We start from the raw sequence: 144,179 nt of genomic DNA on the forward strand, positions 1-144,179 counted from the left end.
TGTAGGCATGTTTTTTTTTTACTGTCACTGTACGTGTAAAAGCATTTTAAGGTCTTTAAACACACTTTTAAAACAAAAGCTGCATTTGAAATAATAAAAAACAATATGATGTTCAAATTTTTAACTTCTTTCTTTAATAACTACATAACACAGTACTTGTACTTTTACTTTCAGTACTTGAGTAGCAATTTTTTTTTCAAAACTACTGGTACTTTTACTTTCAGTACTTGAGTAGCAAAATTTAAAAAAAAACTACTTGCAATACTTAAGTACAAAAAATGTTGAATACTTTACTACTTCTACTCAAGTCACTTTTTGATCGAGCACTTCCACTTCTACTCAAGTCACTTTTTGATCGAGCACTTGTACTTTTACTCAAGTATGGGTTTCGAGTACTTTATACAACTCTGGGCACAATGTGTGACAAGCAAGTCAGAACAGCTGATTCTGGTTTGCAAAAGATCCTGTAACTGATCCAACTGAGAAGTGTCTGTGTTCAGTGTATCAAAGAACTATAGTGACTGGTGTCTGAACTCTGGGCAGGTGCCCTCTCACCAAATCCTGATGTTCAGCAATGAGAGTCCTGAAAGAACAGGTGATGGCAATCCTCCACACTATGTAGCCCCGAGATGGCTGCACTCTGCTGTCTCAGCGAGTCCCGCTGACTCCACCTGATCAGCGATGCTGCAGGGATGTCTGCAATGCAGCGATGAACATCCATCCCGCCAGGGCTGAGTCTGTACGCAGATGGGCATTGTGCAGTAGGCCACAGTCTGCTATCTCTCTCTCTCTCTGTTCAGCAGACTGATGTGCACAAGATGGATCCCGGTAAGCAAGAGAGCGTAGGCCTGTTCAGCAGATCACTTTATAGTCTCTCCCACAATCCTCCTCAGGAGTCCAAGGCTTGCTGGGAAGAACAATTCCTAAACAATTCAGCAGTGCAGTAATATCCTTGTAAGAGACTATGGTTCCCACTATACATTTCTTCCAGTCTCAGGAGTATGATGCATGAAACCTGAGGCCAACACTAGAAGTATACAGAGACAGTCTGAAGAAGCAGAAAGTAAGTCTGCATTATCAAAGAATGGCAGTCCACTACACTTTTTTTGGTTATGTGATGATTTTTAATTATATTAGTCATACAACAAGCTGGAAAAATAATGTTTTTTATTTATTGCAGCTATTTACTGTAGTGCCAATAATTTACGTAGTGTATTACATATACTGTATATTGTACATTCACATCAGTCCCTGCCCTCCAGGAGCTTACAATCAAAGGTCTCTACCTCACATTCATATATATGCACATACTAGGGCCAATTTACAAAGAAGCCAGTTAACCTACCAGCATGTCTTTGGAATGTGGGAAGAAAATAAGTACCCGGAGGAATCCCACACATTCACAGGAAGAGCATGCAATCTCCAGGTAGCTAGTGCCATGGTTGAGATTCAAACCGATGACCTTAGCTCTACCAGGTGGAAGTGCTAACCGATTAGCCACTATACTGCTGTATTAGTCTATAACTCATATTTAAAGCGGAAAAAAGTCTCTTTATAGGAATTAATAGGGTTTTTCAGAGCATGTGCAGAAGTACTGGACCAGCCAAGAGAGTTTAGAGTGGAAGCTTTGTAGGTACTCTGTAGGCCTCACAACATACATCTGACAGGAGTGCAGAGACAGGTGAGTATAAGACTTTGGAAGGGCATTAAGATAAATGATAACCATGCAAAAGATTTTTTTGTTCTGTCGTGTTTTGCTTTGGACAGGATTACAATAGTTGTCATATCTTTTTTGCTGCCTGTACCCCCTTTGTTGAAATTCACCCTCGCTGTTCTACAGACCACTGTCACCAAGACAGGAAGTAATAACAGTTTCAAATTGTTACAGTTGTCATTGGAACATGAGGTGGGTGGAAATCTTCCAACATCTGTTCTGATGACAACTGTCTACAATGGGATTTCCCCTCACATCCAGAGACTTCCATTCACATCCAGTTGTGTCTCTTGGAGTAAACAGAAATCTCTTTATCAGGATACAGATTAGAAAAAAACTGACAGGAGTTTAAATAATTCCATAGAAACATTAAACAAAAAAGGTTTGGCTTTAGATGCACTTTTATTTACATATAGCATTAATCCAGAGTTGCAAGGCAGACTGCATGCTACACAGATTACTCAATCTCTGCAGTTCATGACTTTTTTTTTTATGTTTTCTCTATGACGTTGGTCATTATTAACCCCTTAATGCCTGAAGGTAAAATAAATCTTAAAGATATTGTAAAGGCAGAAGTATTTCTTTTTAATCTTAATGCATTCTATGCATTAAAGTGATTATAAAGTCTCATTTTATTCCTACAAAAATAACAAACGTGTTATATTTACCTGCTCTGTTGTAGTGGATTTGCACAGAGCAGCCCGGATCCTCCTCTCCTCGGGTCCCTTTTCTGTGATCCTGGCCCCTCCCTCCTGTTGAGTGCTCCAATAGCAAGCAACTTGCCCCAGTTTGACCCCGCCCCCTCTCTCTCCTGATTGGCTATCTGACTTTGATTGACAGCAGCGGCAGCCAGTGGTGCACTGCCAGGGCCGCTGATAAGGCAGTACAGCCAGCCCTCCTGTAGGGGGCCCGAGCCTCATCAGTCCAAAATGGGGCCCGGGCACCTGCAGGAGAGGAGAGTCGGCTGTACTGCCTTGTGACTCCTGTGAAACCCCTGGCACTGCTGCTAGATTTCTCCCTCCGTTCTCCAGTCCCCTTATTTAACAAGCTGTCCCATGCTGGCTTTGTTCTCGGGCTACATCCCAATTTTGGAGCAGCAGGGACAGCTGTAGACTGTCTCTCTCTTCTTTTGCCTTCAAATCATTACACTGCTGGGTCCTGAAACTCCCCCTCCCCTCCCCTCGTGATCGTTAGTGTTCTCCTGCAACGAGGAAAGATTGAGTGAGGTAAGATGTTTTTTTGCCTGTTCCTCCTCCTCTCTGAATCCTGAGCTCTGCTCTCCTGACCTCACCATGATCTGTGAGCACTTTAACCTGCAGTGGCTGCAGAGTTTTATTGTTGTAGTGCTTCTGCTGAAACGAGGTGAGAAAGAGGGGGGGGGGGTGAATAAAGTTCAGAATTCCAGCTGATGCACATCTCCACCAAGCCATCTCTATAAGCCACCCTGAGGTCCCATTCACACCATTGCCAGAATGCATGTGCCTGCTCACATTTTTTTTTTAGCTTGTTTTTTTACACATAGGGAAGACCATTCTCTTGAATTGGCTGCCCTACATTTGACAAACACACCATAGAAGGTCTAGAAGATTTTCAGGCATGCAGCTTTGCAAGTTTTCCACATGACAAACCGTGGGTCTGCTAACTTTTTTTTGGAGTGCCATTAACAATTAATGGCACCACAAGCAGTATGTGAGTTTCCCATGCACTTTGTCACATGTTCAGGAAATGCAAAGTGTTAATGCAGCCTAAGGACTCTTTTACATGGGCGGCTGAGCAATGGATTTACTGCCACCCCTTGCTGTGCATCCGAATCCTGACAATGTAGTCAGATAGGGCTGTACACATGCTGTGGATGAAATGTTTTACTACACAGCTGCAGCATTTTTTAGTCCCCATTCACACTACCGCGACTTGTCAGGCGACTGGTCAGCCTGACAAGTCGCGGTCCATGCAGTGCTACGGGAACCGTTCTAATAGGAGCGACTCAAGTCGCTCCGACTTAGAAAAAGGTTCCTGTACTACTTCGGGGCGACATCGAAGCGACTTGCATTGACATTCATTATATGAAGTCCGTGCAAGTCGCGCTGCGGTAGTGTGAACCGGCACTAACGCATGCTGCAGAGTTAGACATGTAGCACCAGCTATCACGCTGGGTTCACACTGTTGTGTGGAGCTGCTCACAATAGGGGATTCAGTGCGTCCCTGTTCTCCATTTCAGGAATGAATCAGGCCCAAATTCTTGGCTCAATTCAGACCTGAAACAGACCAGAAAACGCACAGGACTCTTCTGCAAACCGCTCTGCAGCTGCCTCGGAGCTTTGTGAACTGTTTCCATTAAGAACCAGTCACACTCTCCTGACATACAAATTGGATACAAAAAAACCCACGTCAAATTTGCATCAGTGTGAACCCAGCCTAAAACCCCCCCTTTTCAGTTAAAAGGGGCTGATCTGCAACTGCAAGCCAATCACTTGACTCACAGTTGCAGCATGGTCTCGCAATGTAAAATTACCATTCAGCAATTTTAAAAAGGTATAACATAATACAGGTGTCAGGAAGCAGCGTTAGCAAGGGTATGATTTCTGTAATGGCTGCAAAACCACATTGTGATCATGGCATTTTAGCAGAAATTCAATTTGATATTTTTTTTTTGGGGGGGGGGCCCGGGGGCCCTATCAGGTAGGCTGTAGGGGGCCCCGTAATTTCTAACAGCAGCCCTGTGCACTGCTGTGTCTCAGCTAATCAGAAGGGAGAATCTCAGGTGGCTGAGACACTCGTAGACATCGCTGGACAGAGAGGGACCTCAGCTAAGTGTTAGGGAGGCTGCTGCACACAGAAGGATTTTTATCTTAATTCATAGAATGCATTAAGATAAAAAAAAACTTTTGACTTTACATCTCCTTTAAGATAAAAAAAACCTTCTGTGTGCAGCAGCCTCCCTCAGCCCCCCTAATACATACCTGAGCCTATCTTCATCCAGCTATATTTCAGCTTCCCGGGACTCCCCTTCTCATTGACTTAAACAGCAGTGTGGCACAATTGGCTCCTGTTGCTGTCAATCAAAGTCAGTCAGCCAGTCAGGAAAGAGAGGGGCAGGGCCAGGCTGTGGCTCCAAGTCTAAATGGACACAGGGAGCTGTGACTCGGCTCAGGTGCCCCCAAGGCAAGCTGCTTGCTGTGGGGGAACTCAACAGTAGGGATGATCGAACTTTTGAAAAGTTCGGTTCGGCCAGAACATCCAAACTTCCCGAAAGTTCGGCCCGGATTTCAGAACCCCATTGAAATCAATGGGACCCGAACTTTGGTAATCAAAAAACACCATTTTTAAGCCCTAAAACCCAATAAATACCCCTAAAAAGTCCCTAGGGTTCTGGGTCATGCCCCATTAACTATTAATCACACAAAAAGAAGGATCTGGGAGTATTGGTTGATGATAGATTAGGAAACAGCATGCAATGTCAAGCGGCAGCTTCCAAAGCCAACAGAATATTAGCATGCATAAAGAAAGGGATGCATTCCAGAGATAAGACTATAATCCTTCCACTTTATAAAACTCTGGTCCGACCGCATCTGGAGTATTCCGTCCAGTTCTGGTCGCCAGTCCTCAGGAGGGATGTGTTGGAGCTGGAGAGAGTCCAGAGAAGGGCAACTAAACTAATTAGGGGATTGGAGGACCTTGACTATGAAGAGCGTCTACAATCGCTCGATTTATTCTCCCTGGAGAAGAGACGTCTGAGGGGGGACATGATAGCAATTTATAAATATCTTAATGGGGATCCCAGCTTAGAAAAAAAGCTGTTCATTCGAAGGGATTGCATGAGGACTCGAGGGCATACAATGCGATTAGAGGAGAAGCGTTTTAACCTCAGGCAACGCGGGGGGTTCTTTACTGTTAGGGCAACAAGATTGTGGAATTCTCTACCACAAGAGGTGGTTTCTGCGGGTAGTATGGTGGCTTTCAAAAGACTCTTAGACTTACATCTCAAGGATCAGAACATTCAGGGGTATGGGAGATGATTACAGCCACACATGCCTACACAGGTTGAACTGGATGGACTATTGTCTTTATTCAACCTCACCTACTATGTAACTATATGTAACTATGTAACTATGTAAAAAAAGTTCTTAAAAATTGTCATTTTTGATAAAAAAGCCAATTATTGAAAAAAAAAAAAGAGAGATTTTTTGATTTTGAAGTTTCAGCTCTGTAGCATGTCCAGAACCATGAAAAAAAAAAAAAAAAGATAATTTTTCAGTAGAACAGGGATGTGGGACCCTCCTTTTACACCTATATGATCTTTTTTTCTGGTTCTGGACATGCTACAGAGCTGAAACTTCACAGGTACACCTTTTTGACCCCCCCCCAGACACAAAATCACACAAAAAAAGTTCTTAAAAATTGTCATTTTTGATAAAAAAGCCAATTATTGAAAAATTAAAAAAAAAAAAAAAGAGATTTTTTGATTTTTACTTTGGATTTCGTATCTGGGGGGTCTAAAAAGTGTACATGAGAAGTTTCAGCTCTGTAGCATGTCCAGAACCATAAAAAAAAAGATTGTTTGTATTAGAACACTTTCAGCTCAGGGGGTTGGCTTCTCTTCTCGGTTTTCACACCTTGCCGGTTTAATAGAAGGCATAAAGTCTCTTTATGCCTTCTATTAAAGACTTTATGCCGGTTTCAAAGCAGGCATTTTTTGGGTTCTTTGCAGTCAGGAAAAACATCTGAACTTGATTATAGTGGTACTGTGCACAAGTTCTGATGTTTTGCCTGCCTCCAAAACCCCCCCCCAAAATATGCCAGCAAAAACACACCTGGGCATTTTTTTTTTTTTTTTGATGCTAGCGTTTTTTTTGGCATTTTTTGGGGTTCTTTTGAGGCAGGCAAAACATCTGAACTTGTGTATAGTGGTATATATACACACATAATTATATGTATATAGACACCTAGCCATATATAGGTGTGATAGTAGCAGAAATATATTACTGTAAATGATTTCATTAGCGCAAGCATATATTTCTGCTACTATCACACCTATATATGTCTAGGTGTGTATATAAATATATGTATGTGTGTATATACACCACTATACACAAGTTCAGATGTTTTGCCTGCCTCCAAAACCCCCCAAAAAATGCCAGCAAAAACACACCTGGGCATTTTTTTTTTTTTTTGACGCTAGCGTTTTTTTGGCATTTTTTTGGGTTCTTTTGAGGCAGGCAAAACATCTGAACTTGTGTATAGTGGTATACATATACACACATAATTATATGTATATAGACACCTAGCCATATATAGGTGTGATAGTAGCAGAAATATATTACTGTAAATTATTTCATTAGCTCAAGCATATATTTCTGCTACTATCACACCTATATATGTCTAGGGGTATATATACAGACATATATGTGTATATATACCCCATATACACATGTTCAGATGTCATGTCTGACATCAAACATGTCCTCAAAAAAGCACTGGCAGTGGCAGCCCCTGCAGCATGAAAAATGCTTGGCTGGTGAGAAGCCATATTCCTGTCCCGAAGCAACTCAGAGAAATGATCATTTCTCTATAGCGGTCACCCTGCTATGGAAGGGTTTTGTCACCCTTCCATAGCAGTCACTGTCAGTTAACCCTACACTACACTACGGTCCCTTTACACTTAACACTTTCCCTACAGAAACTAAATTTTTGAAGCTAACTTAAGTGTAAAGGAGCACTCTAACTACACTAGATATCCCTTTCCTCACACTAAAAATAGCTAAATGACACTTTGTAACACATTAGAACAGAACAGCATTCCACTCTCTTCCATGTCCCGTACAAGAATGCTAGGAATTTGGCGGGGGCGATCTTATATACTGGGGGGCGTATTCACTAATGATTGGTCTAGGGACCCCCTAGTCACTCCAATCACATTCCTAGCATTCTCCTGCCCCCTCAATTGGCTTTTGCTAATGGTTCTGGTCCAATCACGGGCTTTTAAAGCCCATTTCCTGAAGCATTGCATTTTGGTCGGTTCTGGTTGCCGAATTCCGAACTTTTTGGGCAAAAAGTTCTAAATTCGGCCGAACCTCGAACACCCAATGTTCGGGCCGAACCGATGGTGGACCCGAACCGTTCGATCATCCCTACTCAACAGGAGGGATGGGCCAGGAGCACAGAAGAGGGACCTGAGAAGAGGAGGATCCAGGCCACTGTGTGCAAAACCAACTGCACAGAGCAAGTAAGTATAATTTTTTTTTTTTTTTAATGAGAACTTACAATCACTTTAATGGCTAAAAGCAGTTTTGCAACCTTGGCATGTGTGAATACAATTGTACGTTGCAGCTACTTAGCTGGAAAATTATCTCTTTTTTACTATTAAAGGAAAACTGGCCCAAAAACATTCACTAGATATTTCTTGCCATTACCATAATCCATCACCAAACAAAAAACAAAATAAATGTCCCTACACCTTTCATTTGTGGCAATACAGTATATATGAATATTATTTGTTATTCGTATCTATAGTAGGGTCAAGAAACAATAGTTCATACTTTGGGCTGATCATTAGCAGGTAATTTCTGCTTAAGTGATTACATATGACTGGCCACAAATAGCTGCCTTCCACTGCTTTCAATAGAGCTCCTATTCGCTGGGAACCCACCGCTGGGTCTCCCACATCTAAATAATATCGGCCCCATTCACAAGTGTGCCAGACACAAAGCCAGTAATTGGTAGCCAATGCAGATTCTGAACAGTCTCAAGGATCAACTTAGGGTCACAAGTTCCTAGGACAGCTGCTGTCTTCCAGCTTCCTCCGGACACAGCCAAATTAGTGAGATGGTGCCTTTTAGGACTGGATCCCTGGCAGTGTGGTTCTGCAGTCAGTTTCTGAGTAAAGTCCATTTACTCCTGAAGCATCTGAGGTCTCACAGAGCAGCTGCACAGTCCATGGGCAACTTGACAGCAGCAGCCCTGCACCTCTGGAACCCTCCTGGGGAGAAGGAACCCTGCTCTTCAGTGTCTCAGACTATTTATCTCCATTCCATTCCCCCATCCCCCCTGGATTCTCCTCTCCAGGGATTTATGTGGAACCTGATAGATATTCAAGCTGTATTACTTGAATCTCCTGCCCTAAGCTTTGAAAACCTCTTCCAGAGGCAAGGGGACGTAATCATACTCCCAGCCTGTGAGACCCTGATCAGATCAGAACACACAATTGCTTCTCCCTTGATTGCAGATGAAGCCAAAAACTAAATTTACCTAGCATCCTATTCTAGGAGGATGCTACACTGGATTATCACATTCTCTCATAAGGTAAAAGGAACAATACAAGGATAATGACTGGTCACGTGTGTTGAAATAAAGATGTAAGAAATTGTATTTTTTGTCAAGCATTGCTGAATGATCTTAAAAAGAAAGCCAGTGACAAAATTAAATTGGCAAGGACAGGGTGGAGGGCCCTGCTATTATGTAGTTGGATAGAAACAAAGAGAAAGATATTGGTGAGAAAGAAAAAGCCAAACCACAGAGAGTAATGCATATAGGAATAGATGGGAAGCCATTCACTAAATTAGTGACAAGGTAATGAAAGAATGTCAAGCTAAGAAGAAAAGATGCTTCAAGTGGGGCCCACAGGAGATATTTACTGCATATGCTGCAGATGACATCATAGGCACATGCGCTCCAAAGGAACAGCCACCCGTGCTGCTTCTTCAGAGCCCCGTGCTGTGACCGGCGGCTCCCACGTACAGTACATGCGAAGAAGTGATGTCTCACAGCTCCAGCCAGTCATACATCTGAAGTCCATGGACCCGGAAGGAAGACAGGCAAAGATGTATGCAGCCTCCAGTGGTAATATTGAGGGCTTTGTTTACAGGTAATGCACAATATGCCTTTACTTTGCAGGTCAGGTTAAATAAGAAAAAAAGAGGTAGTGTTTGCTTCCTTTTTTACTGGGAGGATGTGCCCCTGTGTCCTCCCAGGTTGTCCAGTAAGCCTGCCACCATATACTGCCAGGACTCTCCTCAGCCAAGGTATCTGAGTGGGGGTAAGGTTGGAGTTGATCTAGAAGTCTGAGTTTACCTCCCTGGTGTCAGCTAGCAGGTCTAGAAGTGGATAAGCCTTCTCAGACCTGCTGCAGACCGGCATGACATAAGCTGTGCGCTCATAGTGGGCTTTGAGCATGTTCACATGAAAAGCCTTCTGCTGCCTACTTCCTTCTCCCAATCTAACCAAGTAGGTGACATCATTCAGAAGCTGGGTGATGGTGTACGGGCCTTCGCCTGCTGTTTGAAGCAGAACATACACCTGCTGACCAACATTGTATGTCCGCTCCCAGGCATTACAGTCATACCAACGTTTCTGCCTGGTCTTGGCCTGTGCCATGTTTTCCCATACCATTCCCTCCAGGGTCTCCATTTTGTCTCTCCCAGAGCTCATGTATTAGGTCCAGGGGCACTTTTACCCTCCGTCAAGATTTCAAATGGCAAAAAGCATGTGGACTCCTGTAAGCAAACATCAGATGAGGCAAATATCATTCCCAGTCCTTTCCTTGGGTTTCCACAAAGGTGCGCAACATTTTTTTCAAGGTGCCATTGAAACGCTCACACAAGCCATTTGTTTGGGGATGGTAAGGACTGGCCATTATATGCATCATCTGTATTTTCTGACAGAGAGCTTGCATTAAGTTGGACACAAACTGAGGGCCTTGATCACTCAAAAGCTCAGCTGGAAATCCCACTCTTGTGAAGATTCCCAGCAGAGCATTAGTGACCTTGTCTGCCTGGAGGGAGGATAGAGCCACAGCCTCTGGATAACATGTGGCATAGTCAGTCGCAGGGATTGCATGAGGACTCGGGAGGAATAAAATGCGATTGGAGGAGAAGCGTTTTAACCTCAGGCAACGTGGGGGGTTCTTTACTGTTAGGGCTACAAGATTGTGGAATTCTCTACCACAAGAGGTGGTTTCTGCAGGTAATATGGTGGCTTTCAAAAGACTTCTAGACGTACATCTCAAGGATCAGAACATTCAGGGGTATGCGAGATGATTACAGCCACACACACCTACACAGGTTGAACTGGATGGACTGTTGTCTTTATTCAACCGCACCTACTATGTAACTATGTAACTATGTAAGATAAAGGTGTATGAGGTGTACAAAGATTTTTTCTCATTCGAAGTCTATCCCAAATTGACAATGATAATGAAAGATTATGACATAAGATTGGGGGCTGTAATATACTAGGAATCCACATCAAAACTTCAATCAAACCTTTGGAGCATGCAAGTGCTTCAATGTCAACCCAATGTGGAGTCGGACCAGGAAGTTTAGTGACTGCCATTTGGGCTATCTGAGCTGCTTGATAGTAAGCAACCAAATTTGGGACTCTTAGGCCTCCACATTTTTTAAAGTGTAAACTGTTAGTTTTTTTTAATTCTAGGGTGTTTATGTCCCCAAATAAAATCTAATATATTCCTTTGAAAAATACGGAGGTCTCGTTTAAGAATTATGATAGGGAGATTCCGAAAGAGATATAAAATTCTTGGTAATACATTGATCTTGACTGAAGATATCTTTCCAAACCAAGAAAGATTCGGCCCTGACCAATTATTCATGTCTTCTGAAAGCCTTTCAAACATAGGAGGGTAATTTGCTGAGTAGAAAGTATGTATGGAAGAGGTCAACTGAATTCCTAGATAAGAAAGAGAAGGAGTGGCCCATTGGAGTTCATAATTATGCTTAAGTGATGTAACTGTAGATTCAGAGAGATTGAGGTTTAGGGCAACAGATTTATTTTTATTTACCGTCAGTCCCGATAATCACGAAAAGGAGGTTAAAAGTTTCATTAGATTAGGTAAGGTCCTTTAAAACATCATCTGCAAAAAATGCTAATTTTAAAGGAGAGGAAGCTGGACCTCCTATCAAAGTTAGAAATGGCAGAGAGGCAGGGAAATGTCATCATAATGGGGGACTTTAATTATCCCAATATGGACTGGGCAGGGGGAACAGCTCACTCATTAAAGGCCCATCATTTCATGAACGTCTTGCAGGAGAACTTAATGTCTCAATTGGTGGATTCTCCAACTAGAAAGAAGGCATTGCTAGATTTTTTAATTATGAATGACCCAAGTCTGATCTCAGATGTGACAGCACAGGACAACTTGGGATTTAGCGATCACAGGATGATCATATTTAGTGTAAATCATAGAAAAGGGAGGCATGAGGGTAGCACAAGAACTCTAAATTTCAAAAGAGCCAACTTTTCTGAACTGTTCTCAGTACTACAAGACATCAATAGGGACCTAATCCTATAAATATTGAACACAGAGGAAAAATGGGAGTGTTTTAGGAACATATTAACCACTAGCCGACTGCTCACAGTAATCCTACTGCGGCAGTGCGGCTCTCCTGGGTCCAGCGACATAAAACTACGTCGGGCGCATTCACAGCCCACGATCCTGATCTGATTCGGCTCAGAACCGATCAGTCACCAGATGCAGACCAATGATTTTTGGTCTGGATCTGGTGATCGGTTCTGGCCAATGGCATCATGTCCCCTGCCTGTGTAATGTAAACACAGGCAGGGGAAGTGATGTAATTTTCCCTCCTGGAGCCCTTTTGGTTCCAGGAGAAGAAGAAGAAGCATTTAAAACGTGTGTTCCACAACACTACACTGACACTACCACACATAGGTACACTTTTAACCCCTTGATCACCCCTTATCACCCCCCCCCCCCCCCGAAATCCCTCACAGTGTGCACTATATACAGTGGTATACAGATTTGTAACGCTGAGCGCTCCGGTCCCTGCTTCTGGACCGGAGCGCTCGCGGCGTTCGTTCCAGATCCACTCACCTGTGCCCGCTCCGGCTCCCTCCTCCGCTCCCCGCTCACGTGGTTCCCGGCGCGTGCGCCCCTGCACCATAGGGCGCGCGCGCCGGTTGTTTGAAATTTAAGGGGCCTGGTCCAAACCTCCCTTCCTGTTTTCTGTTTCCTGTGACCTGTTTCCTGTTTCCTGTGACCTGTTTCCTGTTTCCTGTTTCTTATATAAACCCACTCCCCTTCCTGTTCTTGCCGGATCTTGTTGCCTTAGTGCCTTGAGAAAGCGATTTGTGTTTGCCTTGCCTGTGTATCTGACCTTCTGCCGTTGACCTCTGACTTCGAACCTTTGCCACCTGCCCTGACCTTCTGCTACGTCTGACCTTGCCTTTGCCTTGTCCTATTGTACCACGCCTGTATCAGCTGCCAGTGAGGTTGAGCCGTTACCGGGGGACACGACCTGGTTGCTACCGCCGCAGCAAGTCCATCCCGCCGGTAACCGGTAGTAACTTAGAACCGGTCCTCTAGTATGGTCCACGCCAATCCCTCACTGACACAGAGGATCCACCTCTAGTGCAGTCATCTGCCGCCAGTCTGGACCCTGACAGTAGATCCGGCCATGGATCCCGCTGATGTGCCGCTGCCTAGTCTCGCTGACCTCACTACCGTGGTTGCCCAGCAGATTGCCCAACAAGGACAACAACTGACGCAGTTGACCGCCATGATTCGACAGCTTCTGCCGTCACAGCCAGCTTCTGCATCTCCTCCTCCCCGAGCTGCCGCTGCTACCGCTGCTACCGCTAGAGTCCGCTTATCTCTCCCGGACAAGTTTTGCCGGGGATTCTTGTCCCAATGTTCCCTGCACCTAGAGATGTTGTCAGACCAGTTTCCCACAGAATGGTCTAAGGTGGCGTTCATGGTCAGTTTATTATCCGGGAAGGCCATGGCCTGGGCCACACCGCTTTGGGACCGCAACGATCCTGCCACTAACTCTGTCCAGTCCTTTGTTTCCGAAATCAGCAGTGTCTTCGAGGAACCTGCCTGTGCCTCGTCCGCGGAAACAGCCTTGATGAACCTCGTCCAAGGAGACTCTACAGTGGGCGAATATGCTATACAATTTCGCACTCTGGCCTCCGAATTGGCCTGGAACAACGAGGCTCTCTGCGCGATAAAGGGTTTATCCAGCCATATCAAGGATTGTCTGGCCGCACGAGAAATACCTGCCTCCCTGACTGAACTTATCCACTTGGCTACTCGCATAGATATGCGCTACATTGAAAGGCGTCAAGAGCTCCGCCAGGAAAAAGATCTTGGTCGCGTCAGGCGATACCCACGCCTGGCTCCTCTCTTCCAGCACCCTTTGCAGTCTGCTACCGTGCCTTCCACCGAGGAGGCCATGCAAGTGGATCGGTCTCGCCTGACCCAACAAGAGAGGTCTCGCCGGAGGAACGAGAACTTATGTTTATATTGTGCGAGCTCTGAATACTTCTTAAAGGACTGTCCTCTTCGTCCTCAGCGTCCGGGAAACGCTCGCACCTAGTGAACATGGGAGAGGCATCACTGGGTGTAAATTCTTCCTCTCCACGCCTGATCGTTCCAGTACGAATTTCTCCAGCCACTAAAGTCTTCTTCTCTGCGGAGGCCTTCTTGGACTCTGGTTCTGCAGGAAACTTCATTAAAGCCTCTTTCATCAACCGGTTTAACATCCCTGTTATCCGTCTCGTCAAGCCCTTTTTTATTTCCACAGTTAACGGAGAGAATCTGAACTGCACCGTGCGTTACCGCACAGAACCCGTGCTCATGACCATAGGGGTTCTCCACCAAGAGACGATTGAATTTTTTGTTCTGCCTAACTGCACTTCTGACATCCTTCTTGGCTTGCCTTGGCTCCAGCGCCACGCTCCTACCCTCGAATGGACCTCTGGGGACATTAAATCATGGGGCCCCACTTGCCACACTCATTGCCTCAAGTCGGTACCCACCAGACAAATCTCCTCTCCTTTGCTCGGCCTTCCTAAAGCCTATCAAGGCTTTGCTGATGTCTTTTGCAAGAAACAGGCAGAGGTCTTACCACCACATAGACCCTTCGACTGCCCCATTGACTTACTTCCTGGTACCACACCACCTCGTGGCAGGATTTACCCTCTCTCCGCTCCTGAAACCAAGGCCATGTCGGAGTACGTTCAGGAGAATCTCGAGAAAGGTTTCATCAGGAAGTCTTCCTCTCCTGCCGGAGCAGGATTCTTTTTTGTTGCCAAAAAAGATGGGTCACTACGCCCTTGTATTGATTATCGCGGTCTCAACAAAATCACGGTAAAGAATCGCTACCCGCTGCCTCTCATCTCTGAGCTCTTTGAACGTTTGCGCGGAGCAAAGGTCTTCACTAAGCTTGACCTCAGGGGCGCTTACAACCTCATCAGAATCCGTGAAGGAGATGAGTGGAAAACCGCTTTCAATACCAGAGATGGCCACTTCGAGTATTTTGTCATGCCCTTTGGCCTGTGCAATGCTCCTGCAGTCTTCCAAGACTTTGTCAATGAGATCTTCCGGGACTTGTTGTATACCTGCGTAGTGGTCTATCTTGACGACATACTAATCTTCTCCTCCACTCTGGAAGAACACCGTCTCCATGTTTGTCAAGTGCTCCAGCTTCTCCGTGTTAACCATCTTTACGCCAAAATTGAAAAATGCCTCTTTGAACGTAGCTGCCTTCCGTTTCTGGGATACCTAGTTTCTGGACAAGGTCTTCAAATGGACCCCGACAAGCTCTCCGCAGTCTTGAATTGGCCACGCCCCTCGGGACTTCGCTCTATCCAGCGCTTCCTCGGATTCGCCAATTACTACCGCCAGTTCATCCCCCACTTCTCCACTATGGTGGCGCCTATTGTGGCACTAACCAAGAAGGGAGCGAATCCGAGATCCTGGCCTCCCCAAGCGGAAGAAGCCTTTACTTGCCTTAAGACTGCCTTTGCCTCCGCTCCAGTCTTGTCTAGGCCCAATCCGCTGAAACCATTCTTCCTGGAAGTAGATGCCTCCTCTGTGGGAGCCGGAGCGGTTCTTCTTCAAAAGTCCGCTAAAGGAAGAAATGTCACCTGCGGCTTCTTCTCTAAAACTTTTTCCCCTCCAGAAAAGAACTATGCCATTGGGGACCGTGAACTACTAGCCATTAAGTTGGCACTAGAGGAATGGAGACATCTCCTGGAAGGATCCCTTCATCCTATCACCATCTACACTGACCACAAAAATCTCTCGTACCTTCAGTCTGCCCAGCGCCTTAATCCGCGCCAGGCCAGGTGGTCATTGTTCTTTGCTCGATTCACTTTCCAGATCCATTTTCGTCCTGCTGATAAGAACATTAGGGCGGATGCCCTATCACGCTCCAACGATGCCTCCGAAGACGAAACCGTCCCTCAACACATCATTCCTCCTGAGTGTCTGATTTCAACTGCCCCTGCTTCACTGGTACCAGTTCCTCCAGGGAAAACATATGTTCCTCCACGTCTTCGCCTCCGGACTCTCAAATGGGGTCACTCCTCTCACCTGGCGGGTCACGCTGGAATTAAAAAGACGACTCAGCTAATTGCCAGACACTATTGGTGGCCTTCCTTTGAGAAAGACGTAAAGGAGTTCGTTCGGGCCTGTACTGTCTCTGCACGTGACAAAACTCCCCGCCAGAGGCCTGCAGGTCTTCTCCTCCCTCTGCCAGTGCCCGAACAGCCTTGGTCCCACATAGCGATGGACTTCGTCACTGACCTTCCCGTATCCCATGGAAACACAGTCATGGGTGGTTGTTGACAGATTTTCCAAAATGGCACATTTTGTCCCGCTTCCTGGTCTCCCTTCTGCGCCACAGCTGGCGAAGAAATTCTTTTTACACATATTTCGTCTCCATGGTCTCCCAACACATATCGTCTCCGATAGAGGTGTTCAATTTATCTCAAAATTTTGGAGAGCACTCTGCACCCAATTAAAAATCAAATTGAACTTTTCTTCCGCCTACCACCCTCAGTCCAATGGACAAGTGGAGAGGGTTAACCAGATCCTTGGTGACTATCTACGACACTTCGTCTCCTCCCGTCAGGATGATTGGGTCGACCTGTTGCCCTGGGCCGAATTCTCATATAACTTTAGAGACTCTGAGTCATCCACCAAATCTCCTTTTTTGTGGTGTACGGCCGTCACCCGCTGCCCCCCCTCCCCATTCCCACCTCTTCTGGAGTTCCTGCCGTTGATGACTTGACCCTGGACTTCTCCTCCATCTGGAAAGAAACTCAAAAGTCGCTCACCCTGGCCGCTTTTCGTATGAAGAGACATGCAGATAAAAAAAGAAGAACTCCTCCTGTCTTTGCCCCTGGGGACAGAGTGTGGCTGTCTGCCAAATACATCCGGTTTCGGGTCCCCAGCTACAAACTGGGTCCGCGTTATCTCGGGCCTTTTAAAATCAAAAGCCAAATTAATGCTGTCTCTTACAAGCTCCATCTTCCTCCCTCTCTCCGTATTCCTAACTCCTTTCATGTATCCCTTCTCAAACCCCTCATTCTTAACCGATTTTCCCCCAAGGTCACCGTTCCTGCTCCTGTCTCTGGGTCCTCTGATGTCTTCTCAGTGAAAGAGATCCTCGCCTCCAAGGTCGTCAGAGGAAAAAAAATGTTTCTGGTTGACTGGGAGAATTGTGGTCCTGAGGAGAGGTCATGGGAGCCCGAGTCCAATATCCTCGACAAGGAGCTCATCCACAGGTTTCTGGGTACCAAAAAGAGGGGGAGACCAAAGGGGGGGTACTGTAACGCTGAGCGCTCAGGTCCCTGCTTCTGGACCGGAGCGCTCGCGGTGTTCATTCCAGATCCACTAACCTGTGCCCGCTCCGGCTCCCTCCTCCGCTCCCCGCTCACGTGGTTCCCGGCGCGTGCACCCCTGCACCATAGGGCGCGCTCGCCGGTTGTTTGAAATTTAAGGGGCCTGTGCACCAGTAATTGGTGCCTGGTCCAAACCTCCCTTCCTGTTTCCTGTGACCTGTTTCCTGTGACCTGTTTCTTGTTTCTTATATAAACCCACTCCCCCTTCCTGTCCTTGCCGCATCTTGTTGCTTTAGTGCCTTGAGAAAGCGATTTGTGTTTGCCTTGCCTGTGTATCTGACCTTCTGCCGTTGACCTCTGACTTCGAACCTTTGCCACCTGCCCTGACCTTCTGCTACGTCTGACCTTGCCTTTGCCTTGTCCTATTGTACCACGCCTGTATCAGCTGCCAGTGAGGTTGAGCCGTTACCGGGGGACACGACCTGGTTGCTACCGCCGCAGCAAGTCCATCCCGCCTTGCGGCGGGCTCTGGTGAAAACCGATAGTAACTTAGAACCGGTCCTCTAGTACGGTCCACGCCAATCCCTCACTGACTCCGAGGATCCACCTCTAGTGCAGTCATCTGCCGCCAGTCCGGACCCTGACAAGATTGTTACTGATCACTGTATTTAGTGTCACTTGTGACCCTAAATCGCACTTGCGCTAGGCCCAAATAGGTTTAGGGCACCCACCATCTATCCCCTAATAAAGTTTTAACCTCTTGATCACCCCCAGTTAGCCCCTTCACTCCCTATCACACTGTGCACTAAATACAGTATAAGGGGTAACTACTGATCACTCTATTAGTGTCACTTGTGTCCCTAATTTGCGCTTGCACTAGGCCCAAAAGGTTTAAGGCACCACCATCTATCCCCTAATAAAGTTTTAACCCCTTGATCTCCCCCAGTTAACCCCTTCACTCCCTATCACACTGTGCACTAAAATACAGTATAATAGGTAACTACTGATCACTGTATTAGTGCCACTTGTGACCCCAGTTTGCACTTGCGCTAGGTCCAGATAGGTTTAGGCCACCATACATCCCCTATAAAGGTTTAACCCCTTTATCTCCCCCAGTTAAACCCTTCACTGCCCTGTCACAGTGTTCACTATATACAGTGATTACCGATCACTGTATTAGTGTCACGGTGACGCTAGTAAGGTTAGTTAGCGTCAGGGTCCCACCACATTTTTTAACAGTTATTTAGCGTCAGTTAGAGTCAATTACAGATTGCCAGTAACACTAACACACATACACACACACACATACACACACTATACACCTCCATTACTAATATAGTGTTTGAACAGATCAATATCTGATCTGATCAGAACTATAGTAGCATCCCCATAGTTTAGTGTTCCCAAAATGCAGTGTTTGCACGATCAGCACTGATTCCTGCTAGCACCTGCATTTAGCCCCTCCACCCCACCCACCCCACCCCACCCAGGCAAGTGCAGTAATCAATGGATTACTGTCACTTCCAAAAAACACACAAAACCGCAGCGTTAGCAGAGTCAGGCCTGATCTCTGCTAGCACTAGCAGTTTTTTTTGTAGCGACCAAATAGTCCTCGACAACCAGGTGCTTTTTTACCTGAGAGTCACACTAGTGTACCTGTAAATTTTGTGGCTAAAATGTCCAAACATTTCTACACTAGTGAAGAGGCCTACAGTATACTGACCATGTCAGATGAGAGCGATGGGGAAGCCTCACTGGCAGAATCAGGGTCAGTATATGAACCTGTAGAGAGCAGTGGCTCCCTGACAGATAGCTCCAACGATGGAGGGGTCTCTGCTAAGGTCAGGCGTACCCGACCCCATTCTGCAGTTGCTGAGATGCAAGAACCAGATTTTTCTCGTATGCAGCAGAGTGCCAGTACTAGTGCCGCTCAACATTCTGGTGAACTGGCAAGCACCAGTGGCTTAGTACACCCTGGTCTTATTTATACCAGTACTGCAGTATCACTTGGTGACGTGGCGAGTCCCATAAGTGCAGTTGAAGCTGGTGCGGTGGCTAGCAAAAGTAGCAGCCACCGAGAATTCGAAGACAGAGCCCGTAGTGTCCTTCCTGATGCGCTTGCAAATCCCAATTGGCACCCCCCAGATTCTGCAGCGCCCGCACTTTCCCCATTCACTGCCTAACCTGGAATTCAGGTGGAAAGAGCCAATTTTACTCCCCTTAATTTTTTGAGCTGTTATTCAAGGAAGATTTTTACAGATCTATTGTGGATCAAAGTAATTTGTATGCTAACCAATTTATCACCGCCAATCCAAATTCGTCCCTTGCCAGACCATTTGGCTGGAAACCTATAACGGTTTCCGAATTTAAGACCTTTCTGGGCCTATCCTTCAACATGGGCATTACTAAAAAGAGTGAATTGCGGTTATATTGGTCCACTAACCCAATTCACCATATGCCCATGTACTCTGCTGCTATGGCCAGGGCTCGATACGAGCAAATATTTTGGTTCATGCATTTCAATGACAATGAACTCTGTCGTCCTCGGAGAGACGCTGAACATGACCTGCTCCACAAAATTCATCCCCTCGTAAACCACTTCAATCAGTGATTTGCAGCCTTGTTTATCCCCCAACAAGATGTTTGTGTTGATGAGTCCCTGATTAGGTTTACTGGCCGCCTTGCTATCAAGCAGTATCTCCCCAGCAAGCGTGCCAGATACGGGGTCAAGCTGTATAAGCTCTGTGACAGGGCTACAGGCTAAACAGTTAATTTATGGGTTTACGAGGGTAAAGATAGCACTGTGGAGCTCCCCAAGACTACATAGGGAGCAACGGCAAGATAGTTTGGGACTTAGTTTCACCCTTATTTGGACAGGGGTACCACTTGTACATGGACAATTTTTATTCAAGCGTGCCACTTTTAAGACACCTCTTTCAATTTCAAACTGGCACATGTGGCACCGTGCGATCTAATCGCTGAGGCTTCCCCCAAATGCCCCACTTAGTCAGGAGGACAGAGCCTGCTTGAGGTGTGATGAATTGCTCGCAGTGAAGTGGAGGGACAAATGGAACATTTTCGTTCTGTCCTTCATTCACCCAGACACGGCAGTCAAAATGACTATGGCCACTGGTGTTGTTGAGAAGCCCCTCTGTGTCCATGACTACAACTGTAAAATGGGAGGGGTGGACTTCAACGAACAGATGATGGGACCATACTTAATTTCCTGTAAGGCCAGACGCTGGTACAAAAAAGTGTCTGTATACTTATTCTAATTGGCTATTTACAACGCCTATGTGTTATACAAAGCGTCTGTAGGAACATTATCCTAAATTTCCAAGAAGAGAATTTCCAAGAAGAGATAATCAGAGACCTTCTGTATCCAGATGGTTCTCTTGCCCAACTTCCCCAACAAGATGCAGTGAGCCGACTGCATGAGAGGCATTTTCCGGAATTCCTCCCGAGTACCCCTACCCAAAGATACCCCCAAAAAAGATGCTGTGTCTTCAGCAAGCACGGATTTAGGCGTGACACCTGTAATTATTGTCCCGACTGTCCTGACCGACCTGGTCTTTGCCACGGTGACTGTTTCCATCGCTACCACACACTAGTGGATTATTAGTATAGGGTACAGCATGGCACAGTCTAGGGCACACTTACACAGGGTCTCAAAAGATGTTCGATGGCTATCGTCATTTTGATAGACCGTAAGCTGGAATGTTAAAGTTGAAGAAAAAAAACATAAAATAAAAAAGCCAAAACTAGTTGTCCTTTGAGTTATTTTTCTGTTCTTACTCTGCTCTTCTACTTCTACTCTTTCTACTTTTACTGTACTTTGTTACTGTTTATCATTGGTAACTATTTTTTACTTTTCAGGTACCAATGTAATGTTTTATTTCTATTCTATTGTTAACCAGTTTTCCTTGCAGGTACACCCATCAGCTGCCACACTGATTAATATATATATTCTGACACAAACAGCATTTGCGCTCCGCATATATGGAAATCTCTGATGGCAGCGCTGTAGGAGGTGATTTCACCACCCCAGTTAAAAAAAACAATAGGTATACATGGCGTTCGTCATGTATATCCATCATTAGAAAGTGGGTTGGATGTTTTGGGCGGCTAATAATGTGTATACTACGCATTTTCTGGCAGAGGTTTCTTCATCCACATCGATCGATGCACAGGCTGCATGAAAAAAAAAAAAAGCCTACAATATATGCCAAACAAGGACCAACAATGTACTGGTACGTTGCTGGACTTTGAGTGGTTATACCAGGATGATGCCTGCAGATTTTGGCATCATCTTGGTTTTGTTTTTTACAGCCAGCGATCGGCTTACATCTAAAAAAAACCTAGTGAATAATTGGCCTCTAGAATGGTTTTACAAGCAGTGGGGGGGGGACTAACCCCCTCCCACCGCCTTCTGCGTTTTTTCTCGGGCTCTCCTGTCCCAACGGGTAACCAGAGAGTGTAGCCAGTGGTTCAATTATCTAACCATAGAGCTGATTGGAGGCGAGAATGGCTCCAATCATCTCTATGGCCTAAGATACTGGAAGCTACAAGCATTTCATGACTTCTGTTACGCCAGAAATAAACAGCCCCATTGGGAAATTGGGAAAGCATCTTATCACACCAATCTTGGTGTGGTCAGATGCCGTAAGGTCAGAGGAGAGATCTAGAGTCTGAAAGACCCCAATTTTTTTTTTAAAAAAAGAGTACCTGTCACTACAGATTGCTATCATAGGGGATATGTAAATTCACTGTGATAACATTAAAAAATATTTAAAAAAATGAAAGGGAAGGTGTTAAAAACACATAAAAATGTAAAATAAACTAAAAAAGCCCCCCTGTCCCCCCCCCCCGTGCTTGCGCGCAAAGGCGCACGCAAGCCTTGGTCTAGTGCCATATGTAAACCGCAATTGCAGCATGCATGTGAGGTATCGCCGGGAATGCCAGGTCGAGGGCAGTAATTCTTGCAGTAGACCTCCTCTGTAAATCTAAAGTGGTAACCTGTAAAGACGTTTTTAAAAATGTACACAGTTTGTTGCAGCTGCACGGGCGTGTGCAATTTTCAGTTAAAATCATGCATTGCCAAGTTGAAAAAAGTGCTCTGGTCAGGAAGGGGGTAAAACCTTCCGGGGCTGAAGTGGTTAAACAAAGGTATCACACAGTTCATTCCAATTGGAAATAAATATAGAATAGCAAAGGTTAAACCAAAATGGATAAACCGTAGCATAAAAAATTTTATTAGAGAGAAAGAAATGGTCTTTAAAAAAAAATAAACACTACAAGGAATGCAACAAGAAATATAAGAATGAAATCAGGGCGGCTAAAAATGACGAGAGACACATAGCAGAGGAAAGTAAAAAAAATCTCAAGGAATACTTTAGATATATTAAAATGGTTGTTAAGCCACTTATATAAAATTATATAATCCCCTCTGTAATAGAACACTAAGTGCTCCTGTGCCTGTGTTATAGAAAACATATGCAGATTGGTACCTCAGATCTCTCCTCTGCCCGGGGAGGAGGGGAAGAGAGGAGAGAGAGACCCGAGCGGTCATGTGATCGCTGGGAGCCTCTCGGATTTAGGTACAGATGGCATATTTTTTCTATAACACAGGCACAGGGGTAGTAAATGTTATAATACAGAGAGGATTAAATCATTTTAAAATAAATATGAGAGCAGCAGGAGGAGAGGGGGCTGGCCCTGAAACAGCAGACAGGCAGTGAGGGGAGGGGGAGGAGGACACAGGAGACAGAGAGCAGGGCTGCAGATGACGGAGACAGGGAGAAGGGCAGAAACTGGCTGGATCAGACAGGTTTTTTTAAGTGATACAGTGGGCCAAATGACACAGCACAAGCACTGTGCTGTATAACATGATTTAAGGAAATAGGATCCTTTTTCTTTTTTTTTCTTTAGGGTAACAAACGCTTTAACAGTAAAAAAGTGAAATCAGAGCACATTGCCCACTTAGAAGACGTTGAAAGGAGGATGGTTACAGATGACACAGAGAAGGCAATCATACTAAATGCTTTTTTTCTCCTCAGTTTTTACACAGGAAAAGAGGGGTGTATTGACCACGATAGTATTGTTAGTAACACATCACATGATTTACCCTCTTGGCTAACAGAGTCCGGGGTCAAGGAAATAAATCACTAAGACCAGATGGCTTACACCCGAGAGTACTCAAAGAACTCAGTTGGGTTATAGCTAGACCATTGTTCCTAATCTTTGCAGAAAGCATACTGACGGGAATTGTACCAGCTGATTGGAGAAAAGTCAATGTGGTACCAATATACAAAAAAAGGCATAGACATATTCCGGGGAACTATAGGCCAGTTAGTCTAACATCAATAATAGGTAAATTATTGCAGGGGATGATAAGAGACTATATCCAAGAAGAATGTGCTGATGAAAACCGCATTATTAGTAGTAATCACTAATCAGCATGGGTTTACAAAGGGTCATTCTTGCCAGACCAATCTGTTAACATTCTACGAGTAAGTGAGCTGCCATCTAGATAGGGGGAGACCTTTGGATGTGGTGTATCTTGATTTTGAAAAAGCATTCGATACAGGTCCCCATAAATACTTAATCTACAAGCTGAGGTCTGCAGGCATGGGCTATAAGGTTTGTTCTTAAATAGAAAACTGGTTACAGGGGTGCGTCCAAAGGGTAGTGATAAATAACGTGTACTCAGACTGGTCTGGAGTGGTAAGTGGGGGCACCACAAGATTCTGTCTTGGGACCAGTTCTGTTTAATTTGTTCATAAATGACATAGAGGAAAAGATACATAGCTTAATCTCAGTTTTTGCAGATGATACAAAAATAAGCAGGGTAATAACTTCACAGCAGGAAATTTTACAGAAAGACCTGAACAAAATATTGGAGTGGGCAACTACATGGCAAATGAGGTTTATTGCGGCGAAATTTAAAATAATGCACTTGGGGGCTAAGAACATAAATTCAAACTACTCACTAGGGGGGGAACCTCTGGGGGAGTCAAGGATGGAGAAAGATCTGGGGGTCCTAGTGGAAGACAGACATGATAGTAATTTACAAATAACTCAATGGTGATCCCAGCATAGGAAAAAAGTTATTCAATTTCGGGGGGTGTAAGAGAGCACAGGGCCACACAATGGGATTGGGGGAGAAGCAGTTTAACCTTAAGCTGCCCAGGGGGTTTTTCCCTGTCAGGGCAGTAAGAATGTGAAACTTTCTTAAACAAGTGGTGATTTCAGCGGGGAGTATTGATATTTTTCAAAGATTCTTGGACATGTATCTTAAAGAACACAATATACAGGGATATGGGAAATGATTATTGACGCTGACACATGTAAACCTACACAGGTTGAACTGGATGGACTGTTGTCTTTATTTAACCTTAACTACTATATACTACAGTATATATGTTTGTATTGTCCACAATGAATGCCTTTACTATTTGGATGAGCACATATATCTCAAGCAAGTAGTTCTACTGCTATCATAAATAGAAGGGGGGATAGGGGGCAACCTTGTCGTCTACCATGTTATATATATATGGAGTCTGATTTATAATCTTTAAGAAGAATATGTGCAGTGGGGGTGTGGCATAGAGGACATAGAATGCATAAGAAGGAAGGGCCAAATTTCATAATTTTTAACACTGTAAATAAATAATCCCAAGACAAACTACGAAGGCCTTGTGACGGTTTAACAATAGTAACAGTGTGTCGAGAAGATGGGGAGTCCCAATGTGAATGGACAGCTGTGATGAAGTATTCTGGACATTTTATAGATAGGGAACTCCTATCCTCATATTGATTAGTGGCTCCAAATTAATAACTACTGCAGTAGGGAACAGACACAAAAAGATACACTCCGCATTTTTACAAAATAACTTCTGCTTTATTTGACGCAGATGAAGACTTTTAAACACATGATTACGTAGGTATCACATTATTATTACAACTGTACTTTTATGGTAACAAAGGGCGTAACATAGGCAGGCTCATTCTAATCAGGACTCGAAAGAATGCAAACATGTAATGAAAACATTATTAGTGCCGTGTGCACAATGAGTGCAGTGTGCAATAAATACAAAATATAACAGAAAAATATACAGGACGTACAAATTTCCTTTACATGAAGTTTAATGATCGACGGATTTGATCTGAGGTTTGTCAAAATCTGATAAATCCTGATTGGTCTTTATGAAAGTCATGTTCTAAGAAAGAATTAAGTCGTAGCGCTAAAGTTTTTGCAACAATTTTAAGGTCGCAGTTAATTAGGGAGATTGATCTATAGTTTGATATTTCAGCAGGGTCTTTATGTAGTTTGATAATTATGCTAATATATATGCTATGTTTTCATCTTTCAAAACAAAATGCCCTCCTCTTAGATGAATAAAATATAAGACTAAGTGAGGTATTAAACTTTGATATTTTTTTTTAATATCCGTTAATCATCAGGTTCCGGGGATTTTTTTTAATTTTAGAGTCTTAAGAACTTGAGAGATGTTATCATATGAAAAAGGTTTATCCATAATTTTAGCATGTTGCGCAGTAAGTGTAGAAATTTGTGTCTGTTTCAGAAATCATTGGAGTGACCCTGCAAAGTCAACTGGAGATTTTTGATAAAGTTTGTTATAGTATGAATGAAATTCTGTAAGAATGTGATTAGGATTTTAAGAGAGAGTTCCACTGCTAATTTAAATTTTTGGTAAAGCAGAAATTTGAGCTCTAGGATAAGGTTTATTAGCTAGGAGAGAGCCTCGTTTATCTCTCCATGTAAAAAACGTATGTCGTGTCCAATTCAAACATTTTTCAGCTCTAGTGGTAGACACAAGTTCAAATCTGTACGTGCACGTTCTATTTGAGATAAAAGAATGGAAACTTGTGTCTGTTTATGTTGGGCTATTAAGTCATCATATATTTTCGTTTTAGTAGCAATGAGTTCGCTATGGGCTTTTTTCAGTTTTGAAGATAATTGGATAAAGAATCCAAAAAAGAATGTGGGAAATGTGTTTCCTGTAAAGCTATTATGTCAGCTCCCAAGGAACGGTAAAAAGAGAAGGCTTCAATACGTTTTGTTTGTGAATTTAAATCTTGCATGTTGTGGGAAACAAATTTTATATTAGAGGGTAAAACAAACTGCTCACCCAACACCATATTGCTGTTCTTAAGGCCATAATGATACTCACCAACCAAAAAAAGAAAACAGTCAATGGCGGCAATGAGATTAGGAAGAAAGAGAACCAAGTACTGCCCTGGAGAAGGAGGGGAAAAAACAAGCTAGGAGAAGAGAATGGAAAGGAAATAAAAAAAAGAAACAAGTTTTAAATATAACAATAAGGGGAATTTTACACCAAAATTTAAAAAACAAATGGCGTGGGGTCCTCCCCAAAATCCATAACAGACCCTTATCCAAGCATGCAGGAAAGGGGGGTGAACAACCAAAAAAAAAAAAAGAAAACAATCAATGGCGACAATGAGATTAGGAAGAAAGAGAACCAAGTACTGCCCTGGAGAAGGAGGGGAAAAAAACAAGCTAGGAGACCTTTATCCAAGCATGCAGGAAAGGGGGGGTGAGCGAGAGCCCCCCCCCGGGACACCTGAACATGCAATGTTCTGGTTGAACTTATGATCGGTCCAATCTGCTCGCCCAACACTATATTGCTGTTCTGAAGGCAAAAGGGGGTCCAACCCAGTACTAGCAAGGTGTATCTAATGAAGTGGCCAGGGAGTGTACATCAGGCTACCTCCGATCCATCACAGTTAGGTCCAGAAAAGCAGGTAAGAATACAGTGCTTTTCTGTTTTGTTTTTTTTTCTGAACCTGGATGGACTCCAGGTAGGCGGGTGTAAACAAAGACAAAACAAGGGGCGTAACTACAGGGGTTGCAGGGGTTGCGATTGCAACCGGGCCCCATGCTCCAGGGGGCCTGTGTGGCTCCTCTGTACACCTGGATAGGAGGGGCGTCGGGGGCAGCATGTAGAGAAATCACTGTCCTCCTTTTTCCAGGAAGGGGGCCCACTGCAGAACTTGTGAAAGGGTCACGCTGTGGGACCATAATAAAGGGCCCCACAACGAGAGTAAAGGGCCCCAGGATCAGTGGGAAGAGCCCCAGGCTTGAAGGGAAGGGCCCCGGCCAGGGGTCCGGGGGGCCCTTCATGGTTTCTTGCACCAGGGCCCTGAAGGTTCTAGTTACGCCTCTGGACAAAACCGTTTACACTCGCCATCCCATAGGGCTAAAAAACTGACAGGCGGAGCTGATCAGAATGCCCGTGTGAAAAGGCCCTAAGAATATATTGCAATTCAGCAGGCTGCTGTGTTGAAGTTAGGTTTTTAAATTTTGGATTGGAGGTCAACAAAAAGCCGCGTTCTGTTATGTTCATGATTTCAATTTCTATTTATTAAAGTGGATAATTGCAAACATTTAAAATTGTGTCTAGGTAAAATGTTTCCTTATTTTCAACATGTACTAGTATCAACAAAGCTACTAGTTTGCTTTGTTTTAGTAATCTCTGTGCCTGTGTTGGAGCTTTGCCAGACCTCCTCCTTCCCAGAACGCCGCGACACAGTGACCTACTTTCAAGGCAGAGAAACACAAGCAGGCTGGGGTGGGAGGGGGATAGACATAAAAGCTATGCTTATCAAGTCACAAATGCATAGACAGCTTACAGTCTACAGAGATATTAACAGACATTGCGGTATCCTGACCGTTACTGGCTAAGGAAGTTGGAGGTAAAAATTGTTCCTTTATTATTGCCATTATTATTACTATTTTCTGTTTTTCCTGGGTGGAAACGTGCCATGTACAAGGTAGGTTATCTCTGAGTTTGATTACTATTTAACTCAATGGCTCCCAGAGAGCAAGAAAACCTATATTATGGCTTGACTGTTTTGGCCTGGAATTCGGCCATAGACATTAGACAGCAGCATTTACTGTATTTCTAATCAACTATTGCTCAAACCTACACGTTTAAATATAATATGCATGCATGTCCAAGTATTGATTATGTACTCATAGCACCAGCCTTGTATTGGGATAATAGGTACTGAAAAATCCAATCCAAAGGAGTGGAGGTTTGTGCATCTGAATGTTCTTTTACATAGCAATGAGATCTGCTTGAACTTGTAGTGTCATTTGGTGAGGTCTTGGCTTAGTGAAAAGACTGTTTACTAACAGTTTGCAACAGACTAGAAAAGCAATTAGAGATAAGACAGAAATATACCAACACTATTAAAGCTAGGAACCATCACTTGTCCTTCAAATCTCATTACACACCCTTAGAGTCCCTTCACACGGGCTTTCTGCCTGGCGGACTCCCTTTTGCTCAGCAGGGATCGATCCGCCGATCCCCGCTGAGCAGGGGGATGACAGGTCTGTCTCTGCTTATTTTCAATGACGGAGCTGTCAGATCCCGCTCTCCTCTATGGGAAATCGGATGAAAACAGACCGCCTGTCCATTTTCATCTGATCCTATCCGATCCGATCCTCCAGACGGATGGAAAATAGGGTTTCCATCTGTCTTTATTTCACAGACCACATCGGATCGAAGAGCAGCGGGTGTCCGCTGATGTCCGCTGCTCCATAGAGGTGCATGGAGCATCCGATCAGGTCCGCCTGAAAAACTGACAGGTGCACCTGATCGGAAAGCCTGTGTGAAAGAGGCCTTAGAGTTTCCCTAAACAATACTGTTAGGGTTACATTTTTAGATTGTAAGCTCCATGAGCAGGGCCCTCCTATTCTTTCTGTATTGTAATTTTACTGTCCCCCTTTTTATTGTGAAGCACTGCGTAAACTGTTGGTGCTGTATAAATCCTGTCTAATATTAGTAATAATAGTAATAATAATAACTGTCTGTATGTATTATAGTGCAAAAAATAATAATGTGCAGGAACAACAATGCACAGTAAATCAGCTTTAATCAGTACATAGTAAACATACTGTTGTATTCTTGTTTTTGATGGGTCCTTATAGGACGTCATTGCAGTTTGCACTGTTTTCCTAAAGCATAACTCCAAATATAAAAAAAAAAAAGAAAACTTAAATAAATATGTGTATAATATGTGTATTTATTAAAGAATTTCTATAGCCCACGGTTCTTTTTTTTTGTTTAGTTTTGAATTTAATTTTAAAGGGATAAAACCTGTCAGTATATTTTTGTCTGTATCCCTTTGGATCCATCATTTCTGTCCCATATGAGACAGGTTTTATTAACAATGGGATAAATAAAAAGGGTGAATTTCCTCAAGAGAGACACACACAGTATTAAAAGTGTGAGAGGGTTCCACTCCTTCCATGGTCTATCTAAAGTGTACTGTACAATATAACATAAAGCGTGCAAGGGTCAGTAGTATGTAACTTTCAAAGTGCAGAGGTCTGAAGTATGTAATACAGAGTATAAGAGTCAAGAGTATGTAAAATACTTCACACAAAGGTTACACAGCACAAGGGTCAGAAGAACGTAAGGCTCAGGGTTCAGCTGATAGGTGTACGTATAACATAGAGCACAGGGGTGAGTTGTATGTAATGAACAAGTGCAGGGGTAAGATGTACTCAACACACACACACAGCACAGGGGGCATGAGTGCAAGTATCAGAAGTACATAGGGCACACAGCTCAGTACATAATGTAGAGAATGCAGGGGTCAAAAATGTGTAAGGAACAGACAGCAGTGGTTAGGGGTATGCACGCCATAGAGTGCAGAGGTCAAGAGTATATACTGTAAATCAAAGAGCACAGGTGTCAGGAAAGTGTAAGGCACAAAACACAAGAATGAAGAGTATGTAATGCATAAAGCATAGGGGTCAGGAGTTTTAAGGCACTCAATGAAGGTGTCAACAGTATGTACAGCAGAGGTCAAGAATATGTAACTCATAAAGTGAAGGGTCATGAGTACTTAAGGCACAGAGGGTAGGGGTCAGGCACATGGTGCAGGGGTCAGGAGTATTTAAGGCACAGAATTCAGATGTTAAGCATATGTAACATACAAAGTGCAGCTGTGAGGAATAACAGAGATCAAAGATGATAAGCATGCAACACATAGAGCACAGGGGTCAGGAGTGCACAACAGACATATCACAGAGGTCAGGAATGCACAACACACAGAGAACAGGTGTCAGGAGTGCACAACACACAGATCACAGAGGTCAGGAATGCACAACACACAGAGAACAGGTGTCAGGAGTGCACAACACACAGAGCACAGGGGCCAGGAGTGCACAACACACAGAGCACAGTGGTCAGGAGTGCACAACACACAGAGAACAGGTGTCAGGAGTGCACAACACACAGAGCACAGTGGTCAGGAGTGCACAACACAGAGAGCACAGGGACCAGGAGTGCACAACACACAGAGAACAGGTGTCAGGAGTGTACAACACACAGAGCACAGTGGTCAGGAGTGCACAACACAGAGAGCACAGGGACCAGGAGTGCACAACACACAAAGCACAGTGGTCAGGAGTGCACAACACACAGAGCACAAGGGTGAGTAGTATGCAATGCACAGAGTGCAGGCGTCAGGAGTGCATCCCTTCACTATTTGTGGGATGCTATCTAAAGCTTTAACAACCAGATTGCTGTTTACATATATGCTCTTTATATATAATATTTAATTTTTCTGTGATACTTTGTACAAAGCTGAAACAGTTTATGAGATAATCTGAAATCTGGACACTCTGTGATCACACCTCCAGTCCAGTGTAATCTGCTCCCAGGCAGTGTGGCTGTGTTTTTGGCCTGGGTTGTCATAAAAGAAGGGAGGATCAAACTATTAAAGTCTTCTGCAGATCTCATCTACAGTATATAGTGTATAGCTTCTGTTTCTGCTCGCCACCTATCATACCTGTAGCACAGAGCTAAGGGAATCGGTCCAAAAAAACATTGCAGCTCTGTGCATCAGAGGAAGATGGACCAACTGGGGGAGACAGAAGCCAGCAGCTGCTTTAGTACGTATAGTATATTGAAAAAGAAAATGCAGGTGGTCAAGGCGTAGGGACCCATGCCCTTCACTAGTGACACTCACACATATTGCTCCTATTCTACAAGAGGACAAAAAGAAGATCTTATTAGCATGTGCTGTTAGAAAACTGTGGAAGGAGAGGTGACAGATACTAAGCCTCAGCAGCCATTTTTTTCTGTAGTCACACATGAGAAGGACGAGCTCCTATATAAATTTAAAGCCAGGAGTATCTGAAGGATGTTTGCATTCGTCAAAGTAATGGAGAACATATCTTCAAAATATACCAGGCCTTGAGATTATATTTTTGTTTGGATTTTTACTTATAAACATTAATTAAAACACATAATACATCCTTTATTATGTCAAGGCATCCCTATTAAATGTAATTGTATTTTACAAACGAATTGCCATGTAGTATATTTCTACGAATCTTTTCATTTTAATTTTTTTTCCATAATGCAAAGGTTGATGATGTTCAGTATTTGCAGCTAATCAGTATCATTTTTCAGGAGTATGCCCATTTCAGACAAATAAATATTGACAGTGATGGCCTATTTTAGGGGTTAACACAAAAAAGTAATTTTTGTATGATTAAAAATTCTCTTTGCATTTTAATCTGCAGCCAGCTATAATTTTAATTTGTAAAAATGCAAATCATACTTCTTTGCAATATGCCAAATTGTGACATTTTTTGTATATAAATTACCACATTTCTTGCCTATTGAATTTTCAAAAGGGTGAAGTATATTGGAGGTATCCCCATCTATAGGAGTAAAATTTTTGTTAAGATACTGGGGTTTGATTTACGTACTAAAGTGGCTGAGAATCTTCACACAACAGATCGTCTAAATATGTAATTATTCAATTAATTAAATTAAGAAATTGCCATTTGATTTGATAATTGATAACCACAAAGCATTTAATACAAATTTGCATTATATCCTTGGGAGATGTTTTTTGGGTCTAACTTCCTTGGTTGGATCTCTTCCCAATACATGAAGCTTCAGACATACACTATAATACCAAATGTATTGGGACGCTTGCCTTTACAGGTACATTTATTTTTAATGGCATCCCAGTCTTAGTCTGTACGGTTTAGTATTAAGTTAGCCCACCCTTTGCAGCTTTAACAGCTTCAACACTTCACAAATACACTTCCGTAAGAATGGTCAAACATTCCCATAGACACACTCCTAAACCTTGTGGACAGCCTTCCCAGAACAGTTAAAGCTGTTATAGTTGCAAAAGGTGGGCCAAGTCAATATTGAACACTACGGACTAAGACTGGGATGCCATTAAAATTCATGTGCCTGTAAAAGCAGGCCTTCCAATACTTTTGACAATATAGTGTATGTTAAGTACGCAGGGTATAAGTTGGATTGCTTAGCAATTTCTTGAGGTCCTCTTTGCTCTAGCTGTTGAGCCTTTGGCAGCCTCTCTAGCCAGGTTCTACTTCAGTTACAATCCACTCTCCCTTTCAGTTGGGCCACGTATAATCTTACTCACCTGAGTATCAATTGACCTCGTACTCCACCCTCTATCACACAAATTACTTAGCAGTGCTCACTCACTTAACCTCCCATATGTCCTGTTGGTCCCCTTTACATGTTTCTTGGCTCAGTCATATAACAGCAGTTAAAATTACATTGCTACCTAAGACATTATACCTCTTCAAAGTGCTCCCCATAGCAGCCCCCACCCGCTATTTATGTATACTCCAATGTTGGGTGAACTCTTATATATCAAGCTCGGTTAGGCTGCGTCTGTCTAGAACCGTTCACACGCACCTTAAGTTGCATGGAGGACTGGGCCTTCCTAATTTTGCAAAGTATTACGAGGCAGTCCAGTAACTAACCTAGCTCAATACCACATGGCCAAGGAACCCCTTTAGTGGATCGGATTAGAAGCCACATATTGTGACACCTTTGCTATTGACAACCTCATCTGGCTTTACCCTAAAGAACGTAAATTGATTTCAAACACTATCATTCTTCATTATTTAGCCCTTTGGGACAGATTACAAATCCCCTATCAGCTACAGTCTCCACATGTCAACCTTTTGTCTTTCCTGAAACATCCTTCACTCTATACTGCTTGAGCCACCCCAGCATCTTTCCAAATTTAAAAATCTCTTCGAACTCACACTAGTGATAGGCGGATCCCTATGACAAAGTGTTTGAGCATGAAACACATTGGGAAGGGCCTACACGCTGACGTCTGGTGTAGAATAAGGGAGGATCTCACTCATGCTGTTCTTTTTTTTTTTTTTTTATTGCACAGTACTCTTTAAAATTCATATCAAACCTAAAGGACATTTTTTTTGGGGGGTCCCTCATAACATCTATACAAGACCATCATCTAGGCTAGATGAATGGAATCCCTAACCGCTTTCTTTACAAATAGAATCAAGCATCTGGGAGCTGTCGTTTTGACCACCTTTTTCTTTGTAGATGTCAGCGTCGCTGTAGTAGGTTGTGTACATCGCACAAATGTGGTGTTTCACAGGTAGGGTCAGAGCACCACCAAGCATGTTATTTAATGGCATTCAAATGTTTCACTTCACCAGTGGTCTCCAAACGGTGGCCTGAGGGCCAGATGTGGCTCTTTGCTTGCCTTTATCTGGCCCTGAGGGTGCTGTTCCTCCCACTGATACAAGGCACTATTTCTACTACTAACACCAATGTTGGGTTACCATTCCTTCCACTAACACCAAATATGGGACAATTTTCCTCCTTCTGACACCAATGATGGGACACTATTCCTCCCACTGACACCAACGATAGGACACTATTCCTCCCACTGACACAAATGATAGGGCACTATTCTTCCCACTGACACCAACGATGGCACACCATTCCTTCCACTAACACCAACAATGGGACAATATTTCTCCAACTGACAACAATGACGGTGCACTTTTCCTTCCACTAACACCAACCATAGGACACTATTCCTCCCACTGACACAAATGATAGGGCACTATTCTTCCCACTGACACCAACAATGGCACACCATTCCTTCCACTAACACCAACAATGGGACAATATTTCTCCCACTCACACCAATGATGGTGCACTTTTCCTTCCACTAACACCAACGATAGGGCACTATTTCTCCCACTGACACTAACCCAACAATTGTGCGCTAATCTTCATACTAAAACCAACAATGGGACACTATTTCTTCTCCTGGTGACCACAGGTGCTATGTAATTTATTCTCATTGACCACCAAGATTGAAACCTTGTCTACTCCCATGGATGCTGGGGTTTTTACTATTCTCAGCGGTCACATTCTGGCCCACCTAAATTCTGAAGGACAGTAAACTGGCCCTTTGTTTTGAAAGCTTGTGGGTCCCTGCTTTAAAGATTACTAAAACTGCTCCCAACCAAACTAAATTTTTTTACATTTTCTTTTCTTTTGGTACATGTCCCCCAGGGTAGTGCCCAGCCCATGTGCCATTTGCTTGACAATCCCTAGCCTATTAACCAAGAAAATTCCCATTACTGTTTTAAACATTCAGCTCCTACTGATTTTAATAGGGTTCGGATCCGACACCCGCACTTTACACATGTTCGCCCAACCCTGATTCCCACTCATTTCTTGTACAGTCTCACCTTGCCAGCTTATCAGTGCCCAATGTCAGGATGCTGCCTGCGCTGACACAAACAGGCAAGCCCAAGAAGGCAACACATTGAAGACACACCTCTACTTGTCCTCCAGAGGAAGTGATAGGAAGTGCCTTTGTTTTTTGTCCTGGGTTGGGCTGCCTGTGCATGTTAGTACATAGTGCTGTAGTCTTACCATTAGAGCATGCAAAAATGGCTCCATGGGACCCTGCTAAGCAAAGGAGCAACCTTTAACAAGGAAGGTGGAGCAATGATAATGATAATGGGACTGGCCAAATGAGGAAGAAAGGACATTTTTGAAAGGGGGAGAGGCAGAAACTAATGTAAGTGTGCTGAAATTAAAAAAAGAAATGGGATTCAGTATCACTTTTAAAATATTCTCTCTTCTCTCTTTGTTATCCTGTCACTGGCAAGTTATGCCTAGCAACAGGATCACTAGTAAGACATTCTTCTGTGTTTGTTGTTCTGCTGCGTGGAACATCCATGAAAATGACATTATTCTCTATGGCGCCTGTTTACATCAATGCAGCGCAGCACAGCTGAGCATGTTTTTTGAATAGGTGGAGGCACGTCTTTTGGTGCAGTGCAGCATGTTTTTTGTCACACAGACTTCAATGGAAACTTCCCAAAATTACGTAAAATTTATGTACATGCGTTTTTTTAGTGCATTTATGGCATCGTTTTGTGTATAAAATCCCTTTCCTATAAAAAAAAAAACAAATTAAACATGAAAAATGCATCAAAAACACACAGTTGCACTACAAAAGTGCAGTGGAAAATGCCTCATCATAAAGCAGCACTGGTGTGAACCTACGCTAGAGTAAAGAGAATTTGAGTTGCTATTAGCTACTGCACTTAGGAATTACTACTCTCTAGTAAAGAAGGCCTTACTATGCATTACTATGACATCTATTTTACACAAGGATACCATGTTGTGTGTTTTTTTACTGTGTATATGTGTGTTTGTGTATGTATATATGTATGTGTGTGGGTGCGTGTGTCACCCAGCACTTATTGTGATGAGATTGTTTTTTCGGGTCATATATGACGCACATGGGGAAGATACACTGATTGAAAGAACAGAGATCCCTTCTAAGTATCTGGAGCATGGTGACTCCAGGTCATAAGGACAAAGGGGATTTGTAAAGAAGCTGCATGCTTGAAAACGTGGTGCAAAATTACAACTCAGTCAGCAATGACAATGAAAACGGAGTGGCACTTGAGTATGAATTTTAGGTGTAAATACTGCAATATCAGATATCTAAAGCATTTGCGTCATTCTGCCACTAAATTAAGTTCACCTAAATTAATCCTCATTCAATTGATGGATAACACCCTATGTTTATATTGCATTGCTCCTTTGGTTCAGAGAGATCATTTTCTATATATCCCTTAGACAGAGATAGACAGTAATAACATAGACAGTAATGCTCATTATTATTTTTTCATTAACTCAGCAGAGAACAAACTAATAAAGACCTAAACAGACTGTTTTGCAATTTTCAGGCATGCTCATATTGTGGGTCCATCACAACCTGCTCATCAACTGTTTTAAATGCTCTACTTTTTTCCCCAAAACATGAAACCCAAATCAAACAGGACCGGGCTTTAAATGAAAATCTTGACTTGCCAAAAGTCAGTAGTTAAGCCCTTATGTTTATCTATAGCAGTGTTTCTCAACTCCGGTCCTCAGGGCACACTAACAGGCCAGGTTTGCAAGAAAACTGAAATACATCCCAGGTGATACAAGTCGCTGCTCAGTGATTGCAGTATTCTAGTCTGCACCTCCCCAAGGTAATACTTAAAACCTGGCCTGTTAGTGTGCCCTGAGGACCGGAGTTGAGAAACAGTGATCTATAGTATGCTGAACAAGAGGCGAGATGGTGGTGCCCGACAGGGGAGTAACCAGGTGTCTTTGGTCAGATTGGAGCAGAGTTCCTGTTCATTAATTTTGCACCAATGAGTTCATGCTGACTAGATTGTATTTGGCAGCAATTTTTGTGAATAGTGGCAACAACAAGTTTTTCCCTTACCTTGTAAAACAACTAATTTCATTTAAAATAGAAGCAAAATACACTTGACTCATGTATGGCCAGCCACTGTTTCTTTGAAGGCATTTGCTGCTTGACCTCTGGATAATGCCATATTTTATATGCATTAAATGGGCTAATCACGTACAGATCTCCCCCTTTGGAACAATATACTGTATTGAAGTACGGTCTTGAATATTGATCCCAGGGCTGTGATTAGGGTACTGTCTACTTCTCCTTTGCTGTTGGTCATTGGCAGTGCTCTTCACTGATCACCCCATCCACTCCCCTTTCATGCATTGCTGGTCAGTGGCAGTGCTGTTACACTCTCCTTTGATTGGTCAGTGGCGAGGATTTTACCACCCTTCTTCAGGGGGTGGAACACAATTTAGCATCTTTCCCTTGGGCACTTGATGACCTTGTACTAAACCTGGTTAGTCCATCCAAACTGATGTTTCAATATTTGATTGAAACTACTGGACAAAGTATACTGCCAGCTTCTTTTAGCTGTTGAGGATAATCCTAGTGATAAATACCATTTGAAAACTGACTGCAGCCTGCTGCTGAGCTTTTTACAAAGGTGTTACTATTATTTCTGAATTCCATGTTTTTGTTATTTTATATATGATTGGGCAGATCTCGTTATATGTTTGGAAGACTTACCGAAGATTATTTGCATACAAGTCCCCACCAAAAAGTACAGTGTCCAGTGTTTTGCAAAACTTAAATATCTGAATACCTCCAGGGGGATCAAGAAGTAGTTTTTTCCCATGCTGGAGCAAATTGGATCATGCTTTATTTTGTTTTGTCTTCCTCTGGATCAACTGTGGGTATAGGATTATGTATATGGAGGTTTTCCATTTTCTTTTTTTGTTTTCTCTCTATTGATTGAACTATCATGGGTGCTCAGCTCAACCTGTGGCCCTCCAGCTGTTGCAGAACTACAAGTCCCATCATGCCTCTGCCATTGGGAGTCATGCGTTTACCCGTCAGCCTTGAAACTCATTTTAGGGCCATAGGTTGAGCATCCATGAAAGATGGACTTGTGTCTTTTTTTCAAGTTGACTAACTGTGTTACTAAGTAACTATGAAATTTCAGTTTGAGGTGAGCTTGGATTTTAAAGCGGAGCTCCAGGCTCCTTAAATAAAAAAAAATAAATAAAAAAAGTCAGCAGCTACAAATACTGTAGCTGCTGACTTTCAATTTTAGGGCACTTACCTGTCCACGAATCCAGCGGTGTCAATTTTTCAATCGGCTGTCAGGTGCTGCTGCACTTTGTGAATGGCCCGGCGGCGGAGAAGGAGGAGGGGGGCCGAACTTCAGGCTGACTTTTCTGTGGCAAGATCAGCCAGAAGTGAGAGCAGGTACCTGTCAAAACCAGGTACCAGCTCCCCCCAAAGGTGCCAAATGTGGCAGCGGAGGGGCACAGGCAAACAAGTGGAGCTTCCCTTTTGGGTGGAGCTCCTGCAAAAATCTGCTCAATGACATTTGGGGATTTAGTTATAATGACACCCTGTAGTAAATCATCCCCAGTACATTAGAGCAATAGCCCATATGGGCTCCTAGTGGAGCGCAGTTCTGTAGGCTCTTTGTAAATGTATTAATATTTGCTTTCATTGTAGCATAGTATAAGCATGCATTTTTAAAAAGCCACACCAAAGCTTCATACAGTAGGAATATGCTCTATACGTATATTTCTGCCCTGACTCACTCTAAATTGTTCCTTACAGAAACAATTTCGAAAACAGTTGAGATCTTAAATAGAAAGCACATCGGCAGTGCACTCACTGGTAAGCATTTTGTCATAACCTTCTGTCTGTAATATTGTGTTTAAATGTATATAAGCTTTAATGACTAGGATGTGATAGAGCCTTCCTTGAGTTTCCATGTATGTTTTGCATACCATATAAGAGATGAATGCTTCCAAAATAGAAATATCAGTTTTGAGTGGACAACCAGTAGTAAAAAAAAAAAAAATAAGCTGCTTTTTTTTAAATCTCTAATTTACTACAGCTGCAATATTCCTGTTGGATTTCATGACTGACCCCAGTTATTAACATTTTGAAGGATGTTTCTCTATCACAACTGGCTTTTCCAAGCTGTGCAATAAAAGAATTGATGTGTGTAATAGTCATAAAAACTTTAAGTACAGAGACAACGTGGAGATCTTGATAGAAGATTACCGTATGGCTAACAGAAGATAGACTTAGAACTAAACTAGAGAAACTTAACATAAATAAATCACCGGGACCGGATGGCTTGCACCCAAGGGTTCTTAAGGAGCTCAGCCAGGTGATTGCCAGACCATTATTCTTGATCTTTAAGGATAGTTTACAGAGGGGTATGGTGCCAGCTGATTGGAAAAAAGCCAACGTGGTACCAATATTTAAAAAGGGGCCGAGATATATCCCGGGTAACTATAGGCCGGTCAGCCTAACATCAGTAGTCTGCAAGATTTTTGAGGGGATGTTAAGGGATCACATACAAGACTTTAGTAATGAAATTATTATTAGTAGTAATCAGCATGGATTCATGAAAAATCATTCTTGCCAGACCAATCTATTAACCTTCTATGATGAAGTGGGCTGCCACCTAGATAAAGGTAAGCCTGTGGATGTGGTGTATCTGGACTTTGCAAAGGCCTTTGACACCGTTTCCCACAAACGCTTACTGTTCAAACTAAGGAAGGTAGGTATGGACCATAAGGTGAGTACCTGGATAGAGAACTGGCTCCAGGGGAGGTTGCAAAGGGTGGTGATTAATGGGGAGTACTCAGATTGGGCGGGTGTGGAAAGTGGGGTCCCCCAGGGTTCTGTCCTGGGGCCAATCCTGTTTAATTTATTCATAAATGATCTAGAGGAGGGGATATCGAGTAAAATCTCGGTATTTGCAGGTGGTTCTAAACTAAGCATGCCAATATCTTCTGGGCAGGATGTGGAAACCTTACAAGCGGACCTGAACAAAATAGTGGGGTGGGCAACTACATGGCAGATGAGGTTTAATGTTGAAAAATGTAAAGTAATGCACTTGGGTGCCAGAAACCAGAAAGCAAGCTACTCATTAGGGGGGAACCTCTGGGTGAGTCTAGGATGGAAAAGGACCTGGGGGTACTGGTAGACAACAGGCTTGGCAGTGGCATGCAATGCCAAGCTGCTGCAAGCAAAGCCAACATAATACTGGGATGTATAAAAAAGGGGATTCACTCCAGAAATAAAGAGATTATTCTCCCACTCTACAAGACTTTGGTCCGGCCACATCTGGAGTATGCTGTCCAGTTCTGGGCACCGGTCCTCAGGAAGGATGTGCTGGAACTGGAGAAAGTCCAGAGAAGGGCAACAAAAATAATCAGGGGAATGGAGGACATCAGCTATAAGGAAAGACTACAAGCACTACAACTTCTCTCTGGAGAAGAGACGATTGAGGGGGGAAATGATATCAATGTACAAATACTGTACTGGCAACCCTAGCATATGGAAAAACCTATTCAGAGAAAGGGAATACAATAAGACACGTGGCCACTCACTAAAACTAGAGGAAAGGCGGTTTAACCTTAAAATATGCAGGGGGTTCTTCACTGTAAGAGCAGTAAGGATGTGGAATTCTCTTCCACAAGCAGTCGTATCAGCAGGGAGCATTGATAGTTTCTAAAAACTATTAGATGGGCACCTTAAAGACCACAACATACAGGGGTATACAATGTACGGTTAACAGCAAACACACACACACACATCATAGGTTGAACTGGATGGACTGATGTCTTTTTTCAACCTCACTAACTATGTAACTATGTATAAGATTACCCTATATGAACCCTACCCTACCCTACTCACGAGAATAGACACCTCCTAAAAACTGAAATTTCAACTCTTAGGGTCCATGCAGACTGTCCAAAAAATATGCAGTTTTTACAGCAAAACACTACCCACTACTTTTGTTAACTTTCAAATGACCACAATGTACTGCAAAATATATTATCAGGAGCCATTTTGGACAGAGATCAAAGAGGATTGTGAGAGCAGAGCAGAAGCATACTGAGAAATCAGAGAGCCATGCCTTTCTCTTCTAGCCTAAGCTTTTATTTCATAATTGAGGAATTCATCATCCTGATTTTGTTGTGGAGGCAAGTAAGTCAGAGAGAATTTGAAAACAAGAGATCCAGACTTCGATATTGGACGCATCCTTTGATGTCCCAGCAGTTTTCTTCTTGATATTTTTCAACTTTGTATGGAGAGCTGCGACAAAAATCTGATACTTTTTTCATTTCACACGGGTGTCTATTGCCACATTTGAAAACCTTCCACAACACTTAAGACCCAGGCTCACCCACACGGACACAGCTGCAGATTAGAGTGTCACGAGAGAAATGACTCCTTGTCACACTCGGGTAGGTTGCTATGCAAAAAAAAATATTTTCACCAATTTTTTTTATTTATTTATTTTGCTAATTGTAAATCAAGAATTTAAATTTTTTGTTTTATTTATTTTCTGTGATCACTTTATTTTATAATCAAAACAATTTGTTAAATAATTTTTTTTTATTAATATTATTATATTTATTATTTCTTTTTTATTATTCTTTTTTCTTGGTTAACAAGCTAACAATATTTCTATTCTAGGTTTTTGGCAACAGGACAGAGTTTTGTGTCTCTCTGCCATTACTTTATACTTGGGGTGAGCATAGTGGCAAAGATTACCAGGGAGTGGGACACACATGCCTAGCTCTGTGGGAGAAATTATGCCATGTTGTGATGCCTGAGCCAACAAAAAACATGTGGGAACAGGTGGCTTCTAAATTCTGGGAGAAGATGCCATTTCCCAAATGTATAAGAGCCCTTGATGGCAAATACGTAGGGGTGAAAATGCCTCCCAATTCCAGGAACCTTATATTAAAACTACAAGAAACATTTTTCAATAGTGCTCTTTGGATTGGTGGATGCACACCTCAGATTCATAGCGGTTAATGTTGGAGCCTATGGCAGCTATGGTGATGCTAGATTCTTCTTATCTGGTTTTGGCCATCGGCTATATCAGGGATGTCTCCGTATTTCCTCAAGAAGGCCTCTCCCAGGGACAACAGAGCCTAGTCTGCCCCTAGCAATCATGGCGGATGAGGCTTTTGGACTGTCTGAGAACATAATGAAACCATACAGTGGCCATGGACTTAGCCACAAATAAACATATTTTTTTAATAGATAGGGAGAGAGCCTACTGTAATCCTGTGTCAAGAAACCTAGGTCAGAGTGTCCAGTTTATGGACTTATATAGCACTGCAGAGGTCATAACCAATAAAAACCAGTTTGCTGACTACTTTGTTTCCCCAGAAGGTCAAGTGACTTGGCAGGACGCACATGTTTAGTTTAGTTTGTATTTATCACTTCAATTCAATTTTTTTCACTTTTTTCTGTAAAAGAAAATGAATAAAGGTTTTCTAATTAATGTCTGTGTGTTTATCTCCTTTGTTATTTTAGCATTTGCATTTCAGTACTTTGCTAGGCACAATTCAGTTCTTGTAATGCACAAAAAGTGTGTTACATAGAACTGAGCTGTGCCTAACAAAGTACTGAGCCATGCATTCCCAGTTCAGTAGTTTGTAAGGCACAGTTCAGTACTTTCTAACGCACAAAAGAGTTAGGGCTCTTTCACACGGTCCGCCTCCGCAGGCGGATCCGTGTTGCTCAGCGGGGATCGATCCGCGATCCCCGCTGAGCCGGGCGGACGACAGCTCCGTCTCCGCTTGCAGAGCGGAAAGGGAGGTGTCTCAGCACCCGCTGCCCTCTATGGGGGATTGGAGGAGAGCGGACCGCTCTCATCAGATCCGATCCGATTACTGAACGGATGGAAAAATAGGGTATCCATCCGTCCAGATTTCAGCACAGAATCGGATGCGGATGGCAGTGGGTGTCAGCGGAGGTGTCTCCGCTGACACCCGCTGCCCCATAGAGCTGCATGGAGGATCCGATCAGATCCGCCTAAAAAACTGACAGGCGGATGTGATCGGACCGCCCGTGTGAAAGAGCCCTTAAAAGAGATAAACATGTAAAAAAGTGTGTTCACAGTTCAGTTGTTTGTAAGCCAGAGTTTTGTTTTTGTAATGCACAAAACTGTGCGTTACAGTGAACAGAACTCTGCCTTACAAACTACTGAACTGTGTATTCACATTTCACTACTTTGTTATGCACAGTCCAGTACTTTCTAATGCACAAAAGAGTGCATTACAAATAACTGAACTGTGCCTAACAAACTAAGAGGAATGTGCGTTCACAGTTCAGTGGTTTGTAAGCCGGAGTCCTGTTCCTTGTAATGCACAAAACTGTGTGTTGCAAAGAACAGAACTCTGCCTTAAAAACCTTTTGAACTGTGTGTTCACAAATCACTGCTTTGTCAGGCACAGTTAAGTCCTTTGTAAAGCCCTGTTTTGTGCATTAGAAAGGACTGTACTGTGCCTATCAAAGTACTGAACTGTGAACACACAGCTCAGTCGTTTATTGAGCACAGTTCAGTTCTTTGTAATGCACTCTTCTGTGTTACAAAGGACTGAACTGTGTCTAATGTAGCACCCTTGTCTTAAGCAGGGTTGCTAGTAAATTTAGTTGTGTTAGGTGGTAGCTAGCCTGGTTGATTTGTAGTCTTTGTGGTCATTGGACTTCCCTCCTAATTCTGGTTTGACTGTAATTCTCTTTTTTGTCAGTAGGTGGCACTGTTACCTTTGGCATTAGTGTGATGAATTACAGTGAGTCAGGTTATGAATATGTATGTTTCTCTCAGCCAATCACATTGGTAGCTGAGCATGCTGGGAGACGCTATTTATTTGGAGGAAGTCAGGTGATCTGTCTCTTACCAAACAGACCCCTGTCTGGGTGGGTGTGGGAGGAACAGCTGTCGCTGGGTAGGCCTGAAGTATGAGGCCTAACCATGTGCTCAGGGCTCTGGAAGGGGGAGCCGGAAAACTGCTTGCGAGAGTGAAGGGAGGGAGGAAGACCTGAGATGGAGTACCAGAGGGGACTCTGCCATGGACCAGGGAACCATGGAGAGCCTGGTAAAGCATCCAAAAAGAATCATCCTCAGAGTTCCTGCACCTTCCGTGAGTTACATGCTGTTGTCATAGGAGACAGCTGATGCTACAAAGTAAAGATTGCTATAGGAAACTGGACCCAGGGGAGAGGAGCTGCCTCCCAGGTCAATCCATCGCTTAAATGCTCTTTTCCTGTACTGCTGTCTGCCTATGCTACACTTGTGTCTAAGGAGTCTGCCAAACTGCCATTTTTCACTAAGGGTGCCCTGTGCTCTACCCCCCTCTCCCATTTTTGTTCCTTTTGTGAGAAATAAACTTCTCTTTGTTTAAGTATAAAAGTGACTGGCGCTCATCTTTCTATCTTGTTCACCACCCACCATGCCTAGTAATCTGCACCCTGAGGAGGAATGTCGGCCCTCTCTGTCTCTACCAGGCCTCTGGAAGTTGGGGAGGGCGCTACACTAAGAAACGACTGAACTGTGTGTTTACAGTTGATTCGTTTTTAGGACATAGTTTTTTTTTTTTTTAATGTGCAAAAATCTGCATTAACAAGAAATGAACTCTGCATAACAAACTACTTAACTGAAGCAATACATATGAAGATTTTGACTGCAATGCAGCTGACATATAAATTAAATAAATGGAAGACAGAGGCACAAGGGTGCAGCTCAGCCGAGCGGACATGCCACGCTGGGATTACAAAGGCATAGCTTGGACCTGCCAACCTGAATCTTGCCATCGTAGCAGTGTTCTGGTTGCCCCACTAGCACAGAAGGTCACAGTGGTGTCCACGAGCTCCAGAACGAAGCCGAAGCCCAGACTCAAGCTACTTCCAAGATGGAGCAATAACACAACCTGCACAGGACAATGCCAACGACGATGATACCCACTCTCACGTGAGTAGTGGCATTAACCTCCCCTTATCTGGACTTTCCCAACAAGATTTTTTTAAGCAATTTGAAACAATGCTACAGTCAGCTTTGCATTCTACTTCTGAGCATATTACTGACTGCCTATCCAGTGAGATCAGGGATCACAGGAGAACAGCAGACTTGGATGACATGGAGCTAAGCTCTCGGGAACAAGCTGAAGCTATTAAAGCCTTACAGGAGGAGAACTAACGTAGATCTAACTTATGTGTGCAGGGACTACCTGCAAATATAAATCTCTTACCACCGCTCTATTCCAGGAACTTATGCCCTCGCTCAGTATCGAGTGCTTGGAGATTGACAAAGTCCATAATGCACTGACCAGTCAGCAACCTGATGGTCCTCCCAGGGACATTACAGTTAAGTTCTATTTCTACCGCACTAAAGAACAGCTCCTACCTGCTGCACGCAACAAGGACTCTTTAAATTTACAGGGTCATATATATATCAAATGTTCTCTGATCTGGCCCTACTCACTAACACAAAGCAGAGTTCTATAGAACTCCAGACTCAGGTTTTGCTTCAACATCAGATCTATTATTTCTGAGTCTTCCCCTTTGCTCTCAAGTTTACCCACAACAGAAAGCAATATTCCAGTTCCTCTCAAGATCATCTGCAATGACTTCTCATCGACTTGCAACTGGCTACTCCAGAAAAACCTGATCAGTTGACGTCACCTCGCACCCCTAACGGTTGCCCTCTGGCCTAAGTAATGCCACACTGCAGCGTACCTCCAAGCAATCTACTCCCAAGACAGGGCACCCCAGCTCAGCAGCCTAGATCTCAGTCTCACCTCTCCTCTGAATTGGTTGCCATATGTGGGCTCCTACATACAGCAAATCAGTTTAGCATGTTCTTCATTCCGAGTTGCCTTCTTACAAGGCCACTGTTTTCAGTAATTTTATGAAACTATGCTCTTCTGCTAGCTGTGAGTTATAGTTATTATTTACATGTTATTCACAGTCATTCATTTCCTTATGGGTTCATACCCCTGACTCATTCTGCTTTCCTTGCATTGTTTTTTGTTTAATGATTCTATTGCACTAATCATGTTCTTATGTGCTTGCTAGATTCTTTTTTCATGTTCCTGCTTTTCCAAGGATTTAGAGGGGAGCTTGTTTGTTGGTTTTTTATATCTGGGCTCCTATTTGCCTATTTCATCACTTTTGTGGCTACAAGCATTTTGTATCTGTCTATTTCTATTTCCTTAGCCTCCAGGTCCTAACCTGTACCTCTGGCCCCTATTTATTAGTAACATTTATAATATGATAATGTTCTTTTACATGTATTATTGACCCATATTGCTTATTGTACCTGAATACACATTTGATTGACCAGGTGGTTTCTCTATCCATTTACACATTCCTTCTTTCTCCTGTTCTTTTTCATCTGTTTTCCCCAGTCCTCCCTCTTCTTCCCCCCCCCCCCTTCGTCCTCTTCCTACTTAATTTACCTACTCCTTATTTTCCCCTCTGCCCCCCCTTTTTCTCTTCCCTCTCTGTTACCGCCCAGAGTTACTGTGTTGCCATTTGAATGCTATTAAGCTTATTCTCACTGTTCTCGCAGAGGGTCGACGGGTTATATTACATTTACAATGTTGATTTTTTTTTTGTGTCTCTGTTCCCTAGGGAAGTTGTCACTGCACCCCCACTTAATTCCTTCTTTTGGGTGTTTTGATCCTGGAGGCGGAATGTTTTATCTGGGTGTTTATACTCGGTTATAACTACTCTCCTTCTTAATCTCAAAATCTACAGACACTATGTAGACACTGAATGAATCCCATATGACGAACAAGTCTTTTTGCTTAATCAGTTGGCTCTTAAATAATATCTACTTTATAATTCTACCCTGGATGTGTCCCCAGTGACACTATGGGAGGCACACTAACCTGTTATCAGGGGTACCTACATTAAAAAAGCAATGCAGCTTAAACAGAATACGATTGCTCACCAGCAAGCTTTGGAGAGAGCTCTTCAGTCACACTTTTAAGGGTGCCAGACTCACCCTACCACCTCCAATAAAACTCAACTTGAGAAAAATCACGTGGAACCAGATCTCTTATTGGCGGAGGCAGCGGAAAAGTCTATCAGGTGGTCTCATCATACTTATTATGTAAAGGTGAATAAGTCAATTTGCCTTAAAACTACTAAGAAAACCAGCAATCCTTCTTAAGTTTTTAAAGAAATCAAGGCTCATCTCTCCCATTTATATGCTAAAAATGTAAGTTTTCCACCTCCCAAGCTGACTCGGTTCTAGACAATCTAGATTTGCTCAATTTACCTCCTTAGAACGATCCTTTCCAGTCGAGGAGGTTTTATGTGCTATTAAGGCCTTGAAAACGAACAAATCCCCTGGTCCAGATGGCCTACCTGCCTCTTACAATAAAAAGTTTGCAGATTTTTTTTAGCCTCACTTCTTGCCAACTCCTTTAACGCTTTACTCAAACACTCGTTTAGACCAGAGACTCTTATGGCTATTATTACCATGATACCCATGTCAAACACTGATACAACCACTTGGTCGAATTATAGGCTGATATCTCTGCTTAATTTACGTAATAAAGTCCTTACTTTCTGATTAAATCCTATAACAGGCTCCTTGGTTCAAAAAACGTGGGTTTCATTCCCCGTAGACAGACAGGCAGTCAATATTGTACATAGGAACTTTATCTTAGCCTACGTAGCACACCATTAACGTATTCCTGCATACTTTTTATTGCTGGATGTGCTCAAAACATTTTACACACTGTTGTGGTCTTATGTGGATTATATCCTCAGAAAATGGGGCTTCGACCCTAATTCCTAGCTTGGATTTCAGCTCCCCATGCTCAGTCTTTGACATTTATTAAGTATGTGGGTTTTAAGTCAGACTGGTTAACTATTTCTTGTGGGATGAGACAGGGTTACCCTCTGTCTCCACTCTTCTTTGTCTTGGCTATAGACCTTCTGGTTGCATTGATTTGTTCCAACCCTAATATAAGAGGCATTGAGGTAGCTGGTAATCACCATAAATGATGTTTGCGGATGACATTCCCCTGTTTCTTATCATTCTTATAATGACGCCTAATTTGCTCCGAACTTTGGAGCATTTCACTTCAATATCGGGGCTTTGAGGTGACCTAGCAGAAGCCACAGGATCTTAACATCATACTTTCTGATCAGAATCTTTCTCAAATAAAGTCCTCATTTTCTTTCAAATGGAATGGGCATGCCCTCTCTTATTTTGGAATTAAATTGATGGGTAACTCCTATATATGGGGTTTGATTAGACCACGGCGGCCTAGGTTGGCCCTCATGCGCTCTAAACTACATGGTGGCCTTGGCCTCCCAAATTTTACTACCAGGCAGAGCAATTGGCTCACTTGGCTCAATATCACACAGTTAAGGAACCCCCGTTATGGATTAGTTTCGAAGCAGTAGATAACGATCTGTTGGCTATTGATAATCTCCTCTGGCTTCATCCTAAGGAGCGCAAGTTGATCTCCAATCCTAATACACTTCACTACTTGGTTTTTTGAGACCGTTTGAAAACTGCTTATTGCTTGCAGTCCCCACATAACCTGGTTTTATCCTTTTTTAAACCATTCCTCTTTTAATCCCACTCGAGTAGCTCCAACTTAATTCCACAAGTAAAAATCCTTAGGGCTTTACCTCTGGGTCACTTGGCTACATTCTCCTCTTTTTAATCATTTGTAGCTTTGCAAGAGCAATACCAACTTCCAAGTTTGGAGTTGTTCAGATATCTTCAAATAAAACACTTATTTTAGATATACCTTGGAGATCAAACGGACTTGCAATCTCAAGCGCTTTTTGAACATATATGCTCCTTGGACCCCCGAGCTCCTAGTCTGATCTCTAAAATATATGCTTACTTGATTTCTACTGCATAGAATGCATTAAGATAAAAAAAAAAACTTCTGCTTTTAAAACAACTTTAAGCCCGCCATAGATGGATCAAATGTCAGTTGGTTTAGCAGGGACCAGCTGATATTCGATCCATCCATTGTCAGGCTGGTTGTACTGAATTGGATCCATCAATTGACTTAAGTACAACCAGACTGTTGGATCTTTTTTATGCAATTGCTGCTGGCAGCCATAGCCACTAGCAGTAATCATTGTGTTCTGCTGGCAGGAAAGGCTCCACCCTGGAAGAACCCATATCGCTGTGGGAGGGATTCCCCCAACAACACTAACTGTGTTGCTAAGTGGAATGGAGCAATTTTCTTTCCTTCCACCTGTAGTTGCATAATCTGTGTACTGCTTTACACTTTAGTCTTTAACTCACATACATTTGGCCTTGCAGAGTTGGTTAGTAGCAGGGATAAATCATGAAATAAGGCTTAGCATGAAATTCACTTCCAGCTGACTCCAATGCGTTTCAAAAAAGTGTGCTAAATGAAAGCTCTCATTTAGGATTTATCAGTGAAATATCAACTAAACTGAGTTTTCCAGGATACTATGAACTTCTCTGTAAGCCAGAGGAATTCAACTCTGACTCCAATGCATGCTAGTTTCACTCTGCTGAAAATATTACTAAATGCACATCCATCCTAGGAATCAGTGCCCCTAGAGAAAACAAACCTCCTAGAAAAGAACATTTTTGCTCAGTATATATTTGAAGCAGTATTAAACCCAAAACCAAATATGTAATATATTGCAGCTTAACAATCCTTAGGTGTAGTTTTTTTCACCTGCTGATCTGGCAAGTAACTTACCTTCTGTATTAGAGTGCCCCCACTCTGGATGCAGGAGCACAGGGGCACATTGGGACAGCAGTATTGTTAATCAGGGAGAGGGGATGCTAGGTGTACTAACAGATTTAGATACACTAACAAATTTAAGTCAAACTCCAGCTCATACTGCAGGTACACAAGCAGTTGCAGTGCAAACATTTTTTTTTTCTTTTGGGATAAGGATTTTACATAAATAAATGAAAGCTGATCTTTATAAGCACTCATGTGGGTGGTAAATGGATTACCTCAACACCCTAAACTGCTACATCTGCAGGACAGCTTGTTTTGTTGAAGAACAACAGACTTACTGGCTGCATCACCAGGGGAAAATAAAGGAAAGGAAGCTTAAAAAAGAAAATGAATGCAGCCAGCACATCTAAGAAGTGGTAAACTGCAATATAATAAATGTTTGCTTTTGGGTTTAATACCACTTAAAACCACTAAAATGCTTTGAAGTAAATGAAAGCCCAATTTTGCTGCATTTTTACGAAAGGTAAAACTGGTAATTTCCTGGAAAACGCCCCAAGTAATCAACAGTCACCAATGAGAAATGGGCAAAACAACATTCTTTGTACAATAATTTACAAATGAATAGTCTTCTTATAGTTGTGCAATTTAGGGCTTGTTCAAACTGAAGAAGCGACAAATTGCATCAAATGCCACATATTAGTGCAAGTCACTACAACACATTGTAAGGCACTGTATATACTGTATGTGTTACAGTGTCTTGCTATTCAATCTTTATGGCACCTAACACACATATACAGCAAAAATGCAAATGAGCACATCAATGGGTTACATAGTTAGTCTGATTAAAAAAGACACAAGTCCATCTAGTTCAACCAATAAAAGAGAAAATATCCTAAAAAAAATAAAATCATACAATCCTATATAAACAATCCTATACCCACAGTTTCCAGAGGAAGGCAAAAAACCCCAGCAAAGCATGCTTCAATTTGCTCCAGCAGAAGAAAAAATTCTTCCTTATTCCCTGAGAGGCAATCGGATGTTCCCTGGATAAACTTTACCTATAAATGTTAGTATCCAGTTATAATATGTATGTTTAGGAAAGAATCCAGGCCTTTTTTAAACCAATCTACTGTGTTGGCCAGAACCAGCCTATGAGGGAGTCTATTCCACATTTTCACAGCTCTTACTGTGAAGAAACCTTTCCGTATTTGGAGATTTTCCTTCAGATGTAAAGAGTGCCCCCTTGTTCTCTGTGATGACTTTAAAGTAAATAAAACTGAGCAACCTTAATGTAACATCTATGTTTTATGGTGTTAACATGCCTTTAATCCAATTTTGTTCCAACCTCTGAAAACTTGCAATATAATATGAAAATGCATCAGCAGGGTTTAATATATTTAGATGATTACTTTTCCAGTAAAACTCATGCTTTCAGCACCCCCACCACCCCCCCCCCCCCCCGTGCTTCCCTATTGGTCACCAAAGCCACCAGTTACATTAAACTACCAACAGGAAAGCTAGGGAGGTGGACAGGGGTGAGGACAGGCTGAAGGTTTTTTAGGTAACGTTGAGACTTGCATGTAGCTTAACCACTTCCTGCCCGTCATATTGCAAAATGATGGCCGGAAAGTGGTTGCTCTATCCTGGCTGGGCGTCATATGGCGTCCAGCAGGATAGACCTCTCCCGGGGGGGCGTTCAGAGCGGCGATCGTTGGTGCGGTGTATCACTCTGACACACCGCATCTCCAATCCCAGTAAAAAGCGTATGACGTAGGCTCTTTACCATGTGACCAACTGTGTCCAATCACAGCTGATTACATAGTAAATAGGAAGTGCCGTTGATTGGCTTTCCCCAGTTTGACAGGCGCAAGTAGAGGAGAGCCGATCGGCGGCTTTCCTGCCAGGGGGGAGTCTGTGCTGGTAATCAGAGCATTGATTACCAGTGCAGACATTTGGGGGATGCCACTAGAGCCACCAGGGATTGCCCACCCATGGCCACCAGGGATGCCCACCCATGGCCACCAAGGATGCCCAGCCATGCCACCAGGGATGCCAATCAGTGCTCAGGGAGCCTGTCAGTGCCCTCCTCATCAATGCTGCCCATCATTGTCATCATTTCCATTTATTAGTGCTGCCCACCATTGCCCATCATTGCCCATCAGTGCCACCTATCAGTGCCGCCTATCAGTGCCGCCTATCATTGCCCATCAGTGCCGCCTATCAGTGCCGCCTATCAGTGCCGCCTATCATTGCCCATCAGTGCCGCCTATCAGTGCCGCCTATCAGTGCCGCATATCAGTTCTACCTATCAGTGCCCATCAGTGCTGCATATCAGTGCCACCCCATCAGTGCCTGTCAGTGCGGCCTCATCAGTGCTCATCAGTGCAGGAAAAAACGTATTTATTTACAAAATTTTATAACATAAACAAAAAAACTTTTTTTTTTCAAACTTTTCGGTCTTTTTTTATTTGTTTAGTAAAAAAGAAAAAATCTTGCGGTGATCAAGTACCACCAAAAGAAAGCTCTGTTTGTGGGGAAGAAGTGACATAAATTTGGTGTAGGTACAGTGTTGCATGACCGCGCAATTGTCATTCAAATGCAACAGCGCTAAAAGCTGATAATTGGCCTGGGCAGGAAGGGGGTGTATTGAAGTGGTTAAAGTGTATGAGTGCCCTAATAATAATCCTTGTTTCCTTTTGGACTGATAAATGTACATAAAAGTGGTGTTATACAGTATGTGTCTGAAAAGTGCATCAAAAAGCCTATTCATGCTGACATCTGGTGCTCTGTTTGCCGAATCAACCAAATGTATAACCAAATAATGTGGCCAAAGTCATGGACTCACAATTATATTTTTAAACCCAAAAGGCACTGAAACTAATTTGAATAAAAATACCTGAGGTAAAGCTATCATCTATCTCAGAATAGCACAGGAGAGGCTTCAGGAGCTGGTAATGATGGCAGGTCAGCAGAGGCTTCAGGGGCTGGTAATGATGGCAGGTCAGCAGAGGCTTCAGGGGCTGGTAATGATGGCAGGTCAGCAGAGGCTTCAGGGGCTGGTAATGATGGCAGGTCAGCAGAGGCTTCAGGGACTGGTAATGATGGCAGGTCAGCAGAGGCTTCAGGGACTGGTAATGATGGCAGGTCAGCAGAGGCTTCAGGGACTGGTAATGATGGCAGGTCAGCAGAGGCTTCAGGGGCTGGTAATGATGGCAGGTCAGCAGAGGCTTCAGGGACTGGTAATGATGGCAGGTCAGCAGAGGCTTCAGGGACTGGTAATGATGGCAGGTCAGCAGAGGCTTCAGGGACTGGTAATGATGGCAGGTCAGCAGAGGCTTCAGGGGCTGGTAATGATGGCAGGTCAGCAGAGGCTTCAGGGACTGGTAATGATGGCAGGTCAGCAGAGGCTTCAGGGGCTGGTAATAGTTGGACGCAGCTGACCAGGAGTGGTGGCAGGATCTGTTAATGGTGACCATCCAGCAGAGCTGGCTGTAGCTGGTAATGTGGCAGGCAAGGAGTGGTAGCAAGAATTGGTATTGGTGGAAGTCCAGCAGAGGTGGCAGGAGCTGGCATCTATACATTCTTAGCTTAGTATATAGCAAGCCACTTAATAGTTTTCTAATTTTCTATATATAATATTCCTGGACAGGCAGTACATATACGGGGGTGTAAATGTTAAAATACAAGATTGGAAATGACATGCAGTAATTTGTCTATTTGCTATGATATGAAAAAGGAAAAGAAAAGTTACCATTGGAGAAGCATGGTTTATCCTTCTGGTGTGAGCACAATAACCACTGTATACATTACACGCTATCCCTGTGTATAAACCAACTATTACTCAACTCTGTATACTATAGGAAGCAGCTAGCAGCACTTAGCATCCAATCACCTGTATAAAATGCAATAAATACAGTATATATTGTCACAAAAATGTGCACCACTCCCACTGGCTGTACACTTCAAATCCGTGGCTCTCAGCGTGGTGTCACTCATATAGGAAGCAAGAGGAAAGAACCATAGTGCTAATCACTAATAAAAAGTATTTATTTCCATATAAAAACCATATTTCAGAAGTAAAAAACACTTTACAATACAATGCTCTGCATACACAGCTCCACCTAGTCCCAGTGTGATTACATCACTGCCCACCCCACACATTGCGTCCAATGGGATTTCTGAAGGGTCCAGGAGTCAGCAGCTAAACAGTAACTGAAGTTGTTGCTAACACACACAAAAAGGTAGCCCTGAAAAGTTATACCCCTGTTGGGTAAAAGAATGTGAACAAAGAAGGGTAGACACTAATATTTGCCATCTTTATCTGACATCTATAAAAAAAATGGGGCAAACAGTTATCATTGGGTTGGGAGTGGGACATGAAGGCACAGATAAACAACATTTGGGGGTATTTACTAAAACTGAAGAGTGCAAAATTTGGTTCAACTCTGCATAGAAACCAATCAGCTTCCAGGTTTTATTGCCAAAGCTTAATTGAACAAGCTGATGTTAGAAGCTGATTGGCTACCATGCACAGCTGCACCAGATTCTCAGTGCTCCAGTTTTAGTAAATTGACTCCTTTGTGAAAATGTCTAACTCTTCTCTACTCTTTACATAAGAGCTGACATTCATTTTTAAAGCTGACAAAAAAAAATTTGGATACAGAACACCCAAGACAGAATATGCAACCATTCAAGCGCCACTTATAAAAGTGTGCATCCCAAAAGGTCATAATGTGCCATATGTGACCACCATCATGTATATACAGTAGCCATAGGGGTGCACAGCTTATTGCATTAGGGTGTGCACCCCAATGCCCAAACACATATGCGTGTGTGTGCATGTGTATATATATATATATATACTGACAGTGTCATTAGAGGAGAGATTGGTGTCAGTAGGGTAGAGATTGGTGTCAGTAAGGGAGAGATTGGTTTCAGTAGAGGAGAGATTGGTGTCAGTAGAGGAGAGATTGGTGTCAGTAGGGTAGAGATTGGTGTCAGTAGGGTAGAGATTGGTGTCGTTAGAGGAGAGATTGGTGTCAGTAGGGGAGAGATTGGTGTCAGTAGAGGAGAGATTGGTGTCAGTAGGGGAGAGATTGGTGTCAGTAGAGGAGAGATTGGTGTCAGTAGAGGAGAGATTGGTGTCAGTAGGGTAGAGATTGGTGTGAGTAGGGTAGAGATTGGTGTTAGTAGAGGAGAGATTGGTGTCAGTAGAGGAGAGATTGGTGTCAGTAGGGGAGAGATTGGTGTCAGTAGGGTAGAGATTGGTGCCAGTAGGGTAGAGATTGGTGCCGTTAGAGGAGAGATTGGTGTCAGTAGGGTAGAGATTGGTGTCGTTAGAGGAGAGATTGGTGTCAGTAGGGGAGAGATTGGTGTCAGTAGAGGAGAGATTGGTGTCAGTAGGGGAGAGATTGGTGTCAGTAGGGTAGAGATTGGTGTCAGTAGAGGAGAGATTGGTGTCAGTAGAGGAGAGATTGGTGTCAGTAGGGGAGAGATTGGTGTCAGTAGAGGAGAGATTGGTGTCAGAAAGAGAGAGATTGGTGTCAGTAGGGTAGAGATTGGTGTCAGTAGGGGAGAGATTGGTGTCAGTAGAGGAGAGATTGGTGTCAGTAGGGGAGAGATTGGTGTCAGTAGGGGAGAGATTGGTGTCAGTAGAGGAGAGATTGGGGTCAGTAAGGGAGAGATTGGTGTCAGTAGGGGAGAGATTGGTGTCAGTAGGGGAGAGATTGGTGTCAGTAGGGTAGAGATTGGTGTCAGTAGAGGAGAGATTGGTGTCAGTAGGGGTAGAGATTGGTGTCAGTAGAGGAGAGATTGGTGTCAGTAGGGTAGAGATTGGTGGCAGTAGGGGAGAGATTGGTGTCAGTAGGGTAGAGATTGGTGGCAGTAGGGGAGAGATTGGTGTCAGTAGGGGTAGAGATTGGTGTCAGTAGAGGAGAGATTGGTGTCAGTAGGGTAGAGATTGGTGGCAGTAGGGGAGAGATTGGTGTCAGTAGAGGAGAGATTGGTGTCAGTAGGGTAGAGATTGGTGGCAGTAGGGGAGAGATTGGTGTCAGTAGAGGAGAGATTGGTGTCAGTAGGGGAGAGATTGGTGTCAGTAGGGTAGAGATTGGTGTCAGTAGAGGAGAGATTGGTGTCAGTAGGGGAGAGATTGGTGTCAGTAGAGGAGAGATTGGTGTCAGTAGGGGAGAGATTTGTGTCAGTAGGGGAGAGATTGGTGTCAATAGGGGAGAGATTGGTGTCAGTAGGGGAGAGATTGGTGTCAGTAGGGGAGAGATTTGTGTCAGTAGGGGAGAGATTGGTGTCAGTAGGGGAGAGATTGGTAACAGTAGGGTAGAGATTGGTGTCAGTAGGGGAGAGATTAGTGTCAGTAGGGGAGAGATTGGTGTCAGTAGAGGAGAGATTGGTGTCAGTAGGGGAGAGATTGGTGTCAGTAGAGGAGAGATTGGTGTCAGTAGAGGAGAGATTGGTGTCAGTAGGGGAGAGATTGGTGTCAGTAGAGGAGAGATTGGTGTCAGTAGAGGAGAGATTGGTGTCAGTAGGGGAGAGATTGGTGTCAGTAGAGGAGAGATTGGTGTCAGTAGGGTAGAGATTGGTGTCAGTAGGGTAGAGATCGGTGTCAGTAGAGGAGAGATTGGTGTCAGTAGGGTAGAGATTGGTGTCAGTAGAGGAGAGATTGGTGTCAGTAGGGTAGAGATTGGTGTCAGTAGGGTAGAGATTGGTGTCAGTAGGGTAGAGATTGGTGTCAGTAGAGGAGAGATTGGTGTCAGTAGGGGAGAGATTGGTAACAGTAGAGTAGAGATTGGTGTCAGTAGAGGAGAGATTGGTAACAGTAAAGTAGAGATTGGTGTCAGTAGGGGAGAGATTGGTAACAGTAGAGTAGAGATTGGTGTCAGTAGGGGAGAGATTGGTGTCAGTAGGGGAGAGATTGGTGTCAGTAGAGGAGAGATTGGTGTCAGTAGGGTAGAGATTGGTGTCAGTAGAGGAGAGATTGGTGTCAGTAGGGGAGAGATTGGTGTCAGTAGGGTAGAGATTGGTGTCAGTAGGGGAGAGATTGGTGTCAGTAGAGGAGATATTGATGTCAGTAGGGGAGAGATTGGTGTCAGTAGAGGAGAGATTGATGTCAGTAGGGTAGAGATTGGTGTCAGTAGAGGAGAGATTGGTGTCAGTAGGGGAGAGATTGGTGTCAGTAGGGTAGAGATTGGTGCCAGAAAGAGAGAGATTGGTGTCAGTAGGGGAGAGATTGGTGTCAGTAGGGTAGAGATTGGTGTCAGTAGGGGAGAGATTGGTGTCAGTAGGGTAGAGATTGGTGTCAGTAGGGGAGAGATTGGTGTCAGTAGAGGAGATATTGATGTCAGTAGGGGAGAGATTGGTGTCAGTAGAGGAGAGATTGATGTCAGTAGGGTAGAGATTGGTGTCAGTAGAGGAGAGATTGGTGTCAGTAGGGGAGAGATTGGTGTCAGAAAGGGAGAGATTGGTGTCAGTAGAGGAGAGATTGGTGTCATAAAGGGAGAGATTGGTGGCAGTAGGGGAGAGGACAGTGTCAGTAGTTTTTATTTTGTATTATTTTTTACAATTTTTTTTTCATTTAATTTATTTTTGGAGCCCCGTTAGGGAGCTTAAGGGAAATATCAGGGATCCAAACAGGGGAACACTGTGCGCACGCCTATGTACTGTATATAGTCAAATCTGCATAAGAGCGCATTCGATTTTGGAATCCATGTATGGCCAGCTATACTCTTTCCAGCTTTCCGACCTTTTGTTTCTCTTTTTCTTTCCCCAGACCATCCTATGCCACTTTCTATCTCTTTCTATGTCAGGACATAGTGAATAGAAATGATACTTTGTTTTAAGAGATGCAAGTATTATGTAAAATGGGGAACACAAAGCTAAAAATACATGGGGATGCCATGACACAGAAAGCATTTTCCTCTCCGGCTGTTAAATAGATGCTGCTCACGAACATGCGTCGGTGCAGCTTTTGTTCCAGTGTATTTTTTATACTTTCTACCAGTACAGCATGAAAAACACTTTGGCTGTTAAATCACTACTAAAGGTCCTCAAATAGATCCACTTCGCCTAACATCATAAGTGCAACCTTTGGTGGAGGATTTAGGACAATGTGTTCTGTATTTTTTCTTCCATATAATTGGTCTTCTGCTGCACCCAGGGCCGGACTGACCATCGGGCGGACCGGGCATAATCCCGGTGGGCCGCGGCGCCCGCTCTCACTTAGTCCGACTCCTCACAGTAGAATGTAAAGAGGCCAGACTGTCATTTTCCCTCACTGCGGCGGCCGCGGCCGGTGTTCTTGCCAGCTACACCGGCTCCGCGGCCAATCAGCCTTCTGCTGTGAGTCACACCCCCTGAGCAGGAGGCTGATTGGCTAGGGAGCCGGAAGTGAAGAGAAGTTCGTATGTGTGTTCCTTCCCGCCGCAGCCGGTGTCCTGCCCGGCGCGGCCAGCAGCACAGCCCGCACTCGCAGGATCGGCCATGGAAGCAATCAGCTGCAGATGGCAGCTCCTTCACTCTGACTCCGGGCTGCTCGCGGGGGCGGCGACGGGCCGGAGAGAGAAGGTAAGTGCGGCTCCTCACGACGCCAGTGTCTTCAGTGCTGTGCAGCCCTGGTGTCACCGGCCGTGTGTACTGTCTGCTACTGAATAGGAGGGGGATGGGGCGGCTTCATATAGAGGATTTGATGTTTCCCTCTTCCTCCTCCTGCTGCCGCTGGATGGATGCCTGATTCTCCTCCTCCCTTCTGCAGGCATTCTGCGGCTGCAGGAGAAATATCAATTTCTCTATATGCAGCTGAGCTGTCCCATCCCCCTCCTATTCAACTTATTTTACTGCCCCCCCCAGTGATCTTAACCCTCCCCTCCTGCTCTTAGCCCCCCCTTGTGCTCTTCAGACCCCCCCCCTGCTCTTCAGCCCCCCCCTGCTCTTCAGCCCCCCCCTGCTCTTCAGCCCCCCCCCTGCTCTTCAGCCCCCCCCCTGCTCTTCAGCCCCCCCCTGCTCTTCAGCCCCCCCCTGCTCTTCAGCCCCCCCCTGCTCTTCAGCCCCCCCCCTGCTCTTCAGCCCCCCCCCGCTCTTCAAGTCCCCACAGTGCTTTTCATCTCCCCCTATGCTTTCTGGCTCCCCTAGTGCTCTCCACCCCCCTGTGCTCCCTGGCCAAGTGATTTCCAGTTCCCCCCCCCCCTCAGTGCTCTCCAGTCCCCCTACCCTGTGCTCTCCATCCCCCTGGTTTTCCCTGCCCCCCCCAGTGCTATCCACACCCTGCGCCTTCCTTACTTCTCTCCAGTCCCCCCCCCCCCTTGCCCTTCAGCTCCTCCAGTGCTATCTGCTTTCCCTGTGCTCTCCGGCCCCCCTAGTGTCCTATCTTCTATCATGTCTGCAGTCTCTGACCTTCTCTTGTATCACATCTGCAGTCTCTCAGGTATCATGTCCGCAGTCTCTGACCATCTCCTGTATCATGTCCGCAGTCTCTGACCATCTCCTGTATCATGTCCGCAGTCTCTGACCATCTCCTGTATCATGTCCGCAGTCTCTGACCATCTCTTGTATCATGTCCGCAGTCTCTGTCCATCTCCTGTATCATGTCCGCAGTCTCTGACCATCTCTTGTATCATGTCCGCAGTCTCTGGCCATCTCCTGTATCACGTCCTCAGTCTCTGGCCATCTCCTGTATCATGTCGGCAGTCTCTGGCCATCTCCTGTATCTTGTCGGCAGTCTCTGACCATCTCCTGTATCGTGTCGGCAGTCTCTGACCATCTCCTGTATCGTGTCGGCAGTCTCTGACCATCTCCTGTATCGTGTCGGCAGTCTCTGACCATCTCCTGTATCGTGTCGGCAGTCTCTGGCCATCTCCTGTATCGTGTCGGCAGTCTCTGGCCATCTCCTGTATCGTGTCGGCAGTCTCTGGCCATCTCCTGTATCCTGTCGGCAGTCTCTGACCATCTCCTGTATCATGTCGGCAGTCTCTGGCCATCTCCTGTATCATGTCGGCAGTCTCTGACCATCTCCTGTATCATGTCGGCAGTCTCTGACCATCTCCTGTGTCATGTCCTCAGTCTCTGACCATCTCCTGTATCATGTCCTCAGTCTCTGACCATCTCCTCTATCATGTCCTCAGTCTCTGACCATCTCCTCTATCATGTCCTCAGTCTTTGACCATCTCCTCTATCATGTCCTCAGTCTCTGACCATCTCCTCTATCATGTCCTCAGTCTCTGACCATCTCCTCTATCATGTCCTCAGTCTCTGACCATCTCCTCTATCATGTCCTCAGTCTCTGACCAACTCCTCTATCATGTCCTCAGTCTCTGACCATCTCCTCTATCATGTCCTCAGTCTCTGACCATCTCCTCTATCATGTCCTCAGTCTCTGACCATCTCCTCTATCATGTCCTCAGTCTCTGACCATCTCCTCTATCATGTCCTCAGTCTCTGACCATCTCCTCTATCATGTCCTCAGTCTCTGACCATCTCCTCTATCATGTCCTCAGTCTCTGACCATCTCCTCTATCATGTCCTCAGTCTCTGACCATCTCCTCTATCATGTCCTCAGTCTCTGACCATCTCCTCTATCATGTCCTCAGTCTCTGACCATCTCCTCTATCATGTCCTCAGTCTCTGACCATCTCCTCTATCATGTCCTCAGTCTCTGACCATCTCCTCTATCATGTCCTCAGTCTCTGACCATCTCATGTATCATGTCCTCAGTCTCTGACCATCTCATGTATCATGTCCTCAGTCTCTGACCATCTCATGTATCATGTCCTCAGTCTCTGACCATCTCATGTATCATGTCCTCAGTCTCTGACCATCTCATGTATCATGTCCTCAGTCTCTGACCATCTCATGTATCATGTCCTCAGTCTCTGACCATCTCATGTATCATGTCCTCAGTCTCTGGCCATCTCCTGTATCATGTCCTCAGTCTCTGGCCATCTCTTGTATCATGTTTGCAGTCTCTGACCATCTCCTGTACTATGTCCAGCGGGAACACTCTGCAGCCACACCGCACAGCACACCTAAGGTAAGTGGAGGACTGGAGAGAGGAGTGACTTCTACTTAGGGATTTCTTTTGCAGATAGGCTGGACTGGCACTGGCAGCAACAATTTTATTCAAATAAATCAGGATTTCTTCTGCAAATTGTCTGGCACTGGCAGCCAGGCATAGTACTAGTCTAGTACTATGCCTGCCAGTGCCAGGTCAGCCTATTTGCAGAATAAATCCCGATTTGAATAAAATTGTTGCTGCCAGTGCCAGCCTACCAGGGGCTGATCTGAGGTGTGAAGGTGCAGGAATTGGGGTGATCTAAGGTATGATAGTGCAGGAATTGGGGTGATTTGATGTGTGAAGGTGCAGGAATTGGGACTGATCTGCTTCATACTATTTTTAGGACTCAACCATCAAAACAGGATTTAAAGTAAGACAAAATAAACAGCATCATATGGCAGCTCTGATCTAAATTGAAGATTAAACTAAAAAAGGTACCGTAATCAAATCCACACATCCTGGAACATTAAATCCTGTCATCAACCATCCCGACGAACGCCACGCCACGCCCCACCACGCCCCCCCCCCCCCCTCGCGGGCTGCTCAGTCCAAAATGCCCGGGCCTATTTTTTGTCCCAGTCCGGGCCTGGCTGCACCCATTAGTTTAAGGGCACACTTCATTGTGCTAGGCATCCCTAGGACACAGGAGCTCAGTCACGTCTTTACATCTTGAAACACGATTTGGAAGCAGGACACAGTTTTATGTGTCACATTTCTTTTCTTAAAAGCACAATTTGATTAGATTGGAGGCTGAAGTTCTACAAAATGAAAGATGGATGGATATATAGATGGTGGTAGGAATTGTTTTAACAAGCATTTTAAAAAGGAACACATTTCCATAAGCCCCGGAGGATTTGGCGGCTCAAAGACCAGGCCCTATTTTGCGATTAGGCACTGCGTGACTTTAATGGACAATTGCGCGGTTGTGCGACGCTGTACCCAAACAAAATTTACGTCCTTTTTTTCCCACAAACAGAGCTTTCTTTTGGTGGTATTTGATCACCTGTGCGATTTTTATTTTTTACGCTATAAACAAAAAAATAGCGTCAATTTTGAAAAAATAACAATATTTTTCACATTTAAAAAAAAAAAATGTAAAAATCAAAATTTTTTAACATTTTAGGCCAATTTGTTTTCTGCTACATATTTTTGGTAAAATAAAAAAAAAAAACACAATAAGCGTATTTTGATTAGTTTTCGCAAAAGTTATTGCGTTTACTGACTAAGGGAAAGATTTATGTCATTTTTATTGTTTTTTTTTAAACTAGTCATGGCAGCGATCTGCGATTTTTTATGTGGGACTGCGACATTGCGGCAGACAGATCGGAACCCTGGCTGACATTTTTGACACTTTTGGGGGTACCAGTGACATTACTACAGTAATCAGTGCTATACATATGCACTGTTACTGTAAAAATGACACTGGCAGGGAAGGGGTTAACTTTATTGGTGAACAAGGAGTTAAGTGTGTCCCTAGGGGCATGCTTCTAACTGTCAAGGGGCGTGGCTTTTGATGTAACCACAGAGACATACGATCCTACATAGCAGGATCGTATGATCTCTGCAGTTACACCAGGGAGAATGACATATGGCTGTGTTTACATCAGCCGTCTGCCTTTCTCCCTCTCCAGCGAGAGATTGCGAGTGGCCGACGGACATCGGAGCCGCCGGTCACACACGCGGGGATCCCAGTGAACGAGCGGGGGCGGGAGCGCGCCTCCTGCGGCGCACGCTCGCCCCCTATTGGCTCGCGGGCGAGTGACGTACCAGTACGTCACTTTGCCCAGGGGGGGCTGACCGCCGCATTATATGTACTTGCGGCGGTCGGCAAGTGGTTAAGAATTCTTGGATAAAGTGTTAACGTACATAATTACTTTTGAACATTTTTACAGGTAATGCAAAAGCTTGAAATCTTGAGTTTCCTTAGAATTTTGTGGTCATAAAAATATTGTTATAAATATGGCTTAGGGGGATCTGTAATTGAAATGTGGCTATGGGGCACAGTGAATATATTATTAGTGGATTAGATGTTATAGATGTGACGCATCATTGGGATATATGTGATCTATATATCAACATTTCATTTTTATGTTTATATCAAGATTGCTTTGTAATTATTGCTATACTTCTTAGTAAATTTTTTATCTTCCCTAAAGCCTCGTACACACGATCAGATTATCGAATGATCTTTCGTCCGTTTTTTGTTGCATGCTAGTCTCATATCGAAAGTGAAGAGGTTATTTTCATATGGAAATTCCCGTACAACAGAATTCTACTTCAGAAGTGATGTCATGTGTTGAATTGATTTGTATGTGTTCTTTCGTTTCTGAGCATGCCTAGTCCTGCTCTTACGTTTTTTTTTTGCGCACAAAAACTGTACTAATTAACCACTTCCCGACCACCCGCCACCTTTACTGCGGCAGGGTGGCTCTCCTGGGCAAACCGACGTAGGTCCACGTCAGTCGGGCAGGGGAAGCTAGGGGGCGGGCGAGCGCGCGCCGCCGCCGGCGGGAATCCCGATGCACGGGTCAGGCGGCTACGATTGCCGCCTAAAACCTGCGATCGCTCCCCGCTGAGAGAGAAGGGCGGTCAGCTGTTCTAAACACAGCCGATCGTCCTTCTCCCTGCAATGACCATAGAGCCCATGTGATCCTTCTATATAGGATCACATGTCTCTATGGTCATTTCACAAGCCACGTCCCTTCACAGTTAGAATCCCTCCCCTAGGCTTACATTTAAAGTGGAGTTCCACCCATTTTTGGAACTTTAGATCTTTGTAATCCCCTTTAAAACGGCTTTTACCAATGGAAACTTTTTTTTTTTTTTTTTGCTAGTAAATACCTTAATTTTGGCTTTATTCCTCCTCTCCTCACTTCCTGGTCCGATCGGCGATGACGTCATTCGGCGATCCGCAGTGTCTGCTGGGATGCATTCTACTTGCAGTAGCTGTATCTGTACTGAGCCGTGCCTGCCCCGCCTCCGCCCCGCCTCCTCTCATTGAATTGCATTGTATGAATGTATTAAGGCTGTTCTCTGCCCAGCCTCCGCCCCGCCTCCTCTCATTGAGTTGTATTGAGAGGAGGCGGGGCGGAGGCTGGGCAGAGAACAGCCTTAATACATTCATACAATGCAATTAAATGAGAGGAGGCGGGGCGGAGGCGGGGCAGGCACGGCTCAGTACAGATACAGCTACTGCAAGTAGAATACATCCCAGCAGACACTGCGGATCGCCGAATGACGTCATCGCCGATCGGACCAGGAAGTGAGGAGAGGAGGAATAAAGCCAAAATTAAGGTATTTACTAGCAAAAAAAAAAAAAAAAAGTTTCCATTGGTAAAAGCCGTTTTAAAGGGGATTACAAAGATCTAAAGTTCCAACCTATTAAAAATGGGTGGAACTCCGCTTTAACCCCTTGATCACCCACAGGGTTAACCCCTTCCCTGCCAGTGTCATTATTACAGTAACAGTGCATATTTTTAGCACTGATTACTGTAGTAATATCACTGGTACCCCCAAAAGTGTCAAAAATGTCAGTTAGGGGTCCGATCTGTCTGCCGAAATGTCGCAGTCCCGCATAAAATCACAGATCGCCACCATCACTACTGTTTTGTTTCTTATTTTGTAACAGTGATACTGTATCTCTTGTCCTACCGTCAATTTTTCTGTTATTGATATGTATATCTTTACAGACTATATGTTCAATTGTTACCTGTTTTTATTACCTAAATAAAGCACTTTTTTGTGAAAAAAAAAAAAAAACAATAAAAATGACATAAATCTTTCCCTAATTAGTAGAAGCGATAGCTTTTGCACAAACCAATCAAAATACGCCTATTGCAATTCTTTTTACCAAAAATATGTCACAGAAAACAAATTGGCCTAAATTGTTAAAAAATTTAGATTTTTTAATTATTTTTTTTGAGAATGTCATATAGCAGAATGTGAAAAATATTGTTTTGTTTTTTTTTTTTTTTTCAAAATTGTCGCTCTTTTTTTGTTTATAGCACAAAAAATAAAAATCGCACAGGTGATCAAATACCACCAAAAGAAAGCTATATTTGTGGGGAAAAAAGTACATCAATTTTATTTGGGTACAGTGTTGCACGACCGCGCAATTGTCCGTTAAAGTAACACAGTGCCGAATCGCAAAATAGGGCCTGGCCATTAAGGGGGCAAATCCTTCCGGTCTTAAAGTGGTTAAACGAAAATCGGACGTTGTGTTGGCGTACGATAAAAATTTTATAACCTGCACACCCATTTTTTGTCGTCCGAAAATTTGTAATCGGCTGTCGAAAGCACTATACTAACAATCCGAAAATCGGCAGATCGTTCGTTGGACGAAATGTTACTTCTGATTTCCGTATCGTGTGTACGGGCCTTTGTATTAGTGTTATAGACCCCTCTGGAATAGCGCCTATCCACCATAATATATATATATATATTTTAATATATTGTATATCCTAATTAATTGGAAATGTATTGTTCTGCTCATCCATTAAGGAGCTTCTATTTCACGGGTCCTTTATTCCCAGTGCCCACGGCTCTAGAAAGAAGCCCCACACTCCCTGGCACACTCCCTGTGGCTTTAAATAGGCCTTAAAGAGGTAATGAACCCAAAATCATAATTTAACCACTTAAGCCCGGAGGATTTGGCTGCTAAAAGACCAGGGGGTATTTTGCGATTTTTTTACTGCGTGACTTTAACGGACCATTGCGCGGTCGTGCGACGCTGTTCCTAAACGAATTTGACGTCCTTTTTTTCCCACAAACAGAGCTTTCTTTTGGTGGTATTTCATCACCTGTGCGATTTTTTGATCATGCGCTATAAACAAAAAAAGAGCGTCAATTTTGCAAAAATAACAATATTTTTCACATTTTTTTATATGAAATTCCCCCCCAAAAAAATGTAAAAATCTAAATTTTTTAACATTTTCGGCCAATTTGTTTTATGCTACATATGTTTGGTAAAAAAAATTGCAAAAAGCGTATTTTGATTGGTTTGCGCAAAAGTTATCGCGTTTAGTAACAAAGGGAAAGATTTTTGTCATTTTTGGTGTTTTTTTTTTAACGAGTAATGGTGGCGATCTGCGATTTTTTTTGCGGTACTGCGACATTGCGGCGGACAGATCGGACCCTTGACTGACATTTTTGACACTTTTGGGGTTACCAGTGACATTACTGCAGTAATCAGTGCTATACATATGCACTGTTACTGCAAAAATGACACTGGCAGGGAAGGGGTTAACTGTATTGGAGAGGGAGGGGTTAAGTGTGTCCTAGGGATGTGATTCTAACTGTAAAGGAACATGGCTATTGGTGTAAAAACAAAGATCAACGGTCCTACATAGTAGAACCATCTGATCTTCATTTTTACACCAGGGAGAATGACAGGCGGCTTGTTTACATAAGCCGCCTGACTTTCTCCCTTCACCAGAGCGATCGTGAGTGACCGGCCGACGATCGGGTCCGCCGGTCACACGCACTGACTTGTCAGTGAACGAGCCGGGGCGCAATTGGCTCACAAGGAAGTGACAGGCGAGTGACGTACCCCTACGTCACTCTGCCTGGCCGGGCTGACCACCGCAGTATATAGTCGTACGACGGTCGGCAACCGGTTAATATATTGCAGCTAATCATCAATCATTAAATGTGATGGCTGCATCAGTTTTCTTTTCTTAGTCTTTTTCCTCCTGTTTTCTCTGTTTGGTGATGTAGGCAGTGACACACCTCCTGTATTAGAGTGCCCCCATTCTGGATGAATGAGCACAGGAGGCACATTTGCACAGCAGCATTGTCTGTCTGGGGGGAGGGGAGTATTAGATGTGCTAGCAGATATAAATAAACTAACAAAACTGAAGCCAAACTACAGCAAACACTTCACACAATCAGTTACAGCAGACAGTTTTACCCTTTTGGGATAAAGGTTTTACATAAATAAATACAATCTGATTATTGTAAGCTCCCCTGTCAGTGTTAAATGGTTTGTCTTGTCTCTGTAACTGATACATTCTGCTAAAGAGCATGTTCTTTTGATAAACAACATACTCATTGGCAGGATCACCAGATGAAAATAGAAGAAAGAAAGACTAAAATGGAAAACAAATGCAGCCGTCTCATCTAGGATATTGAATAATTGTTTGCTTTTTGGTTTAATACTGCTTTATTGAACAGACAAAAGCCCTACAGGGAAGAAACAAGTGGAGCAACCAATAATGATATTACAATTCAATAAAGCATCTAAAGCAGTACATAATTACAGCAAGAAACACAATATACAAATCTTAAAAAAGAACAAAAAAGTGTCCTGACTGAGATGGAAAACACTGGGTAAGGGCTCTTTCACACGGTGCTGCTCAGCGGGGATCGACCTGCCGATCCCCGCTGAGCCGGCGGATGACAGCTCTGTCTCCGCTTGCAGTGCGGAGAGGGAGGTGTCACAGCCCCCGCTGCTCTCTATGGGGGATCGGATGACAGTGGACCGCCTGTCCGCCATCATCAGATCCGATCCGATCCCTGAACGGATGGAAAAATAGGGTTTCCATCCGTCCAGATTTCATGGACAGGATCGGATACGGATGGCAGCGGGTGTCAGCGGAGGTGTCTCCGCTGACATCCGCTGCCCCATAGAGCTGCATGGAGGATCCGATCAGATCCGCCTAAAAAACTGACAGGCGGATCTGATCAGGTCGCCCGTGTGAAAGAGCCCTAATGCAGTTAGTATTAAGTACAGTTAGCCGGCGCTGGGGCCTTGGATCTCCCATTGGGAGTGCTCGGTCTCTTACACAATGTATTTACAATCCGATGAAAAGAAAAAAATACAGGAAGTCCCCTGGCTACAAACTAGATAGGTTCTGTAGGTTTGTTCTTAAGTTGAAATTCTATGTAAGTTGAAACAGGTACATTTTTTAAGTGTAACTCCAGCCAAAAAAGTAATACACAGAGTGCTGGGCACAGTACTGCATAATACACGGAGTGTTGGGTACAGGACTACATAATACACAGAGCACTGGGCACAGGACTGCATAATACACAGAGCACTGGGCACAGGACTGCATAATACACAAAACGCTGGGCACAGGACTCCATAATACACAGACGCTGGGCACAGGACTACAGAATACACAGAATACACAGAGCGCTGGGTACAGGACTGCATGATACACAGAGTGCTGGGTACAGGACTACATAATACACAGAGCGCTGGGTACAGGACTACATAATACACAGAGCACTGGGCACAGGACTACATAATACACAGAGCGTTGGCCACAGGACTACATAATACACAGAGCGCTGGGCACAGGACTACATAATACACAGAGTGCTGGGTACAGGACTGCATAATACACAGAGCGCTGGGTACAGGACTACATAATACACAGAGTGCTGGGCACAGGACTACATAATACACAGAGCGCTGGGTACAGGACTGCATAATACACAGAGTGCTGGGTACAGGACTACATAATACACAGCGCACTGGGCACAGGACTGCATAATACACAGAGCACTGGGTACAGGACTGTATAATACACAGAGTGCTGGGTACAGGACTACATAATACACATAGCGCTGGGTACAGGACTACATAATACACAGAGCACTGGGCACAGGACTGCATAATACACAGAGCACTGGGCACAGGACTGCATAATACACAGAGCGCTGGGCACAGGACTACATAATACACAGAGCGCTGGGTACAGGACTACATAATACACAGAGCACTGGGCACAGGACTGCATAATACACAGAGCGCTGGGCACAGGACTACATAATATACAGGAAGGTGTTAGGCATAGAGTACAGGGTTCAGAGGATTGCTATGCACAGAGGACACTTCTGCCCCAACATCCATAGCTCACCTCTGCACCCTTCTCTCACAGATTATATCTGCAGCCACCTCTTAGCCCTTTCCCCACAACAGCTAAACTCTCCAACTCTCCATGCAGCTGCATCAGCTCTGACCCCTGCTCTTCCACTGCCCTCACCTGTGTACAAACAGACCCCCCCCCCCCCCCCATCTGCTCACCTCCCGGTCTCAGCCCTTCACACAGTCGATTTTTGGCTCTGCCTCTCCTCTACTGAACAGCAGCAGGAGCAGCAGTGAGATTGTCCAGCAGGGGGCGTCTGCATCAGAGCCACCAGGCTGTTTCTCAGCCAGCCTGGGATGCCCTGTCTACATTAATCCGGCCCTGAATCCCGGGACAAAACCGGGGACAGACATGGACCGGGGACAGTGTCCTCAATCCGGGGACTGTCCCTGGAAACTGGGGACGTCTGGTCACCCTATTGTTGTGGAAACAAGGGTTGGGGATAAAGCTTCATTGGAGACACCAAGACACCTATAATAACTCTTACAGAAGTGAATTTCCCTTCCTAGGGACAGATTTCTTCTCACTTCCTGTTGTCTCTCTCCCTTAGTAAGTATGAGTCATATGTAATTCGGATGTTTGTATCTCGGGGACTGCCTGTAAAGTTTGCAAAGCTGACTCTTCACTTTCAGCAAATTTAAATGGCAATTACAGCAGCAGGGTCAGTATAAAATAAGTGGCCAAAGGGCCTCTCAGCGCTCCCAACAATCCTAATGTGTCTTTTTGATGCCTGGTAAGGGGTCATGCTGCATTCACAGGGCTTCCCCCCCAAACTGGTTATGGAGGAAGCTGCAGCATTCTCCCTCAATGGAGTCCATAGCAGGAGAACCGCACAGTACCTTTAGTGGTTCACTCTCTGTGCACTGTAGCAGCACAATAGTAACAGATTAGAAAGCTGGTCTTCCTGCAGCAGCTCAGTTCACACAGGCCAATGTGCAGCCTGGAGCCTTATGCCTGGGTTCAGTGACCTTCTCTCCAGTAGCAGCCAGCCAGAGATACTTTTCTGCTTCTTGCTACAGTTTACAGCACACTCCACCACCTGTGCCTGCAGCCTCTGTATGCCCACATGGGATTTTCTCTCCATGTGGGCTTCTCTATCTCCTCCTTCTCACTCTGCCTTCTCTCCCTAGGCACCCTAGGTACCATAATTGCTTCTTTACTGCTGCCCTTTTCCCCAGTGTTGTGTCACAATGTGGAGACTACATCTCTGATTAGCCCCAGTTCCAGAGGGCACTCTGAAAGCACTGATGTAAGAGGGAACTCTGGAGGCACTGATGTAAGGGAGCACTCTGGAGGCACTGATGTAAGAGGGAACTCTGGAGGCACTGATGTAAGAGGGAACTCTGGAGGCACTGATGTAAGGGAGCACTCTGGAGGCACTGATGTAAGAGGGAACTCTGGAGTCACTGATGTAAGAGGGGACTCTGGAGTCACTGATGTAAGAGGGAACTCTGGAGGCACTGATGTAAGAGGGAAGTCTGGAGGCACTGATGTAAGAGGGAACTCTGGAGGCACTGATGTAAGGGAGAACTCTGGAGGCACTGATGTAAGAGGGAACTCTGGAGGCACTGATGTAAATGGGCACTCTGGGGGTACTGATATAAGGGGGTTCTGATGTAAGGTGGGGCTCTGGGGACACGGATGCAAGGGGGACTCTGATTTATAGGGGGAATGCTGCTGGGGACCTTGATGTAAGTGAACTCTGATGTGAAAGAATGTTTTGTTTGTTACTTGCTCCTGCCCCTGCACACTATACATTTTTGCTGTACAAAGAGCTGACCAAGGTGTTCATAGTCTAATAGTTGCATGTTTAATAGCTGTGCGCATAAAAACATATGTAATGGAAACATTTAATTAAAAAAAAAAAAAGTGTTCTTTTGTCCTGAGGTTTATTTGTGTATGTGAGGCTGTCGGTTGTGGCACAGGATGACGGGCGCACGTAAACTGATTACTGTATCATGGATCAGCAGCCATGATTACTGTGGTCAGTTCACATAAAAAAAACAATACATCACAGTACAGTATGCAAAATAACAGACTAAATAATATTTAAAATATACAGTATCTCACAAAAGTGAGTACACCCCTCACATTTTTGTAAATAGTTTATTATATCTTTTCATGTAACAACACTGAAGAAATGACACTTTGCTACAATGTAAAGTAGTGAGTGTACAGCTTGTATAACAGTGTAAATTTGCTGTCTCCTCAAAATAACTCAACACAGCCATTAATGTCTAAACCGCTGGCAACAAAAGCGAGTACACCCCTAAGTGACAATGTCCAAATTGGGCCCAAAGTGTCAATATTTTGTGTGGCCACCATTATTTTTCAGCACTGCCTGAACCCTTTTGGGCATGGAGTTCACCAGAGCTTCTCAGATTGCCACTGGAGTCCTCTTCCTCTCCTCCATGATGGCATCACAGAACTGGTGGATGTTAGAGAACTTGCGCTCCTCCACCTTTCGTTTGAAGATGCCTTACAGATGCTCAATAGAGTTTAGGTTTGGAGACTTTCTTGGCCAGTCCATTACCTTTACCCTCAGCTTCTTTATCAAGGCAGTGGACATCTTGGAGGTGTGTTTGGGGTCGTTATCATCTTGGAATACTGCTCTGCAGCCCAGTCTCCAAAGGGAGGGGTTATGCTCTGCTTCAGTATGTCACAGTAGATGTTGGCATTCATGGTTGACTCAATGAACTGTAGCTCCCCAGTGCTGGCAGAACTTATGCAGCCCTAGACCATGACACTCCCACCACCATGCTTGACTGTAGGCAAGACACACTTGTCTTTGTACTCCTCACCTGGTTGCCGCCACACACGCTTGACACCATCTGAACCAAATACGTTTATCTTAGTCTCATCAGACCACAGGACATGGTTCCAGTAATCCATGTCCTTAGTCTGCTTGTCTTCAGCAAACTGTTTGCGGGCTTTCTTGTGCATCATCTTTAGAAGAGGCTTCCTCCTGGGATGACAGCCATGCAGACCAATTTGATGCAGCATGCGGCGTATAGGCTGAGCACTGACAGGCTGACAAGCACCCCCTACAACCTCTGCAGCAATGCTGGCCGCACTCATATGTTTATTTTCCATAGACAACCTCTGGATATGACACTGAGCACGTGCACTCAACTTCTTTGGTCAACCATGGCAAGGTCTGTTCTGAGTGGAACCTGTCCTGTTAAACTGCTGTATGGTCTTGGCCACCATGCTGCAGCTCAGTTTCATGGTCTTGGCAATCTTCTTATAGACTAGGTCATCTTTATGTAGAGCAATAATAATTATTTTTAGATCCTTTAGATCCTCAGTGAGTCCTTTGCCAAGAGGCGCCATGTTGAACTTCCAGTGACCAGTATAAGAGAGTGAGAGCGATAACACCAAATTTAACGAACCTGCTCCCCATTCCCACCTGAGACCTCATAACACTAATGAGTCACATAACACCGGGGGGGGGGGCTAAATTGGCCCAACTTGGACATGTTCAATTAGGGGTGTACTCACTTTTGTTGCCAGCGGTTTAGACATTAATGGCTGTGCGTTGAGTTATTTTGATGGGACAGCAAATTTACACTGTTATACAAGCTGTACACTCACCACTTTACATTGTAGCAAAGTGTCATTTCTTCAGTGTTGTCACATGAAAAGATAGAATAAAATATTTACATAAAATGTGAGGGGTGTACTCACTTCTGTGAGTTACTGTTAAAATAAACTTGGCATGATTGCTTGGCTTAGTCTTTCACATTTTCCAAAGCTCATCTCCAGGTGGCACTTACTGTAAATAAAAGGTATGCTGGCCTTTCCATCAGTTTTGTCGGTCGATGTTTATTCTTTTATTTGTGAGACTCAGAATTAGTACATTGACATAAGACATAGTATAAAACATTTCCTTGTTGTTCCAAAATAAGACAAAGAATACAATTCAGTGTACTTGACAAGCATTGTGAATTTATTTTTAGAGATCTTAATTATTCCCATTATATCTCCAATAGCTGGTAAAAAACATCCCAGAACAACTGGCTTTTGCCCACCATGCCAGCCATTTCCTGGCACTTAGTGCCTTTTGTACCAGTATCTGTCTGCATATTGCATGTTTACGTCCATATCTTATTGGTATGCTATTTAACATTTTATTTGCCCATATTCTCTTATTATTCTATAGTTTTGTGTTTGTATCCCTCTGGCATTAAAGGCTCATTCACACATGCGGCTCAGAGGGGAGGGAGGGGGAGATAGGAGGTCGAGCTGTGGTTTTATTGACTTCCTTAAAGAAGCACAGCAGCTGGAATGGGCTACACATATGCTGAGGCTGTTACAAAAATGATCCCACTTTTAGTGTTTTGCGGGCAGTAATGTCACCGAATGCGTACAGTGGGACGGGTTTTACAAGGTTAACCACTTCAGCCCCGGAAGGTTTCACCCCCTTAATGACTACCGATATGGCACTGCATTACTTTAACTGAAGATTGCGCAATCGCGCAACGCTGTACCAAAATAAGTCCTTTTTTTTCCCCAACAAATAGAGCTTTCTTTTGCTGGTATTTGATCACCTCTGCGGTTTTTATTTTTTGTGCTATAAACAAAAAAAGACAATTTTGAAGAAAAAAAAAAAATATATATATATTTTTTACTTTCTGCTATAAACACATTCAATAAAAAAAAAAATCGAATTACTTTATCAATTTGGGCCAATATGTATTCGGCTACATATTTTTGGTAAAAACAATCCCAATAAGCGTATATAGATTGCTTTGCGCAAAAGTTATAGCGTCTACAAACAATGGGATATTTTTATGGAATTTTTATTTTTTTACTAGTAATGGTGGCCATCACCGACTTATAGCGGGACTGCAACATTACGGTGGACAAATCGGACACCTAACTGACACTTTTATGGGGACCAATGACACCAATACAGTGATCAGTGTTAAAAAATATGCACTGTTACTGTACTAATGTCACTGGCAGGGAAGGGGTTAACATCAGGGGCGATCAAAGGGGTAAATGTGTCCCTATGGGGTGCTTGCTAACTGTGGGTGGTTGTTCTGACTGGGAAAAAACAAAGATCAGTGTTCCTGCTTAGCAGAAACACAAGATCTCCTCTTCTCCCCTGTCAGAACGGCGATCTGTCTTGTTTTTACATAGGCAAACCGCCATTCTGCCTCTCTTGCGAACAATCATATGTGTCTGGCGGACATTGGGTTTGCCGGACCCACTGATAGGCTATTGTACGAAACGACGTACAGGTACGTGATTTTGCGCAATAGAGCGAACCTGCCGCAGTAAATGTGCGTTACACGGTCGGCAAGTGGTTAAAAGAGGTGGCTAGGAGGAGATATATTATCTGCCAGCTGCCTGTCAGCCGCCGTATAAAAGTGATCCACTGCAGGGGATTGTTTTTCAGAGGGGCATTAAGGGCTGCCGCCAATGTTAATGGGCCCTTACGTTTTTTGTTGTCACACCTTTGTGGCATCAAGTAGCTTTTCTGCTTGCCCTCTGACATCAAGTGTTTTTTATGTGCCTGTAGCCCTTTTTATCTACAAAGAAAGGGAAAAGCCTTTTTAAATACAGACAATGCAAAAGGTATCTGTTAGTGGAGCACATTCTTTAAGGGTTAAAGTTATTGACATACAGTAGTTATATAAATAAGGAACCCCACCGAGTTTATTATCTAGAGGTCCCTGCATGCCTAGAATTGATTTTGTGCTGGAGTTGCCCTTATTCCTAAGCCTTAAAGCTTACGCTTACTATATACAGTACATCAGCCAGGATGAACGTTTAAATAAACACAATAAAATATTTTTTTTACAGAGGGGTATGAATTAAAGTAAAGAGGGGGGTTGCAGAACCTACTGTACACCCCGCCAAAGGTCAGAAGCCCTGCAAGTACAGTAAAACCTTGGATTGCGAGCATAATTCGTTCCGGAAGCATGCTTGTAATCCAAAGCACTCTTATATCAAAGCGAATTTTCCCATAAGAAATAATGGAAACTCAGATGATTCGTTCCACAACCATTTATTCATAAATCCTTCAGTTTATAGTCCATATAAAAAGATTATAGCATTGCGATAGGCTGTGTAACCATAAAATGTCCATCCACAAATAGCCGCTTCCACAAGGGGATTAGAAGCAAAATCCAGCAGGAGCTCCAGAGTATCAAAGAGGAAGAGAGGCGCCTCTAAGTGTAGCAATATGGTTCCATTTAATGGAACAACATTTAGCAACTCACATGGTTGATGAATAAAACAGGCACATCTAAGTATGCAGGCATCCGGGGTAAAGCTGTCCACATAGACTATCTTCTGCACCACCGGCTGCCAGTCTGTAATCCTGACCGGGAAGAACACCCTGCAGTAAATCGATCTGAAAGCGAGGAAGGGATGACGTAGATGGCGGTGTGGAGGACGGTCTATGTGGACAGCTTTAGCCTGGATGCCTGCATCCTTAGATGTGCCTGTTCCAATCATCAACCATGTGAGTTGCTAAATGTTGTACCTTCATTAAATTTAACCATATTGCTACACTTAGAGGCGCCTCTCTTCTCTTTTATACTCAGCTGTGACTTGAGGCTACTTGTATATCAAGACATCGCTTGTATATCAAGTCAAAATTTATTTGAAAAATTTGCTTGTCTTGCAAAGCGCTCTTAAACCAAGTTACTCTTAAACCAAGGTTTTACTGTATTGCGATTTAATAAGGCACTTTAAACTATAAGTTAATCTTTTAAAAAAAATAATAAATGCACATCTTTTTCAGGTTAAAAAAATTGCATTTACAACTTATTATTGTTTTACACTGCAGCCTGTAAAGCATTTCACCCATGATCAGCAGATCCCTGGTGCAGTGCCAGGCACCTGCAGACTCTCAATCAACTGTATGCCCGTCCCTTCCCAAAGGGCAGAAAGTTACTGAACTGCAGGAAGAATTAATGAATTATGAGAGCACTCACCAGTACCCTTGCAATTCACTGAGAATTGCAATCTGTCTGCCACAGTGGAAGACGGTATTTGTAGTTCATTTATTTATTGCAAACTGTGAATGAATGACACAGCTGTGTGGGCGGAACCCAGCACGTCTGCACTGTTTTTGAGAAGATCCCCACCCGGGGGAATAAGGTGTGTTTTCATGCATTTTCATTCATTTTTGTTTTGGCCAATGACTAACAATATCTGCTGTGATATCATAGTTGCTGGAAGGAGGAGACTTGATATTACGCATAAAACCTCATCAAAAATGCACATACAGGTGCATCTCATAAAATTAGAAAATCATCAAAAAGTTAATTTGTCTGATCTTATCCGGCTCCATCCACGGCCCCTGTGCCTCGAAGGGGGCGTGGCCGGGATGTAGACGGCGCCGGACGTGTGTTGGCAGAGCTCTCCACCATCCTGATCTTATCCGTCTCCATCCACGGCCCCTGTGCCTCGGATCGCGGCGGTTTTGCCCTCCTCCACATCGGGCACAGGTGGGGCACGGATGCCGGGGAGAAAATCCCGGGTTTCAGCACCGACCCCGCGGCCTAAACGAGCGGTCCCGCCGCGAGGCGCGAAAGCGGCCGCCGCCATCTTGCAGGTCCAGGCCTCATCTTCTTCCTCTGCAGCCACAGGCGCCCAGGCCTTCTTGAAGTCGGGAAAGATGTCCGCGGGGGCCGGGGACCCTCCTCTGGCACAGCCTATGGACTCAGGTACCAGGGGGTCTCTGCCGGGGACCGCTGGTCAGAATGGGGGGTCGCATGGAGGGGGGGATATTACTGCTCCCATACTGGCTGCTATAGACGCCTCAAAAACTGCCCTGATGCTCCGGATTGACCACCTGGCCTCTGAATGTACCCTAATCCGCCATGATCTGGATAAAATCAGGGGGCGCCTGACTGAGACTGAGGGCAGGGTGTCTGAGGTGGAGGATGTTACCGCTTCCCATTCGGCACAAATCATTGCCATGCAGGCCCAGGTGAATGCTTTGGCGGACAAGATGGAGGATGCTGAGAACCGACAGCGTCGCAACAATATCAGGGTGGTCGGCTTGCCAGAGAAGGCTGAGGGATCTAATTCTACATTGTTTGCTGAGAAGTTCTTTTGTGATCTACTCAAATTGCCTCCCCCTCCCCCGACATATGTGGTGGAGAGGGCCCATAGGGTTCCCACGGGACCTCGGCCACCCGGGGCCCCCCCGCGCCCGTTTCTGGTCCGCTTTTTGAACTTCCGTGACAGGGATCGTATCCTCTCTGAGGCCAGGAAGCAGGAGGAATTGCAGTTTGAGAACAGCAAGATAATGTTATTTCCTGACTTCTCTGTGGAAACGCAGAAGAAACGCAGATCATTTACTGAAGTGCGCAAACTCCTGAGGACCAAGGGCCTGAAATATGGCATGATGTACCCGAGCCGCTTGCGTGTGGATTACAAGGGATCTGTCCTTTTCTTCAATTCGGCGGGGGAGGCTGCTGACTGGTTGGACTCCATTTAATTTCCTCTGCTGCACCTGCTATCTTGGATGATATGGGGCTCTTGGGGCCCTGCTGCACTGTACTCCCTATTTGCAGCTCCTGTTTACGCACGGTCTGCCTCCTCTATTGCTGCTGGGGGGACATCTACGGTTCCTGTGTTGTTGATCCTGCCCTGAAGTTTCCTGGGTTGCCCTGGGCTGGATCCATGCTTCTATTCCTGGGGCTGTGGACTGGTCTACAGGTCATTGGAGCTCTGTGTGCTACACGTTTTTGAACTGACATTTTTCACTTTTTTTGTTTTGACTCTATTTTTCCTCCCTTTAGGTTTTTTTCCTTTTTTTTGAGGAATGACTATCTAGCGGCCCCCCCTTTTTTTGGGGCTGCCGTTGGTGGACAAGAGTAACGCCGGCTGCGGTTTTTATGTTGCAGCCATGCCTTTAAAATTTTTGCTGGGTTTTGGGATTAGGCTGGGTACCCTGTTGCACTTTTTTTTGTTCCAGGTTTGGGTATCACAGCAGGGATGTTTTTTTGTTTTTGGCTCCAGGCTCCATCCGGTGGTCACTGTTCTTTTTTACTTATGTGTCTGTATTGCTGAATGTCTGGATGGAGTTGGGGGATCGGGTTGGTCCTCGGGCTGTGCTTGGTCCTCCGGCTCCCTCCTGCTATATGTCCCTCTGCTGTTCTATGGCTGAGCTACTTAAAATCATGTCATGGAATGTGCGGGGTCTCAATGACAAGGTGAAACGCACAGCCATTTTTAGGTATATTAAATCTGTTCAACCGCATGTTATCCTCCTCCAGGAGACGCATTTGGATGGGAGCAGGGTGCTTGCCTTGAAGAGGCCTTGGATTCAGAGGATCTTCAATGCTACTTACTCCACGTATGCCCGTGGGGTGTCTATTTTGCTGGGTAGAAATGCACCCTGCTCGATTCAAAAGGTAATTACGGATCCTGGCGGACGGTATGTTATTGTTCTACTGGAGATTTTTCACCGGCAGGTGGTACTGGTGAGTGTCTATTTACCTCCCCCGTTCCACTCTCAGATTCTGGTGGATCTCCTGGTGACCTTGGCCCCTTATATGCATCTTCCTCTAATTATGGCGGGGGATTTCAATGCTGTTCTGGACGGCGGGCTGGACTCCTCTAACCCGGGTAGACTGTCGTCTCCTGAACTGGTGTCCTGGTCTTCCGCGGCTCAGCTTACGGAGCTGTGGCGCTGGAAAAACCCTGGGGTGTGTGGCTACTCCTGTTGGTCTGGGGTGCACAGAACGGCGTCCAGGATAGATCTGGCTTTTGCTAATGGGCATTGTCTTGCTTTGGTCCAGGATGCTACATATTTGGCGGGTGGCCTCTCTGATCACAACCCACTGCTATTGACTCTGCGGGTGGGAACGGGTAGAACAAGGGGTGCATGGCGCCTTTCGCCGGGTTGGCTACAAACTGACAAGGTGATGCAGCAGGTGGAGCCCCAGATGCCTACATATTGGGAAGATAATGCCTCGTCCACGGCAGGGGTGGTCCTGTGGGATGCTTTCAAAGCGGTTATGCGGGGTCATTACATCTCTGCGATTAAGGCATCTCGTAGGGAGGCTAATGCTGACAGGGAAGCTGTTCTGCTGGAGGTCCGTAGGTTGGAAGATGAATACTCGGCCACTCCGGGACCGGCGGCCTATGCGGCCCTGGAGGAGGCCAGGAGGCGTTTGGCTTTGTTGGATACTGATTTTGCGCATGCCAACCTTAAACATAGAGCGGAGTCACTTTTTGAGAAGGGAGACAAGAATGGTAAGCTTTTGGCCTTTTTGGTGGCAGATCAGAGGGCTTCGGTAAGTGTTCCGTGCATCCAGTCTAGTTCGGGGGAACTGGTTAGGGACCCGGGGGAGATCTCCCGGGTCTTTATGGATTACTACTCTGACACCTATTCCCCCCTACCTGCATATGACCTAGAGGAGTTGGAGCGCCTTTTATCTGGCTTGCCGGTTCCGGTCTTGGAGGGTGAGGACAGTGCGTGGCTGGACAATGACATCACGTTGAAGGAAATAGAGAGAGCCATCTCATCCTTTCCCTCCAATAAATCGCCGGGCCCTGATGGGTTCCCGGTGGAATGGTATCGGCAGTACTCGGACTCCCTGGCTCCCAGGCTCCAGGCATTGTATGCTGCGTGTTTCGATCAGGGGGCCCTGCCGGGTTCCATGCTCGAGGCGTATGTTGTTCTCCTGCCCAAGCCGGGAAAGGATCACACCCTGTGTTCCTCCTATCGCCCCATTGCCTTACTCAATGTGGATCTCAAGATACTCACGAAGGTCTTGGCTACTAGGCTGGCGGTGGTCTTGCCTTCCCTGGTGGACATTGATCAGACCGGGTTTATGCCAGGCAAGTCCACGGACACCAACCTTCGACGTCTGTTTACTCATTTGCAGGTGTCCCATGCCTCCGTTGGCACTAGGGTGGTGGTGTCCTTGGACATTGCCAAGGCCTTCGACACGGTGGATTGGGGGTACATGGGGGTGGTGCTGAGGCGCATGGGGTTTGGTCCTAAATTTTGCAAGTGGATTTCCCTTTTGTATTCCTCCCCGCGTATGGCGTTGAAGATTGGATCTTCCCTGTCTCCATTTTTTGCAGTTGGTAGGGGGACTAGGCAGGGCTGCCCTCTTTCGCCCTTTTTGTTCTCTCTGATGATTGAACCCTTGGCTATTGCGTTGCGTGCGTCTCCGGAGGTGGGGGCTCTGGAAGTGGGCTCCATTAAGGAGTGCCTGGCACTTTATGCCGATGATATGCTTTTATTTTTGAAGGATCCCAATGCTTCTCTGCGGGCGGTGTTCAATATCCTAGACACTTTTGCAAAGTTTTCCGGCCTAAAGGTGAATTGGGATAAATCCACTATGCTCCCTATTGATCCTGGTGCCATTGCGGCAGCTGATGGGGCGCTACCATTGAAATGGGTGACGGAGTTCACCTACCTGGGAGTCAGGGTGTCGGCGAGGGTGGCGGATTATCTTACTCTGAACCTTAACCCACTGCTGGAGGTCTTAAACGCAGGGCGGAGGTGTGGCGCGACTTACCTTTGTCGGTTCTGGGGCGCATTAACTTGGTGAAAATGAAACTTCTCCCTGTCTTTCTATACTTCCTTAGCAATTCCCCGGTGTGGGTCCCGCGTTCTTTCTTCCGCCGCGTTCATGGCCTGATAGGTTCCTTTATTTGGGGTACCTCTCCTCCTAGAATTGGTCTGCAGGTGTTGCAGGAGCCCTGGGGTCAGGGGGGATTGGCTTTACCTGATCTTTATAAATATTTCCTGGCTGGGCAGGGAGTGGTGGCGCGACGCTGGCTTGCAGGGGACGATGGGGACTCCGCCACGGTGCTGGAGGCGGCTGTTTTGGGCTCCTACGAGAGTCTTCGCCTTTTACTGCATCGAGGGTCCAGGGCTACATTTCAGCTGACAGGAACGATGCGTTCTACCATCAAAGCCTGGGAACAGATGCAGGTGCTGGTGGAGCCAGGAGCCACTGGTGTTTCCCCGGCCTCCCCATTGTGGTGGAACCCCAAGTTTCCACATTTTGCCTCGATCCCTGATCCTACCATCTGGGCCGTTAAGGGGGTGAAGTTGCTGGGGGATATTGTCTCTGGTGGGGAGCTGTGCTCCTTTGCTGCCCTGAAGGCGCGTTATGATCTTCCAAATGGGTATTTTTTTCGCTATCTCCAGCTTCGCCATGCGTTTGTGGCACAATTCGGTTCCTCTCGGGTTGTGATTAAAGCCTCAGCTCTTGAAACAGCGATACAAGCGGCGGGTATGCGGAAGCCTCTCTCAGAATTGTACAGGGAATTGTTCGCTGTCACTCCGCCTGCTGTACGTAGATGTCGGGAACGCTGGGTGGAGGAGGTGCCTGATCTGGATGGTGATGACTGGGATGATATGTGGAGTTTACCCTTCGCCTACCTGGTCTCTGCGAGGGACCGTCTGATTCACTTTAAATTTCTGCATCGGATTTATTACACGCCGGCGAGGCTGGCACGTATTTATCAGACGGCCTCGGCGGAGTGCTGGCGTTGTTCCCATTCACCGGCGGACTTCAGTCACATCTTCTGGGGGTGCCCGGTGGTCAAGGACTATTGGGCATCCGTCTTAGCTTGTATTGTGGAGGTGGTTAAGATTCCGGTCCCCAGCTCCGTGGAGGTTTGCCTCTTGGGGTTGGTGGATGGCTTGGCCCCTGCGAGGGCCGTTCGCACTCTGGTCAGCTTGCTGCTTTTCTATGCGCGCAAGGCTTTGCTCTTACACTGGAAGAGTCCCTTGGCTCCCACGATCCTTTTCTGGAAAGGCTTGGTTAATAAAGTGACTCCGCTCTATAAGGCCACGTATCTCAGTAGGGGATGCCCCCGCAAGTTTGATAAAGTATGGAAAATATGGATAGACTCTCCGGCCTCGACCTCCGTAGATCAGCTTTAGTGTTCTATGTGCTACTGTTCGGGACTGTCTGGGGGGGGGGGGGGGATGGCCATGCCGGTCGGTGATATATTCCTGTTCATTGTGCTCTTACTGCATGTATAGAAGTCTCTCTATTTTTTTTTTTTTTTATTGACTAAGCCATGGGGTTGCTGCTAGTGGGCTCTGTGCTGGACTACTCTAGAATGTTCTATGACCTTGCTACTGGATAATTGGAGCAGTCTTGAGGGGTATCTCTATTACTGATGGATGCTTTGTTTTTCCACTGGACGTGCTGGATGGAGCCTGGGGTGGGGGGTGGTGTGGGAGGGGTTTGACCTGTTGTCACTGTTTATGGTTGTCGCCCTGCGTGGCATTGTCTTGTCTGTTTTTTTGTGCAAAAATTCAATAAAAACAAATTTTCAAAAAAAAAGTTAATTTGTTTCAGTAATACAGTTCAAAAAGTGAAACTCATATATTTTACGTAGATGTGTTACACACAGAGTGATATATTTCAAGCAATTCTTTCTTTTAATTTCGATGATTTTGGCTCACAGCTAGTGAAAACCCAAAATTCAGCATCTCTGAAAATTAGATTACATAAGACCAATAAAGAAAAGGATTTTTAATACAGAAATGTTTGCTTACTGAAAAGTACATCCATATACAGTATAGCATGCACTCAATACTTGGTCAGGGCTCCTTTTTCCATAAATTACTGCATCAATGTGGTGTGGAATGGAGGCGATCAGCCTGTGGCACTGCTGAGGTGTTATGGAAGCCCAGGTTTCTTTGATAGTGGCTTTCAGCTCGTCTGCATTGCTGGGTTTGGTGTCTCTCATCTTCCTCCTGACAATACTCCACAGATACTCTATGGGGTTTAGGTCAGGGGAGTTTGCTGGCCAATCAAGCACAGTGATACCATAATCATTAAACCAGGTATTGGTACTTTTGGCAGTGTGGGCAGGTGCCAAGTCCTACTGAAAAATGAATTCAGCATCTCCATGAAGCTGGTCAGCAGAGGGAAGCATGAAGTGCTCTAGAATTTCCTGGTAGAGGGCTGTGCTGACTTTAGACTAGATAAAACTCAGTGGACCAACACCAGCAGCTCACTGACTGTGGAAACTTCACATTGGACCTCATGCAACTTGGATTCTGTGCCTCTCCACTCTTCTTCCAGACTCTGGGACCTTGATTTCCAAATGAAATGCAACATTTTCCACAGTCCGTGATGATTTTGGGAGCCATGTCATCTTCTGGTGGTGGTCCACTGTGTTTTATCCAAAAATCAAGCTGTCCAAAATCAGCTGTGTTTGTCCCCAGTGGGGAGATCAAACCACACTATTTGCATGGGGATGATTGTTACCAAAATAAAAATTGAGGGGTAATGCAAATGGTCTATAAAAGAGGACTAGAGGTTAAAGTGAAACTATAGATATAATTAAAAATGATATTTGTGGTCAATACTAAAAGACGTCACCCCCTGGTAAGGACAGTCGGTGTGGTGTGCCTGAACCGACGTAAGGGGGGTAGCCTGTAAATAAAGAGGGCACCCCCAAGGGGAAGAGGTAGAGAAAAAAAGGGTGAAGGAGGGTGGGGTGACGATCCGAGGCAGCAGGCCGGTCAAGGGGAGGGGCGGCGCTATAAAGCCCGCTAGCTCCTCCCACAAATACCGGCCTGCGGCCGCACACTTGTGGTCAATACTAAAAGACGTCACCCCCTGGTAAGGACAGTCGGTGTGGTGTGCCTGAACCGACGTAAGGGGGGTAGCCTGTAAATAAAGAGGGCAAAAAGAGTAAGCAAAACAACACACTTTATTCAAAAAACCTAGGACACAAGCTTGCGAAAAGCCAATCTCAATTCCCTCTCTGGGTGCGGTATATACACTTGGAAGGCGTCCGACTCCCACCTACCAAGCCTTTTAATGATATGGCCTGGCGTATTATTCCCTGAAGCAGCCGTAGCCGCTCCTATCCGGAAGGAATGGCCAGAGTGCGCTGCCGGGTCCCACCCCAGTCTGATGCAAAGAGAACGTATGTAGAAAATGAATTTGGACGTAGTGAGGGGAACATCCAGGAGCGCAAAGAGCGGTGCATGGCTGGGGCTGCTCCGGGTCTGAGCCACGAAAACATCCAACACCCTGACCGGGCACCAAAGATTCCCAGATGGGTAAAACGGGATGGTAACGGGGTGGCCCACCTGCCTGGTCTTGGTGCTCTGCAGAGTCAAAACATAATGATCCCCCCATTTGACGAGATCTCGCTTGAGGAGACACAACCGCCCCTCAGCTGCGGAAGCTACCGAAAACTCCCCGGGTCTGAGAAAACCGTAGAAAGCCAGATACATCGCCGCTTTGACCACGGCATTCGTGTATGGCTCAAAGGGCGACGTGTCCAGTAAGTTGGAGAGGGCCCTAAATTTCACCCCATCTATCGGCAGCCGCCTGATGGGGGAACGGTGATCCAACCTGCCAATGCCCTTCAGGAGGCTCTTCAGAGGATATGCCCGGAGGAAAGGCAAGGAGTTTGGATGGTGCGTCAGAAAGTGGTGTTGAACACCCGCCAGATATAGTTTAATAGTACTGACAGATAGCTTGAGTTGGAGGTGGCAAAAAGCAGCGAAGGCGACCATGGTCTGCACTGACTGATCAACCAATCCAAAATCCACTAGAAACCTTCGGAAGATGGTCAAGGCTCGGTCATAAGCCTTCCTGGTGTTGGATGACAGAGCCAAACGGGCCAACTCCCGTCCATGCGCCATGATGCGGGCTAGTCCAGGAGCAGATCCTTGAACTCTGGGGTCCGCGTGGGACATCTGTCGGCCGTCGGGTGGAGAGTGAAGAAAACCTGCAATTTGGAGCGGGAAAGAGCGTCAGCGGCTAAGTTGGTATGACCCGGAATGTGCTCACAGAAAAGAAAAAACTGGTAAGTGGCGGCTACCAAGGTCAGCCTGCGGACCAGTCTCATAATAGTCAGGGACGATGAACGGCCTTTGTTGATGATATCACAAGCAGCCATGTTATCACTGAAACATTTGACTGCCTTCCCTGACCAGTACCTACCCCAGGTGACAGCAGCTGCCACAATAGGGTATAATTCAAACAGCTCTGAGGTCTCCCGGAAAGCAGGTAAGGCTAGAGACTCAACCGGCCAACTATCCCTGAACCATGAATCCCCGAAGATGGCTGCGAACCCGGTACTGGCGGCCGCATCCGTCCAAAACACAGGGGACTGGGCAGAAATGGGCGGGATGAACATGGAGATACCGTTCCAGCTTCCCAAGAACTCAACCCACATACCCAGGTCCGCCCTGGCAGGGGGATCCAGGTGGGAGATGACACCCTCCGGAAGACCTGGCAACAGCCGCAGCAACCGAGAGATAAAGGACCTGCCCTGGGGGATGATACGCATGGCAAAATTTAATGACCCGATCAAGGACTGCAACTCCTTCCTGGAGAAAGTCCCTAGTTCCAGGAACCTGCCTACCACCCCACGAATACGTTCAAGTTTGTCCACAGGGAGGCTGGACTGCATGGAGACAGAATCCAGGGTAATCCCCAAGAAATCCAGCCTGGTGACCGGGCCGACCGTTTTGCCTGGTGACAGGGGAACCCCTAAGGTGGAAAATAAGGCCAAGGTACTATTTAGACTGACCGGCGTGCAGTTGCTATCCTCGACCAACAAAAAATCATCAAGGTAGTGCAACACCGAGGGGCACCTGGAGACATTCAGAAGGAGCCAGCAGAGCGTCTCAGCAAAGGTATCAAAAATCTTGGGGCTGCTTTTAGACCCAAAAGTCAGCCTGCAAGCGAAATAATATTTCTCCCTCCACTTTACACCGTGGATGTGCCATAAGGAGGGGTGAATAGGCAGCAGTTTGAAGGCATTGGCAATATCTGTTTTACTGAGCCAGGCAGCCCTGCCAGCCCCCAAAATGGCCTGGATGGCATTGTCCACGGTAGCATAGTGGAGTGAGAACTCGGCCGAAGGAATAAGGGAATTAAGGCTGGGGTTGGTGGAAGAATGAGGAGCCGACATGTCGATAATCAAACGTTTTTTATTGGTGAATTTGCTTGTGGCAATACCGATCGGGTTGGTACGCCAAGAGGAGAAGGGGGGGGCCGGGAAGGGGCCTAACATGAACCCCTCCTGCACTTCCTTCTCAAGAAGTAGATCTACCGACTCCGGGTCCTCCGTGGCCGATAGTAAATTGGGACATTCCAGGGTCCCCGTGGGAAGAGACACCAGCCCCGTGTGGAACCCACCCAAGAACCCCTGAATCAGATACTCCACCAGGTGTGGAGACGGATGAGCCTGCAGGTAGAACTCCAGTACCTCGACCTTGACCCCGGTTAGTCATTGTTTGGGGTACATCTTGGATGGACACATGGATTTGGTGTGAGCCCTGAAACAGATGGAGCAGACATGGAGCAGCCTGCAAGCACTGAAGCTGCACGCCCCCCCATTGAAATTATTGCAAACCTGGGCTTTACCTAAGAACACTATGGGACGACCCAGCTTATCCCTAAGGCCACGCTGCTCTGACCTGCCAGCCCCCCCCCCTGGGACCCCGGCCGGGGAGGACACAGCCTCCATGGGGCAAAGGCTGGCAGAATGTGAAGTGGAGGAGCATGTGGCACAGGAGGGAGGTGCCAAGCCTGCGAAGTGCCTGCAGAAGAGCTCGGTATCCAGTAGACTCCAATCCACACGAACATTGAATTGAGCCAAGGCTGCCGCCGCCTTGGCCGAGACTGATTTATGAAAGTCGAAGAAGGTAAAACCCCCGTATTTGTGCCCTAAATCCACTATCTTATGCAAGTAGAGATCTAACTCTTCCCGCCGCTGCGGGTAAACGGAACATAAAACGTCCCTGTAGATGCCGAAGGCCAGGACAAACTCGGGGATAGTGAGCTTCTTATTAAGCCGGGGGTCCCTGGCCTTCATGACTACGGACAAATCACCGTAATTGTAGACCTTGCTTTCGACCATGTCCTGGGAGGCAATGAGGAGAGCCACTAGGTTGACATCCTTCCCCTCCAAGATATCCTTGCGGAGAGCCGCGGGGACCAAGTGGGCCGGGGTGATAATAGGAGAAACCGTGGAAGAAGGCAAGATGGGAACTGGGGGCCTACCCTGATCACCAGCAGGAACTGGGGTTGGGACCGGCAAGGAAGGAGGGGGGCCCCCTTGGGCCGGACTGGCGTCCTCCAGCTTAGTCAGTCTATCGCCGATGGACTGTAGGGAGGATAGGATGGAGTCCAGGGTTCCCTGTATGGCAGATGAACAGCCCTGAGAGCTGGTGCCCAGTCCCGAATCTTCTGGATGTTCCATCATCAATTTGAACAGCTCCGCTTTTCTTGCAGTGGCCGGGAACGAGATACCCTTCTGGCGTAGGACCGCCGAGATTTTCGGAATAGTCCAAGACCCGTAAGAGCCCAGCGGAGAAGGAACCCGACGACCCCTGGGGGTACCGGACCTGACAGGGGTGCTGATCCTGGCTGGCGTGGAGGGGGAGGAAAATCCATCTTCCAGGGTGGCTCCTTGAGGCCCGCTGTAGAAGGAAACAGAAAAAAGTAGAACGCCCAAGACCGATTAGCGACCGTAACGTATAGGAGAACCACTGGCTGGCTAGCTAGAGCCCAGAGGCGAAAAACTTAACTACCCCGTGACAGGTGAGGCCCTGCTAGATGCCAAGCGGCCGGTGAGAGGCTCTACCTATGATTTGGGCGAGGGGCGTGAGCCACAGACGTGGTGGCGGGAAAGATGGCCTCTCGGTGACAGTAAAAGAATCAAAACGTGTGGCCGTGACAGGTGAGGCCCTAACTATAAACCCCATGAGAAGGGTGGAGCGAGGCGCTAGCTTTGGTTTGGCCCGTGGGGCGAAATAATCTCCGACGAGATTGGGAGGTTGGCCTCGCGGGACCGGCTACGAAGGGGGGGGTCTAAGGCCAGCGCCTGAACCCTAACAGCCAGTTGACTTGCCCTACAAGGGGGGGGGGGGGCAATATATGACAGAACCATACAGCTGAAAAGACACAGAAAAAAACAGTGACGACAAGAAAGACGGACAACATGAAAATGTGGTATGTGCGTGGAGGTGATGAAGCCGTGATGGAGCACGGAACCAAAGCAACCGCAGGTGAAGCACATGAGGAGTGTAAGAGCCTGAAAAACCTGGAAGGGGCTGACCACCGGGCAACCAGACAAAGATGACAAAGTGTGGTGGGGGCAAATGACAGAATGCCTACCAGTGTCTATGGGCGACGCCAGGGTAGCGTCTGTGAAGACTAAAAAATGAGTGGAGCCGTGAGGTACACAAGGAACCTGAACCTGAAGTAGTACCTGATGCCGGTATTGAAGGACATGGTGAGAACCTTAAGGAAAAAGGAAAATGGTCAACAAATAGGGGGGGGTCACCCAGACCCCCCACTGGAGAACATCATGAGGAACCTAACAGAACATGCACACCCTGCGAGCCATGAGACCCCCCGCCCCCCCCCTCCCACCAACCCTCACATGCCAACCCCCCCCCCCTCCCTCTGGTAAGACCGGGCCACCCCCCCCAAAGCAATGACAGCCGTGACAACCAGGAACAAAACAGGGAACATGATATGGGGGAGACAAGCTGACGGAGGCTGAAATGAGCGTAGAGACACGTAAATGTGAAGTAGCCGTGGCCTAGTGGAAAGGCAGGCAGTGTGTGCATGAGACTGTGTATGGAGGTAGCCGTGGCCTACAGGGAGGCAGGCAGTGTGTGCAGGAAGATGCCAACCCCCCCCCCCCTCCCCCCCATACCCTGCCGTACCTGACCTCCTGCTGAACAGCGGGGAGAAAGCAGCGGAGTGGCCGACAGAAACAGCAGAGCAGACGGTGGCCAAACGCAGGGGAGCCGGACAGGATACCAGCGGAGGGAGAGCCAGGCAACTTGACAGAGGCTGTGATGTGGAAGAGGAGCTCGGCGAGCAGCGCTTCCTGCTGCACGACCCGACCGGACGTCCGGTCCACGAGGAGGAACAGCGAGATCCGACGTCAGGTGATCACTGGAAACACCTGACCAGTGACGATCCGAGGCAGCAGGCCGGTCAAGGGGAGGGGCGGCGCTATAAAGCCCGCTAGCTCCTCCCACAAATACCGGCCTGCGGCCGCACACATATCATCGAGTCTTTCAGTAGCATGAATACAGTAGTTTTTGTTTTTCTGAGTCCCCACTGTCACATAGTTTTATTACCTGTTCATCCTGCCAGTGAATCTGTTATTTTTTAAGGTGACAATGTTCTTTTTTTTTTAAGTGAAATCTCACATAATCATTGTTACTTTGTGGACAGAGTATTCTCTAGTTGACATGCACAGTAACCTTTAATAGGCTTTAAAGTGTATGTGTAGCTAAAACTAGGGAAACTTTAAAAATGCTGTGAGGTTATTTGTTGCTGTGTTACTATAGGGAGATTTCCCTTACTTTTTGTCCAGGAGATGCAACAGGAAATTGTAGAAAAGCTCCCCAAAGTGAGTGGAATTCCTATCTTGTACAGTGGTCCCCATGGGAAGACTTACCATTACCTCTTGTCCTGGTGACATTCGGTTTTGGAGATAAAGACCACTTGGAAAAAGAGAATAGAAAAATTGACAAGTAGAATAGAAAGATATAAACAAAGGCCCATAAATTTTAAAAAAGGAATTAACCACTTAAGCCCCGGAAGATTTTACCCCCTTCCTGACCAGGGGGTTTTTGCAATTTTTTACTGCGTTTTTACTGTGCGACGCTGTACCTAAACGAATTTGACGTCCTTTTTTTCCCACAAACAGAGCTTTCTTTTGGTGGTATTTGATCACCTGTGCGATTTTTACTTTTTGCGCTATAAACAAAAAAAGAGCGTAAATTTTGCAAAAACAACAATATTTTTCACATTTTTTTATATGAAATTCCCCAAAAAAAATGTAAAAATCAAAATTTTTTAACATTTTTGGCCAATTTGTTTTCTGCTACATATGTTTGGTAAAAAAAATCGCAAAAAGCGTATTTTGATTGGTTTGCGCAAAAGTTATTGCGTTTACTAACTAAGGGAAAGATTTCTTTAATTTTTGGTGGTTTTTTTAATGCGTAATGGCGGGGATCTGCGATTTTTTTTGCGGTACTGCGACATTGCGGCGGACAGATCGGACCCTTGACTGACATTTTTGACGCTTTTGGGGTTACCAGTGACATTACTGCAGTAATCAGTGCTATACATATGCACTGTTACTGCAAAATTACACTGGTAGTGAAGGGGTTAACTTTATTTGAGAGGGAGGGGCTGTGTGTGTCCCTAAGGGCGTGATTCTTACTGTGATTGGCTGGGGCTTGAAGTGTAGGAACAGTGATCAACGGTCCTACATAGTAGAACCGTATGATCACCATTCCTACACAGGGTAGAATGACAGGCGGCTTGTTTACATCAGCCGCCTGCCTTTCTCCCTCTGCACCGACGATTGGCGAGTGACCGGCGGACATCGGGTCCGCCGATCACACGCACGGACTTGCTGGGGAACGAGCCGGGGCAGGAGCGCGCCTCCGCGAGTGCGCGCTCGCCCGCTATTGGCTCCCAAGCAAGTGACAGGCTAGTGACGTATATATACGTCACTTTGCCTGGCCGAGGCTGACTGCCGACGTATATAGTCGTGCGGCGGTCGGCAACCGGTTAATATACTGAATACTATAATTACTTATTTTACACAACTTCAGTTATCAAAGTACAATGTTTTTAGTATAGTGCTCATTTACCTTTGATGTATGTTTTCAACCAACCATACTGACAAGAGAATTCTAAGACATAGGATGGAGATTTTTTCTCAGACAAAATTCTAGCTGTGAATGTGGTTTTATATTGGGGAAAAATTGTAACTGTAATACAGTATGTCTGGGATTACATTAAAAAAGCAGATCTGGACGAAATTTTAAGGCTTTCAAACAAAATTGGTTGACTCAAAGATGGCAAGAATTAACTTTCTAAGAATGTTCTGTCAAGAATTTTAACATGAACATGAACATTTGCTCAAAGTTAAAGGAAAGTGTATGGCCATTTTATGGCCAGCTTTAGAATGAAATTATCTGTCAGATTTTTGTTTATGCTTGTAACACTATTGGGGAGATCTTCCTTGACTTTCACGTGAGAAAGAAATCCACTGTCAGAATTTCTAACACTTCCCATGTCTACTAATAATGTATTTTTGGTTTTGTCTGTGTCCCAGATAAAACGATTTTCCCTAGCCGTATGGCTTTAAGTATGACATCTTTGCAGGATGACTGGAGAATGAATAGCAACCCACATAGTAAAATAATGAGTGAATGAAAAACAAAGTGATAACTCATCTGTCATATTTTGGATCTCTTTACATTACTCTGACTATCTTGGTTACTATGGTTTCAGTTTTTTCTTTGTATAATTAGCAGCAGTGCAAAACTAACAAAAAAAAAACTGCTTTCTTTTTGTTAAAATAATTGTAATTTTCATATGACTATCAAATCGATTTCCACCAGGTGATGTTATTGTTTACATTGGATGTAATGCTGTCAATGTACAAGTGCTAGACGCATAGTCGCCAACTCTTTATAGTTACACTTTTTTTGAAAATCTGATCCTATTGAAATTACCAAAGAATATTTACAGCTAAGAATTGCATACAGGATACCAATAACTGGAAAATGACCGTATTTTCCGGCGTATAAGACGACCCCCCTATTACATGATCTACCTGTAATACTTATACTTAGGTTACCTTGGAGATATTATACTCGGCGTATAAGACGACCTCCCATTTTTGGGGGATTTTTTTGAGGTTCAAAAGTAGTCTTATACGCCAGAAAATACAGTAATTGTACAATTGGTCAGGGCTGAGAGAAGGTTTTACCAACAAAGTACGGCTCTGTCCCTTGATGTCCAAAACAGTTGGCAACTATGTGTCAGTGCTCAATGTGTGTTGTTTCTATCACAATTTTTTCTAATGGATTTATTTTTATGATGTTCTGCTGAGGTAGGAAGTCAAAGTGGACGGATGCTGGTGAATGCCCCATGGCAGCGGTTACCTCAGTCCATAAATCAAGTTCAAGCTATAACTTGGAAGCATTTTTTAGGTAAGAAACTTGTTTTCTTAAATGGAAATGCTCTTCTAACTATAGAGAGAAAGTCGGTGGTCATGAAAGGTTTGTCAAGGTTGTGTTTGATACTCATTTCCATTGTATTTTACTGAAAGTAGGCTAACCACGCTTAGCCACTGGTCTAAGAATACTCCCAACCAATATTTGTAGTTTAATTTAATTTACACAAGGGAACCTTTAAAGGGTTTGTCTAGGCATGACCTACATTTCCCACCAAACCCAGGTCTCCCCATCCACAGCATATCTTTTTTTTTTTCTTTTACCTTGTTCCTGTAGCAAAAATACAGAAAAATCCATACTTACTATAATTTTCTTTTCCTGGCTTATCCTCATGTCAGCATACTACAGGATATACTGCTCCCCTCTGAGCCATAGGACAACCTTCCCAATCTATAAGACAGTGTATTATAACCAGACTTGTGACAGGACATCATCAGGTAACCTATGCCATAAGAATAAGGAGAAACTGCCAAGATCACTCAGGCTCTTCTTTCCAAGAGCCATGCTATCAAACTTCAGCCTTGGTAATATAGTATATATATATATATTGGTTTTTTTTATACCATCACCAGTGCATGCTCTCTTGATAGTACACTGTATAAAAAAAGAAGATGGCCTTATGGAATAGGGAGGGAGGGGGGTATTTAGGCAAGAAGAAAAGAAAATCTGAGTACATGTGGAAATACCACATACTGTATGCATCACTGTATTATTAAAGATTACAGAGCTGGTTGTTGACAATGACCCTGTAACCTCTGTGACATTTTCCAATCCAGAAGAGGTGATGTCAGAGGTACAGGAAGAGACTTCAGAATCACTGTCGCTAGTGCAGTAAGGAGACTTTTTTTTTTTTAGGTGTTAGTAGTGTAGATTTATTGCCTTCAGAGCTCCTTGTCATCCTGGCCAGGAATAAAATGAACCTTGTATGCCTAACTCCTCTAAAAACTGACAGATAATTTTAGTTGTATCTAATAACCTGTCCTTAGTTTAGACATAGACACTTTATGTTAGGATCAAGGATTGGAGGCAGGTCCTAGGGGCCTCATTAAAATATTTAATTTGGGGCCCCATGATCTGTAGTTACACCCCTGCATCTTGTAACAGTTCCAATGGGTAGAGATGTTTCTGTTTCTTGGACAACCTGTCTGATTCCTATCTCCTCAGAGAAATGTTGGACAGGAATGCTAGACAGTTTTAGATGTAAGATTGTTACTCCGCCTGGCGGAGAACATCAAATGGTCACTCTAAGACATGTGATTTATTTTTTGAATACTACAGATTTTTTATTTTGCAGATGTTAATTGAAGGATTTACTGTTTCCAAATCTATTTATTGGTCTGTGCTATTCCAACTGCAGGTGATGAATGTAGTTATCAATATGCGTAATTATCTACACACAATTTGTATATCACCTGTCCAGTTAGGTTGTCATGGGGTATGTTTTGCTAAGGCCTTGGGAGTAAGGTAGATTTCATGGCCTGCTGTTCCGGGGATGTTAGGCATGTAAAGCCTAGTACACACGCAACGAATTTCCGCCGATCGGTCGTCCATCTTTTGTCCAGAGCGGTGTTTTGTTGGTTGGAATGTGCCTAGACTGCACACGAATTTTTTCGCCCGACAAAATTCTACTTCAGAAGTGATGTCATGTGTTGGATTGCTTTCTTTGTGTTCTTTCTTCGCCCAGTCTTGCTCATAAGATTTTTCCCTGTCGAAATCTGTACTGACTGCACGAAAATCAGCCGTGTTTTGACAGAGGACAAAAATTTTATAGCCTGCACACCATATTTTTTTTCGCCCGAAAAGTCGCAGTCAGTTGTCGGAAGCATCATACTAACAAGCCGAAAATCAGCAGATCGGTCGTTGGACAAAAATTCCCGGCCGAATTTCAACTCGTGTGTACGGGCCTTAAGGATCTCACATTTCTTTTTTAAATGTGTAAAAGTATGGTAGCTTTTAAACCAGTGTTTCTTTTAATTTACCTTTTGAAAAAAAGGTCAGCTTAGTATAATGGACTATAATATGTAATTTGCCAGCTGAAATTCCCACATGTGTCTGTTGACAGGCAAAGCTAACCCTCTACCTGCATAATTTACTGATTGCTACGTATCTCTTGACCATCAAAATTGCTAGATCAAGCATATCTTCTTAAGGTGGCCAAACCGTCAGGGCTGAAGCTTCTGCCAGATCTTTTTCCTTGTGAGTAGCAGATTGGAGCAGTATTTTTGGCTCCAGCGATGTCCATTTTTATACTTCCCAGCTTACAGATACATTTCTCTTATTGGTAATACATTGGGGTGATAAACCATCTTCCTAAACACTTGCTCAGATGTTTCCAACTTAATTTTTGGTTAATTCCCAAGCCATCCCACCCTTTACTATTTTCAGTTTGTACCTGTAAGGACAACATTCTGGAACAGGATATCTATCTATTATGCGATTTATGTCATTAGATATATGGGGTGGTGAAGGACACAAGCAGGGTATTTGTTTATACATATGGATACTTAAATGTTTTTGAAGTGCATCTGATTTTTAACATTATATAATAAATGGATATATTTTTATCTTAATTCTGTAGTAATATCTCTTTCCTGTTAAAATGTTTAGCGCCATTAAAGTCCTATTTTTTGCTCTATAGTTTGAATTTACATAATATGCATATAATCAGAAATTGCTCATCTCTGTAAACAACTAAAGTGAAAACCTCAAAACACTTTAGAATGATGAACTCATTATGACTAAAATGTTTATAATTATTTTATTACTAAAGAGAAGCAGTTGTGATTGGGCTTATATAGAAATCTGAATTTTCAGTCTGTTATTGTAATAATTGTGCAGTCTTACTTATAAAATGTATTTAAACTAGACAGCTTTGGCTGGAGTCAGTGTTAATTTTGGCAGCAAATTTTAATTTAGTTTTAGTCTTAGGACTAAAATGGCATTTTAGTTTTAGTCCCATTTTAGTCTTCTGCAAGTGTTTTAGTTTTAGTCATATTTGGTCGACTAAAACTCCAGTACATTTTAGTCCACTGTAACTCATTTTAGTCATCTATAATCAAATGGGTGTAGTTCAATTGTAATTTGTAATGCATTATTTAAGCATTTCTCTACAATTTCCAAACTCATTATATGCTACTGCTGGTCCTGGAGTGAAGAATCGAATATGTTATTATTTATGGTATTAAGCTTTGAGCATGCACCAGTGTTAATTTTGGCAGCAAATTTCGATTTCGTTTTAGTTATAGTCTTTTGACTAAAATGCCATTTTAGTTTTAGTCGTATTTTAGTCTTAAGACTAAAATGCCATTTTAGTTTTAGTTGTATTTTAGTCATCTGAATTGTTTTAGTTTTAGTCGTATTTTAGTCGACTAAAATTGTGTTAATTTAGTCGACGAAAACGTTTTAGTCGGTTTTAATCGACAAAATTAACACTGGCTGGAGTGTTAGAGGTTTGACATTTGATTTCCTGTCAAATGACTTTACATACTCTGGGCAGGCACCAATGCTGTCAAACGGGATCAGGAAGAAAGTCCTTGGCCCTCTGTAAGCTCCAACCAGAGCATTTTTGGAGCTTACATTTTGACTCTTTCACCCTACTGAATTTGGGGTATGGCCAGTTTAGTGAGCCTGTAGTTTTGCCCTGCATGGGTAACTTTCAGTGACAATTGTCATAAACCCAGAATAACCTGCTATAAATGCTACAAACCTGGTTAAACACTTAAACAGTGTATAGCTTCTCCCACACAAACATTTAAAGAATAACATCTACTGTAAGATTTTCCCCCTTTAGCTATGTGTAAAATTCCATTGCATATAATCCAGATTGCTCATCTTTGTAAACAACTAGAGTTAAAACCTCAAAATACTTTAAAATGATGAACTCATTGTGGCTATAATGTTTATATAATTTTATTGGTAAAAATAAGCTGTTGTGATCGGGCATATACAGGAATCTGAATTTTCAGCCTGTTATTTTATTAATAACATTTAATAAAAATTATTTTAATAATTGTGCAGTCTTACTTATAAAATGTATCTAAACCAGACAGCTTTAGCTGTAGTGTTAGAGGTCTGACATTTGATTTCCGGTCAATAGACTTTACACACCAGTGCTGTCAGGCGGGATCAGGAAGAAAGTGCTTGGCTCAGTGTAAGTTCCAACCATTTTGGAGCTTACATTTTGACTTTTTCACCATATTGCTTTTTCCTTTGGCGTATGGCCAGTTTAGTGAGCCTGTTGTTTTGCCCTGCATGAGCAACTTTCAGGAAGAAATATCATACAACCCAGAATAACCTGCTATAAATGCTACAAAACTGGTTAAAAACTGAAATACAGTGCATAGCTACTTCCACCCAAGAATTTCAAGAATACTTTTTTTCTGTACGATTTTCCCCCTCTAGCTATGTGTGAAATTCCATTGTAGCAACTGTTAGAAACACTATCAAGTCTTTGGTGTGTGCTGGGACATGTTTGAAATATCTTAATTGAAATAGTTCCTCGTAAACCCAGTGACACATATACACAGCACATACAGATTATGCCAATATTGTTTGTATTGACAAACGCAGTGTCAGATCGCACCACGCTGCCCCCCAATATGTGATGATAGCACTCTCAGCCTCACCCTTCACAGAGATTTTCCAGCTTGCACAACAATAATCTAAGGCCAGCAGATCATCTCTAGGGTCACTTAACTCTACCTGCAACTACATACGCTGTATTTAACTGAAACACGCACTGTTTAGTGTCCACTATAATATTTCAAACTTCTTGAAAACATCTGTTATAAACACTTTGACACAGACAGTAAAATGACAGAGGTTAAAATTGAATAGGGCTTTTCACAGAGACAATTCTTTAATCACTTGCTGACTACCATACGTAGATATACATCCTGTCAGCAAGGGGCTATACAAAGTTCCCTTGGTGTAATTTTCTTTACAGCCAGCGATTTGTAGTGTAGCAGAAAATGATCCAAGTGGCTCTACAGCCACCAGATCACTTTTACAGTACTGAGAAGGGCTGCCCCCTCCTGTTGCTGCCCATCGTGGTTCCCCGGACTCCTGTTCCTCTGGGGAGCCTGGGACCACTGTAAATGGCCAGGATCACTGTAAAAGGCCCCAGTCTCCTCTGTGACAATAATTTTTTCACCTCTGGTCTCATTTACTTTTTCTGTCATATACTGACTGCTACAGTCAATGAAGCAGCTAATTGAGCAAAATCTGTACTGGTGTAGCTGCTTTGGAGGGCGGGGGAGACATGGGGGGGGGGGGAGTCTAATGGCTATTATTGATAATTGTTTTGTGTCTTTGTATGTTGTTCTGTTTATTGTTGTGATCTTATTTTGTCTTTGTTAAGTGTGTCTGTGTCGCAACAATTTCCCAATTTCCCTTTGGGATTAATAAAGTATTTTGTATTCTGTTGAGCTTGTTAGACCCCTTGTGATAGAAATTAAGTTAAATGAAAAGAAAATTTTAAAAACTTTTAAGCACCCACACTTTTGAGTCTTGGTATCTACTCAAAACAACATCATATTTTATATTAAATCAAAATAAAGGGTATTATGCTGTATTTGTGTACACTAATATTCATTTTGCTGTATTTTTTCCTGAACATTTGCATTTCATAAAGGGCTGCAAAAATATTGTGTAATATAAAAAATTGTAAAAGCCACCATTTTGTTCTCTGCTTTCAGAAAATGTATAGTATTTGGGAGTAGTTTTCTAGTGAAAATGCTGACTTTAATGTTTGTGAAAAATCATCAAAACTGGTTCAAAAAATTCCACCTTTTCCAAAAATAATAATAAATACACTCATATTGCAAAAAAGCAAAAATGTGCATTCATAATTTTTTTTCACTTTGGAGCCTGCAAAGCATTGCAACCATGATCAATGGATTACGAGTGCAGTGCTTCTGCAGACTTTTCCATTTATGGAGCTGGAGGAAGTATAAGTGGGCTATGAGTGCTGTGAGGTCACTGCACTTGTGCTCTGTTATGCTATGCATAGCTCTGCCAAATTCTCCCACATTCTGTAAGGTGGGAAACTTTTGAGGGTGGGGGACTGAGAATTCTTACTACATTTCATATTACACACTAAATATAGGTCTATAATGAGACATTGTCAGATAGATGAACATAGATTATAAGCTCTGTTTTAATGACTTGTAGATATTGTTTAATAAAAAGTCAAGAAAAATGGTATATATATATGTTATGTTATAATATCTCACAAAAGTGAGTACACCTCTCACATTTTTGTAAATATTTTATCATACCTTTTCATGTGACAACACTGCAGAAATGACACTTTGCTACAATGTAAAGTAGTGAGTGTACAGCTTATATAACAGTGTAAATGTGCTGTCCCCTTAAAATAACTCAACACACAGCCATTAATGTATAAACCGCTGGTAACAAAAGTGAGTACCCCCTAAGTGAAAATGTCCAAATTGGGCCCAATTAGCCATTTTCCCTCCCCGGTGTCATGTGACTCGTCAATGTTACAAGGTCTCAGGTGTGAATGGGAAGCTGGTGTGTTAAATCTAGGCTATAATAAGATTGCCAAGACCCTGAAACTGAGCTGCAGCACATTGGCCAAGACCATACAGCGGTTTAACAGGACAGGTTCCACTCAGAACAGACCTCGCCATTATTGACCAAAGAAGTTGCATGAAGGTGCTCAGCATCATATCAAGAGGTTTTCTTTGGGAAATAGATGTATGAGTGCTGCCAGCATTACTGCAGAGGTTGAAGGGGGTGTAGGGTCAGCCTGTCAGGGCTCAGAGCATACGCCGCACACTGCATTCAATTGGTCTGCATTGCTGTCGTCCAAGAAGGAAGCCTCTTCTAAAGATGGTGCACAAGAAAGCCCTCAAAAAGTTTGCTGAAGACAAGCAGACTAAGGACATGGATTACTGGAACCATATCCTGTGGTCTGATGAGACCAAGATAAACGTATTTGGTTCCGATGGTGTCAAGTGTGTGTGGCGGCAACCAGCTGATGAGTACGTAGACCAGTGTGTCTTGCCTACAGTTGAGCATGGTGGTGGGAGTGTCATGGTCTGGGGCTGCATGAGTGCTACCGACACTGGGGAGCTACAGTTCATTGAGGGAACCATGAATGCCAACATGTACTGTGACATACTGAAGCAGAGCATGATCCCCAACCTTTAGAGACTGGGTCGCAGGACAATATTCCAGCATGATATCGACCCCAAACACACCTCCAAGATGACCACTGCCTTGCTAAAGAAGTTGAGGGTAAAGGTGATGGACTGGCCAAGCATTTCTCCAGATCTAAACCCAATGAGCATCTGTGGGGCATCCTCAAACGGAAGGTGGAGGAGCGCAAGGTCTCTAACAACCACCAGCTCTGTGATGTCGTCTTGGAGGAAAGGAAAAGGACTCCAGTGGCAACCTGTGAAGCTCTGATGAATTCCATGCCCAAGAGGGTTAAGGCAGTGCTAGAAAAATATGGTGGCCCAATTTGGACATTTCCACTCAGGGGCGTACTTACTTTTGTTGCAAGCGGTTTAAACATTTATGGCATTGTGTTGGGTTATTTTGAGGGGACAGCAAATTTACACTGTTATACAAGCTTTACACCCACTACTTTACATTGTAGCAAAGTGTCATTTCTTCAGTTTTGTCACATAAAAAGATATAATAAAATATTTACAAAAATGTGAGGGATGTACTCACTTCTGTGAGATACTGTGTATATATATATATATATATATATATATATATATACACAGTATATATATAAATATATAATGAAAAAGATATTACAAACAAGGCAATAGTAGCAACAGTAACGTAAGAGGGAAAAAAGTGAAAGTATCTAGCAAGTTAACTGGTCTTTGGTCCCTGCAGAGTCTGGTTTAGTGTAGCATAAATCCAATCTGCTGTATCAGAGTCAATGGTCCTCAGAGTGGCTTGTAGCCCTTATTTTCAAAGGAAAAAGGGAGCTCCCAAGCTGCAGTTGCAACAGCTTTTTGTCATCCCTAAAGACAGTATTTGCAGAAATACCAGGACCAATCAAAGGGTCTGAAGGGTGCAGGGTAGGAAGGTTAAAGTGTGTAGGATATTCTAGCAGTCCCTTCCACAATGTTAGTTTTCGATTATAATGAATCCCCCTCTGCGATCAGTCACAAAAAAAAAAAAAAAATATCAATAAATTAAAATAAATTGCAATATACATAAATAAACAAATCTCCTACTGGGCTTGTGCATTAATCCCCATGAAAAAAAATAAAAAAAAAAACAGAGAATCAATCAGAATCTTCAATGCTTCGCCTTGATATTCTAAAGATCCATACAAAGTGCTGATGTGATAAAAACCTGATTTAATGCTTCTTGAATCAATATATATGTGGTCAGATTTTTCCAAAGTGGTTTTGCCTTTCTTGAGAAAGATTGGCAATAAAAATTGGTGAGTGTGTGTCCAACTGGTGGTAGAGGGAAAGCACTGTTGTGATCACTAATTTTTGTCTAATAAGAAGAGGACATTTGTGAACACTACTGGGTGGATATCACAGCTGTTTGTAGGAATATATTCATTTTATTATTTGTTTGGACACTGGTTTGACCGTTTTAATTGGACTGTATTTCTTTATTTACACGGTGCATTTTTGATTTTTTTAAAGGGGAGTATTGTTCATGGAGATATTTTATGGTTGTAATATGTCAGCATTTAATCTCATCAGTATAGATCAGTATTGTATAGATCTTAGGTAGGTTATCAAGGCATTAAGGATTCTGATTGATTCTCTGTTTATATTGTCAATTTTTAAATTGTAATGATATAGAGACTATATTTTATGTACTTTGACAGTGCTTTGCCTTACTTGAGGTGTAAAAAGAGTTTTGAGGTACCCAGGGTTCTCATCCAGGCAGGTTAATTGTCTTATAAAGAAGAAACGAAATTATTAGTTTCCTCAGAGGTTGGTAAAACCTGGTTGGGAATCGACGTCTGGAGTTCTCATAAAGACTTGGGATGAAGTCTCCAATCCTGGGGCCTGCGAACAACCAGCATGCTAATTTGGCAGGTGTTTTTATGGCATTTTTTAGAGACATAATTATGTTTCAGAAAAAGAGAAATTCTCCTGTATGTGTATGGGACTTTAAAGGGCAGCTCAGACACCAATATTCATATTAAATCAAATAAGAATTAGTATATGTAAAAAGTTGTTCACAAGTATAAGTTGCAAAAAATTCTAAAAGCATATCTCACAGCCATATAAGATTAATAACCACAAAAGAACTGATTCCCGGACTGCACCTTTCCTCAGGGGTCAATCCTCCCTGATGCTTTCAGCCCCTTGGTGCCCGTCTTCCATGTGAGGCGCTGACTCCTTCCATTTTAAATTTATCTACACAGCTAGAGGATATGTATGAAAACTTGGTGGTATGTATAATTTTGATGGGTATTACAGTCAGAAATTATATTCCTGCTGTACATATATTACAATGTTATCTTTGTGTTATATAGAAAACTGCTTTAAATGATATATCTCCTCTGATTTACCCCTGAGGAAAAGCGCACTCCTGTAACAAGTCGGGTACTTTGGAGAAAAATCTGTTCTTTTGTGGTTATATATCCTATATGGCTGTGAGATATGCTTTTAGAATATTTTTCATCTTATACTTGTGAACAACTTTTTTATATATACTAAAAAATATTTGATTTAATATAAATATATGGTGTCTGAGCTGCCCTTTAAAGTCCCATACACATACAGGGGGAATTTCTCTTCTTTTACAATGATCGGGATGATGGCAGCCAACATCAGGTGCTGATATAGGTGCTGATATAGGGGAAAATGTGTCCTTTGATTTTGTTTCAGGGCTCTAACCCAGCAGACAGAGAAGGCCTCAGCCCAGGAGTCAGGAGGAGGTGGAGCACCTTGGAGACAGGTGGGAGCCAGTGCAGCAGGGAGCTACTAGGTTCATACATAGAGTTTGAATAAGAAAACTGTCTGAAAGAGACAGAAAAGACAGACAAGTGCCTGAAGATTGAGGCCAGAGCAGCAAGTGTTAGTGAAGAGGCTGATGATCATTTGTTTTGTGGCAGAGAAATTCTAACAAAATCCCTGATAGGGAAACCTGTGTGATTTCTCAAATTTTGTTTTTAAAAAATGTGGGCAGAAAAAGCCCTTAAAAAGACGATTTAAGTGAGTGGCTGTGTCCTTAATGCTCTACAGTTTGAAGCTGGTTTTCCCATTGCTGTTAATCACAGTCAGTGAGCAGGGAGCAGGGGCGGGCTAAGTCGCACTCTGTGTGTCAATGGACACAAGGAGCGAGGCTCGGGAGCAAGTATACATGAGTGCCCCCATAGCAAGCGGCTCACCATGTCGGGCACTCAGCAAGGGGGAGGAGCCAGGTGCATAGCGGGGGACCTGAGAGGAGGAGGATTGGGACTGCTCTTTGCAAAACCATTTGCACAGAGCAGGTAAGTATGACATGTTTTTTTAACTGACTTTAGTATCACTTTAGGTAATTTCATCAGCTCAGGGTTTGGCCTACTTTGCTTTAGGACATGTCGTAATGCCTCGGCTAATGGAGATATGCAATACCATTATTGGGCTGTTGGGTTAAGAAATGTCTTCCTAATAGGTTTAATAACTTAGGCCTAGATTTTGCTAGAAATGCTGTTAACTGGAATGTTTTAAACACATCTTTTGGGATAGCCATTACAAATCTCTGGGTTTCATTGTGATTATCTATGTTCTGATAAGGACTGTGTAGGTTTCTGCTAAACTTCGTAATGGCACTGTTATAAGGTTTCATAGAAGTTCTTTGAAGCTTTATAGAAGGTCTTTGCTAGATAGTTTGTGTATTCACGTGGATGGTGTTATGGTATGGAGGGAAGTCAAAGAAAGAATACCTTTTTAAAAAAATATCACTGGCTGTGTCAGCAAGCAACATATTTACATCTACAGTGCCTTGCGAAAGTATTCGGCCCCCTTGAACTTTGCGAACTTTTGCTGCATTTCAGGCTTCAAACATAAAGATATAAAATTATTAATTTTTTTTGGGAAGAATCAACAACAAGTGGGACACAATCATGAAGTGGAACGAAATTTATTGGATATTTCAAACTTTGTTAACAAATAAAAAACTGAAAAATTGGGCGTGCAAAATTATTCAGCCCCTTTACTTTCAGTGAAGCAAACTCTCTCCAGAAGTTCAGTGAGGATCTCTGATGATCCAATGTTGACCTAAATGACTAATGATGATAAATAGAATCCACCTGTGTGTAATCAAGTCTCCATATAAATGCACCTGCACTGTGATAGTCTCAGAGGTCCGTTTAAAGCGTAGAGAGCATCATGAACAACAAGGAACACACCAGGCAGGCCCGAGATACTGTTGTGGAGACGTTTAAAGCCAGATTTGGATACAAAAAGATTTCCCAAGCTTTAAACATCCCAAGGAGCACTGTGCAAGCAATAATATTGAAATGGAAGGAGTATCGGACCACTGCAAATCTACGAAGACCTGGCCATCCCTCTAAACTTTCAGCTCATACAAGGAAAAGACTGATCAGAGATGCAGCCAAGAGGCCCATGATCACTCTGGATGAACTGCAGAGATCTACAGCTGAGGTGGGAGACTCTGTCCATAGGACAACAATCAGTCGTATACTGCACAAATCTGGCCTTTATGGAAGAGTGGCAAGAAGAAAGCCATTTCTTAAAGATATCCATAAAAAGTGTCGTTTAAAGTTTGCCACAAGCCACCTGGGAGACACACCAAACATGTGGAAGAAGGTGCTCTGGTCAGATGAAACCAAAATCAAACTTTTTGGTAACAATGCAAAACGTTATGTTTGGCGTAAAAGCAACACAGCTTATCACCCTGAACACACCATCCCCACTGTCAAACATGGTGTTGGCAGCATCATGGTTTGGGCCTGCTTTTCTTCAGCAGGGACAGGGAAGATGGTTAAAATTGATGGGAAGATGGATGGAGCCAAATACAGGACCATTCTGGAAGAAAACCTGATGGAATCTGCAAAAGACCTGAGACTGGGACGGAGATTTGTCTTCCAACAAGACAATGATCCAAAACATAAAGCAAAATCTACAATGGAATGGTTCACAAATAAACATATCCAGGTGTTAGAATGGCCAAGTCAAAGTCCTGGCCTGAATCTAATCGAGAATCTGTGGAAAGAACTGAATACTGTTATTCACAAACGCTCTCCATCCAACCTCACTGAGCTTGAGCTGTTTTGCAAGGAGGAATGGGCAAAAATGTCAGTCTCTCGATGGGAAAAACTGATAGAGACATACCCCAAGGGACTTACAGCTGTAATCGCAGCAAAAGGTGGCGCTACAAAGTATTAACTTAAGGGGGCTGAATAATTTTGCACGCCCAATTTTTCAGTTTTTTATTTGTTAAAAAAGTTTGAAATATCCAATAAATTTCGTTCCATTTCATGATTGTGTCCCACTTGTTGTTGATTCTTCACAAAAAAATTACAGTTTTATATCTTTATGTTTGAAGCCTGAAATGTGGCAAAAGGTCGAAAAGTTCAAGGGGGGCGAATACTTTCGCAAGGCACTGTAAATGATTTATCATGGACTTGCAAATTTTTGAGACATGATGGTGACAATGTATGCAACCCAACTTCCCCTCCGAGTCTGGGGGTCTTCAGACCTCATTATCACACTGTTACCTAATTTAAAAAAATTCTACATTAAACGTCATTATATGATTTAACATGGTACAACTAGGAAATGCTGTATAGTTGTAATATTTATAATCCGTTTGTGTTGGGTTTGTGTAATAGTTCCATTCTAACACACTAATATTTATTTATTTTTTTCAGAATGAAACAAGGCAGACTAACTGTTACAATTGATAGCCAGGTTGTGGAAGGAGTGCAGAACAATAAAAAACAGAAAAAAGATACTCAATTACCTAAGCTTCAAAAATCTCAAATGCAATCCTGCCAACTTGACTGGGGAAGTCTGCCACACCATGTAGTACTGCAAATCTTTCAGTACCTTCCTCTTGTGGACAGAGCACGTGTATCATCTGTTTGCCGCCGCTGGAATGAGGTTTTTCATATCCCTGAGTTATGGAGAAAGTTTGAGTTTGAGCTTAATCAGCCAGCTACTTCATATCTGAAGTCTACTCATCCGGATCTCATTCAGCAAATCATTAAAAAGCATGCTGGCCATCTTCAGTATGTTAGCTTCAAGGTACAACACACAATTTAATTCTTGCCTTATAATTTCACAAAATAAAAGAACTTTATGTATCAGCTTCTTTTATATTACATATTATCCACTCAGTTTAATTTACTGTATTTGGCTGGACAACAGCCACAGAAAATTTTACAAAATGTGTTAGGAGACTTGTACTGGGGAAATCTACAGAATGCAATTGGTGAACTTCTTTTGAATATGCTAGTGGCTAGGTCGTCATGCCAATTCAGTAGCTACAACACTCTCCAAATCATGGGCGTAACTACAGGGGTTGCAGAGGTTGCAATTGCAACCAGGCCCCATGCTCCAGGGGGGCTGTGCGGCTCCCCTGTACACCTCGATAGGAGGGGTGGCAGGGGCAGCATGTAGAGAAATCACTGTCCTCCTTTTTCCTCCTGTAGCTGCAGGATGAAAATGGAGGAAATTGGTTCCTCCTTATGCTGCCGCCGCCACTCCTCCCATCCAGTTCACTTGTGTTCTGCTACCTCTGGGCCCCTGTGTGCTCCCCAGGTCTCCCTTCCCCCTACTGTGCTGCCCCCTCCCCCCCCACTGTGCTCCCTCCCCTCTCCTGCCGGCTGCTGCAGAGAGAACCAGGAAGGGGTCGGTAAATATGTAATTTACCAGCTCCTTCCTCTACTGAATGGACAGAATCATAGTCAGTTACATTGTAAAAAAATAAAATAAAATGATAAAAAATACAATTAAAATACCAAAAAATAAAAGCTTCTGACACCAGTGGGTGAACTTCCAGGATCGCAAAGGCCTCACTTGTGCCTGGGCCCTGGCATTCCACCACCGTGGGGAGGCCCCAAGATGGCAGGAAGGGGGCCCACTACAGAACTTGTGAAAGGGTCCCACTGCGGGACCGTAATAAAGGGCCCTGCAATGGGAGTAAAGGGCCCCAGGATCAGTGGGATGAGCCCCAGTCTTGAAGGGAAGGGCCCCGACCAGGGGTCCAGGGGGCCCTTCATGGTTTCTTGCAGCGGGGCCCTGAAGCTTCTAGTTACGCCTCTGCTCCAAGTCACAGAGATAGAACAAGTATGCAGATCAGGAACTCAACATTTTCTGTGACATTCTTGGCCTCCACGCTTGTTCCAGGCCAGTGACTAAAGGAAGCCCGAGCATCAAGAGCAGCCTGCATAATTCTTTATGTGCAGTACATGTTTGTCACAGCTTGTCACAAGTAGTAAGAAACTGCTTACACTTTTAGGCAAGGTTAGTGTCATTTGTACCTGTCATGATTAAAGCCTTTAATAATTCACTTTACTCAAAAGCCATTAAGGTAAAAAAAAAATGTTTAGACTTTAGAGCCACTTTAACTGTGGTTTCCAAATTTAGGATGTTTGAGACTAGTTAGGTTTAAGAAGTATGGATATTTATCGGGAGATTACGTTTTGGATGGAGTGGGGAAAGGTAAAACCCCTATCAGGTTATTTTGTGCTGTGTCCTACTAGGGAGATTTACTATCACTTCCTGTCCTGGCGATGTAACAGGAAATAGGAGGAAATCTCAAATTGAGGGGCATTCTAATCCTGTAAAGTTACCACCAGAACATTTGTCCCTTATGGTTGAAAGACTTTTACCTTTTGCTCAAGTAACAAGTCATGAATACAGACATCAATAAAAGCTCTACAGAAGGTAGAACTTTCCCCTACTCTATCCAAAACGAAAACAATAACTTTACTTTAAATAGTCTTTTAAGGGTTTGTTCACACTATACGTGCATAAAAATACATGAAAAACACAAATTTGGCCCGCATAACATATTGAGTTAAGGTTACAGTGGAGTGTATGTGTTTTTGTCACTATTTTTTTGGAAAATTAAGAAATTAAATAAAAACATTTTTCCACATTTTTTTTTACATACGGTCACTAGTACCGTGTCATCATATGACTGATGGTGGGAGTGATCAGGTATACTGACTGGTACTGACATTATAATAATAAAACAACATATATATATACTAAATAAACATTTTTAAAAAAAATTAAAAATAACTTTTAATTACATTTTTTAAACTTTTTTTTAACTCCTGTCATCAGAGTAGCTCAGTGTCACCATAGTGGGGTGGGAGGTGATCAGGGATTATTTTTTTTTTCACTGTTATTGTTTATACAGTGAAGATCACTGTATAAGACATAGTTTTAGTTGTCATAAATGGGTAGAGCATTCATGAACAGCTTGATTTTGGTTGTGATCTGTGATTGGCTACAGCTAATCACATGGTACAGGTATCCAGGTACCATGTGATTGCTGTGGACCAATCACAACAGTAAGTAAGCTGTTCATAAATGGAAAGCCATTCATGACAGGTTGTTTACATTGTTATCAAATTTTTATTGTGACCAATCATAGTGATCACATAATACCTGGTTACTGATTACCAGTAACTGTAATCTGCTGTGTTTGGTGGACACAGCAGTCACAGGAGGGGCACGCTGTGTGCTCCTTACTTGGAGCTGGCACAATGACCAACATGTACGTCATTGTGCCTGCACGTGCTTCCCCACCGCAGGATAAATACTATGGTGGGTCAGCAAATGGTTATGGTTAAAAGGATCTGTTTTGTTTATTTAGTTTAAATGGGGAGATATAGTCAATAAAGTTTAGTGTTAAATCTATCTATCTTTCTTTTTCAGGTCGATAGCTGCACAGAGTCAGCCGAAGCTGCATGTGACATCCTGTCACAGCTCGTAAACTGCTCCATTAAAACTCTTGGACTGATATCAACAGCAAAACCAAGTTTTATGAATGTTTCTAAGGTATGGCAAGGAGTGCTAAAAGGTCAAATTTAAAGCCCAAATTAACTTTCAGTTGAAATCACCTAAATACATTTCAGGCACATCAAAACAAAAAGGTGTGCAATTTTTTATAGTTCATTTTTCCTTAGAAAGCAGCCATTAAATGTTCCCTGCCAGTATGCTCCAGAGAAGGACCTTTGCTCTCTGTGTGGAAGCAAAAATCTCTCTGCAATGGGCATTGATAGGATTGTGAAAGACATAATATGTGTGAGAAATATGTGTGATCCACAGAGTGCAAGGGTCAGTAGTATGTAATACACAGAGTGCAAGATTCATTAATATGCAACACAATGAGTGAAGAGGTCAGAAGTATGTAACAGACGGAGTGCAGGAGTCAGCAGAATATAAAGCACAGGGGTGAGGAGTATGCAACACGCAAAGAGCAGGGATCAGGAGATATGTAGGGCACAGATCAAAGAGGATAGAAGCATGTAAAGCACAGAGGTGAAGAATATATTACCAACAGAGTGAAGGGGTGAGGAGTATGTTGGACACAGAGTTCAGGGGACAAGAGTACACAATGCAGAGAGTACAGGGGGCAAGAGTGTGTAGGGCACAAAGTGCAGGGGTCAGGAGTATGTATCTCACAAAGCGAAGAGGTAAAGAGTATGTAACTCACAAAGCTCAGGCGTCAGGTATATGCAATACACAGAGTGCAAGCGTGAGTACTATGCAACACACAGAGTGCAGGAGTCAGCAGTATGTAAGTTATAAAGCTCAGTAGTGTGTAAAACAAAATTGGGGAGGATCAGATGTACTGCAGTCATCTGCAGGTCTCATCTGTACAGTGTAAAAAATCCACTCGTTGGCTATCAAACCTGTAGCACATAGCTGAGAGACATGCTCTGAAACTTCTCCTTGGCTCTGTGCTACAGGTCTGATAGGCAGCAAGTGGACTGGTGAACAGAGACAGGAGCCAGCAGCTGCCTAAGGCTGGGTTCACACATTTCCAGCTGTGGATTTGTGCCTGCGGTCTGGTGCGTGTCTGTTCACTGGTCCAGGTGCGATTCAGGTCCACATTTTTACCTGAATTCCCACCTGAACCGGACCCAAACACACACCGGACCCCTTTTCAATATGGACTGCGGCTGCCCTGGACCTGTGTGAACCGGATAGATTGAGAGCCGGGTACACTTGCCTGTCATGCAAATTGGATGCAGGGAAACCCAGTCTAAGTGTCCAATTTGGAAAAATGAGCCAGACCCAAACACACACTGGACCCCTTTTCAGTATGGACTGCGGCCACCCCGGACCTGTGTGAACTGGATCGATTGAGAGCCGGGCACACTTGCATGTCATGCGAATTGGATGCAGGGAAACCCAGCCTAAGTGTCCAATTTGGAAAAAAAAAAATGTAGAGGTCTTGGCATCGGGACCCAGGCCACTCAAGCCCTAAGTGCTTGGTGCTAGTGATACCCATGTTTTCTGCAGATGTCAAACATGCCCCTGAGATTCAGACATATAGCTCTGAGATCAGCAAAGCTTAGGCTTCCTGTTGATTGAAGAACTCTGACTCAGCATGACAAGATAAATAGGAAAAGAAAAGCTAATAAACGTAATCCTTAAGTCTTCATGAGTCTTTCTTTAAACTGTTAACATTGGCATGGCAGGTTTATAGCAGACCTGCTGCTATAACTTGAGTATTGGCTGAATGGTTAACCAAGCACTGCAAGTCTACATAACTATAGAGACCCAGAGGCTCCCTGTGCCATATTGTGCTGCACATTATTGTACTCAGGATGTTAGTATTGTGCATCCATCCATGTCTCCATGCTTTATTTTGCAGAGAAATCACTTTGAAAAGCATCCCCTAGCATTTCTGGCTTTGGCCATCTTGATTATGTGCAGATGATTCATGTAGCATTTACTTGCTGGAATCCAGCTGCCTTTAGCTCAAGCATACATGCAGGGGGTATGCTTAGCTGTGAAAACCTCTGCTCTTTTCCTGAAGACTCCTGGGATGTATAAAATAATTTGGCTAGGCCTGGAAACCAGGAACTGACTGTTAAAGAAAAAAAAGGTTAACATAAGTAAATATGATATACTTTCCTATCATTTTACTAATGCTAGCAGCATGAGGTTTAAAAATAGTCAATGTTGATTGAGAGAGTAAAGTTCTGCTTTAAATTAGTGTTTTCTGCCCGTCACCTTTAAAACCTGAGTCAGCAAAGTAATAAATATTCTCAGAAGCAGTTCAGCAATGGAATCCCTCATATTTTTCTGCAATGCCCAGAACAAACTTTCTATTCCATTTGGGTGTTTTTTTTTTATTATTAGATATTATACAGTATATATTTTCATAATAGTATTTGTTTACAGGAAACCAAATAAATGAAATAATGCTGACTTTTTTTTTTTTTTTTTGTAGTCTCACTTCGTAGCAGCACTGACTGTAGTCTTTGTCAACTCAAAGTCATTGTCTTCAATAAAGATCGATGACACACCAGTTGATGATCCTTCACTGAAAGTTTTGGTGGCAAATAATAGTGATACTCTGAAGCTACTAAAAATGAGCAGCTGTCCCCACGTTTCACCTGCAGGTAAGAAACATTTATGATAGAAAACCAAGCCATTAAGTACACATTCCAGTGAGTCAAGCAAATAAATTATGTCTCTTAAAAATGTCTAATTGGCCAGGCCATTTATTATATCTGAAGTCTTCAAATGTACTAACCTTCACATGTCAGTAAAACATCTAGGCTTGCAAAAACTTTCAGGCCTCATTTACACTTGCGGTTGGGGTTGATAAAAATATGTGGCTGCCATGGCCATCGCTGCGCAGAAAAATTATACCCACGGTCACACAGAACACAAACCAGTCATCTGAACGGGGCCGCCCAACAACTGCATGTAGAAAGACTTTTTGGCCAGATCACCACATAGAAACATAGAAAAGTGACATCAGAAAAAGACCAGTGTCTATCAATGCAGCCTCGCCAGAGCAGTGTCCATCAATGCAGCCTTGACAGTACCCATTGCACAGGGGAGATTACACAGAGTGGGGATCTCCCGCTTACCCGGCGATTTTTGTCACCTAAAGTCTAGCCTCCTGAACTGGCGCATATGATAGCCGCCCATTTTCCTGGTTTTGGGCCAATGTGCGTCTATGATAGGAGGAAGGACTTCGTATGACAGCGACGGCCGGGTGAGCGGGAGTAATACAGCGGTGCTCGCCCTCCCTTTCCCTCAGCCCGGCATGCCCCCCTCTGCCTCTGGGCAGCACACTCTGTGCACCCGCCCAGGATCGGCCCTCCCCAAACTGGCTTTTTTTTTTGTATATCGGCATATAACACATATAACACGCACACATGTTTTGCAGGAGGAAAAAGTGTGTGTTGTACGCCGATAAATACGGTAATAAATGTTTGCTTTTGGGTTTAATACCACTTTAATCTTGGAAACATTTCTATAAAACCTACAGAACTGACAATTGTGAATCAATTTTGGGGATGACAATTGTTAGTATGAAGACAAGAATTACCACCAGTGATAATTCTTAGTACCTTATTTCTTCACTCTGATGAAGGGGCACAGTCCCAAAACATGTTAACAGCACCCCAAATGCAAATTGTAAATGCAGTACCACAGTACCATGCGATTTGGTGCAGCACAATTTTTTAAACCAGTTCATGCACTACTTTTTCTGCATTCATGTGAAAGTAATAGGCTGCAAAACTGCAATGCATGGGAATGCGCAGGAATCCATGTGTGAACCAGCCCCCATTGTTTACTCCAGAGACCACAAATCTGCTTTTACCTTTCCTTTTTCTGGCTGACTAGTGAGAGATTTTGGCAACTGTTGATGTGACCTGGTCGCCCACAGTGTCCTAATCAAGTCATTTTTTTTAGCAAGTGCAATTTTATCATTTTATTTCATAAAATGCCATTTACCTTTGCTATTTAGTGTGCTTTGCTTTGTTTTTCCTTTTTTTTTATAGCTAGCACACTATCTTTTTACACTTTTTATAACCAAAACTAGATAAATTCAGGTTTAACCATTTCAGATGAGTTTGCCATGCTTTGGGCTAAACCTTCCTGCACAGTCCAGTTTAGGAAATCCTTTTCAAATTCCTACTGCATTGCCTTTCTTAACTGTCTGACGCCTCCTAACAAAACTACCTCCCCAATATAAAGTACCTTTAATTACACTGATCCTTAGAGCCCAATGTAAAAGCCCTTTAATTTAGAAGCAAGATGACATGAAACAAAATCACCAACTTGTTTCAGGGTTAAGAGAAGTTCCCCTTCATCAGGACTTAAAATACTACAAATGCATTAAAGGTTGAACTCTGGGCTCTTTAAAAAAATAAATTAAATGTACTGCAATCATACTGTAAGATGTAGCATATGTCTGCGTAAGGTACACAAATAATTAATTCATCTTCTTTAATTCAAAGAGCAAACAATTATTTTTTTTTAACGAAAAGTGTAATTTTAGCCTCTGCTCAGAAACTCCACTCCTCCAAAGTTAGGCAATATCAGATTGGGAAGGAGTTGAGGAGGTAATCAATAAATTTAAAGGCATATATCTATTAGAATTTTGGAGTTTTTGTAATGCTTGCAATAATCTATTGTTTACTATCTTTGCTGCCAACAGGAATTTTGTGTGTAGCTGATCAGTGTCACGGCCTTCGAGAACTTGCCCTGAACTACCATCTTCTAAGTGATGAACTGCTATTGGCCCTTTCCTCTGAGAAACATGTGCGTCTTGAGCATCTTCGTATTGATGTTGTAAGTGAAAACCCTGGCCAGACACAGTTTCACACAATAAAAAAGCAAAGCTGGGATGCACTCATCAAGCATTCACCCAAGGTCAATATTGTTATGTACTTCTTTCTGTATGAAGAAGAATTTGATGCATTTTTCCGAGAAGAGACTCCGGTAACTCATCTTTACTTTGGTCGCGCTGTAAGTAAGGCTATGTTGGGCCGTATAGGTATGAACTGTCCTCGCTTGATTGAACTGGTCGTTTGTGCAAATGGACTTCAGCCTTTGGACGATGAGCTTATCCGCATTGCTGACCGCTGCAAAAATTTGACGGCCATTGGCCTTGGAGAGTGTGAAGTTTCCTGCAGTGCATTTGTTGAGTTTGTAAAAATGTGTGGAAGGAGACTTACTCAACTGTCCATTATGGAAGAAGTGCTCATTCCAGACAACAAATACAACTTGGAGCAAATCCATTTTGAAGTTTCAAAGCATCTTGGGAGAATGTGGTTTCCAGATATGATGCCTACTTGGTAGAGTAAAAGGACATCGTTTTAGGATGCTTGTTGCTTTAGCTTACTATGCAATAATTCTTTGATACATAGATAAGTTGGCACAAACAGTGAAATACAATTACACATTTACACAATCCTTACAAAGCAAAAGGCCAGTCAGCATTAATAAATACAGGAACTGATCATATCCTGGTTTCAAAAATCAAGCAGTTTATTATTTAGGAATGTGCTAGCTATATCCTTTGTAAATTTACTTGTACAAACCCCCAAAAAAAAATCTTTGCTAATTGCTTAGCAATAAGGCACTTTATGATGGTCAGTTGTTTATAATATAGTTGGTGTACCTATAAATGTTTATTATATGCTCATGTAATATTTTTTTAAAAAATTACCTGTTCAGATCTTCAAGATTAAGGGATTGGACCATAAGTTTATGCTGAGGTCTGAATAAACTTAATTTATAATCTGTAAATCGTACTTAATGTACATGCTGTCAGACCTTTTGACTGTCTTCCTTTTCAGGGCCATGTGTCATCCAGAAGTTAAAATTCAGTATATGGGAAAGGACACTTCTTTCTATGGGATGGCTATGTTGCCCTGCAGGGCCTTTCCTGGAAAGCCAGCATAGCCACTTCCACATGCATGATACATGCTCCGGACTGAGACACCACAAGCAGACGTGCACAGGTGGCACCCACCAGCTTGTAATTGATAGCTAGTGTCCTAATCTTGGTTCTAGCATGTTTCCTCATGTGCAGTACAACAATTTGTCCTTCAGTAATGTTCTCTGTGTATGTTCCCTGGCTGGAATTTCTGGGAAATGCTGAGCAAGAAAAAGCAACACTTCCAGTTTTGTAAAGTAAAATAAGTATTTTCAAGCATAAAAAAAAACAAAAAAAAAAACTTGCTTAAAATAAGAGCTGCTTAAAGATTGGATCTAGAGGAAACAGTTATTTGAATGATAAAGGTTTAATACGACTTTACATTTTAGAGCATAGTGTACATATTTTACCATGCCCCAGAATGGAAATCACAGATAACATTATATAAATAATTAATCAAATTGTCATTCAGTTCAAATCTGAATTTGTTGTTGCTAAGATAATTTGTAAGGCTCTAGTTTGCACTTTTAAATAATAATACATTCAAAATATTCCACCAGAAATGTACCCAAACCTGGAACAACTCCACCACCCCTATCCACATATACTGTAAGTCCACTGTCCTATACAATAGGGTCAGACATGGCCTCCAAATTTTCGAGACAGGCTATATTAACATTTAAACTATATGGAAAACCATATAAATTACTTGCCAATGGCGTGTTTTTATTTTTTGGTTTGAATAGGATGGGGAAAATCAGAACCAGATTCTTATTGCGATCTGTGTTATTAATGGAAAAATGCTCTTTTCAGACCTCTTCATTACCATATCCAAGCCATGGATAGAACTAAAAGGGTCCAGATCCTTAACTGCTGGCTGGCGTAGTATCTTACTTCTAGGTTGGGTTGCAGGAAAGAGCACATGATGTGTAAAGCAAAAGTATTCACTAGGTATTTAGTCAGAGTCAGTCAACCATTGCCTCCACTTTACTATGAAACTGCATTCAATACCCTTCAGATGCAGAAGTTTTGCAGAGAAGAGGACTTCTGTGCCCTGGAGGGAGACCACTTGGATTATCAGGCATTTGGAGACTCTTATTTTTATTTACAAGTAATTTGCAGCAAGGAGCAGCATGGCAGGAAACATTAATACTTGGGTTTAGACCCTTTAAGAAGGATTTTGTTGCATACAGTTATTGGATACAGTCTAATAGATTAAACTATGATGGGATCTTGCTAATTATTATAGTAGCAAAGTTTGTCAAGGCTAATCTTTAGCCAGTTGATGTACATAACTGTGAATGCTTTTACATATTTATGACACTGATCCGTGTAATATGGCCTAGGAATGTTTCAAAACCCACTAGACATTTTTGCAGGTCTAATGATATAAAACAGAACTATGAAAATAGTAATATATTTATCTCTGTTATGTGAATAAAGCCGGCACACGAAAAGTCTTCTTCCAAGTAAAATATTTTATTCCAACATGCATAGCGGTGACAACATGACAAATGCTGATGCGTTTCGGCTTTACGCCTTCCTCATAGCATGCTATGCGGAAGGCGTAAAGCCGAAATGCGTCAGCATTTGTCATGTTGTCACCACTATCCATGTTGAAATAAAGTATTTTACTTGGAAGAAGACTTTTCGTGTGTCGGCTTTATTCACATAACATTTGGTTTGGACATTCAGCCTGAGCACCGACACTTAGCTCTTTATCTTCCCACAGTGCGGTGGAGCTAGGGTGAGTTACTGTTTATGACATATTTATCTCTACCTGACCAATACCACTCCACCTAAGAGTGTCAGAGCAGTGCAAAACTGGCGTTAAGGGCAGAAACAGGATACATAGTGGGCACTAACATTATAACACTGGTGTTCCTCAGCAGTTCAGCCCATAGCTACTAGCCCCACCCCCTATTGGGTGTACAATTTAAGAAAAAGGGCTGCCAAGTGGGTATGCATCTAATTTTTTTTGTGCATCTCTCAATGGATTTACCAAGCTAATAATTATTATTTGAATTAGCTTATTAAAATGAAAGAACTGTACAAAGGAGGCTTTTTATAGAAACTATCAATTCTAGAAGGACGAAATCTCTGGTATAATACACCTACCAGTATCCTAGATTATATTGTAAAATTTTCAATTTATTTATTTACTAGCTAAATCATTTGAGGTTACAGTGCAGCAATAAGCCAGCTGCTTGTATTTATAACCTGAAAAAAAGTTTTAGCGTCACTAATCTATGTCATTTGAGAACAACTGGGTGGGATTTCCATAGAACATTAAAAAAAAGTTTGCCCCTTGGCCAAAAATAACATTAAAGGCATTGTTTAAGCATGTATTGACTAAAATTTCTCATGAATACAGAGTTAAGTGTTGACACAAGTTTGGAGTCTGATTAGTAGTCTATGAAATACAGGTACAATAAAATATTTGCAAATTATAAAGCAGCCAAGTGGTGTATGAAAAAATAATTGAGGTACTTTTTTTTTTTTTTTCTAAGTTCTTTGAATTCCTATAAGTTCTCAACTTGTGATGCATTGTACTAACTGCTGTATAAAATGAGTGGTCTTCAAAATGTACACTATATTGCCAAAAGTATTGGGGCGCCTTCCTTTACACACAGCTGAACTTTATTGGCATCCCAGTCTTAGTCTACAGGGTTCAATATTGAGTTGGCCCACCCTTTGCAGGTATAACAGCTTCAACTCTTCTGGGAAGGCTGTCCACAAGGTTTAGGAGTGTGTCTATGGGAATGTTTGACCATTCTTTCAGACACGAATATGTGAGGTCAGGCACTGATGTTGGATGGGAAGGTTTGGCTCGCAGTCTCCGCTCTAATTCATCGTTCTATTGGGTTGAAATCAGGGCTCTGTGCAGGCCAGTCAAGTTCCTCCCCCCAAACTCGTTCATCCATGTTTTTATGGACCTTCATTTGTGCACTGCTCCAAATCAATTGGTGGAGGGGGATTATGGTGTGGGGTTGTTTTTCAGGGGTTGGGCTTGGCCCCTTAGTTCCAGTGAAGGGAATTCTTAAGGCGTCAGCATACCAAGACAGTTTGGACTATTTCATGCTCCCAACTGGGTATGGCCCCTTCCTGTTCCAACATGACTGCGCACCAGTGCACAAAGCAAGGTCCATAAAGACATGGATGAGTGGGTTTGGGGTGGAGGAACTTGACTGGCTTGCACAAAGTCCTGATCTCAACCCGATAGAACACCTTTGGGATAAATTAGAGCAGAGACTACGAGCCAGGCCTTCTTGTCCAACATCAGTGTCTGACCTCACAAATGCGTTTCTTTAAGAATGGTCTAAAATTCCCATAGACACACTCCTAAACCTTAGGGACAGCCTTCCCAGAAGAGTTGAAGCTGTTTTAACGGCAAAGGGTGGGCCAACTCAATATTGATCCCTACAGAATAAGACCGAGATGCCACTGCAGTACATGTGCATGTAAAGGTATGTGTATGTTGTGGACCCTCATTTTTTTCTATAAACCTGAATTGGTTTTTCTTACAGATATAGAGTCAACTCAGTTGTAGGTGGAGATTGCCACCACCCCTAACAATTGCATACTATATTCTTTGAATGGGAATTTAAGGGCAACCATCAAACTTTAAGTGAATTTTTCATTAAAAAAAAAACAAATTTTATTACAAATACATCCATCAATAAAATCCATTGTTTCAAATCAATAAAATACATTGTTCTAGAAGTGACATCCCCCGGGACTGGAAGTGCATCATGGCGGGGAATAATGTCACACATGCATGTTCTTGAATGCTGGGGACTGCAACACGTGAGCGGCATCTTGCCCCCATCCAAAGGGGAAATAATTTTTGGCCCATTCGCGGGATTAAAGGGTGGGAGGCACTGCTCTACTTTGATATAAAGAGTAAATAAAAGACTGATGTGAACTCAAAAATAAATAAAATCCATCAAATATAATATGAAGTGAAACACTGTGCTTAAAGAAAGTCCCAATAAAGGTAAAAATATCCGTGTGAGTGTTCAAATTACTCTACGACCATCCAATCATATACACCAGTGAACGTGTATCCCTTATTCCACCAACAATCACATGCACAAGCCGCTCACCAGAAATATTTGACCCCTATTACAGGTAGTCAAATTCAGCAAGGCAATACTCCATAGACCTCTGGATACGTTCCGTTTTCCGGATGCAGAGTTTCAGGATGTGTTATAGGTAGGGGAGAAAGATAAGCTTCTCATGGTGTAGTAAATTAAACCAATGTATTTAAAACATTTAAAAGTTGCATATACAAATAGAAAAATGTTTCCAAGCATATAGAGAAAAAGGGGACACCATTACGAGTTCCAAGAAGTGGAAGTGGCAGTGGCATGTCACGTATGAGTCCCACGGGAGTCTAGACTTTGCAGAACAGACTTTTTTGACACTGTTTTACATATAAGGTGCTTTTTTACTTACCGTGAAATCCATTTCTCTGATGTTCATAGATGGACATAGCTTCAGATATTCATAACCATTGGGTTATACTGCCCACTACAGGAGTAGGACACTGGGCAGAAAAAAATTCTGGCTACTTCTATGGGCAGACCCAGGGGGTATACTCCCTCTCTCTGTTATAGGCACTCAGTTTAGTTACAAGCAGTGTCAGAAGAATTACAACTCCGCAGCGGGGTGGGTGCTGTGGCCGTCAATGAACATCAGAGAAATGGATTTTACGGTAAGTCAAAAACCCCATTTTCTCTTTCGTTCATTAACGGACACAGTCTCAGATCTTCATAACCGTTGGGACGTCCCAAAGCAGTGTTAAACATGAGGGGTGGGAACAGCAAAAAAAATTCTTAAGGCTAAACAGTAGCCAACCAGGCAACAGGAGCTCAATAAAAACAACTGGAGCCCACCTGAAAAAACAATACACCCTCGAAGAGGATCAGGTCCTCTCAACAGCAGCCTGCCAAACCTTGCGGCCAAAAGAAACATCCGCAGGTGCCAACACATCCACTTTATAAAACTTTGTGAAAGTGTGCACCGACGATCAAGTGGCTACCTTACAAACCTGAGTCACTGACGCCTGATGATGGATAGTCCAGGAGGCACTAAGCACCCAAGTAGAGTGCACCTTTACAGGAAAAGGAGGAATCTGACCCCTGATGCAATAGGCCTGAATCACTGTCTGTCTGATCCATCTAGAAATGGTCACAGAGGAAGGGGATAAACCTTTTACGAGGCCCATCGGTGAGCACAAAGAGAGAGTCTGACTTCCTGAAAAACTCCATAGCTGCCAGATACACCTTAATTGCCTGGACCACATCCAAGGAATGCAAGACAATTTCCTTCGGATGTTTAGGCCTGGGGCACAGGGAAGGCAAAACAATATCTTCATTCAAATTAAAATCAGAGACAATCTTTGGAAGGAACGACGGACAGGGTCGAAGAACCACCTTATCTCTGTGAATCACCAGGTAAGGTGAATGACAGGATAACACCGCCAGTTCAGATGACCTGTGCGCAGTGGTGATAGCCCCCAAAAATGCCCCCTTCTGGGACAGTGTAAGCAGGGAAATTTCCCAAAGATTCTCAAAGGGAGGCTTCTGGAGGACCAAAAGCACCAAATTGAGGTCCCAAGTCAGCAACGGAGCCTGCACTGGAGAAACCAAATGTCGGACACCCTGAAGAAAGGTATGCACAAGGGAGTGTGCGGCCAAAGGTCATTGGAAGAAGATGGCCAAAGCCTACACCTGGCTATTGATGGTACTCAAGGTCAATTTCTGTTCAACCCCCCTTTGAAGGAAGGTTAAGATCCGAGAAGGAGCGAGAATGAACCCCAAGAGACTCACACTATTCACATATGATGGTAGAGCTTCCTAGAGGTAGATTTCCTAGCTTTCAACAGTGTAGGAATCACCAACTCAGATAAACCCCTATCCTTCAGCACCTGGCATTAACAGCCAAGCCGTCAAAGCCAGCGACTGTAAAGCAGGATGGAGGATCGGTCCTTGGGACAGCAGATCCTCCCTGAGAGCAAGCTTCCAAGGAACGTCGGCAACCAGCCATACCAGAGGCCAGTCTGGAGCCACTAAGATGACCGGAATCCCTTCTGTCTCGATCCTGCGTAGAAGTCTTGGCAGAAGCTTGAGAGGAAGGAAGGCGTAAATCAGACGATACTGACCCCATGGGGCCACCAGCGTGCCTATGGCGTCCACCAAAGGATCCCTTGACCGAGCCACAGACCTCTGCACCTTTCTGTTGAGCCAAGATGCCAACAGATTCACCTTGGGGTTGCCCCAACTGATTAAACACCTCCGGATTAAGGGACCACTCCCCGTGGTCCAACGTCTGTCGATTGAGGTAATCCACTTGCCAGTTTTCCACCCCAGGAATGTGTACAGCGGAGAGGGCTGGAACGAACCGGTCTGCCCACCTTAGAATGCCGGCAACCTCCAGATCTGCCAGGACACTTCTTGTGCCTCCTTAGTGATTGACATAAGCCATGGCCGTGGCATTGTTCGATTTACTGCACACTGGACAACCCTGAAGACAATCTATCCATTGGTCCAGACACAGTCTGATCACTCAGAGTTCCAAGACATTGATCGGTAGTCTGAACTCTTCCAGTGTCCAGATCCCCTGGGCAGAATGCTAGCCGAGGACGCCTCCCCAGCCGGACAGGCTGGCATCAGTGGTGACCACTGTGCAATATAAGGGGGAGGAAGGATTTGCCCAGCCGAAGCGCCACAGAAGGAAGCCACCATATCAGGGTTTCCTTCGCTCCCCGACTCAGCCGGATCTGATTGTCCAGAGACTGCGGAGTCTTGTCTTATTTGGTCAGAATCTCCCTGTGCAGGGACTTCGTATGGAACTGTGCAAACGGAACCACCCCGAAGGTAGACACCATCAGGCCCAGCACCCCCGCATGCAAGTCCGAAAGGATGACCACCTGCTGGACAGCAGGAGACGAATTGCAGCCTGCAATTTTTGGAGTTTGTCCAGAGGAAGGAGCACCTTAGCTACGGCCGAGTCCAGAGTCAGGCCTAGATAGTTCAGCTTAGTGAAAGGAACCAGGGCAGACTTCTGAAAATTCAGAATCTAGCTAAACTCCCTCAAAGTCTGTATTGTGATCACCAGGTTTTCCACCAGAGCAGAAGGAAACTCCGCCTGCAGAAGGAGATCATCAAAGTAGCCCAGTACCGCTATCCCCCATTGGCGTAGCAGAGCTAACACTGGGGCTAACACTTTTGTGAAGACCCGAGGAGCAGAGGCGAGACCATAGGGTAACGCCACAAACTGATAATGCTCCTCTCCCATGGCAAAGCAGAGGAAGTGCCGGTGACTGGCACATATTGGAATGTGAAGGTAAGCATCCTTGATGTCGATAGAGGTGAGGAAATCCCCCTGATGCAGAGAGGCCACCACTGTGTGAATGGACTCCATTCTGAACTTCTGCACCCACACAAAGCAGTTTAGCGCCTTGAGGTCCAGGATTGGACGCACTTTGCCTACCTTCCTGGGAACTGTAAACAGGTTTGAGTAAGAAAACATTCCAAAGTCGGAACCGGGACAATCACCCCTTGATGTAACAGGTCTTGTACCACCCAAACAGACCCTGTAAGCGGTCCGGGGACAGGCACAAGTTGGAAGGAAAGAACCTTGCCGAAACTCGATCTTGCAGCCGGATCGAATGACTTTGTGGACCCACTTGTCTTGCAACAGGGAAATTCACGGGCTTGGAACCCGGCAAAGATGTCCCCCCACCTCCGAAACATGTGAGGGCGCAACTTCATGCTGAAGGAGCCTTGGCCGTGGGTCTGGAGAAGCCTGCTCTCGGCTTGTCAGACTGGGTTAATTTGGATCCTCCAGAGGAGGCCCTGAAAAGCTTCAAGCCCTTTTCAGTCTCACCCTGGGGGACGAAAAAAAAACCTCTTAGGAGCCGAAAAGGAAGGCCCACGTCTACGACAAGGTTCCTTGCCCTTAGTAGCCTGGGGAAGAAAGGAACTCTTCCCCCCTGTGAGACCTTTTATGATGTCATCCAGGGTAGCTCCAAACAGTCGATCTCCTAGAAAGGGAAGATCAGTCAAGGCCTTTTTAAAAGTTTGGTAAGCAGACCAGCATTTGAGCCAAAAGACACGTTGAAGGACTACTGCCGAGCCACTAGGGGAGCCGCATCCAAAAAAGCATCACAGATTAACTGCAGCCCCTGGACCAGCTGGTCTGCCAGCTCAGCAGAGGCAGGGGGAGCTGTTCTCCCTCCAGGTCACGGCATAAAAGCTTACCCCGCTCGGTCAGAGTTTGCAACACCAGGGCAATGGTGAATACGGGCCTCGGTGCCAAACCTGCCAGAGTGTACATATTGCAGGCCACAACCTCCGCCTTCCTGTCAGCTGAATCCTTAAAGGCCGAGGACTCTTCAACCGAAATCATGGTTGCCTTGTTCAATCTGGAAACTGGAGGGTCCACCACCGGTCGAACAGTCCACTTCTTAAGAAGAGACTCCTCAAAGTGGTAACACCTAGTAAATCGCTAAGGGACCCCAGGGGGACACTTTGGTTGTCCCCACTCTTTAGCGAAAGTTCTGTCAAACGAGGTGGGGAAAGGAAACACCTTTGCTGCTCTGGATGGCTTGTGAGTGCCAAAGGGAACCTGCACCTCTGTCGCAGCTGCATCCTCAATCTTCAAGGTCCCACACACAGATGATGGGGGGGTGCCTGACGGGAAGAGGGGGAACCCGGGGGTTCCGACCGTCCCAAGGAGGAGCCCACGTCCACACCAAAACCCTCCAGGAATAGAGGGGGGACAGCTACTCATCATACCAGGAACCAGGTGGGCACCAGTCCAGACAGAACTCCTCTCCATCTAAATAGGGGGCTGTTGGCCAGGAGGAATGCTGTGACTCAGGCTGAGACCCGGTCCTATGCGACCTCGCAAGGCATTTAACTTGCAGGCCAGCCCCCATCCGGTGGGGCTAAGTCGCGGCTGACCTAGCGCAGAGCTGAGGTCTGCGCGAGCTCGCTGGTCAGACTGGGGTGAACGCTGGATCTATATTATCCAACCCATCGCCCAGTCTGGCAGTTGATTGTAGATCTCACAGGAAAAATCCAGGAGAAAAAAATTTCTATCGAAAAAGAAAAAATTGCCAGGACCAAAGATCACAGCAAGGAACTAGATCCTTACTCCTGACTAAGCAGAAAAAAACCTAGCGAGTGCCTATAGCAGAGAGAGGGAGTATACCCCCTGGAACTGCCCATTTTGACTTTTTTTCTGCCTACCCTGTATCCTATCCTGTAACCTCTATCCTACTCCTGTAGGGGGCAGTATAACCCAACGGTTATGAATATCTGATGCTGTGTCTGTCAATGAACGAAAGAGAAATACTTTTTACTGATGATGACTGATTCAGATGCATTGCTAATTTGTGAATCACCTGTATATTTAAATATATTTAATATATTTAATTATACAAATCTGCTGATTCCACCATTTGTAATAAATTGTACAATTCTTTGCAGACCAATGCATGTAGATATCCAAGCAGAAAAAAACATGATAAATCCACTCTGGACAATGATAGTCACCATTTCATCCATGTCTCATCAACCATGTTTTGTAGCTAGTGATTTGTATTGTCTCCCTGTTTCACACAATTTAGATCAGATTTTTTTATTTATTTATTACCTGAAAAATTGGATTTTTTACTTACCGTAGAGTTCACCGACGGACGTAGCTGCTGCTTTAAAACACAGACGGATGGGTAATAAGCCCCTCCCACTAGGAGTGACCAAGTAGAGTCAAAGGCTTTGACACGCCCAGGGGGGCGGGGTCCCTGGGTTATTACCCCTGGCCTCATCGTTGCATCTTCAGTTTAGTTGCAAGCAGTGAATAATAACCAAAACCCAACTCTACAGAGAAAAGAGGGGTGGGAGCTACGTCCGTCTGTGGACTCAGAGAAATGGATTTTACGGTAAGTAAAAAATCCCATTTTCTCTTTCGCCCACCGACGGACGTAGCTGCTGCTTTAAATCATAGACGGATGGGACGTCCAAAAGCAGTAACCACTGAGGGGTGGAGAAAGGACAAACTTAAAAGAGTGTAATTCCCACGGCTAACATAACCAACTATATAACATGGAGCCCAACAAGCAACAACTGGGGCTCAATTGTAGCAAAACCATAAAGGAGAAGGAAAAGTAGACTGCTCCTTAAATGGCGGCCTGCAAAACCTTGCGGCCAAAGGACGCATCTGAGGATGCTAACACGTCCATTCTGTAAAATTTGGTGAACGTATGTACAGACGACCACGTGGCCGCCTTGCAAACTTGCATCACTGACGCCTGATGGCGGAAAGCCCAAGAGGCACTCAATGCCCACGTAGAGTGAGCCGTGACAGGGAAAGGAGGAACCTTACCCTCAAGAGAATACGCCTTCACCAACGCCTGTCTGATCCATCGAGAGATGGTCGCCGCAGACGCAGCCTGATCCTTACGGGGTCCATTTGTATTCACAAACAGAGAGTCCGACTTACGAAAGAACTCAGTAGTCTCCAGCTACATCCATATCGCCCGAACCACCACCAAGCAATGCAGGGCAATTTCCTTAGGATGTGAAGGTTTTGGACAGAGTGACGGAAGCACTCTGTCTTTGTTCAGATGGAAATCGGAAACCACCTTAGGAAGAAACGACGAATTAGGCCGTAACACCTTATTCCTGTGTATTACCAGATAAGAAGAGCGGCAAGATAGCGCCGCTAGTTCAGAATCCCTGCGCACAGAGGTGATAGCCACCAAAAAGGCAACTTTCTGCAACAAGGCGAGCAAGGAAATGTGTCTTATGTTCTCGAAAGGAGATTTCTGAAGAACCGATAGAACCAAATTAAGGTCCCAAGGAGGTAACGGAGACCTCCTGGGGGGAGCCAAATGGCGAACCCTCTAAAGAAATGTAGGAATCAAAGAGTGCGTAGACAAAGGGCGTTGGAAGTACACAGCCAAGGCCGAGATCTGACACTTAAGAGTGCCCAACGCCAAGCGTTGGTCAACCCCTTTCTGTAGAAAGGTCAGGATCCTGCTGATAGCAAAGAATCTAGGATGCAGCTTCAGCGATTCGCACCAAGCAATGTACGCTGTCCACATACGATGATAAATCTTCCGAGAAGTGGACTTCCTAGCCTTGAGTAAGGTAGGGATCACAGAATCGGACAGACCCCTGTCCTTTAACACCTTGCTCTCAACAGCCAAGCTGTTAAAGCCAGCGACTGTAAAGCAGGGGATGGAAGATCGGACTCTGAGATAGAAGATCTTCCTGCAGAGGAAGTGTCCATGGACCTGCGACCATCAGCTGAATCACGTCGGCGTACCAGGATCTCCGGGGCTAATCGGGAGCCTCCAGAATTACTGGAATCCCCTCCAACTCGACCCTGCGTAGCAGGTGAGATAAAAGTTTCAGTTGAGCAAATGCTTAAATTAGCCCGTACTGGCTCCAGGGAGCCACCAGGGCGTCTACTGCATCGGCCAGAGGATCTCTGAACCGAGTCACAAACTTTTATGACCAGGCCATTTTTTGCGATTCGGCACTGCATCACTTTAATGGACAATCGTGCGACGCTGTACCAAAATAAAATGGATGTGCTTTTTTCCCCACAAATAGAGCTTTCTTTTGGTGGTATTTGATCACCTGTGTGATTTTTATTTTTTGCGCTATAAAACAAAAAAACAAAACAACTTTTCGCATTCTGCTATATAACATTCCCACCCAAAAAAAATTTAAAAATCTAAATTTTTTATCCCTTTAGGCCAATTTGTATTCTGCTACATATTTTTGGTAAAAAACAAAAAAACAAAAATCGCAATAGGTGTATTTTGATTGGTTTGCGCAAAAGTTATCGCGTCTACAAACTAGGGGAAAGATTTATGTCCTTTTTATTTATTTATTTTTTACTAGTAATGGTGGTGATCTGCAAATTTGAGTGAGACTGCGACATTGCAGCAGACAGATCGAACCCCTAATTGACATTTTTGACACTTTTGGAGGGACCAGTGACATTACTGCAATAATTAGTGCTAAAAGGGGGTGATCAAAGGGTTAATTGTGAGCCTAGGGGAGTGTTTTCTAACTGTGGGGGAGGGACTTGTGAAATGATCATAGAGACCTGTGATCCTATATAGAAGGATCACAGGTGCTCTGTGATCATTTTAGAGAGAACAACGGTCAGCTGTGTTTACAACAGCTGACCGTCCTTCTCTCTTAGTGGGGAGCGATCGCGGGTGCAGGTCTCACTTTCCTGTTATAGGATGCCAGTTTTGTATCAAAGCAGTGTCAGAAATCATACCAAACCAACTCAAAAATAGAGGGGCGGGTACTGTGTCTGTCAATGAGCTTAAGAGAAAAGGATTTTATGGTAAGTCAAAAATCCAGTTTTCTCTGTCGCTCATTGACAGACACAGACTTCTTGATTGATATCAGTAGGGACGTCCCAAAGCAGTGCCATAAATGAGCGGTGGGACAGCAGTCCACAAGGCTATACATAGCCAACCAGGTAACATAGGACTCATCAAAACAATAAGATGAGACCCACCTGAGAAACTGAAACCCTCAAGGGAGACTAAGGGCCCCCTTAAACAGCAGCCCACAAAACTTTGCTGCCAAAAGAGGCATTCGCAGATGCCAGCACATCAACTTTATAAAACTTGGTAAAGATGTGAACAGACGACCAGGTAGCCGCCTCACAAACCTGAAGTACAGATGCCGGATGGCGAAAAACCCAGGAATCACTAAGCGCCCGAGCAGAGCGCGCCTTAACAGGGAAAGGACGAACCTGACCTTTATCGACTAAACCTGTACCACTGTCTGCCTGATCCATCTGGAAACAATAGCAGCAGACGCAGGCAACCCTTTCCCAGGGCCACCTGTGATCACAAAAAACAAATCTGACTTGCGAAAAGAGTCAGTAGGTGCCAGGTACACCCAGATTGCCCGAACCACAAACAAAGCATGTAATGCAATTTCATTCGGATGTGTAGGCTTAGGACACAAGGAGGCTAACAAGATGTCTTCATGCAAGTGAAAAACCGGAAACCACCTTCGGAAGGAAGGACGGTTCTGGACAAAGTACCACTGTATCCCTATGAATCATCAGATAGGAAGAATGACAGGACAACGCCACCAGTACCGACACCCTGCGCGCAGAAGTGATAGCCACAAAGAAGGCCACCTTCTGGGACAAGGTAAGCATGGGGAATCCCCTGAAAATTTGCAAAGGGAGGGTTCTGAAGAACCGACAGCACCAAATGGTGGTAACGGAGGTCGCACGTGACGCACCCCCTGGATGAAGTAACACACCAGGGATAGGGTGGCCAATGGCCTAGGAAGAATATTGCCAAGGCCGAGACATGACCCTAGATATACTCAAGGCCAACTTTTGATCAACTCCCCGTGGAAAAAAATCAAAACAATCGAGTCACTGAGCAAGAGCTTAGGGGAACCCCAACAGACGCACACCATGCAATATATGACTTCCACGTGCGATGATTGATCGTTCTAGAAGCCGCTTTCCTCGGTGTGAGCAGAGTAGGAATGACTGAAGTAGACAATCTCCTTTCCTTCAGCACCTGGCTATAAACAACCAAGCCATCAAAGCCAGTGACCGTAAAACAGGATAGAAGATTGGCCCCTGACAGTAGGTCCTCCCTGAGAGGAAGTTCCCAGGGAGCGTCCGCAACTAGCCCAAGCAGGTCGGCGTACCAAGCCCAACTAGGCCAGTCTGGAACCACAAGAATGACCGGAATCTCTTCCTGTAACCTGAGAGGAGGAAAGGCATTCAGCAGCTGATACAGACCCCACGGGGCCACCAGCGCATCAGTGGCGTCTACCTGAGAATCCCGGGAGCGGGCCACAAACTGTTGATCCGGGACGCCAACAGATCCCTATCTGGAGTGCTCCAACTAAGGCACAACTGGTGGAACACCTCCGGATGGAGAGACCATTCTCCTAGATCCAAGGTCCGTCGGCTGAGGAAATCCGCCTGCCAATTTTCCACTCCTGAAATGGAAACAGCGGAGACATCTGGAAAAAAGCGTTCTGCCCATCGGAGGATGCCGGCCACTTCCAAGGCCGCAGGGGCACTTATGGTACCCCCCCAGCGATTGACATAAGCCACGGCCGTGGAATTTTCCAATTGACAATCCCGAAGACATTTGGTCCAGCGAACCAGGCAAGCCTGATCGCTCTCAGTTCCAGTACAGTAATAGGCCAACCTGGATACTTCCAGGGACCAGACTCCCTGAGCAGAAAATCCACCGAGAACCTCTCCCCATCTGGATAGACTGGCATCAGTGGTGACAATAGACCAATAAATCAAAAAGGAAGGACTTCCCTGGAGTGAGCATCAGGGACTGAAGCCACCATATCAGTGACTCCCTGGTCATCGGGCTCAGCTGGATCTGATTGTCCAGGGAAATTTGATTTTTGTTCCATTTGAAAAGGGTGTCCTTCTGGAGGGACCGCCTGGAAGGACGACACCATCAGTCCCAGAACTCACATACAGGTACATTTGCTGGACAGCAACAGCTGATCGCAGTCTGGAGCTCGTGGAGTGTTTCTGAAGGAGGAAACACCCTGGCTAAGGGCGAGGCCAAGTCAGGCCCAGATAGGCCAGTCTCCCAGATCAACAGCGCCAGAACTAGAGCCAAACACCTATGTGAAGATCTGAGGAGCAGAAGCGAGACCAAAGGGTAACGCCACAAATAGATAATGGTCCACTCCCACTGCAAAGCGCAGAAAACATTGGTGTCCTGCGCGCATAGGGGATGTGACGGCAGGCATCTTTGATATCCATCGAGGCCAGAAGGTCCCCGGAATCCAGGGAGGCCACCACCGTGCGAATGGATGCCATCTTGAAATTTTGAACATGCACGAAACAATTCAGCTCCTTAAGTCCAGGATTGGACGCACCTTGTCCTCCTTCCTGGGTACTGTAAACCGGCGTGAAAAAAGCCCCAGAAAGGGTCCGCACACTGAACCGGGAACTATTACTCCCTGTTATACCAGGTCCCGTACTGCCCCCAAGAAAGCCAGTAAGCGATTTGGGGACAGCCTCACTGTGGAAGCGAAGAACCTTACCGGTGGGACAGAGCGAAATCCGATCTTGTACCCCGACCGCATGACCTCGTGAATCCATCTGTCTTGAATCCGGGAGAGCCACGGATCCGGGAACCGGCAAAGACGTCCCCCCCCACCGCAGATATGGGTGGGGGCGCACCTGGAGGCTAAAGTGGCCTTGTCCGCAGGTCTAGAGAGATTTGATTTTTGTTTTCCAGACCATGGTTGCTTGGAACCCCCCGAGGGAGCCTTGAAGGACTTTGCCTCATTGACTGACTCAGGGGGGACGAAATAACTCCCTGTGTGCTGAGAAGGAGGGTCCTCATCAGTGACAGGGGTCCTCACCCTTGGTAGCCTACGGGAGAAAGGTACTCTTACCCCCAGTGAGACCTTTGAAAAAGTTAGCCAAGGTAGCCCAAAACAGGCGATCCCGGAGGGGAAGATCAGTTAAGCTTTCTTTGAAGTCTGATCTGCAGACCAGCAATTCAGCCACAACATGCGCCGGAGGACCACTGCCCAAAAGGACAAACAGCCCAGCATGGGAGCAGTGTCCAGTGTGGCAGCACAAACATATGCAGCCCTTGCACCAGTTGGTCCAACAGCTCCAAAAACAGCAAGGAGGAGTTGTCTCCCTTCCAGGTCACGACGTAGTAGCGTAGCCCATTCAGTCAATGTTTGTGACACCAGGGCACCCAGAAACACCAGTCTTAAAGCAGACCCCGCCAGGGAGAACATAGTGCGGGACACAGACTCCGCCCTCCTTAAAGGATGGGGAATCCTCCACCAGGATCATAGTAGCTCCATGCAGTGTGCAGACCGGCGGATCCATGGTAGGTGGCAATATCCACTCGCTAATGAGGGACCCTGCAAAAAGATAGCGCCTAGCATCCGCTCAGGCATCCCAGGGGAACATTTTGGATGGTTCCAATCGTTTTGAGCATATTGGCAAAGTACGCAGGAAAAGGAAAAACATTTGCTGCTCTGGAAGGCTCGTGAGTGCCAATGTAGCCTGCGCCTTAGTCGCAGCTGCGCCCTCCATTTTTACAGTATCACTCACAGACACTAACAGTGCATCCACCAGCGCCTAGTCTTGCGCGGCAGCAAAGGCAGAAACGTCATCCTCACTATCAGGGGATACAGGGCCTGAGGCAGTAGACCCGGCAGGGAAACCTGTGTCAGCAGCGACTGATGCAGACCCAGATTCTGAGGCATCAGATGAGGCAGGGGTAGGCGGAGGGCGGTTGTTAACACCTTACCCTTTAAAGGCCACATCCAGCCGGGACAATTCCAGGACCACCGAAAGTGGGGTTAGAAACCTCGAGGGGGTTAGATGGGGACACATGTTCAGCAGGGTCCATGTTACACCAGCGTAACACGTTAGCAAATTTTGAGAATTTTTTTTTTTTTAATCGTCCCGCCGCGCTGTATCGCCCCCAAGTGGTTAGGCAGCACGCACTAGAGAACCCCCAGCAGAGAGAGAGCGAGAGAGACCCCCAAAGCTCACCAACCCACAGCCAGATGCACTAGAAGGCCCGCCTCCACCCCAAAGCCCTTCAGGGGGAGAGGGGGAACATTTTACTCAACATACCAGAACAGGCAGCCGCCAAGTCCTGACAGAACCCCTCTCTCCACTGGCCAAAAAGGATGCTGCGACTCGGGCTCAGACCGGCCATAGGCGACCTGGCGAGATGTTTAACTCGCAGGACCAGTCCCCGTCCAGTGGGACTATGTCGCGGCTGACCCAGCTAGGGCCTGCACGCGCTCGTTGGCCAGCTGGGGTGACCACTGGATCTCAACATCCAGCCCATCATCCAGATCCGGCATAATTGCTTGTAGATGTTACAGGAACAATCCGGAGAAAAAAAAAAACTAGATAAAAAAAAAAAATCTTGCCAGGACTAGAGATCCCAGCAAGGAACTTAGGTCCTCACTCCTGACTAGGTAGAAAAAAAACTGGCATCCTATAGCAGGAAGTGAGAGGGTATTACCCCCTGGGACTGCCCATAGGCGTAGCGAGAACTTTTTTCTGCCTAGTGTCCTACTCCTGTAGGGGGCAGTATAACCCTACTGATATCAATCAAGAAGTCTGCATCTGTCAATGAGCGACAGAGAAAACAATATTATATTGAGGGGTGTCAAACTGGCGGCCCTCCAGCTGTTGCGGAACTACAAGTCCCAACATGCCTCTGCCTTTGGGAGTCATGCTGGTAACGGTTAGCCTTGCAATGCCTCAAAGGACTTGTAGTCCTGCTGGAGGGCCGCCAGTTTGACAAACAGCAGTCCAATGGCGGGGTTGGCAACACAGAAAAAAAACTAAATAAGCCTTACTAGGAGGACAAGGGCTTGCCCAAGGTCCAAAAGCTTTCTGAAAGACTGCCACCTGTATCTGAATAGATGAGGTGGGGCCTCCACCAGTAGCCGAACCATAGAACAGGGGATCAACCATTCTGCTTGCTGACAATCGGGGGGCACAGGGCCCTCCTATGATGATATCGGTCTGCCCTGTTAAAAGGGCCCTCCAGCAATAAACTCTGCCCCCCCCCCCCACCCCTGTAGAATCTGAGGTGTGCTCAGGTGCACCAACCACTCCTCTTGGTGCAGATGCTACTGGTAGAAGAGGACCAGTTTCCAAAGCAATGTCCTTAGAAAGGGCAATTTGAGTGCAGCGAATTCTCTCAGCATCATCCAAGACAAGGGTCAAATAGCTTTCCCAACCACTCCTTCCCAAAAGCACTGCAACACCCAGATTGTGTTCAAAATAGGAAATGTAGACTGGGAGGGAAATGTTTCATCAGAGGATAGTACCAGCAAGAGGAAACTACTCTGGTTGCCTAAAAATACTGAATTACAGCAGGAACTACCTGGTCCAAAGAGATGTAGGCCCAGGGCCAGATTAACATAGGGGCTATTGGAGCTGCAGCACCTTTCCCCTCTCTTAGGATAGGCCTGCCCAGCCAGCAGTATGAGCCCGATTTCTTCTGTTCATAAACATCTATGAGACAGGAGAAACTGTTTGTAAATGTAGGGGTGGTTGGCTGCACCTGTTTTGGCTCAATGCAAAAATTAGTGTCACAGAGCACAGTTCATCCTGCACAAATGGAAGAGGAGAGAGGCTGGATCGGCTCTGCCTTCTCCCGCCTCTCTCCCTCTGTGCCTGCCCACACTCAGGGAAGTCCTTGCAGTGCAGTGAAGGAGCCGTGTGGGCAGGAATTCATACACAGAGCAGCCGACAGCTACAACATAAACAGGATATCTGTGAGTGATAATCCTCCAGGGACCATCTATATGTGAGCTCAGGGACTGGACTCTTCCCCCTGCCTCCTTTCTTCTCTCCGTCCACCTCTTTTTTAACTTTTTCCTCCAGCTTTAGCTTTTAAAAACTACAGCTAAAGTATTTAGAATTGTGTCACCAGCCTATGGTAGTACTTGGTCCTTTGTGCTTTTAGTGGATTCATACTGGTTTGCTATGGTTTTGTCCCATTGCGTGTGTATCCGCAGTTTTCCTGCATTTTAGCCGCAGTCCTATTGATTCCTATTTGGTTGCATGTTTTTTTCTGTATTTTTTGAAAGTGCAACACAATTCCTGCATGCTGCATCTTTGGCACACCTTCAGAAAATGCAGCAAAAAAAAAAAACTTGAAACCTAATAGAAATCAATAGGACTGCAGTTAAAACGCAGGACAAATGTGGATACACAAGCAATGGGGGCAAACTGCAGCACACTAGTGTAAACCCAAAGGCTTGTACACACTTGCAGCAGGCACCGTCACTAAACTGAAAAGTGAAAGGCAGTGAGGAGGTGATATCATACCTCTTCATTGCATGTTTTAACCCCCCAAATGCCAATTCCTGCAGGTAATAGCATGGTTCACTATGAACTCCACCTTATTCCTATCGCTCACTTTAGGTATTCACCTTATTTCTATCGCTCTCTTTAGCTATTCAATGTGCTCTCACCTAATTTTCTACACATGCAATACCAACAAAAGCAATTGAAATATGGTGGAGTGCAAAGTGAACTTCTACACTTAAGCAGAGCACTTCACAGAACATTTTAAGACATTGTTGAACAGTGGCGGTTTTAGGCACGGGCGAACGGGGCAGCCGCCTGGGGCGGCATTTTTTCATAACACGTGGGGGGCGGCATGCCCGGGCCGTGGACTGGTACCGGTCCATGGATCAAATGGTACCGGACCGCCCGAGCCCCGTTCGCCCATGCCTAAAACCGCCGCAGCCGAGGAGCAGAGCATTGCTCCCCCCCGAGCCCGCCCATTGTGTGACAATAGCGAATGAAAATTCGCTATTGTCACACTGATCCTCCTCCTGGCCAATCAGGGAGCGGGTCCTCCCGCTTCCTGATTGGCCGAAAGGCAAACCCCACGCGCCATTGGCCGAGGAGGAGGCACCGCGGGAGGACTGAAGAGACGTGAAGAGAAGTGAGGTAAGTGCTGTGCACGGACGGGTCTCGCAGGGGGGAACGCTGGCGCTCTGCATTGAAAAGTGGCACTCTGGCATGGCATCTCTGCATTAAAGGGGGCAATGCTGTGGCATCTCTACATTGAAAGGGGGCATTGCTGTGGCGCTCTGCATTAAAGGGGGCATTGCTGTGGCGCTCTGCATTAAAGGGGGCATTGCTGTGGTGCTCTGCATTAAAAGGGGCATTGCTTTGGCGCTCTGCATCAAAGGGGGCATTGCTGTGGCGCTCTGCATTAAAGGGGGCATTGCTGTGTCGCTCTGCATTAAAAGGGGCATTGCTTTGGCGCTCTGCATTAAAGGGGGCATTGCTGTGGCGCTCTGCATTAAAGGGGGCATTGCTGTGGCGCTCTGCATTAAAGGGGGCAGTGCTGTGGCACTCTGCATTAAAGGGGGCATTGCTGTGGCGCTCTGCATTAAAGGGGGCATTGCTGTGGCGCTCTGCATTAAAGAGGGCAGTGCTGTGGCGCTCTGCATTGAAAAGGGGCAATGCATTTATTGGGGGCAACAATGCTGTGGCACTCTGCATTTATTGGGGGCAACAATGCTGTGGCACTCTGCATTTATTGGGGGCAACAATGCTGTGGCACTCTGCATTTATTGGGGGCAACAATGCGGTGGCACTCTGCATTTATTGGGGGCAACAATGCGGTGGCACTCTGCATTTATTGGGGGCATTGCTGTGGCACTCTGCATTTATTGGGAGCAATGCTGTGGCACTCTGCATTTATTGGGGGCATTGCTGTGGCACTCTGCATTTATTGGGCGCATTGCTGTGGCACTCTGCATTTATTTGGGGCAATGCTGTGGCACTCTGCATTTATTGGGGGCAACAATGCTGTGGCACTCTGCTTTTATTGGGGGCAACAATGCTGTGGCACTCTGCTTTTATTGGGGGCAACAATGCTGTGGCACTCTGCGTTTATTGGGGCATTGCTGTGGCACTCTGCATTTATTGGGGGCATTGCTGTGGCACTCTGCATTTATTGGGGGCAACAATGCTGTGGCACTCTGCATTTATTGGGAGCAATGCTGTGGCACTCTGCGTTTATTGGGGGCATTGCTGTGGCACTCTGCATTTATTGGGGGCATTGCTGTGGCACTCTGCATTTATTGGGGGCAACAATGCTGTGGCACTCTGCATTTATTGGGGGCATTGCTGTGGCACTCTGCATTTATTGGGGGCAACAATGCTGTGGCACTCTGCTTTTATTGGGGGCAACAATGCTGTGGCACTCTGCTTTTATTGGGGGCAACAATGCTGTGGCACTCTGCTTTTATTGGGGGCAACAATGCTGTGGCACTCTGCATTTATTGGGGGCATTGCTGTGGCACTCTGCATTTATTGGGGGCAACAATGCTGTGGCACTCTGCTTTTATTGGGGGCAACAATGCTGTGGCACTCTGCTTTTATTGGGGGCAACAATGCTGTGGCACTCTGCTTTTATTGGGGGCAACAATGCTGTGGCACTCTGCATTTATTGGGGGCAACAATGCTGTGACACTTTGCATGCATTTATTGGGGGCATTGCTGTGGCACTCTGCATTTATTGGGGGCAATGCTGTGGCACTCTGCATTTATTGTTATGTTGTCATGTTATTTTTTTTCTTTTTTTGGGGGGGGGGGGGGGCGCCGGGAGGGAGTCTTGCCCGGGGAGCAATTTAATGTAGAACCGCCACTGTTGTTGAAGTATAACTAAAGGCAAAACTTAGAGAAGGATTAGATCCCCTGTTAGGTTTCCATCCCTGCCTGTGTCCCTGTTAGGGAGATTTACCCTCCGTTTGTCCTGTTTACAGTGATCATCAAATGTGGAAGTAAACAAGAACCCTAAATTTTGGGTGTCCCCAGAGCAGGAATAGAGGAGAATCGTCCAATGGGGACACTAGTTCTGGTGACCACCAGGGATTCCATTACTTTGGAAGGATTTCCACTGACTTCCTGTCCCATAGCCAATGGGACATTCAAGACTGGGTATCTCGATCAGTTCTTGCAACCTTTGGTCCCTGTAGGGAAATCCTATTTGAGGGACAGTAAGCAGCTGCTAGCAGAAATTAAAGATCTTAACATAGAGGAAGAGGACATCTTAGTAACTATTGATGTCAACTCCCTCTATACGAATATACAGCAGCAGGATGGACTACAGGCAATAGCCTGGGCCCTACATACTCATACAGACATGAAAGAGGCACACATTTGCTACATATTGGAAGGACTCAAAATGGCAATGCAATCAAATTACTTTTGGTACAAAGGCAACTACTATGCACAAACTAAAGGAGTAACCATGGGGGCTAAGTATGCCCCCAGCGTGGCTAATATGTTCATGCAGAAGTGGGAGGAGGAGCAGGTCTTCAGTGTACCCAGAGATAACTTTAAATACTACCGCAGGAACATAGACGATATTAGTATCGTCTGGAAAGGTAGCACGGAGTCACTACAGGAGTTCTTCGATGAGATAAATACAAACATATATGGAATCACTTTTTCTGGGGACTTCCATTTTGAACATATTGCCTTCCTAGATCTAGAATTGTTCAAAAAAGATGGAACACTGGCCAGCAAGACATACTTCAAAAAAACTGATAGGAATGGCTACATTCCCAAAAACAGCTGCCACCATCCGAAGTGGCTAGGGAACATCCCTAAAGGTCAATTGATGAGGATCAAAAGGAACTGCAGTGATCCAGCAGATTTTGAAATACAAGCCCAGACACTCAGACACTCATCGATAGATTAGTGGAAAAAGGTTACAAACGAAGCGAGTTCAAGAATGTCAAAAAATATAATAATATATATATAATATATTATTATTTATAATATATATATATATATTATTTAATCTTTCAGAATTGTGAGTTGAGATCTGGATATTCAAGTATCGCCATTTCTTGGACCCCATGTGATGTTGTGAATGGCCCAAATTCCCTCTCCCCCCCCCCCCCCCATATATACACACACTGTTGCTTTAACCCACACCTGTCCATCAGTGGTGTTGGGGAAGGTGAGGAAACTCGTTGCGGTTTCTTTCGAGCAATTCCGGGTATGCTACTCCGCATGTGGAGCTGATCAATCCAGATTTTAAATAGAGGCGACTTTGTGTTCGAAACTGTGACGCAATACATGGTATGTGTATTCAACATTTTTCTCATACAAAACAAATTGCAATCAATTGACATTGTAAATAAATATGTTTCTCCATTATAGAACATAAAAAATTGGAACTATGGTCTAAAGACCCCTGAGGAAGACTTGTTTGAAACGCGTAGGGTCTCCAGAACCAGACTTCAGGTTCCTCTATGTTATTGTCACATGTTTAGTGGAAACACATTTAGTCGCCAATTTTCAAGGTTTTTTACTTACATTGTGCAAATCCTTTTGTACTTTTGTGCTCACCTGTTTAAATTTCATGTATTTTTGTGTTTAATAAAATTTTGAAATATTTTTGAATATATGAGTTGGTATCTGGTATACTGTAGTCCCATTAGGGGGTTATTTTCCTCTTGTATGTCTACTCAACAATGGGAGTTCACATGACTAATTTTTAAGGCTGCACACCATTGGCTAACTACACAGAAGGTGTACAAACATGGCCGCCGATTCGGCACCCAAGGGTGTACTAACATGTCGACAGCTCAGCCTATAAAAAGACCGGGAGTAGCGCTAGACTGCATGCTCCAGATGACGTTGTAGTGATGAAACGCGTAGGGCAGACCCTGCACGCTGAAAGTGAACTCCCTAACTGAGTGAATGTAGTACTTGCTTCAACTCAAATACTATATACTACGCAATGGAGGCTATTTTGTATTGCAGCATTTGATGGGAACTGAGCTACCTGCTACAAGTATGCGGTAAGCATTTGCACCTAGTGGGGGATCCATAGGCGCTAGTTCTCTCACATAACGGCATACAACTGAGCTCCTGGTGCATTGGCACGTTTGTATAAACAGCACTAAGCACTTTGCATATTTAAGTGGTGACACTATATGGTTTTATCAAACGCACTATATGCACTTTTTAAGATTTTATGGATGAAATATCTACCGGTTTTACAGTTTTATGCTCACTAAAAACGCACAGTATACACATCTTTTACCTTCACATTTTTAATACTGTGGTAGCGCCGACACTGTCGCAGTGCACCCCGGTTGTGAAGCCGCAAGTCCTCACAGCCACGTGCCCACATTAGTAATGCTGGCACCGCAGGGAGAAGAGGAAGAGAACCAAGGCTCCCGCCAGGCGCATCGCTGGATCCTGGGACAGGTGAGTGTGTGTTCATTAAGTCAGCAGCTATGCTTTTTGTAGCTGCTGGCTTTTAATAAACACAAAAACAGGCGGAACTTCACTTTAATCTTTCAACTTAAAGCCCTTGCCACTGTTACACACATTAAAACCACAGCCATTTTCTGCCACGGCACGCTGTGTGTGCCATAGGACTTATTTTTTGGCTCCACCCTAGAGTTCCCCAGGTCCTTCATAATCCTAGTTATGCTCATATTGTTTTCATTTTTCATTAAAAGGGCAAGCAGATTTACTTGTTACAGGCATTGGTAATATTTACATATTGCGTATGTGCTTTAAGCATCAGTTTTTTTAGTTTCTAATGGAAGTTTGTGTCCTATTTCAGATTGTTGTTAAAAAATGCACTGTCAATAAATGTTCTAGGTTTCGTCAGTTAAAAAAGTTGTAGGGGGCTTGCAACACTGCCAGTCGGCCAAAAAAAAAAAAAAAAAAAAAAAAAAAAAAAAAGACAGGCCCATAGTTGCATTTTGCTAGGACAGTCCGATTTTTAAAAGCTGTCCCAACATGACTTTGTCCTGGGCTGCATCCCAGAAATCAAAGCCATCCACAGATAGCAGCCAGTGAGTACTGTTCTGTTACATTTGATTGCCCACGGGCAGCTGCCACCACAACTTAACTGGCAATCAGGGCTTTGTTCACATTATTGCTGAGTGGGTGCTCGCACACAGGGCCATGCCTTGTTGTGCTGTTGGGTGGGCAGATCACGATCCTGCAGCTTCCAGTGCACAGACTTAAAATGAACACAGCCCCCCTCTTTAGAACTTGGTCTGATCAATATCTCAAGGCATTCACACACGGACACACCATGCTGGTTTAGGAGGTGGGGGCTCCAGGGATGTTTGAATCTTGACTATGCAGGCAATGTCCTTTCTACCCATCTGAGCAGAGTCCCGAGGTGGTTTGCAGGTTGAGGAGAGACATGTGACATGTGCAGGGCAGCTCTGCGCCTCATATCTAGATCCCTCCCACTGGGAAGAGGGTGGGAGTGTGGATGTAGGCTCTGCTGGCGGGATGGTTTAATTTGCGTTCACCTCTATGCAGAGATGTGGTCCGAATGGCTGAATGTACCAACAGCCCTAGGGCCACAGGCAGGGCTAAGCTGTGTACATGATGCCTAAAAATAATACTGGAACCTGGGAACAGTGCTTGGGGGTGACATCACTACTGCATACAAAGAGTTTAAAGGCTGCCAGGAGTCCAGAGAGAGGACTGGGGGTCTCCAAGGCAAGTCTGCCTGGGGACACCAAGCTGTCACTGCAGCAAGTAGATAGCGTGCAAGATACTGCCTGCTGCTTTTGAGAGCCCAGCTGGGAGCTTTTGCAAAGAGACCGCATGGCAGCTGTAACCAGTGAGAGACCGCATGGCAGCGGTTACTGGTGTTGCTGCTGGTGAGAGACCGCATGGCAGCTGTTACTTGATCCTGCAGGTGGTGCTCTTGCATCCTGCAGGTGGTGCTGTGGAGCAGAGCAGAGAGCGCGGGATCAGTGCGGCGTGCGTGTGAGAGGAGCAGGTGTGTTGCAGATCGATGTGTGTGAGTACCCCCCCCCCCCAGTAGAAGCGGCGGCATCCGGTGCTAGAAGCCCCCCCCCTCCGAACTAAAGCGGGCGGCGCGGTAACCCCCCCACCCCTCCCTTGCTGCGGCGGCGTCTGGTGCTAGAACCCCCCGAGGTAAAGGCGGGCGGCGAGCGGTGCGGTAACCCCCCTCCCTCGTTGCGGGCGGCAGTGAACCCCCCCCCACAGAGAGGAGCAGAGGAGACTAGCTGACAGGGAAGTGACTGAGGGAGGCGGGTGCAGAGAGGAGACTGACCGACTGAGGGAGAGGGAGGAACTGCAAGCAGCAGGCTTAAAGGGACACACATTAGGTAAGTAAGACTGGTGACTGAGGTTAAACACTGACTGAGGGTGTACTGTAGTGTAGTACCTGAGTGTCTGGGAGTACCTGTTACTGCCCGAGTGTCTGTTGGGAGTACCTGTTACTGCCCGAGTGTCTGTTGGAAGTACCTGTTACTGCCCGAGTGTCTGTTGGAAGTACCTGTTACTGCCCGAGTGTCTGTTGGAAGTACCTGTTACTGCCCGAGTGTCTGTTGGGAGTACCTGTTACTGCCCGAGTGTCTGTTGGGAGTACCTGTTACTGCCCGAGTGTCTGTTGGGAGTACCTGTTACTGCCCGAGTGTCTGGGAGTACCTGTTACTACCCGTGTGTCTGTGAGTGTTGTGCGACTGACCGGGCTGTGTGTCTGTGAGTGTTGTGCGACTGACCGGGCTGTGTGTCTGTGAGTGTTGTGCGACTGACCGGGCTGTGTGTCTGTGAGTGTTGTGCGACTGACCGGGCTGTGTGTCTGTGAAGTGTGGTGTGACTGACCAGGCTGTGTGTCTGTGAGCATTGGGCAACTGAGAGTGGGTGCGACTGACCGGGCTGTGAGACTGAGTGTGTGCGACAGGAGTGTTGTGCGATTGACTGGGTGGTGCGACTGGGAGTGTCGTGAGACTGACCGGGCTGTGAGATTGTGAGTGTTGTGCAACTGAGTGTCAAGTGAGGGTAGCAGAGTACCAGAGGGTGAGAAGGTAGAGATAGGAAGCTAGGAAATAGCCACATAGGATAGACTTAAATCACTGAATTCACTGAATCCCCATTAGATTAGTAGGTACAATGCCCGGCGGGTGTGGAGATGCGATTCGGTGTACATCTTGTGGTATGTATACGTTCCTCGATCATGAGATCAAGGGCGAATACAAATGCACAAAGTGTAAGCACGTTGTTTCCCTGGAAGCTCAGGTCCTGAATCTAGGGAAGCAACTGGCAACACTGAGACGTATGTCCATACTGAAGGAGAGCTGGGATCGTACCCGCCAGGTGCAGGCAGGGTCTGCACAGAGGTGGGCAGAATGACGGAGGTGCAGGCAGCAGAGCAGAGTACATATGTGACAGTTAGGAAGGGTAGAGGGCAAAAAGGCAAGGAGGCTGATCCTGGGCTGGAGCACCCCAATAAATTCGCCCCGTTGCGTGATGTTGAGGAAACCAGTCAGGGACCAGCATTGCTGGAGCAGAGCGATGCCCCTAGCTGCCAGGGGAAGAACTCCTCCAGTGAGGCTGGGGGAAAGGGAAAGGAAAGACAGGTGCTGGTGGTAGGGGACTCAATTATTAGAAGGACAGACAGTGTAATCTGTGACAAAGACCGTGTGTGCCGAACAGTTTGTTGTTTGCCGGGCGCTCGGGTTCGGCACATTGCGGATCGGGTGGACAGATTATTGGGTGGGGCTGGGAAAGACCCAGCTGTCATGGTACACGTGGGTACCAATGACATAGGCAGAGGAAGATGGAGAGTCCTAAACAATTTCAGGGACTTAGGTGCTAAGTTGAGGAGAAGGACCTCCAAGGTAGTATTTTCCGAAATACTACCTGTACCTCGAGCCACACCAGAGAGGCAGCGGGAGATTAGGGAAGTTAACGAGTGGCTGAGGAGCTGGTGTAGTAAGGAGGGTTTCGGGTTCCTGGAGAACTGGGCCGACTTCTCAGTCGGCCACCGGCTCTTTGGTAGAGACGGATTGCACCTAAATGGGGAGGGTGCAGCCGTACTGGGTGCGAGGATGGCCAAAAAGTTAGAGGGGCTTTTAAACTAGGGAATGGGGGGGGAGGGTACAGATGTAGAATTAGCCAGTGGAAAGCAAGTTTCAGAGGGCAGAAATGGGGGCATTAGCGGTAGGGTGTTTGGAGCCCCTATACCCAGGGTGGGTATGGGGAAAAATCAAGTGAGCAGCCTAAAAACATCAAATGAGGATAAATGTAACCGGTCAAAATTAAGAGGTTTGTATACCAATGCCAGAAGCCTGGCCAACAAGATGGGAGAGCTGGAGCTACTGATGTTTGAGGAGGACTTAGATTTTGTGGGGATAACTGAGACTTGGTTTGACAGCTCTCATGATTGGATGGCGACCATTCAGGGGTATTCCCTTATCACAGAGATAGAGAGGGTAAAAAAGGGGGAGGGGTATGTCTGTATATTAAGAACAGTGTACAGGTAAATATGAGGGATGATATTAATAATGGAGCTAAGGACGAGGCAGAATCCCTATAGGTAGAGCTTCAAAGGGAAGGCCCGGTGGGGAAGGTAATATTGGGCATACGCTATAGGCCCCCCAACCAGAGGGAGGAGGGGGAGGCGGACCTCATTTAATACAGATAGGATTGGCAGCAAGGACGGGAAACGTCATTATAATGGGGGACTTTAATTATCCAGATATAGACTGGGCAGAAGGAACCGCACACTCAGCCAAGGCTCAGCAGTTCCTAAATGTTTTGCAGGACAATTTCACGGGTCAGATGGTGAATGCACCGACGAGAAAAAATGCGGTACTTGACCTACTGAATACCAACAATACAGACCTGCTCACGGATATAGAAATACGGGAGAACTTAGGAAACAGTGACCATAGGTCAAGTTTCAGTATTAATCATAGTAATAGGAAACATAAGGGTAATATAAAAACACTGAATATCAAAAGAGACAATTTCCCAAAACTGCGCTCGCTGCTAGAAAATATCAATTGGGATGGAACCCTGGGAACAAAGAACACGGAGGAAAAAACTGAATTTTTGTAAAATCTTACCTGTAAAATTCCTTTCTCTGAGTCCTTCGACAGTCGCCGCCTCTTCATATTCGTCACATATGGGGTATTAGACTTTGCTCCGAAGGAGTAGCTAGGCAACAGAATATGTTAACATTAAAGCTTTTAACATATCCCACCCTCAAGGGGTGGTCCCCTCAGTCAATACCCTCCTACTTCCTGCAACCATATCTCAGTTTCAGTGGAATAGCAGTAGAGTATACAACCAAACCCTAAAAGAGGGGCGGGGGCGGCGACTGTCGGAGGACTCAGAAAGGAATTTTACAGGTAAGATTTTACAAAAATTCCGTTTTCTCTTACGTCCTCCGACAGTCGCCGCCTCTTCATATTCGTCACATATGGGAACGTCCCAAAGCAGTGCAAACATGAGGGGTGGGAAACGCATCCGCGCCGAAAGGCAACGCAGTCTCCGCATCAAAGAAAGGAACCTTACCAAAGGAAGGAAACCAGCTGGGCTACAGGAAAAAATAATTGCTCAACAGGAGCAACAACCCAGGAAAAGACAAATAACCAGGGGATAAAAAACTTATCCCAACAGCCAGAGGTCCCCAACCAGGGACCCTAGGGAATTGCCGCACTAAGAACCTTGCGGCCAAAGGAAGCATCCGCCGATGCCTGAACATCTACTTTGTAGAATTTTGTGAAAGTGTGCACGGTCGACCAAGTCGCCGCCTTACACACCTGGGCTACAGAAGTCCCATGACGACAGGCCCAAGACGTACTCAGAGATCTAGTAGAGTGCGCCTTCACAGGCACAGGGGGAACCTTCCCCTGCAAGGCATAGGCCTGTTCAATGGTCTGCTTGATCCATTTGGCGATGGTAGAGGCCAACGCCGCCATGCCCTTCCGAGGACCCTCTGGAAGAACAAACAAGGAGTCCGTCTTTCGAAAAGACTCAGTCGATTTAAGGTAAACCCTTAAACATATTGGACTAGGTGGGACTTTAGATGAGACCCAAGCTGGTGTTGCCCGGCGTCTCCATCCCTATAACAAAACACAAAATGAGGTTGAAGGATTGTAAGAGGTGCATGAAAGTCAGCCAGCCCCCAGTTTGATGTACTCACCTTCCAGTCTGTCACCAACCAAATAAGACCTGTCTCTTGGTACAAAGAACAAGGGTTTAGTTGACACACATTTGCAAACGCATGTGAAAGCTGCAGAGCCACGTCACGGCACCCTGTTTAAATCTGCAGTCCTACACTCTTAATTTAGTGTCCTCACACTGGAGGCACATGGCCGCTAATGGGTGGATGAGGAACAGGTGAGAGGGAGACGCCTTGCTTACAGCTTGGTGCCTCATCTAAAGTCCCACCGTGCGATTTTCGTGCGTTTTTGGTGGATGCAGTTTTGATTTGACCCCAGTGTTTTCCGTATACAGGGATGGAAACCAATAGCATGACCTGCTTGTCTCATATAAAGTCCCAAAGAAAATAAGGGATTTCAAAGGCAGTGTGCTTTACAGGCCATGCCCTATATATAAAATCCCTTCCTATCCATATACTGCATCCACCAAGGGGATGGAGGTGTAATGCTTTTCAGCTGGTCTTCTCCAGTTTGCACCATGGTTATATTATAACCTAATTATTTGAACTTTTTGAGACAACAGCCAGTCGTGCATGGGGATGGGTTGGGGGAGGTTGGGCTGTCTCCCTCTCACCTGTTCCCCATCCACCCATTAGCGGCCATGTGCCTCCAGTGTGAGGACACTAAATTAAGAGTGTAGGACTGCAGATTTAAACAGGGTGCCGTGATGTGGCTCTGCAGCTTTCACATGCGTTTGCAAATGTGTGTCAACTAAACCCCTGTTCTTTGTACCAAGAGACAGGTCTTATTTGGTTGGTGACAGACTGGAAGGTGAGTACATCAAACTGGGGGCTGGCTGACTTTCATGCACCTCTTACAATCCTTCAACCTCATTTTGTGTAAGGTAAACCCTTATCGCCCGAACAACATCCAAAGAATGTAATCTCGCCTCCTTTGGATGTTTAGGCTTCGCGCACAGCGAAGGCAAGACAATATCCTCATTAAGATGGAATTCCGAAACTCGCTTCGGAAGAAAGGATTAGGTCGCAAGACCACCTTATCCAAATGAACAACCAGATACGGAGACTTGCAGGACAAAGCCGCCAGCTCCGACACTCTGCGAGCCGAAGTGATCGCAACCAAAAAGGCGACCTTTTTGGACAACATAGACAACGAGATCTCCCTGATCTGTTCAAAAGGAGCACGTTGTAACACAGATAGAACGAGATTCAAGTCCCAAGGGGGCAGAGGATCCCTCCTAGGAGGAACCAGATGCCGCACTCCCTGAACAAAAGTGCCAACCAAGGAGTTGGAAGCCACGGGACGTTGAAACA

At 44.7% G+C, this 144,179-nt stretch overlaps 1 protein-coding gene across 2 annotated transcripts; it reads left to right on the plus strand.

Moving 5' to 3' along the window:
• Window positions 1-27,909: 27,909 nt before the first annotated feature.
• LOC309554806 (F-box/LRR-repeat protein 21-like) lies at window positions 27,910-113,007 on the plus strand. Of its 2 annotated transcripts, XM_082256514.1 has the most exons (7): window positions 27,910-28,048; window positions 38,666-38,725; window positions 91,379-91,474; window positions 104,340-104,715; window positions 107,362-107,484; window positions 109,892-110,063; window positions 112,121-113,007. In XM_082256514.1, exons 3-7 carry the CDS (start codon window positions 91,413-91,415, stop codon window positions 112,762-112,764), a joined length of 1,377 nt encoding a protein of 458 aa, XP_082112640.1. In that variant the 5' UTR covers window positions 27,910-28,048; window positions 38,666-38,725; window positions 91,379-91,412; the 3' UTR covers window positions 112,765-113,007. The 2 variants fall into 2 exon arrangements, with proteins under 2 accessions (XP_082112640.1, XP_082112641.1); XM_082256515.1 differs by lacking the exon at window positions 91,379-91,474.
• Window positions 113,008-144,179: the final 31,172 nt, after the last annotated feature.

Source organism: Pelophylax lessonae, assembly GCF_965119305.1.
Source record: "Pelophylax lessonae genome assembly, chromosome: 4".
Taxonomy (NCBI): Eukaryota; Metazoa; Chordata; class Amphibia; order Anura; family Ranidae; genus Pelophylax; species Pelophylax lessonae.

Coding starts and splice junctions, on each gene's coding strand:
- LOC309554806 (XM_082256514.1), top strand. CDS start 91,413: ATGGCAGCGGTTACCTCAGTCCATAAATCAAGTTCAAGCTATAACTTG. Junction 91,475..104,339: donor AACTTGGAAGCATTTTTTAG/GTAAGAAACTTG, acceptor TATTTTTTTCAG/AATGAAACAAGGCAGACTAA. Junction 104,716..107,361: donor TTCAGTATGTTAGCTTCAAG/GTACAACACACA, acceptor TTTCTTTTTCAG/GTCGATAGCTGCACAGAGTC.